Consider the following 134,631-nt stretch of genomic DNA (forward strand, 5'->3'; position numbering starts at 1 on the left):
CTGGTTTCACTCTCTCTCTCTCTCTCCGTCCCCCCCCCCCCCACGGCTTGGCTCTTCCCCCCTTTTCTTTCTTCCTGCCTCTCTTCCTGCAGAGGAGGCTCCGTCCCTTCTTAGCACACAGGCGGGCAGAAACACACACACACACCCCGGAATAAACTAAGGGCAGCCTAACCAGATTGTGCCAAAGGGGAGGGGAGGGGGGAGGGGTGGTCCTTTGCTCTTCCTGTAACCACTGACGCTGATTCCTCTGCAGGGGAAAATCCAGAGGCGGTTTCTCCGAGCCACCCCGCCCGCGTGCGCTTTCTCTCTCTCTCTCTCTCTCTCTCTCTCTGGAGGGGGGAATAGCAGCGCCCTCTCGCTTCCCCGCTTGCCTGCTGGAGAGCTGCCTCACTCCTCCTAGACAACTTTCTGCATGACTGTCTCTAAGGTAAGGAGCTGCCTTTTCCCTTGCCTCGGCTGTCATCCAGAGGTGGTGGTCAGGGTGGGGGGCTCTCTCCGTCAGCTCAGCGCCCGTTGCTGGGGTCCTCCCGGCGGCTGCCTGCCCGGGATGGGGGGTCCCTAGCAGAGGCGCCTTCCCGGCTGCAGACCGGCCTCCAGGTCCAGTCCTTTTCGCAGAGCTGGCATTGGGTGCCTCGTGATATTCTGCAGCTCCTTTTGCGGTTTTTTTGGTGTTTTTTTAATTGCAAAATCAGGAAGGGTATTTGGCCAGTTTTTCAAGGAAAGCCCCCCCTCCCCTCCCGAGTGTGAGCAAGCGAGGTGTTGTCGGTTGGGCTTCCTTGCATCAGCAGAGCTTGCGAGCGCCTTTGCACAGGGGGAGATTGTGCAGTAGATATACTGCATTTTTAACCCTTTCGGAAGCAGCGAGCGTCCCCGCTCCACAGTGGCGGCAGCTGTTGCCCGGTGTGGTTTGTGTGTTTTTTGCCGTGTGCAAGACTTCTCTCTCCGTTTGGCTTCCCGTTCTCGTGGTTGCTGTGACACGTCCCGCTTTGGCTTTGCATTAGCCCAGCAAGGGAAGGGAAAGCTCCCTCCTCTCCAAGTTCTGCTTCTGACGGAGATCAAGCGCGTTTTTCCCATTCCTGGGAGGGCGTTTTTTATATATATATAAAACCTTCTCTGGGTAGGATGCTTCGGGAACCCTACAGGTGGCTGTTGGGGAAGGAAGTCTAATAAGGGGGGGCATGGAAGAGGGAGGGCAAGGGAGTCTGCCCTGGAGCAGCCTCTCACAGTTTAAACTAGCCTTGCCCAATCCTCCTGCTTCATTGGCACAAGTTTAAAACCTGCTCAGCTTTCTATGCCAGTCAAACGATTAACCGCAGATACTTGGAGGTGAGTTCAAAATCCAGCCTTCCTGAGTTGTGACCAGGGAGTTCCCCTGACCTCAGTTGATCAAAACTGCAAAATGGGATCATTCAGGGTTCTTATGACCATCATAAGGATTGTAGATCAGCACACTGAGTTCCAAAATGTCTTAAGCAGTAACCAGTCGTTTCAAGGATGATTCTGAGTTACTTTTAAATGTGTTTCATGTTGCTGTACGCTATCTTGATGTTTTGTGGGAGATAACAGATAAGTATAGAAATGTCTTTAAATAAAGACAAATAGTGCATCCCTCAAAATCTGAGGGTTCTTGTAGTCAGTTCCCTTAACTTGGAAGAGGTTGCCTACATGTGTGGAATGAGAAATCAGGGAACGGAATTTGAAGGGAGATGACCCAGAGGCCCCTGCTTTCTGGAGAGACATATTTCAGTCTTGGGGATTTTTTGACACTTTCTTTGAGAGCGTGTGGTCTCTCCTCCCTGTTTATCAGGCTGAAAATTCCCTTTTCCTCTTATGTAAAAAGTTTTGCTTGTGCTTCATTCTGACAGTTTACTGGTATCTGTGGCTTCTTTTCCAAGGTGATGTGAGAGAGGCCAGGTTAGCTGGGGAATTAGACAAAGCTCTCTCAAATTTGACAGCCTTTACAGTGTCAGCAACCCTCTGGCCTCGTGCTTCGGCATAACTCTAGAAACACCTACTGAACTTAGTAGTTTTGTAGTCTTTTCTTCCGTTTTGCAGAGCTCTGCCCTTGCAAGTTGAGGGCCCTGCAAAGGCAGTACCCAGCAAGGGACAAAAAGCAGCTGCTGGAACTTAAAATCAGCTACTACCCTGCCATGTGCTCCAGAAAAGTGTTTTGCACATGCACAGAGGTCTCCATAGGCCAGGAAGAGGAAACCTATCCCTCTTTATTCCTTTGCATTTCTACCCACACAGCATCACCGATTCTCAAAGTGTGATACATTGTTGGATGTTCTCAGCTGGGCAATACTTTCTGTTGCCGTGAGACACAGTGCAAGTGGGCAGGTATTGTAGAACAGGGGAAGCATTCATCTGTGTTCCCATCGTGTCCAGGTTCCTTCAGCACCATTTCTGTATATGAGAGACAAGGAGAACCTGGATGTTGGGGGTGCCTGAGTCATACGTTCTGCCCACGCTCTGCTTCTTTTAATCTAAGTATGGAAGCTGCGGCGCACCCTGCTGGCCAGCCTCAGTCTGGTGCCCTCCAGATATTTGGAACTACAACTCCCAACAGCCCCAGCCATCATGGGTCCTGTGGCTGATGGGAGCTGTAGCCCAAAACATCTGGAGGGCACCAGCTAGGGGGAGGTGGCGCCATGCCTGCCATTGCAGACATTTTTATGCTGCTGTTGTACTATCCATTCAATGAGGTTTCTGCAGGTGAACTTCCTGGGCAGCTGAGCTCAACGTTTCATGGTCCTGTAATGAAGCAACTTAGACTTCTCTGCAAATGAAGGCCTTGTTTCCTTTCCAATGAGGCTTCCCATTTACAATACAGTAGGCCTGCAGCTTACACAGGGCTTACATTTTGGAGATCATATCTGAAGCCAAAATTGCATATACTGTAGTCAAAGCCTACTGGGTTCAATGGCAGGTGGGATTGCCAAAGTCCATTTTCATTTTCGTTTTCATTTTGCTACCATCATAAAGTTAAATGCATGCAAATTGTGGGCATAGTGTACCAATATGAACCCCCTCAGGAGAAATTTAACAGTTTGGCTTCTAAGTATTTACATTTCATTTCTTTTTTTTAAAAGTTTACCCTGCCCATGTTCTTTTCTTCCTGTCTTTCTGTCTTTCTTTCAAAAACTGCTTTGCAAGCATTAACTACTTCCTCTCTGGTCGGATCATCTGTGGGCATATTTTCTTATTCTTTGGGCCCAAAGGTGATCCTTGCATTTCCCACAATCTCATTACTCCTCACATCTAATCCAAACATTAAAATGTAAGAACTGAAGCTTTTTCTGATGTGCGATGAAAGCACTCTCTTTAATCCACATATCTTTATCTTCTACGCTTTGGTGTCTGTTAAGTTCCTTAAGCTGATGCAAATTATTAACTTGCACTTCCTTGCGTTAATTTTGACAGTTACCGCAGGTCTGGTCGTATGCAAGTTTACTTGGGAGCAAGTCCCACTGCTACATAGGACGTATGGCATTCTTAAGGGGCTAAAAAGGACTGCACTTCTGCAGTCAAATGGGTGTGTAGTTTAGTATCAGGCACACAAGGTGACTCCACCTTGGAATCTTTATTTCCACTTTAAAAACAACAACCAAGTTTCTAGACCTTATGACTGAGGACAAACCTTGAAAATGGGTGAGCAGTATCCGGAGAAGTCAAAGAATCTAGAAAGAAGCCAAGCAGGTATTTTGGTGGGTTCTGGAGTGGGGAAGTTTTTTAGCACTTTCTAAAGCTCTTTCCTCCTCCCAAGCAGAGAACACCTGAGAGGTGACCACACGAGTTAAAACTGTTAAGATGTCACCTATGATTAATCGTACCTTGACCTGGTATTGATAGCACACAGATGCTAAAAATAGGAGGGCAACCTAGAATCTCTCAACAGAGAGGGTACTTCTATTGATGAAGCTCATTAGAAGAAATCTCCCAAGTTAAAAATGGAAACAGCCTTGTGAGATTGTCACCTAAACTGGCGGGGTGTGTGTGCGTTTGATGGTGAGCGGGGTTTACAAGAAGAGCAAAACAGCCAGATTATTGGTAAAAACAATTAAAACATAAAAGAACTTAAACCAGCAATAAACTAAAAACTAAAAAAGCAATTACTGTAAAAATATATCTGGGTAGGCTTGTCTAAACAAAAATGCTTTCAGTAGGTGCCAAAAAGAGTACAGTGAAGAGTACAGAGTACTCTTGACCTGATGTCAAGAGCCGGAGGATTCCAAAGTGTAGGTGCTTCCACATTCATTTCTTGAAGAAAGGGTAGGGAAGGGAAGCTCATACCCTCCAACATTTCTCTGATGAAAATAGGGGTGTTCTATTTAATAATAATAATAGTTTTATTTATAACCCGCTCATCTGCCCCAGCCACTCTGGGCGGCTTCCAACATATATTAAAACATATTAAAACATTATAAACATTAAAAACCTGCCTATACAGGGCTGCCTTCAGGTGTCTTTTAAAGCTTGTATAGTTACTTATCTCCTTGGCTTGGGGGGGGGGTCGCATAACTCCATACCCTCCAACATTTCTCTGATGAAAATAGGGACATCCCAAGAAGATGTGGGACATTCCAGGTTCACATCAGAAACTAGGACGGCTTCTGTAAATCTAGGACTGTCCCTTGGGGGGGGGACACTTGGAGGGTCTGCCGGCTTCCGATTGGCCACTGTGAGAACAGGATGATGAACTAGCTGGGACTCCTTTGGCCTGATCCTGCATTCAGGCTCTTCTAATATTCTTGTTTTGGGGAAAGGGGCACCAATTGCTCTTCCCCAGTCAGCAAAATGATCCAGTCAGGACAGCTCACGAGCTGCAGGGAGGACCCCCCCCCCCCAGGGATGACGTCCTACGGAGCAGAGTAGGAATGGTGATTAATCAGAAATAGGAAGAAGGTTATCAGCAGTGCTCTACCTGGGTTGATACTGGGGTGGGGGGTGGGGGCAGGGAAAAGCAACCCATGTGGATAGGAAATGCATCCAGAGAAGCTGGATGTGCTACCTAAAATGTGCCCCACTAGTGGCATTCATCCATCAATGTTTAACTACTCATTGATCCATTAAAACTGCACCGTAAAAAGACCTAAATGGCATCCCAGTCTTTGGAACGCCAGCTTTCCCCTTTCCTCTTCTTATTATGTAAGATGGGCATGTGCGGAGAAAGGCGTTTTGCCAGTGCGTAGTTAAACTATGGAACTCACTCCCACAGGAGGCAGTGATGGCCACCAACTTGGATGGCTTTAAAAGAGAGTTAGACAAATTCATGGAGGGGAGGGCTATCCATAGCTACTAGCCATGATGGCTGTGCTCTGCTTCCACGGTTGGAGGCAGCAATGCTTCTGAATACCAGTTGCTGGAAACCACATGAGGGGAGGGTGATCTTGTGCTCGAATCCTGCTTGTGGGTCTCCCAGAGGAGGCATCTGGTTGGCCACCGTGAGAAGAGGATGCCTGACTAGATGGGCCATTGGCCTGATCCAGTAGGCTCTTCTTATGTTCTTGTAGTGGGGAACCATGGTTTGCTCACTGACCCAAAGTTGTCAATGGGAAGGACCATGGCTCATTGGCAGAGCATCTGCTTGCATGCAAAAGACCATGGGTTCAAACTCCTGCATTTCCAGGTAAGGCTGGGAGAAACCCCAGAGAGCTGCTGCCAGTCAGTGTAGACAATACTGAGCTAGATGGACCAATGATCTATCGCAGCCTAAGGGAGCTCCCTATATATTGCAATGAGCAGAACAGTGGAATGGGAAGCGATGGGGTTATTTTTCGTTCTTGTACAGGGGGAAAAACCCAAATACACAAGACTGAGGTGCCTTCTGGGCAAATTAAGATAGCGGGCAGAGGTATGTGTGGATGAATCAGTTTCTCTGAGTTTCTTATTTTTCCAGTTCATTTCACACCATTTCTGTATTAATTAACAAACTTTTTAAGACAGTGTTTTTATATGCATTTCTCCACCATACACATTTTTGCAAGCAATGTACCTCCGCCCACCTTGAATACATGCATTTTTTGTGCAAACTTTCTTCTGAAGACAGTTCCCCTGATCTGCCACTCCTTAGCACTTTCAGAAGTCTGTAGGAGAAGTGAGGTCCAGCCTTTTGCTTATTTGCAAAAGGGATGCACCATATATTATATTGGATCTCTCTTTCAGAAGGAAGGAGAGGGAGATAGTCCTTCAGGACCTACAAAGCAGCCTGCATAACAGCTCTGAAAACTCGCGTGGTGCTGCAGCCATCCCTGAGCCCTTCCATTACTCCACCACTCAGCTTATTTCCCTGATTCCTCCTAGCAGTGCTTGCTTGCACTTCTGGCTTTGTGTCTGGGCATAGTGAGATACCTTATAAATAGAAAAGTCAGCCCATACAGTAAATTTCAGCTGGTGCTTCGCCTTCTATAAAGCTCTACATCTGTGCCGGCTTTGGAAAGTTGCATTTTAAGCTTTGGATGAGCAATTTAACTTATCTGGCTGATATTTATAACGACTAGCTCAGACTCCAGCTCCTATCACCCCCTGCCTGCAGAGCCAGCCTGCCCATCAGCCCCAGCATCATATAGTCCAAAACATCTGGAAGGCACCAGGAGGGTAGAATAGTCACTTTCCCAGAGTTTCCTTAGCTACCTTCTCACATTTGCATCAGATCTTCCATACCTGGCTTTTATATTCCTCTGCCGTGGCTGCCAAGAGGAATTTGTTGCTGGGTGCACATCACCTGTGCCTTGCAAGATTGAAAGACCAGAGTAAGGCAGCTTGGGGTTTTTTAGGGCATACCAGCAGACCTAATGTGGGCATGGTCGGATTTGCACACAGCCCCCCTTCTGTACAAAATAGTACGCTCTTCTTCTTCTTATTTGCCCATCATATATCCATACATATCTCAGTTGTCTGAGGGGATGGCTCTGAGCTTGGGGGACCTGGTACAGTTCTCCACTCGTTGCCCCTCTTTCATCAGTCCTGACTGACCCATTGTAACTTGTCAAATAATAGGCACAGTGTCTCCCTCCCATTCAGGCTGATCAGGCATTTTCCTACACAGCCTTTGGGCATGGGGGTGGGGTGGACAAAGATCTCTGGGTAATCCTGCACCTTTCAAGTATGTTGAGAAGGATATACTCCAAGGACCCCTCCAGACTAGTGGGTGGGATTTTTTTGGGTGCAATCCGCAGCATGCCATTGCTGATGTTCTTCCTCCTTCCTTGGAGGTTTTTAAGCAGAGGTTGGCCATCTGTCATAGATGCTTTAGCTGAGATTTCTGCATTTCAGGGGGTTGGACTAGATGGCCCTTGGGGGTCCCTTCAAACTCTGCAATTCTATGATTGATAAGAGGGCATCTGGGATGGGTTTATACTGGACCATCCACACATCAATCCACTTTACTGGTAGCTATGTGAATCTTTCCCCATTGTTACCACGTTATTGCTACCTTGCACTATAGTGTAACAAAAGTGGGACAGCAGACAAACTGCAGAACATTCGTGGCATATACATTTATAGGATGGAAATCTGGAACTATACTTGACGATCTGATAACATGGACTTCGTTATTTCAACTCATGAGCAACTATTTATTCTGCATGCCTTTTTATAGTTTTGCTTTTCATATTTTAATTGTCATCTGTTGTTATAATTGCTCTTTTTATATACATTATAAAATGAAATAATGATAATAATTACTCCTCACCCCTGCCCCCCCCCCCAGTTACAGGATTTTAGCAGGGAACTATGGGATGTGCACTGAACAGAAACAAAGTAGTGTGTCTGCCCTGAATCTTTTGCAGGGACAACTAGTATTGAAAGCAGGATCATGTTATCACATCCTCAGTACTGCCATGAGCACAATTCATCATTGAATGCACCATAAAAAGGATGACAGGAGGAGAGGCCCTGATTCAGCGAGCGTTTGGTCCTCCCTACGCCTATCTGAGTGGAATATTTCATTGAAAATGATGCTGTTTCTTTCTCTCCCTCGGTCTGTCCAGACATTGTTATAAGCTGCTTTGTGTAGAAATGGTGGAGAGGGAGGGAAGACAAACACCAATTGGGGACAAACAGGTCTTTCTAATCCTTAAGTGAAGAGAACAGAAAATGGATTCAGACTAGCAGACGTCCGTTTCTAGCTCCTGCACATGACTAATGCAAGCTAAGGGTACATTCCATGCAGGAGGCTGCATGAATTCATGTGTTGTCATGGGTAATGGGCATGCATGTACATCTGTCCCAGGGCGTCTTCCAAGCCTCTAAATTGCTGATAGAGTTTTTGTGTATCTGTTGTTTTCTGCTCAGCTGCCCACGGAAAGGGAGAAAGGCTGGCCCAGTTAGATTCTCCAGGTGTTTGGGGAGGGTTCTTGAGGGACTGACCCCCATAAACGTAACTCTGTCCTGCTTATTTTCTCCTTCTTTACAAGTGGCTTGTAAATGGAATGTAGTGATGGGCCTTCATTGAGCTGAAGTGTTTCATTTCTCAAGCAATTTTGAATGCACATGTTCTGCTGTGAAACTGATGATGAGTGGATGTTAAGTTCCACTAAGATCAACCTTCCTCTACCTACTGCCTTCCAGATGTGCTGGGCTACAACTCCCTTCAGCCCCAGCCAACATGCCTGGGAGTTGTAGGGCAACATATCTGAAAGGCAGCCGGTGTGTGTGTGTGTGTGTGTGTGTGCCTGCCCTAAAAGTACAGTGGAAGTGTATTCATTCAATGAGGAATAATTTGTGGACGTACCGTGAACAGCAATCTGGCCTCCAGCTCTCTGTTCCCAGCCCCAAACAAATGCTCTGCATCAGGCATCCCCAAACTGCGGCCCTCCAGATGTTTTGGCCTACAACTCCCATGATCCCTAGCTAACAGGACCAGTGGTCAGGGATGATGGGAATTGTAGTCCAAAACATCTGGAGGGCCGAAGTTTGGGGATGCTTGCTCTGCATGATCAGAGTTGCAGCAGCTGTAAGCTGATGTATGTGTGGCAGATGTGATAAGAACATACTGTATGAAGTTCCCACCTGGATCAGGCCATTGGGGGCTCATCTGGTCCAGCATCATGTTCACACAGTGGTCAAGCCTTCAAGTGGGATCTGAGCACAAGAGCCCTCTCCCTTCCTGTGGTTTCCAGCTAGTGGCATTCAGAAGCATTGCTGCCTCCAAACAAGCAAGCAGAGCACAGTAGCCATTGATAACCTTCTCCTCCATAAATTGGTCTAATCCAGGGGTCAGCAAACTTTTTCAGCAGGGGGCTGGTCCACTGTCCCTCAGAACATATGGTGGGCCGGACTATATTTTGAAAAAAAAAATGAACGAATTCCTATGCCCCACAAATAACCCATAGATGCATTTTAAATAAAATGACACATTCTACTCATGTAAAAACATAATGATTCCCGGACTGTCCGCAGGCCGGATTTAGAAGACGATTGGGCCGCATCTGGCCCCCGGGCCTTAGTTTGGGGACCCCTGGTCTAATCTGCTTTTAAACCCATCACTGCCTCCTGTGGGAGAGGGCTCTGTATAACGGTGTTCTACATGAAGATGTCCTTTCTTCTATATCTCCTGAATCTCCCAATGTTCATCTTAATTAGATACCCACGAGTTCCAGTGTTATGAGAGAAGCAGAAAAACTTTTCTGTAGCTACTTTCTCCATGCCATGCATAATTTCATACGTGTCTATCATGTCACCTCATACTTACCTTCCCTCTAAAAGAAGTCCCAAACTGCAACCTTTCCTCTTAGGAGAGATTCAATCTCCTTGATCTTTCGGTTGCCCTTTTCTGAACTTTTCCAAACAATATCCTTTTTTAGTTGAAGCAACCAGAACTGTACACAGTATTCCAAATAGGAACCCAGTCAGATGGGTGTGTTATAAGAAATATAATAATAATAATAATAATAATAATAATAATAATAATAATAACAACAACAATAATAACAACAACAATAATAATAAATCATTTTTATTAAAAATTCTGTTTTACAATTTAGAATACTCATTTAAACATCCTTAAAATATCAGTGACTCCCCTTCTTCTCTTTACATGGTTCATTTTGCATATCATAAATCCCTGCATATTTTACATAAATTAATCTTTCAGCATTTCATTGTTACACCCATCAAACTTATTTACACTGTTGAATTTATCTTAATGCTGCCAACATTTTCAAGTGTACACAATTTCCCTCCATATATTCAATAAACATTTTCCAATCTTCTCTCAATGTATGTATGTATGTATGTATGTATGGGTTGTTGTTGTTGTTGTTGTTGTTGTTATGTCACTACATAGCGTTGTATAATAGCATTCAGATACTGGCAGTTTTATTTTCAATTCCTTTTGTAAAGATCCCTAGCATGGAATTTGCCTTTTTCACTGGGTGGACATCTTCATCGGGCTATGGACTATGACCCCGAGGCCTTGTTCCTGACTTGGAGCTGGGAATCCAATTTCTCCCATTTTTATTTTAGTTGTTGCCACTTCTGACACACCCATTTCAAAGGAAGCTCTCCAGCAAGTCTGGTGGCCATGTCTATCCTGTTGCCCCGGCAGCGATTCCGCTTGCCACTGACTGAGTCTTTCTGAGGGATCTTTGGAGCAGCAAATCATTGGCGCAGTTTGTCAAACCACTTCTATTTAAAAAGAGAAAGGAAGGGAGAAGCTCCTCAAAGGAAAAGGCCATTTTTCTTCCTGCTCACACTGCCTGGTGCTCAGCTGCTAAACATATCAAGGCAGAAGTTGTTCTTGGTTCAGCGTGGGGCTCACCAGCCCTCAGCTGGGCCTCTAGAAGATTCTTCTATCTGTGGTCCACCGTTGACACTTGAGCTGAATAATGGCCATCTCCTGTTGAGGCACACAATAAATACACAAACAGAAGCTAACTTGGATGTTAAATTTGGGAGAGGCAGTGCTTGGCTAAAATCGCAGAGCTGTTTGTATAGTGCAGTCATTCACAGACGGTTCCGTTCAGCCGGAAAAGATGCCCTTTGTAATACTAGCCAATGTTTTAACTTTACAGAACGAATCTCGGTAGAGACCAGGATAAGGCGGGTCTGTGCTCAGCCTCCTTGTCTGCAATACAGTTGCCAGCATCTGTGAAGCCAGCACAGGGGGTTGGTTGAGCATGCAAAATGCTGGCTTCTCCTGTTACCAGACCATTGGCTCATCTGTCCTGTGACTGTATGGCCACACTGACACCAAACATTTAAAGCGCTATGGTACCACTCCAAACAGCCTTTTTTCCCCTCCAAGAATCATGGGAGCTGTAGTTTGTTAAGGGTGCTGTTAGGACGCCCCTGTTCCCCTCCCAAAGCTACAATTCCCAGAGTCAGAGGAGCCAACTCCTGGGGGCTGAGGTCCCTTCACCCCTCCAATAAAATATTTGAGGGAGCTGGCTCTCCCCCAGAGTTGATGACCATTGTCATTCAAATAGGGTGTGTGTGTGTGTCCCGCAGCTTGTGACCGATTATACAGGATGGGCCTTACCTGCCCCCCCCCCACTATTTTATTTATGTTGACACCCCTGCCCAGAGTGGTTTGACAATCTATCTTTCTTTCCATGGAATTCTGGGAATAGTAGCTTTGGGAGGGGAATAGGGGTGTCCTAAGAAGTCTCAGCACCTTTAACAAACTACAGCACCCAGAATTCTTTGGGGGGAAACCATGATTGTTTCAAAGGATATCATAGTGCTTTAAATGTATGGTGTTCATGTGACCTAAATGCAGTATGTGCTGGCTGGGGCTGATGAGAGTTGTAGTCGAAAACATATGGAGGGCACCAGGTTGGGGAAGGCTGAAATATCGAGCCCCTTTGCTGGGGGGTCTCTAGGGTCATTCCTACCACCTGTTACCTGAAAACTTGCAAAGCACATAGTTAAACTATGGAACTTAAACCCACAAGAAACAGTGATAGCCATCAACCTTGGTGAAGGTAAAGGGACCCCTGACCATTAGGTGCAGCCGTGACTGACTCTGGGGTTGCGGCGCTCATCTCGCGTTATTGGCTGAGGGAGCTGGCATACAGCTTCCAGGTCATGTGGCCAGCATGACTAAGCCACTTCTGGCGAACCAGAGCAGCTCACGGAAACGCCGTTTACCTTCCCGCCGGAGCAGTACCTATTTATCTACTTGCACTTTGACGTGCTGTCGAACTGCTAGGTTGGCAGGAGCAGGGACCAAGCAACGGGAGCTCACCCTGTCATGGGGATTTGAACCGCCGACCTTCTACTCGGCAAGCCCTAGGCTCTATGGTTAACCCACAGTGTTAGCTTTAAAAGAGGATTATGGAGGAGAGGGCTATCAATGGTTACTAGCCACAATTATGCTCTGCATCCACACTTGGAGGCATTAGTGCTTCTGAAAACCAGCTGCTGGAAATGAAAGGAGGGGAGAGTGCTCTTGTGCTCTTGTGCTTAAATTCTGCTTGCAGGTTTCCCGAATCCCACAGCCATCTGGCTGACTCCTGTGCATAGCTGCCAAGTTATCCCCTTTTTTAAGGGATTTTCCCTTATGCTGAATAGGCTTCCTCGCGAGAAAAGGGAAAACTTGGCAGCTATGGACTCCTGTGAGAACAGGATGCTGGACTGGATGGGCCATTGGCCTGACCCAGCACACCCTTCTTATTTTCTTAAAGTAAGTGCTCTGTCCTTAGCTGTGGCTCCTCCTCAGTAGCAGGCGACCCAGTCTCTCCCCCCCCTCTCTCTGTATGTGTGTGTGTGTGTGTGCGTGCGTGCGCAGCAGGCCACTTTCTGGACCTCCTGGCACATCTCTTGCAAATGCATCATCAGCCTTGCTGCTGAAGGCAAAATTAAATCAATGAGTAGTCGATGTGCATTTGTGTGTGTGCTCATGAGGTGTGTTGCCATAGGAACTGGGTTGCAGAGCACCCTAATTAACTCTGTCATGAACCTCATGCAACAAGGTTAGGAGGGCAGTTGCCGCAGGGGTGTGGGCAGGAGATACATGAGTCTGCAGCACAAATGGGGGGAGGATAGCCTTGCCCAGGTAGGTCTTCTGGGAGGGGGAGATTCCTGGCCTCCCGCTGCTCACCGTTCTTGCTAGAAAAAATGCTCTGTCTTTGATGTATTTATTTTCCCACATACCTTTCCCACATTTCTTCCAACACAGAACTTGAAGCAGCGTACAGTACACATTTCTATATTTCCATGTTCGCATTTCTGTTTTCCCCTGTTTATTGCATTCCTGCCCCACTTTTTCCTCCAGTGAGTTCATTTGCAGTTCTCTCCCTCCCACCCTTATTTTATGCTCACAAGAACCCTGTGAGGTAGATTAGGGTGAAAAGGAACAGCTGGCTAATAAGATCATCACCCAGGGAGCTTCACGGCTCCCATTGGGATTTGAACCAAGGCCCCAGAGTACAACACTCAAACCCCTATTTAAAAGGGGAGGGGGAATGGAAATGGAAATGGCAAGAAGGAGATTCTGACTAAACAGTAGGAAGAGCTTCCTGGCGGTAAGAGCTGCTGGATTTCCAAAAGGCAGAGCTTTGTCCTGGATCTTAGGCAAGTCAATTGAAAAAGTGTGTTTTGGGGGTTTCCTAAATAAAGCTCAACACCTTTCGGGTGTTGACCAACACGACTACCTACCTGTAACCTTTCGGGGTGTCCTGGTTTTTACTTTTTTGAAATATGGCAACCCTAAGTGGGATGGAGGCAGTGAGAGATTTCACCTTCTTGGGCTCCTTGATCACTGCAGATGGTGACAGCAGTCACGAAATTAAAAGACACCTGCTTCTTGGGAGAAAAGCAATGACAAACCTAGACAGCATCTTAAAAACCAGAGACATCACCTTGCCGACAAAGGTCCGTATAGTTAAAGCTATGGTTTTCCCAGTAGTGATGTATGGAAGTGAGAGCTGGACCATAAAGAAGGCTGATCGCCAAAGAATTGATGCTTTTGAATTGTGGTGCTGGAGGAGACTCTTGAGAGTCCCATGGACTGCAAGAAGATCAAACCTATCCATTCTTAAGGAAATCAGCCCTGAGTGCTCCCTGGAAGGACAGATCGTAAAGCTGAGGCTCCAATACTTTGGCCACCTCATGAGAAGAGAAGAATCCTTGGAAAAGACCCTGATGTTGGGAAAGATGGAGGGCACAAGGAGAAGGGGACGTCAGAAGACAAGATGGTTGGACAGTGTTCTCGAAGCTACGAACATGAGTTTGACCAAACTGCGGGAGGCAGTGCAAGACAGGAGTGCCTGGCGTGCTATGGTCCATGGGGTCACGAAGAGTCGGACATGACTAAATGACTAAACAACAACAACAACAAAGTGGGATGGACTCCCTCAGAAGGTGGTGGACTCTACTTCATCGGAGGGTTTTCAACAGAGGTTGAGCGGTCACCTGTCGGGGATTCTTGAGTTGCGTTTCCTGCATTGCAGGGGGTTGGACTAGATGACTCTTGGGGGTCCCTCCCAATTCTACAATTCTGTGATGCAGGCCTGTTTGCTCATTTCCAATAGGCTCTGCATGGACTGCATGTCTTTAGGGCGAAGCTGGAGAATGCTCGCCAGGATGTTGTTTCGCAAGCCCTGCAGCAGAGCTGGCTGCGCCTGCCCATAGACTGGCAATGGAAGGGGCACCCACACCCTGTGCCCGTCTCATAGCCAGCTTGGCACAGGAAGTGGGGAATCTGTCCACTGGGTGCCAGCAGAGTGATGGAACCAGCCTCATCAAAATGGGCATCTGTGCCTTGGTGTATTAAGAAAACAATAGAAACATCTGCCCCCTCCACACACAAAAAAGAAATGGGGGGGGGGAAATCCCACTATGCAGTTGTCCTCTTCCTACTCCTTTTTGAGTTCCTAAACTGGGCTGCTTCTTCCCCATCCCCCCACAATCTTTGCATTACATTAAGGATTAGAATATCTTGAGTTGGAAATTACAGTAAGCCTACTTGGCTACATCCAAATGCATTTGCAAGGATGTAGAAATATCAACAACCTCAGATATGCAGATGACACAACCTTGATGGCAGAAAGCGAGGAGGAATTAAAGAACCTTTTAATGAGGGTGAAAGAGGAGAGCGCAAAATATGGTCTGAAGCTCAACATCAAAAAAACCAAGATCATGGCCACCGGTCCCATCACCTCCTGGCAAATAGAAGGGGAAGAAATGGAGGCAGTGAGAGATTTTACTTTCTTGGGCTCCTTGATCACTGCAGATGGTGACAGCAGTCACGAAATTAAAAGACGCCTGCTTCTTGGGAGAAAAGGAATGACAAACCTAGACAGCATCTTAAAAAGCAGAGACATCACCTTGCCGACAAAGGTCCGTATAGTTAAAGCTATGGTTTTCCCAGTAGTGATGTATGGAAGTGAGAGCTGGACCATAAAGAAGGCTGATCGCCGAAGAATTGATGCTTTTGAATTATGGTGCTGGAGGAGACTCTTGAGAGTCCCATGGACTGCTAGAAGATCAAACCTATCCATTCTTAAGGAAATCAGCCCTGAGTGCTCCCTGGAAGGACAGATCGTGAAGCTGAGGCTCCAATACTTTGGCCACCTCATGAGAAGAGAAGAATCCTTGGAAAAGACCCTGATGTTGGGAAAGATTGAGGGCACTAGGAGAAGGGGACGACAGAGGACAAGATGGTTGGACAGTGTTCTCGAAGCTACGAACATGAGTTTGACCAAACTGCGGGAGGCAGTGGAAGACAGGAGTGCCTGGCGTGCTATGGTCCATGGGGTCACGAAGAGTCGGACACGACTAAACGACTAAACAACAACAAAGATCTAGCTCATTCCTATATGTTCAGGGGTCATTCCAACCCTGCATGCATACCATATATTTAAATCACACAGCTTTAAGGAGGATATTGACAAGCTGGAGCATGTGTAGATGATCAAGGGTCTGGAAGCCAAGCCTTTTGAGGAACGGTGGAGGGACTTGGGGACGTTTGGCTTGAGAGAAGATAATGATCTCCATCTTCAAATCTCCAAAGGGTTGTCACGTGGAAGATGGAGCAAGCTTGTTTTCTGATGCTCCAAAGGGTGGGACCCGAACCAAAGGGTTCAAATGACGAGAAAGGAAATTCTGACTAAACTTCCTGACAGAGCCATTCGACAGTCGAATGGACAGTCTAGGAAAGTGATGGACTCTCCTTCACTGGAGGTTGTTAAGTGGAGGTTGGGTGGCCATCTGCATTGCAGGGGGTTGCACTAGAAGATGATACCAGATGCAGGAAACCACCGTGAGGGGAGAGAGGTCTTGTGTTTGAATCTTTCAGACATCATGTTGGACACTGTAAGAACAGGATGCTAGACTTGATGGGCTACTGGCCTGATCCAGCAGGCTCTTCTTATGTTCTTGGTTTTTTAAAAAAATCCCGCTATTCAGCCGAAAAAGGTTCTCAAGTAGCTTATGAATATCCATGAGAGAGAGCCCACCCTCAATCTATTTGAGATTGTTTGTCTCAATATGATACGTACCTAAAGGTAAAGGTAAAGCAACCCCTGACCATTAGGTCCAGTCATGACCGACTCTGGGGTTGCGGCGCTCACCTCGCGTTATTGGCCAAGGGAGCCGGCGTACAGCTTCCAGGTCATGTGGCCAGCATGAATAAGCCGCTTCTGGCAAACCAGAGCAGCGCACAGAAATGCCGTTTACCTTCCCACTTGGAGCAGTACCTATTTATCTACTTGCACTTTGACGTGCTTTCGAACTGCTAGGTTGGCAGGAGCTGGGACCGAGCAACGGGAGCTCACCCCGTCGTGGGGATTCAAACTGCCGACCTTCTGATCAGCAAGCCCTAGGCTCTGTGGTTTAACCCACAATATTTGCCTTCTAATATTCCCTCTGGAGTGAAATATTAAAGAGGGAACCGGGTAAGTTACAAAGCAGAATAACATACCAGAGCCAGCTTCCTGCAATGAGGATCTTGTTGTCTTCTTTTAATATTTAAATGGTAGCAGATCATGAGAGAAACACACATTAGCCTGCCCAAAGGACTTTGCACCCTTGTAAACCTGCATAATTCCCCTCTGCCGAAAGAAACAGAAAATTGAATTTCACAAAGATGGGGTAACTAGTCAGTACCAGCCCATGACCGGGGAGGCTAGTTCCTTAGGCCCATGAAGACCCAGTCGAACTGCTGGAGGTGTAAATGCATATTAGACTTTGAAAAGGACTCAGGGCTCTCTCCCTCAGGCTGAAGGAGGAAGGAGGGAGTGAGTTTGAAAATAATATTTTCCACCATCTCTATCTCAAGCTGAATATAGTGGTACCTCGGGTTACAAACGCTTCAGGTTACAGACCGCTAACCCAGAAATAGTACCTCAGGTTAAGAACTTTGCTTCAGGATGAGAACAGAAATCGTGCTCCGGCGGCACGGCAGGAGCAGGAGGCCCCATTAGCTAAAGTGGTGCTTCAGGTTAAGAACAGTTTCATGTTAAGAATGGACCTCCGGAATTAATTAAGTTCATAACCAGAGGTACCACTGTACATGTTTTATTGTATAAAAGGTAGAAAGATTACAGTGAACTGCTGGAGGTGTAAATGCATATCAGACTTTGAAAAGCTGGTCTGACTGCATCAAGTTGATAAATTATGTTGAATTAATTAAACAAAACAGTTTTAACTGGGTTTTGAACAAATGTTGAATTAATTGTTTGAAATTTCATTGTGTTATTATCTTCCTTAGTGTGTCGTGCAAACTGCTATTCTGAATGATGCTATTTGTAGAGTAGGGGGAACTGGGGAACCCAAGGGGGTGTGTGATCCAAAAGAGTTTGCTCCTTCTGAATCTATTGCCCTTTAGTTCTGTGTAGACCCTGAATTCCAGCCTGATGAGAGAGAGAAATCCCCCCCTCTGCACTGTCCATGACTTTATGGACCTCTTTAGTTGTATTTTTTTCTAATCTAAAAAGCCACCACGCTTAGATCAGCCTTTGCCAATGGCTTGCTGGATCCTGCAGGTCCATGCTTGCTGTGCCCTAGAATTGCTATTGGGTCATCCTGAAACCTTCACAATCCGTTTTCACAGGTTGATCTTTCAAAGGACATCACAGCTGCACCGGCGGGTCTCTTCTTTTTCCTTGTGGGGTGGGGTGCATGATGCTGGTGGCCTCAGGGCTCTGTCTGGGGGCGGGGCGGGTTTCTACAGCAGATAGAGGGGGCAGTTGCATCAGGTCCACCCAGAGAGCCGGTTGCCTTTGCCCAGGCATCTCCCATCTGTCGTTCAAGGTCGCAGCATCAGATGGTGGAGACGCGGGCATTGTTGCGCAGACTGCAGAGCCAGCTTGGCGTGGGTAGAGTCACGTCGGCTTCCTGCCGACAGAGCATCTGGCTGTCTGTCACATCAGGAATGGTGGGGGTTTCCTCCCCCTCCTCCTCTGCTGGGGCACTGGAGGCTGCCAAAGGATGCTTAATTGCTAAAAGGAGATGCGTACATTGCAGCTCAGCGCTGTCTGGAAACAACAGAATACTCCAGCCAGCAATCTCTGCTGTGTGGTGATGACTCTCTCTGCTTAATCTGTGGCATTGGGGAAAGACCTTTGAAGCTCTCTACAAGGCCCCTTTTCATCCATTCATATCCTCCAGAGTTCAAAGACCCTGGTAAGCCCAGGAACTGGAACCCTGCTGCCCCAGACCAGGCAGGTATAGCCAACCTGTGTCCTGCAGATGTCACTGGACCACAACTTTCACTACCCCTGACCATTCATTGGCCATGGTGGGTGTTGGGGCTGATGGGAGAGAGGCCCCTTCCAGGGGACCTGTTTATTGAGCATCCACCCTGATCTGCTTGTGGGAAGGTTAGAAGATACTGTAGCCAGCAAATTTCATCCCATACTTTCCAATGCATTGACCTGCCCCATTGCTTAGTGCAAAAAGTTGGATATTTCGAGGAAGACTTCAGTGTAGATGTTGATCCCTGTGACACTCTTAAGCAACTTTAGCTGTGATTCCTGCACTGCAGGGGGTTGGACTTGATGACCCTTGGGGTCCCTTCCAACTCTACAGTTCTGTGTTTCTATAAGTGCCGGCCGGCAAGCTATGTTTTGTTTTGTTTTGGAGGGGGACAAATCCAGTAGCCCTGAGCTGTGTCTCTTTCCACACTGGCTCTCCATCACTCATCTCTCAGTCACAAACCTGAATTTAATACACGCAGATAAGCCATCGGTTTGCATCCACCTCCCCTGGGCTTTCGCTGCTACTTCCCTCTCCGCTCCATCGACTCCCTCCCCTCCCCTGATGGCGATGAGATAATCCTTCTGGAATGGTCTGCCCTGCCTGCCATGTCAAGCCAAGTGAAACAACAACAACAACACACACACTTTTTATTCGATTTCTTACTCCACCCCCCCGCCGCCTTCCCTGATCAGCTTATAACATAAGCATGAGACAAAAGCAGGCTGGAAGGAGCTTTTCACAATCAGTATGAATGCAACTCCCGTCACCCAGCGAGCGATGGATGAAGTGGGCAACAATCTGCCCTGCCTGGCAACGGGAGAGGACCCATGACTTGTTGCTGGCTCCAAATCTAGCCAGAGGGGAAATGTCTCCATGGGAGAGCTGTGCCAGTTTGGGGAGGAGGAGGGCCAGTTATTGGCCTGGAAGGTGACGGTTGTGCGGTGAATTTCTCCCTTAAACATAAGGCAAATTGGAAGACTTTGCTATGAAACCTGGCTGGCTGGCATGCATGCCCCCTTGATCTTCCACTTCACGGAGTTCCATGGGAATGGAGAATCGCCCTATTCCCACCCTGAGAATATTATCCTTTGTCCACACAGGTTGGTGAGAATTCCTGTTGCCTGCCAGCTGAGGCCTTTGTATACTTAGGTCTTTTCAAACCAGGTTTTTTGATCTCTCTTCAGCGCAGCCACAGTGAAGTGAGGCTGACAGAATTCAGAGCATCCCAAAGGCAGTCGTGTTTGGTGCCTCGTCAATGCAAAAGGTCAAAGTGACTTGGATTTGTGAAGGCAACCTGTGTGCTACTTTTTCCCATTGATGACAGCAAAACTTCATAGCCTCTTTTTGGATATTTTCATCTTTGCGTACACCAGTGTAGTGGTTAGCACATCAGACTAGGACCTGGGAGAGATCAGGGTTTGAATCCCCACTTGGCCATGAAGCTCACTAGATGACCTTGGGCCAGGCACTGCCTTTTGGCCTGACCTACCTCACAGGGTTGTTGTGAGAATTAGGTGAGGAGGGGAAGAACAGTGGACCCTGCAGTGGCCTCCTTGGAGAAAAGGGTGGGATACAAATGCAATAAATAAGATGAATAAGGTTCTAGAATAAGGGCAACCAATGCAGTTGGGTTGGACAACATCTTTGTCCTGTCAGTATGGTCAGAGAAGGTGCAGACAATACAGCCAAGCTTGACTGCAACTGAAGGGAGTTGTAATCCAGTATACCAGGAGACCAACAGGTTAAGAACAGAAGAAAAGTCTGCTGGATCAGGCCAATGGTCCATGTAGTCTAGCATCCTGTTCTCACAGTCGCCAACCAGAGGCCTGTGGGAAGCCTTCAAGGAGGACTTGAGCCCAAGAACCCTCTCCCCTCCTGTGGTTTCAAGCAACTGGCATTCAGAATCATACTGGGAGACAGAACAGTACCCCTCAATATTTCTCTCCTCCATGAATTTGTCCAATCCTCTTTTAAAGTTACCTAAGCAGCTGCCGGCCATCATTGCCTCCTTTGGGAGTGAGTTCCATAGATTAATTACACACTGTGTAAGGCAGGGGTCAGCAAGGTTTACTGGATCACTCCCACGGAGATCATCCATGGGCTAGACTGGCACAGCGCAACGCCGAAAATCACATCTGCGCATGCTCACGGAGCTGGAAATTGCTTCTGCGCATGCCCAGACGCCGAAAATTGCACCTGCGCAGGATGCAATTTCCGGCGCCACTCAGCGAGTCCCCACACTGCACTGCGCCGGTTTAGCACAGCGTGCAGGGGACTCGCCGAGCAAGCAGCTTGGTTCAGGGGCAGCTCGTGGGCCGGTAAAACGGTCTATGTGGGCCGCATCCGGCCCATGGGCCACACGTTGCCGACCCCTGGTGTAAGGCTTTCCTTTCTCAGTTCTGAATCTTTTACCATTCAGCTTCATTTATGTCCACAAGTTCTAGTTTTACGAGAGAGGGGTGCACAAACTGTTCTCCCTCCATGTTCTCTATGCCATACATAAACTTATAAACTTCCATCATGACAACTCTTACTCACGGGCTTTTCTCTAAACAAAAAAGTCCCAAATGCTGCAGGCTTTCCTCAGAGGGGAGTCACTCTATTCCCTTGATCATTTTGGTTGTCCTTTACAGAACCTTTTCTAACTCTCCAATATCATTTTTGAGGTGAAGTAAGACCAGGGGTAGGCAACCTAAGGCCTATAGGCCACAAGCGACCCACGGGGGTCATTTAACTGGCCCACGAGCCGCCTGCGAATCGAGCCGCCCACTTGGTGAGTCCCCGCATGCTGTGCTAAACCGGCACAGCATGACACGGGGACTAACTTCTGTGGCGCCGGAAATCGCATCTGCGCAGATGCCAGAAATCGCGGGTGTGCATAATCACGTGCACACGCACGTGCAATCTGGCCCACAGAGGGATCTCTGCTGGAGTGAAGCGGCCCAGGTGAGTCAAATGGCCATGCTTGGCTGGGACTGAAGGGAGTTGTGGTCCAATACTATATATCAGGGAAAGGCTGGTTTAAGCTCCAGCCCCCTTCTTATTGTTTGCTTCCATGTTAGGACTCATTAGTGCTGCTGAGCTTCTCACAGAATCATAAACTGTAGGCTTGGAAGGGACTCAAAGGGTTATCTAGTTCAACTGCCTGCAATGCAGGAGTCACAACTAAAGAATTTTGGCAACCCACTGCAAATGTCTTCAACCCCAGCAGTTTTACACGGCAATTAATATAGTTCTCTGTCCCCCATCAAAATTCAGAAATGTCCCTTTGCACAAGATGCAAATACGGTATATAGATTTGTTCAGAAGTCCCATTCAGCCATGTCAATGTAACATTTCTTGCTACTGTTTCTTTTTTTTCTTTTTTTAAGTGGCTAATTAGTTTCTTCCTGTTCATTTGCCTTGCTGTGGTCTTCCTGACTTGCGAGTTTCTCTTCCTTGCTCAGGGTAGGGGACCTTAATTACTGGTTTCCTCTTTGCAGCCAGAACAATTGCTTGCTAATTCAATGTATTTTATTTTGTAAAATTGCACTCATTTAAAGGGGGGGGGACTGCTTCAAGGAAGAAGCAAATAATTAAAGCTAACATCCCACCCCCATGGAACAGGAACTGACTAATTAAGGAAATTCGGAAATGCCCGCAACAGTTGCATAAGATGCAACTAAATATCTAACTTAATGGAAAGGGGTAAGCAGAGAGCTACTAATTAAAGCAATAATAGCCCTGAAAAGTCTCAATAGCAATTTGGGCAGATAATTGTGTTTGAATTAAACTAAATACAATCACCACTATCCAGGTCGGGAAAATGATGAAAAGTCAAAGTGACAAAAGAGGGGCATGCAGTGATTGGGAGAGATGGCTAGTTCAGATGACAACCTTGAGTTAGGTTAAGAAGAAATGTCACTAGATCCAGGGACAGTCCACATTTATACTGGTCTATTCTGACCTCTTTTTCTGAATGGTGACATGGACCATTCATAACGTAGGGATATTCTTCACAACTGTGAGCAGGGCAGGGGGGTGGGGTAAGTGAAGACAAACTACAGTAAGTATAATGTTGTTCGCTGCTGCTCCTGCTCCTGCTCAGGCTGCCCAGAAAAAGCAACTTGGTTCCTGAAATTCATTCTGATTGTGCAGATAAAATACGATTGATAGAATTCTGCAGGATGTGGTATTAGAGTGGTGTAGTAGTGATTAAGAGCGGTAGACTCGTAATCCGGTGACCCGGGTTCGCATCTCCGTTCCTCCACATGCAGCTGCTGGGTGACCTTGGGCTAGTCACACTTCTCTGAAGTCTCTCAGCCCCACTCACCTCACAGAGTGTTTGTTGTGGTGGAGGAAGGGAAAGGAGAATGTTAGCTGCTTTGAGACTCCTTCGGGTAGTGATAAAGCGGGATACCTAATCCAAACTCTTCTTCTAGTGTGTGAAAACAGTCAAGATCCAATGATCCTCAGCCATGCATCTCCAGATGACGGAGATGTCAGGTGCCATCCTGGTGCCCAGGCACCTTCACTTGTTCGCAAGGGGTCAATAATCAGGTGCGAAATCCTCCTGGTGCCTGGCTAATTTAGAACACTGGTTTTCACTATATTGTGGTCTACTATGTCAGCCCTCTGCAAATGCAGGGGCAGGAGGCAAAAAACTGGTTTCATCCCTAGCTAGCAGCACTCCCTTGGCCAGAGGAAAGGTGGTGGTGAGCTTCTTTCCACTGGAAGCAGTTGAGCTGCCTGCAGCTGCACCCGCATCCTCATAAGGAGCAATATCTGTGACACACAATAGAGCAATGCACAACAAACAAACAAACAGACCCTGCCCATCTGGCTGGGTTCCCCCAGCCACCCTGGGTGGCTCTCAACAAAATACCAACAATAAAAAAGCGCTAAAGTGTCAAACATTAAAAACTTCCCTAAACAGGACTGCCTTCAGATGTCTTCTAAAAGTCAGATAGTTGTTTATTTCCTTGGCATCTGATGGGAGGGCATTCCACAAGGTGGGCGCCACTACCGAGAAGGCCCTCTGCCTGGTTCCCTGTAGCTTCATGTTTCGCAATAAAACAAGGCCTACCTTGTTTTACTCCAAGTTTGGCCTTGGAGTTCAAAATGAAGCAGGGCAAAGGCTAATAGAGTTCTGTCAAGAGAACAAGCTGGTCATCACAAACACTCTCTTCCAACAACACAAGAGACGACTCTACACATGGATATCACCAAATGGGCAGCATCGAAATCAGATTGATTATATTCTCTGCAGCCAAAGATGGAGAAGCTCTATACAGTCAGCAAAAACAAGACCTGGAGCTGACTGTAACTCAGATCATCAGCTTCTTATAGCAAAATTCCAGCTTAAACTGAAGAAAGTAGGAAAAACCACTGGGCCAGTAAGATACAATCTGAATCAAATCCCTTATGAATACACAGTGGAAGTGAGGAACAGGTTTAAGGATTTAGATTTGGTGGACAGAGTGCCTGAAGAACTATGGATGGAGGCTCGTAACATTATACAGGAGGCAGCAACGAAAACCATCCCAAGGAAAAGGAAATGCAAGAAAGCAAAATGGCTATCCAACGAGGCCTTACAAATAGCGGAGGAGAGGAGGCAAGCAAAATGCAAGGGAGATAGGGAAAGATACAGGAAACTGAATGCAGATTTCCAAAAAACAGCAAGGAGAGACAAGAGGGTCTTCTTAAATGAGCAATGCAAAGAAATAGAGGAAAACAATAGAATGGGGAAAACCAGAGATCTGTTCAAGAAAAATGGAGATATGAAAGGAACATTTCGTACAAAGATTACCATAATCAAGGACAAAAGTGGTAAGGACCTAACAGAAGCAGAAGACATCAAGAAGAGGTGGCAAGAATACACAGAGGAATTATACCAGAAAGATATGGAGGTCTCATACACCCCAGGTAGTGTGGTTGCTGACCTTGAGCCAGACATCTTGGAGAGTGAAGTCAAATGGGCCTTAGAAAGCATTGCTAATAACAAGGCCAGTGGAAGTGATGATATTCCAGCTGAACTATTTAAAATTTTAAAAGATGATGCTGTTAAGGTGCTACACCCAATATGCCAGCAAGTTTGGAAAACTCAGCAATGGCCAGAGGATTGGAGAAGATCAGTCTACATCCCAATTCCAAAGAAGGGCAGTGCCAAAGAATGCTCCAACTACCGCACAATTGCGCTCATTTCACACGCTAGCAAGGTTATGCTTAAAATTCTACAAGGCAGGCTTAGGCAGTATGTGGACCGAGAACTCCCAGAAGTGCAAGCTGGATTTCGAAAGGGCAGAGGAACCAGAGACCAAATAGCAAACATGCGCTGGATTATGGAGAAAGCTAGAGAGTTCCAGAAAAACGTCTACTTCTGCTTCATTGACTATGCCAAAGCCTTTGACTGTGTCGACCACAGCAAACTATGGCAAGTTCTTAAAGAAATGGGAGTGCCTGATCACCTCATCTGTCTCCTGAGAAATCTCTATGTGGGACAAGAAGCTACAGTTAGAACTGGATATGGAACAACTGATTGGTTCAAAATTGGGAAAGGAGTACGACAAGGTTGTATATTGTCTCCCTGCTTATTTAACTTATATGCAGAATTCATCATGCGAAAGGCTGGACTAGATGAATCCCAAGCCGGAATTAAGATTGCCGGAAGAAATATCAACAACCTCAGATATGCAGATGACACAACCTTGATGGCAGAAAGCGAGGAGGAATTAAAGAACCTTTTAATGAGGGTGAAGGAGGAGAGCGCAAAATATGGTCTGAAGCTCAACATCAAAAAAACCAAGATCATGGCCACTGGTCCCATCACCTCCTGGCAAATAGAAGGGGAAGAAATGGAGGCAGTGAGAGATTTTACTTTCTTGGGCTCCTTGATCACTGCAGATGGTGACAGCAGTCACGAAATTAAAAGACGCCTGCTTCTTGGGAGAAAAGCAATGACAAACCTAGACAGCATCTTAAAAAGCAGAGACATCACTTTGCCGACAAAGGTCCGTATAGTTAAAGCTATGGTTTTTCCAGTAGTGATGTATGGAAGTGAGAGCTGGACCATAAAGAAGGCTGATCGTCGAAGAATTGATGCTTTTGAATTATGGTGCTGGAGGAGACTCTTGAGAGTCCCATGGACTGCTAGAAGATCAAACCTATCCATTCTTAAGGAAATCAGCCCTGAGTGCTCCCTGGAAGGACAGATCGTGAAGCTGAGGCTCCAATACTTTGGCCACCTCATGAGAAGAGAAGAATCCTTGGAAAAGACCCTGATGTTGGGAAAGATTGAGGGCACTAGGAGAAGGGGACGACAGAGGACAAGATGGTTGGACAGTGTTCTCGAAGCTACGAACATGAGTTTGACCAAACTGTGGGAGGCAGTGCAAGACAGGAGTGCCTGGCGTGCTATGGTCCATGGGGTCACGAAGAGTCGGACACGACTAAACGACTAAACAACAACAACAACCTTGCTTGGCAGGGGGTTGGACTGGATGGCCCTTGTGGTCTCTTCCAACTCTATGATTCTATGATTCTATGAAACAGCTGTATAGAAGGCAATTAATAAATCAGTGATCACGGTGATAACGACAGTAATAAGCATCTGAAGCAGCATGATCTTAAACTGTCAGTTACACCCTCAGGATGGAGTAGCACCCTCTTACACCAGTGCAGCAAAATGGAACAGGAAAAGAAAATCCCCTGCTCTTGTGACCCCTGTGTGCACGTGGGACTCTTCTAGCACAAAGGAGGGAAACAGGTGGAGCTGGACTGTGTGGTGAGACAGAGTGGATTTCTGACTGCCTCCTCCCCACCTCCCCCAGAAGGTGACCAAATGCTACATCAGGTGAAAAAGATGACAGAGCCCAGATTTCTGTGAAGCTGAGCAAGGTTAGGCAAGGCACAGTCCAGCTTCTTCTGACGAAGCAAAGTAACTACGGTGGTACCTCAGTTTACAAACACAATTGGTTCCGGAAGTCTGTACTTAACCTGAAGCATACTTAACCTGAAGCGAACTTTCCCATAGAAAGTAATGGAAAGTGGATTAATCTGTTCCAGATGGGTCTGTGGAGTACTCAACCTGAAGCGTACTTAACCTGAAGCGAACTTTCCCATAGAAAGTAATGGAAAGTGGATTAATCCATTCCAGACAGGTCCACAGAGTATTTAAACTGAAAATACTCAAACCGAGGCGTACTTAAACCGAGGTATGACTGTACTGTAAAGCAAGGCAGGTATTTAGGATGCAGGTAGCACCCTGGACAGCTCCAGAAAGAGCTCAAGCCCAAGACTCCTAAGAGCAAATCTCAAATATTGCTTCAGCAACACACAGTCCCAGATTGAGCCTTAAAGAGAGCTGAAGTTGTCCTCTGTCTGGTCAGCTAAAGAGGTGTGCTTGCTTCAATACCTGTTGACTCCTACGGATGCAGAGGAGCAGGAATCCCACTGGGGTTTCTGTGCTTTGCTCCTTGGGAATCTCTTGCGCTGGAGCTACTGGGGCCACGGAGGACATCCAGGGCCATGTCTGATGGCCATACACTCTCCCAGTTTGATACCTCCTCTGCATCCACAGCCTCTTCTTCTGAAGATGGTGAGTTGGACTGCAGGGTTATGACATAAAACCTCACGGAGGTTTTTTAGAAAGAGGTCAGAGATTCTTCAGGTGTGATTTCTGCATTGTGGGGCGGGGGCTCTAGTGCTCGGGTCCTGCTTGCAGGTTTCCTGCAAGCATCTCATTGGCCATGTGAGAATAGGATGCTGGGCTACATGGGCCATTGGCCTGGTCCAGCAGGCTTTCTAGATGTTCTTAAGGCATCTTCCTTTTTCTCACTGGCACCTCTAGTCTAACAGGGGTTTAAAACAATGCAAAAACTTGCCAGCTCATTTGCCCAAAGCTGAAAACGGGGTGAGCTTAGATGCCGTGAGCAAATATTCCTTTCCCGGCTTCTTTCAATTCTGTCCATTCCAGGATTGATTTGGTACCTGCCTGTGGCTTTATTAACTCACAAAAGCATGATAAATGTTCTGTTCCTCTCCATTTTGTAAGCTGCACAGCTTTTAAAGCCGGAAGGAGGGCTTCGTAAGCTGTGCTTTCTGCAAGTCTGGATGCCTGAGAACTAGAGAGAGACCCGTGCTGTTCTGAGGTTGCTAATGGTTCCAGTTCTGGTGGTTCTTTCTGCCGGAATTGCTTCCCAACCTGTTTGAAAAGGGAAGTGGGTGGCAGTGGTGCACAATTACAGCACTGAAGTAGTCGCTGAAAAGCTGTCTCTCACCCAGGATAATAATGCAGTAGGATTGAGAGCGATTTCTGCCTGCTGGGAGGCAGAGCTGGCTCCGCAGGCTCCTTAAGAGCTTGCAGGCTTTGGCTTCGCTTCCCTGCCGATAAATCTGATTCAGCTAATGTGACATTTCCCTACAAAATGGCATTTGACAAGGTAGGGTGGGGCTCATTCAACACTCACTATCAGATCTGGAGAGCCAGCATGTATCGGTTGGGCTGTTCATGTCTTGGAAGGCCCATGGGCTTCTCCATGGGTCCTGCTCCCTTACTGGGTCTACCTTCCTACCACCATTATCTCCACCTGCTCCTCTTCTTCCTCATCAATGCTGCCACTTGCTTGCTTGCTTGTCAGCCAGGCAGAGGATCAAGGCGTGAACAAGCAGCGGAACCTCTTCCTCATATGATCTGGTTGTCAAAAAGAAAGCTTTCGATTGGCCTGGCCCCCGAGCAGCCCTGGTCCCACAGTCTCCGTGCCCTTCCCAATTTTTTATTACACAACCTTTGTTGTTGTTTGTTTGGTTGGAGGGAGGGAGGGAGGGAGGTTTTGTAGGGGTTGCAGCCTGCTTTGTATGTGTGTGTTATTTTTTGCAATGGTGCAGGTGTTTTGCCTGCCGCTCAAGGAGTGTCTCTGGGTTTTGTCAGTTTTTCTTCTCTGAAATGCTTACTTTGTGGTGCCCACGACATTTTCTTAGGTTTCCAAATATGTGCCTAGGCCTAAAAAGTTTGCTGTAGTAGGAAGCCATGCCAGCTTCTCTGTTGTTGCAGCAGTTCTTCTAATCTGGAGGCCTGTGTGCCAAGATTTGTCTGTTCTTGCAGCCTGCTTTAATTGGAAGCACAAGGCGTTGATTGGTCCCAATTATTTTCGGTGGTGTTTGGAAGGTCTCTCCTTCCAGGGAACATTGGAGAGAAGCTGGCTACTCTTTAGAACATGAATTCCCCCATTCTACACCTTCCTTCCTTTTCACGCAGGATGCCATTGGTATAAGAAAGAGCAATGGAAAGAAAATGCTGTCAGGCTGAACACAGAGGCTGTCCCCGCTGAGGATGCAAAAAGCATCCTCTGTGCTTTAAAAAGCAGCTTCTGCTCCCAAGAGCTTGCAACCGACCTGAACCCTAGAGGGGCCTTTGGGGGTTTCATCGGTGCAAGGGCTTTTCACAAGAGGGATTTTTTAAAAAACAAAAACTTACAGGGTTACAGGCAGTTGCCAGCTTTGGACCAGGAGAGCATCTGTGCCTTAAGTTAATGAGCCTTAGCCATGTCTTGTCTTAAGGCTGGAGTTTGGTCTGAATGACCCACTGCCTCCAACCCCCAACCCTATAATCCAGTTAATAGAATTGGGTGGCTAGGAAAATGCCCAACAAGTGTGCATTCTCCCCTAACTTGCACAGCTGATAATCACAGAATCATATACGGCAGGGGTGTCAAACTCAAATTCATCGGGGGCCGCATCAGCAGTTTGGTCACCCTCAAAGGGCCGGTTGTGTCTGTAGGACTATGTGTCCACTCTTTATTATCATAAATTATTGTCACTGCATTCAATTATTACTGTTTTTTGTAATAATGTAAGCTCATTCCCGCCCCCACGCAGATCACATTCTTGCGTTGTGGCGCGTGTGTGGGGGAGGGGATGTAAACGAGGGAAATTTGAACAAAAGGTGGGGATTGACGGCTTCCAGGGGGGGGGGGGGGCTCAACTAAACCTTTGGCAGGAAGGAGAAAGCCACTGCTGGGATTAAAAACCTGCAGATGGAAAGAGGGCTTCCCTCTCCCGCCCTGCGCACACCCAAACCCCGCTAGGCAGGATGCCACACGCTGCAACCCACCCCATGCTTTGGAGAGGGGCAGGAACATGCGGTGCAGCGCCAACTCCCTGCTTTGCTTTTGCATCCTCCCTCCTCAGCGCCAGAGTCCCTTCCCCTCGCGCTGAGGGAGGGCAGCGGATTTCCCGAGGAGGAAGGCAGCGGCAGCCCCAGCGGACGTGCATCTTCGCCTCAGAGCTGCTCTTCCCCCCACCCGCGCTGTTGTCGTCTTCGCCGCCGCCTCTCCCTACCGGGACTGCAGGCAGAGGAGGCTTGAAACCCCCCCAAAAAAATTTCCCCTCCCACCTACTCAAACCGCGAGGCGACTCCATCTGGAGCCCTACATCACGAGGGGCTGAGAGGAGGAGGAGGCGGCAGAGCGGGAAGAGCAGGAACCCGTGCCGTCGCCGTCGCCTCCCTCCCGGCCGCCCCCCAGGGAGCAGCTCCGCCGGAACTGAGAAGCCAAAGGGCGGCTCGGGGGTGGGGGGCAGAGCAAAAGCCAGGCACCCTCCCGAGTGTCTATGAGGAGAAAACGGGGGAAGAGGGAAGAGAAACCCGGCTCCATCAAGAGAGCGGCTGTTGCGCTTCGCCTACTTCCCCCTCAGGCTCACTCCGCGTCCCTTTCGCCCGCTCGCTCGCCCACCTCCCGGATGCAGCCAAGGAGAGGAAGGGAAGCGGGGGGCGGCGGCTCCCCAGTGCCGCCTCACTCACTCTCGGAGACAACAGCAAAGCCCGCCAAAAAAAAATCCAGCGCTGCTCCGTCCCGGCATCAACTTTGCCGGCGGCGCCTGTAGGGCTTTCCTACCTCCTCGGCGGGCTTCCTCCTCCTCCTCCTCCTCCTGCATCTCACTTCCCCATCTGGCCGCTGTGCCACCGCCTCCCTCAGCCTCATTCGAAATTGAAATCCCCTGGCCAAGGCCGTCAGCGTGGCTCCAGCGCCCCGGCCTCCGCCTGCAGCCCCGCCCCCGGTTTTGACCCTCGGCCAATCGCAGGCTCCATAACTACTGTCAGTGGCTAGTGTCGGCGGCGGCTATGCGGGCCACATGATGAGGTCTGGCGGGCCGGATTAGGCCCCCGGGCCTTGTGTTTGACACCCATGATATACGGTAATTGTAGAGTTGGAAGGGATCACAAGGGTCATCTAGTCCAACTCCCTGCAATGCAGGAATATTTTGCCCAACGTGGGGCTCAAACCCATGACCATGAAATTAAGAGTCTCATGCTCTACTGTCTGAGCTAATGGTACCAGGGGTATCATCAACACTCAGGATTAGCTGTCACCATCTAGGTAAAGGTAAAGGTAAAGGGGCTCCTGACCATCAGGTCCAGTCCTGTCCGACTCTGGGGTTGCGGCGCTCATCTCGCTCTATAGGCCGAGGGAGCCGGTGTTTGTCCGCAGACAGCTTCCGGGTCATGTGGCCAGCATGACAAAGCTGCTTCTGGCGAACCAGAGCAGCGCACGGAAACGCCGTTTACCTTCCCGCCGGAGTGGTCCCTATTTATCTACTTGCACTTTGATGTGCTTTCGAACTGCTAGGTTGGCAGGAGCTGGGACCGAGCAACGGGAGCTCACCCCGTTGCAGGAATTCGAACTGCCGACCTTCTGATCAGCAAGCCCTAGGCTCTGTGGTTTAACCCACAGCGCCACCTGGGTCCATCTAGTTCTCTGTAAATTTCTGTTTTTCTTGCCTTAATGTGTGTATATACAGTACTGCTGTTTTAGGCTTTTAAAATGCTTCAGTAACCTATTGTTTGTCTTTTGGACTGTATACTTCTTTTTAAAATATGAAGCAATTTGTAAATGCCTACACACACAAAGAGAGAGGTGAGAGATGAGAGATGAGAGATGAGAGCTAGATAGATAGATAGATAGATAGATAGATAGATAGATAGATAGATAGATAGATAGATACATCTCTAGAAAAAGCTGCTTGTCTTCCACAGTGGTCAGGGACTTATTTCACAGCATGGGCCATTATGTCATCTCTTGGGATGCTCCTTGCCAATCTTCTGCATGCCAAATGAATAAACTTTTCTCAGAGAGAAACCCGTCAAATAGGCTCAGCTGAGGAAGAGGCAGGTTACATCAGAAGGAATGGCTCAGGGCTCAAGTGGCAATGGCCATTTTTTGTTTTAAAAATCCCCACGTCCCTTTATGATGACCAACCAGAAAGTCCCAAGCATTGGGGTCTGCCAGAACGCAAACGATAAAACAATCAAAACTTCTAAAATCAATTCCAGGACAGACACAGACCAGGCAAGACCTCTCTTCTTCTTGTTGGAAGAGGAAGGTCTTCAGTAGGTGCCAAAAAGACAAAGGGAGCCTGTGTGGTGTAGTGGTTAGAGTGTTGGACTAGGACCTCAAATCCCCCACTCAGCCATAAAGCTCAATGGGTGTGACCTTGGGCCAGGCACTGCCTCTCAGCCAAACCTACCTCACAGGGTTGCTGTGGGGATTAAACGAGGAGGGGGAGGAACCATGCATGCCACCTTGAACTCCTTGGAGAAAAAGGTGGGATGTAAATGCAATGAAATAATAAACAGAGGTGGATATTTAATGGGAGGAGGTGCTACAACACTTAAAAAACAACAACACAATGGCATTTTGTCCAGGACAGGTACAATCTGTGCTGTGTGAATATTTAAGACCTCAGCGGCTGTGGTGTTGTGAATGTTACCCCAAAAATAACCGTGGGATGGCATGCCTCACCCCATCCCTCTCGGTCACTCTCTGCTGAACATCACAGTGAATGTGACTTTTGCAAGGGAGGGTTATTGACCACCCCCACCGCCTCCATTGGCTTAGCAGGTCAATCGATATCCCCCAATGTCACTCAGAGACGAGGCTGACCTTCCTCTTGAATGGAAAGTGGCTGGGATCCATTTCCATGGCCTGCGCGGGAGATGCCCTCCAAACTTGTCAAGCCCTCTCCTCTGCAGACCCAGACAGACCTCTCAGGCTCAAACGCCCCCTTGGTTCAAAGGAGCTCTGCTTTCCGCCCCCCTCCCTCTCTTGCCTTAGGAATCGGATTGCATGCCCTTTGCTTGCCTTGCAAGGAAGGCCTGCCCATTGCTGCGGCCGCCCTTGAGGGAAAGCACTCTGTCTGGCGCAATGAATAATTGAAGCGGTATAGATTCCTTAAAGTGCTTTTCTGGAGGTGGGAGGCCTTTGTGGCAAGGTGGCAGCCGCCTGGCTCTTTCTGCCTGAAAGGTTTCAGTGGAGAGCACCGCAGTGCTTCGTGCTGCCTGTCCCACAGGCTGGAAGGTGAGCTGCCTGCCTGTTTAGAATGGGCAGATGCTCTGAGTTTCTTTTTTAAGTTGCCTTCCCAGACAAATCCAGCAGCTGCAATGTGTCCCCAGGGCTATGGTTCTGTCAATATCCAAATCCCCCCTGCCCCCCCAACTGGTGTGTTATTGTGGGTTTCTTGTACAACATGTTCCTGACACAATAACAGTGCATTAGCGGTGGATTTATTCTGCTTTATTACTTGATCTCTGATGTTTCCCCAGTTAGGCTACCATGTTATTGCTGTCTGGAGGGGCTATCAAGAGTCAGCCAGCCCCCACCCACCCTCAGAACATTTGCAGTATGCAAAGTTTCATATAATTGTAGAATTATAGAGCTGGAAGGGGCCCTGAGGATCATCTAGTCCAGGCATCCCCAAACTGCGGCCCTCCAGATGTTTTGGACTACAATTCCCATCATCCCTGACCACTGGTCCTCTTAGCTAGGGATCATGGGAGTTGTAGGCCAAAACATCTGGAGGGCCGCAGTTTGGGGATGTCTGATCTAGTCCAATCCAGCGCAGGAATATGCAGTTGTCCCTCCATGGTTGAGACAGCAACGCTTCTGAATCCTAGGCGCTGGAAGCCGCAAGATGGGAGAGAACTGTGTTTGAATCCTGCTTGTGGCCAAGCAACCTCTGCAGCATCTCCTGCTGCGCTGCAGCGCCCGTGCTGCCCAGCAACCCCCAGGCCACCCTAGGGTCCCCTGTGGCACCTGGTGCACCCCCTCCAATCCCAGGCCTTCCTACACTATTGCTTGCTCCTTTCCCACAGGCATCAGGTTGGCCACTGTGAGAAAAGGATGCTAGACTCGGTGGGCCTTGGGCCTGATTCAGCAGGCCTCTTCATATGTTCTTAAGAGGAGTCAGGCCTGCTGGGACAACTCCCAGCAGCTGCAGCTCTTGCCAAGCTGAACAGAAGAAGCTGCCTTGGACAGTCCGATCCTTGCACCAGCCAGCAGCTCATTGTCTCCATATTCAAAGCTCTCCAGAAAAGGAAAAGCTCCACAGTCCTCCCCATTGCCCTCTCCTCTGGTCATCCAGGAGGCTGAAGAATGCAGTGTGCAACAATATAATCTGCGCCAGCGTTTCCTTGTTGGCAAGAAGGAAATGCTAAGAAAGTATCAGCTGGAGAGAGAGAGAGAGAGAGAGAGAGAGAGAGAAGTGTTGTAAGGCTACAAACATCCCTTAATTAACATTCCTGAGTTCTGAGGTGTTTCTTCGGAGACAAAGCGCTCTGGACTCTTTCTCTTTCTCTCTCTTTGGTCCAAGCCAAAAACGAGCCAGGATCCCAGAAAAGAAGGCCTTGCGACTTAAAAAAAAAAGAGGAGAGTTTCAAAGTGCCTTCGATGTGGAAAGCGGCTGTTCCTCTTGGGAAATGGAGAAGGGGCAAAAAGGACAGAAACGGCTCCCAAGCTCACCAGAAAGTCTGCCTGGAAAACTCAGCGCAAGGAGGCAAGCCATAAATTGTACTATCATGGCCACCTCCAGAATGTCAGTCCACATATTATCAGAAATATGTTTATCGGGACTGAAAAGCCCCCAAAGCCGGCCAGGTACCAGATGGCAATTCTTAAAATATCAATGGGTGTTAAGATAATCTCATTCCATTGAAAGAATCCATGGAAACCTTCTCTGTTGGGGTTGTGGGGAAGTTGATGGCCTTGAAGTGAAACAACAAAATCTTATAAAAGGGAGTAAGATTACACTGTGGGCTGTGAGTGCAGATATATGATGCCGAGTCTGTTCTGGTTGTGAATTCTCAGGGTGCCTCCAAACTGGCACTGTTTTGTAGGAGACACTCAAGCACATACCAGAAATGTGGGGGGTGTACAATCAGAGTGGGGTGGCACAAATCCATTTCTTTAAATAATCCACTTCTTAACAAAAAAACCACAACCCAGACTTTTTGCAGAGAACAGTGATGGAGCAATGCACTGAAAAGTGTGGGATGAACAGGTGATTGATGAGAAGACTTATAAAGAAATTGGAATGAATGCCCATCGTCATAAATCAAATCAAGAGGAATGCTCAATAAAGATAGGACATTGTCTAACCTCAACGTAAGCTTTGTGAAAGCAAATCAAGATGAATGATGCCCAAAAAACAGGCTGTCTAAAGAAACCCTCAGCAAAATGATCTTTGAGATGGCTCTCCCACATTTCCCCCTACCATATATTTCACCCTGTAAATAGATCAGCCTTCTCCAACTTGGTGCCTTCCAGATGTTTTGGACTACAACTCCCAGGCACCATGACTGAGGAATGCTGCTAAAGAGTAAAGAGCTTGCTCTGGGTGTGTGCAACTGCCACATTCTGTATTGGGTGCCAAGATACATGTCTCCGCATTTATAGTCCTTAACGACACTGGGAAAATGAGCTGGAGAAAGTGTGGACAGTTCCTGTTAAGCCCTTGGGGCTGTGCAGACCTGATTCTGTTCAGCTTCTTGACCTTTCTAATATTTATCAGAAATAAGCTATGCATACTTTTTTTTAAAATGCATTTGCTTCATATGCATAAACACTTCAGGTTGCACAATCAGAGGCTTTCCTTGGCGTGCATTTTGGATGTGCAGAAAGTGAATCAGTCCAGCCCTGCCTCACAAGTGGCCAAGAATCCTGGTGGGGAGGTGGCAACAGGCAGAACTGGAAGGCTTCTATGGAGTTCTGCCTTCAGGCTCCTTGCTGTACATTCATATTTTTCTTATATAACCGGGTGGCACTGGAGAGAACAGCTTAGAAATCTGCCAGCTTGGTGGAGCTCCTTTGTCCTCAGGCCCCTGCTGACTCACTGATGACAACTGACTTAAATGTCCTACTTCATAAAACTCCTCTGTGTCAAGTAAGGACAGCTTCCTCCCAGGATGGCCTTACTGATGCATGGTGTGATTTGGGAAATGTTTGCAGCTGAAACATAGCCGGCAAGGAAGCTCCCACTTTTGTGTCCTTTTGGCCACCAGAGAGTGCCTCAGAATCTCAGTTACTTTGGAACAGAATTTGGGATTTTTTAATTTAAAAAAATGCAGACCTGACACGCCCAAGGGCATGTGAAGAAACAAAGCACAGCTCCCATATTTGCAAAGAAAGGAGCATTTTAGCAGATTCAGCTTGCCGTGGATGGGCAAGAAATGTGATTGGGCTGCTTTGTTCTATAATTTCCAGTCTGCCTTTTCAAATTAAGCTATTTTTATGATGATTTGCAACAGTGGATACAAGCCCTGTGTTGTTTCCAGCAACTGGAAGACTCAAGACCAGACCTTATAATCTGTGGCTTCCCAGACTGCACCCTGACTTCAGCTGCTGGTAAAAAAGGAGTTCCAGGAATTGCTTACTCACAAGTAGGCACCATACTCATGAGTCACATGACAACTCTGGGTTGGAAGGTGCATGTCCTGCCATCACTCTGGAGCCTGCATTCCTGAAGACTAAGGGGTGGCTCCATTTCATCCTCTTACAGCTCTAAGGCTTCTTCAGCAAATCTCCCGCTAGAGGGATCTCCCAGGGGATCCTCAGCACTGGTCCAAGTGGAAGCTCTGTCTGCTCCCCAAGAGTGTCTGGTTTGTCCTCCATGGACTCAACAATACCATAGCTGCCAAGTTATCCCTTTTTTTAAGGGATTTTCCCTTATGCTGAATAGGCTTCCTCGCAAGAAAAGGGAAAACTTGGCAGCTATGCAATACATGTGGAAAGTATCTAGAGGTCTTAATAGACCACAAGCTTAACTGTTGCTGTGGTGCAACAGCAAAGAAAACTAATGCAATTCTGGGCTGCATCATCAGAATAGTGACCAGATCAAGGGAAGTCATAGTTTCATTCTATTCTGCCTTGGTCAGACCACACCTGCAGTAATAGGTCCAGCTCCATGCACCACAATTTAAGAAGGATATTGACAAGCTGGAACGAGTACAGAAGAGGGTAATCAAGATGATCAAGGGTCTGAAAACCCAGTCTTATGAAGAACTGTTGAGGGAGTTGGGTATGCTTAGCTTGCATAAGAGAAGACTGAGATTGATATGGGAACCATTTTCAAATCTCTGAAGGGCTGTCACATGGAAAATAGGGGAAGCTTGTTTTCTGCTGTTCCAGAGGCTAGGACCCAAACCAATGGACTCAAAGGTGGTGAACTCTCCTTTATTGGAGGCTTTTAAGCAGAGGTTTGGTGACCACCTGCTAGAGATTCTTTAGCTGTGGTTCCTGCATTGCAGGGGGTTGGAATAGGTTGCCCTTGTGGTCTTTTCCAATTCTACAATTCTATGATTCTATGACTTGGTGTATGGCATCAGGTCAGGTCGAGACATAACAGGTGGGTGGCAAGCTACTAGTGGCCTGGACAGAGCCATGCTCCGTTCACCTTGGGAGTGCAACAGGTTTACAAGGCAATGTGAATGAAGTTGCTGAATGATGAGCAACTTGTGTTCATTCCCCCTCTCCCCATGACAAGTTGCTTGTTTTCTGGGCAAGGAGGGGGCCTGTGTTGGCTCCAGGGTTGCAGCAATATAGGCCAGGTGTTTCAGCACCATGGAGAGCTCTGAGGGAGCCACTTACTCCAGCAGAGCCTAGAGGACCAGAGCCCCTGTCTCCCATCTATTGCTCCTAAGCTCCACCTACTTTGTGAGAACAGCAATCCTTAATGGGCCAAGCCTCTGGTCTACAGATGGGCATTTCTTCTGTGCTTCCTGGCCTTCCACCTGGCACGTATCCTGTGCCATGGAGTAGACTAAGAGACCAATGGATTCAAATGACAAAGGAGATTCTAACTCAACATGAGGAAGAACTTCCTGATGCTAAGTGCTGTTTGATAGTGGAACAAGCTCCCTCAGAAAGTGATGGACTCTTTCAATTGAAGCTTTTAGATAGAGTTTCAATAACCATCTGTCAGGTATGATTTAGCTATGATTCCTGCGTTGCTCCTGAGTTGGAGGAGAGTTGTAATCCCTTCCAACTCTACAATTCTGTGGTTTTATGAGCACGAAGAAGCTGCTGATCTGGAGTCAGGTGTTTCCATAGCTCTTTGGGCAGCTGACCTTCCCCACCAAAAACGCGGATACACATATACACACCCCAAGCACTTAACTGGATGGAGGTGGTCTGTGGAATCCCTGGTGTTACACTGCCAATGTGACTTTCTTCAAGAGTCTCTACCACCATCTCTGCCACCACCCAGTTAGTTTTAGAAACTTGATTCCTGCCACCAAAGAGCTAGGAAACCTGTGAGTCAGCTCAGACCTTTGAGCACGAAGAGCTGAACAAAACAGGCTGTCAGAATTTGAGCTACTTCATATGCAAGGCAAAGGAGGAGGCAGAGGAAATGGCTTTTGATATTATAATTTTTTCTGGATGTGGATAAGACAGGCTTGGAATGCACCATTCATGAGACTGGATTCAGCAAAATCAGGGGATAAATAGTGCTACATTACAATGGACTCCTTGACATGCAGTTAGCCTGCTCCTAGACAAAGTAGTTTATAAAAATGGTAAAGATTTGACTCAGAAATACCACCATGGCGTAGAACTGACTCTGCTCTCTTACACTATCATTAATTCAGCGAAATCTTTCTTTGTTGACTTCATCAGGCGAGTGATAAATGGATAAGAGAAGAGGGCACTGTATTTCCCCCCTGCCACTTCTCCCAAGTGATGTTGCATAAATTAATATGTTTCTGCATAACCATAATAAGCAAATACAGAAGGCATGGAAGTCTGCCAGTCTTTAAGGTGACACAAGGCTCTATTGTTTAAACTCCATCATTATTTTGAAAGCACCTAACAGTCTTCTAAGAGGTAATTAGTGATTTTAATTTTAAAAGTGATTAAAGTGCAATGACTAAGTCCTCTGTTGTGAGTGTACAAGCAGCGTGTACTCTGGACAACCCCCCCCCAAAAAAAAAATCCTTATTTTTGTTATTGTTGCCAAGATCCTGAAAATTTTCTGAAAAGCCTAAATGGTGAACCCAAATATTTCGCAGGTTAGAAGCAAATCAGTACAGATTGTCTTATCTTTCCTCATTTATCCTGGAGTCTCCTGGAGTCTTGGCAAGGCAAGACCGAGGCCCCAATCAATCTCTTCCACAGGGAGACCTCCTCTCACTTCTTACCTTTGGGTTTCAAGCTTACCTCTTCCCCCATATGGACTAGAACCTTGCTGAGTTCTATACTGATCATACTGACTTTGGGGGTTTCACAAAGCAGTTGCAAGACTTGAAGGCACAGCCATTGTGTGGGTTTGTGCAGGGACTTCCTTGGATGGAGGCTGCTCTTCCTTTCGGCGATTCTTTTTACCATTTTGTGTGTGTGTGTGTGTGTGTGTGTGTGTGTGTGTGTGTGTGTGTGTTGGAATCATGAGTCACTCCCCAAAGTCTTAGAAACTGCTGGCTCAATGTGTGAGAGCCTCTGTCCTGAGACTCTCACATGACGCCAAGAACCCTTTTTGAGCAGGATGAACTTTCTTCCCATTCAGCCCCTAAAAGGGCCATTCATCTCTGGGTGCTCCAGGGGACTGAGTCTCCTGCTGTTTCTGCCATACTGAGCAGCCTTCCAGGGGACCCGGTGCAAAAGTCACATCCAGCTGCAGCTGCAATCTTGCCTTTCCCAGCTTATGGCAGGCGCAGAAGTTTCAGAGTTGTTTACAGGAAATACAGAGGGGCGAGGAAGGGCCCCCTGCTCTCCAACCCCCTCCCTCCCCTTTCTCCCTGCTCTGACAAATTCACATGGATTGGTTATGGATGACTTCCGCTCTTTCGGTGGAAATCTGGGAGAGAGCTTGGCTGGGTGACCGAGTGCATGGCTGTGTGTGTGTGTACATGAGACCACACATAATAAAAAGAGGGGATGAACTGCAGGCTCCTTGCTATCAGCTTTGTAGGTCAAGTGGGTGCATTGGCCGACATTCTGAATATATATATTCAGAAGCCTTGGGCTTGCTAATCGGAAGGTCGGCAGTTTGAATCCCCACGACGGGGTGAGCTCCTGTTGTTTGGTCCCAGCTCCTGCCAACCTAGCAGTTCAAAAGTCAAAGTGCAAGTAGATAAATAGGTACCATCCTGTCGGGAAGGTAAACGGCGTTTCCGTGTGCTGCTCTGGTTCACCAGAAGTGGCTTTGTCATGCTGGCCACATGACCCGGAAAAACTGTCTGCGGACAAACGGACAAACATCGGCTCCCTCAGCCAGTAAAGCAAGATGAGCGCCGCAACCCCAGAGTTGTTCGCGACTGGACTTAACTGTCAGGGGTCCTTTACCTATATATATATATATATGTGTGTGTGTGTGTGTGTGTGTGTGTGTGTGTGTGTGTGTGTAATTGTGAATTCCACTCCCCACCCCATACCAACTGCCTTGAGATACATCTTTGTGAGAAGAAAAGGCTATGGAGTAAACCCTTCACAAACCCGGAATAGAGTCTGTAAGATGGTTAGGTGGCATCTTGTACGCCTCCCACCGGCAACTCCTGCTGCCAAGTTGGTGCCACATGTATTGCTCTGCTTTCCTTTGGACCACATCAGCGAGGCTGAGAAGGAGATCTCGTTGTCTGGGTAGCCCAGGCTTGCACTCCATTGTCTCTCAAGACAGACTGATGCCAATAACAGTTACATCCCACCCCAATCTCAATGACACCCGAACAGATCTTGCTTCCCAATTGGTCACAGCTTTGGATTCAGCAAAGAGCAAGCATGTCTCTGCGTCTCCGGCTTCCAGCCTGTTTTTCCAGCTCACTCACTCGCACCACTTTGGCTATTATTCTCCTACCTGGTGGTTAGATAAGGGTGGTGGAAGAAATGTCCTCCCATTAGCCCGGATGGTACTATCCCCTAGTTTTAGCTCCTGCAACCTAGCTCATTATTTTGGGATGCTGAAGAGGACTCTTAAGTAGCCAGTTAAGATCTTACACTGTCTTACAAAGAGTAAACTCCATCCCTCCATGCATCTGATGGGATTGTTGTTCTTGGCAGACATGCAGGCTTGCTTTCTGGTGGGCAGCCGAGCTGTGAGTTTCAGCAGGATGTGAAGTCTGGTTTATTCTCCCCAGAGGCCAACCTCCAGGATCTGGCTGATACTAGATTCCCATAGACCAGGTTCTGGGAGCCAAATGCAGCACTTCAGGACTCCCTATCCAGCATGCCCCTCACAGGCCCTGTGCTGCACACTCCTTGGGGGCATTTGGCCTGACTGGAGAGTGTCCTTGAACTCTGACGCAATCCCCTTTGCTTGCCTGGATGAAGGCTGCAGAGATCTGTGCAGGGCTGAAATAAAAGAGTCCCACCTGTTGCTCTACCTCCTTTTTGCCTCCAACAACACCCACTATTGACTCTGGCATGTGGCCCCCAGGATGGGTCCCCATGAAGGAATGTGGCCCTTGGCTCCACACCCCTGAGACAGGCTGTGGTCTGACCTTTCTGGTATTATTTGGCTAGGTGCAAAAGGGGGGGATACTTATGTATCTTGTTGGGTCTCCCTTGTAGCCTTTCTGCTTTAAGTGTGGGAGCCTGAGACACCCATCGTAAAAGGTGGCATTGCTACAAAAAACAACAACCCCAAAACCCTCTACATTTCCCCCTTTGTAGATGTCATGGCGGCCGCAGTATCGCAGCTCCAAGTTTCGAAACGTCTATGGCAAAGTGGCCAACCGAGAGCACTGCTTTGACGGGATCCCGATCACCAAGAATGTCCATGACAACCACTTCTGTGCAGTGAATACGAAGTTCCTTGCCATAGTAACGGAAAGTGCCGGAGGGGGCTCCTTTCTTGTCATTCCACTGGAACAAGTAAGTGACTCTTTGTTTGATTATAATCAGCAGCGTTATATGCCACCACAATCTCCAAGCGTTGAGAGACTCTAGGGTTTCCAAAAGCTTACCTCGGTTCTGTTTCCTTGGAAGGAAGGAAGGAAGGTCAGAGGAGCTTGTGGGGTCTTCAGGATAGATGATTTCATTTACACCTTAGCATCAGATGGAGGGGCTCACAGAATTAACACCTCAGCATTATCTTGCTTCTCCTTCAGTTGCAGCTTTGGATCCGGCACTGAACAAGCAGGTCTCTGTGTCTCCAGCTTCCAGCCTGCTTCCAGTTTAGCTCTCTCACACCTCACTGGTTAGTGTTCTCCTAGCTAGGTGAGGGAGTGGAATAAAGGCCCATCCACTTGCCCTTTGGCACACAGCAGCCTTATTGGTTATGCTAGCTAATCTGTTTAACTAGTCAGCCACAAGCTTTGCCAAACAAAAGGACTGGTTTGCCAGCTTTGCTTCCATATATTCTACCCCCACAAATATGTTGTTGTTGTTGTTTAGTCGTGTCCGACTCTTCATGACCCCATGGACCAGAGCACGCCAGGCACTCCTGTCTTCCACTGCCTCCCGCAGTTTGGTCAAACTCATGTTCATTGGAACGGACTTAGGGCATCATCCAGACCAGGCACAGGCAAACTCCAGCCCTCCAGATGTTTCGGCCTACAACTCACATCATCCCTAGCTAACAGGACCAGTGGTCATGGATGATGGGAATTGTAGTCCCAAAATCTGGAGGGCTAGAGTTTGCCTATGCCTGATCCAGACTGACCCCCCCCCCAAATGCATATCATCATCATCATCATTGCTAAACAAGCTTATGTTAACCTGTTTATTGTCCTTTCAACAGGGGGGAGGGACTTTCTTTGTTTCGCCTTCTGTTCTCCAGCTGCTGCCAACGGCAACTCAAGTGGAGACTCTTTCTGCATGGGAAAAAGTGGAACCAGCATCTTGAAAACATAAAACATTGGAGTGAGGGGGGGAGGGGGGATGTTGCACCCCCACATTTTCCTGCAAATGATTGCATGTGCTGACTTTGCCCCGTGGGATTTCCCTAAGATGCTTGTGTGGATTTTAAAAATTAAACATGAAAGTCTGGGTTATAAAATTTTAAACACCGAGTAATTTTAAACCGACTTCCTGGAAGTGGGCCTCAGGGAGGATGCAGGGGCACCTGTCAGTCATGTTTATTTATGGTCCAAGGCTCTCAGGCAATGCTATAAGAATTGCTATAGGGTTCAGGGTGTGGCTACAGCTTAGACAGATGGAAATGGGCTTGATTCCCTTTCCGTGTAAAGGGGTTGGAGAGAGATTGATGCTGTGAACCAGCACTGCATTCACCCACAATCAATAGTGTGTGTATGTGTGTGTGAGAGAGAGATTTGGGGGGGGGGAGAGAGAGAGAGAGAGAAAGAGAGAGAGATCCCTAACCCTAGAGCTGATAATCCCATCAGACTCTGCTGGCTGCTCTGAATCTATAAACAGCCAAATATAGCCCTGGTGGGGATGTTCTTTATCCCATTTCAGCTGGGACTGTGCACCTTTCCAGGTGCCCTGCTTATCGAACATTCATCCTGACCTGTTTGCAAAACATTTGCAGGGAAATTAGATGATGCCCAGGAGTGCCTGGCGTGCTATGGTCCATGGGGTCACGAAGAGTCGGACACGACTAAACGACTAAACAACAACAAGTTATTCATTGAGCATCTAGCCTTATTGGTTTGCAGAGAGGTTACACAATGTTACATTAACAGTGCATTTTCCCATCACTTCCCGTATCATAAAAAAAACCTGTGTGTGTGTGTGTGTGTGTCTGCTGCCACTGGGGAAAGGGGTTAAACAGGGTTGCTTGTTAGCGCCGTTCCTATTTAATTTTTATATAAATGACATTGTCCAACATATGGCGAAGTACAAGTCATCAGCTCCTGCCCTGGAAGGCAAACATCTGAATATATTGCTATATGCTGATGATATGGCTGTCATGGTACTTACTTGAAGGGGTCTACACAGCATGCTGGAGGGGCTCGCAGCTTATTGTTCCCAAAACTCTTTAAAGATAAATTATGACAAAACAAAAATTGTGGTGTTTACTAGAGCTCGCCACACATTTAGATGGTCTTTAGATGAACACATAATTGAACAGTGTCCTTTTAAAAAATATATTGGTATTACTTTCCAAGCTACATCTAGCTGGCTTGCCCACTTCAAGGCTGTAACCCTTCTAACACGTAGGACAATTGGTGCTTTGCTCAGTTTTTTTTTAATACGAGGGGAGGGCAACTGGTGATCCCGGCACTAAAAGCTTTTGTTGGAAAAGTGATTCCCCAGATGCTATATGGGGTAGAACTCTGGGGATGGAATCAGAAGCTGCTAGAACGGCTTGAAATCTTCCAAAAATTTTATCTCAGAAGAATTCTAGGCCTCCCTCAGGATGGATGACAAAGTTTTGTTTTTTTAAAAAAAGATTTTTTATTGAAGTACGAGAATTTTTACATACATTATACTCTCTCCTTCCAATTTTTAATTTCCCGTACCATTTTTCCTTTCCCTTCCCACCCCCTCCCCCACCCATAATCCATTGGAAGGGTTCAAACAGTTGTCCTCGGCCACGGGCACAATGTCTTTAATTTCCATTGAATGTCTTCTGGTCCAGTAGTTGTTATCCATTGAAGATAGGAGTTCCATCTGGTCCTTATCATAGTAGACTTGGCCTTCCATGTTATTTCCTGTGACGTTACTGCCACGATGTCTGACTGAATAAATTCAAACAAATAATTAGTCCAGACCTCTACTGTTCATTTTTCTCTATCTTTCCAACCTAAAGCTATTGTTGCCTTTCCTGCTAGTATCATTGCTTTGAAGGTGTGCTGGTCACCTTTCTCTATGGCCGTGTTTCCTAGTATACCCATTGTCATAAGATTGAAGTCTATAGGTAGCTTCACTTTAAAAACTTCATTAATAACCTTAAGGATTTTATCCCAAAATCCCCCTACCTCTGTGCATTCCCAATACATATGGGAGAACCATCCCTGGATGGATGACAAAGTAAAGACCCCTTCATCGTCTGTTTAACTCATCGCTTGTTTCCCTTCTATTCCTGTTTTGTGGGATGAAGGTTTTGTTGGGATAGTATGCAATGAATTTTAATATTTTTAATTATTGTTGTGTTGTGTTGATATTTGTGTACAGGCATGGTCCTCACAAGAAACTATTACTTGACTTGACTTGTGTGTGTCAGAGAGAGAGAGAGAGAGAGAGAGAGAGAGAGGGCTTTGTTGCCCCAGAGTGCCAAATCAGCTTTACAATCTAAATTTTCTGGATACCAGAGTTCAAATCATCACTTGGCCATGAAGCTCATGAGTGAACTTGGGGGTTGTTGTGGGGATTCAAGAAAAAGGGGGAGAAAACCCTGTGCGCCACCTTTAGCTCCTTGCAGAAAAAGGTGAGCTTTCAATGCAATAAATAAATAAATAGAGCCTTCTGTTTTCGCCAGTGCAACTGCTGTTGTGCAACATTAAAGCTCACCCTTCCACTTGTGTTAGCAGACAGAGAATGCTGGATTAAGTTCATGTTCTGGAAGCACCCGACATCTTTGCCACGCCATTAGCTATCTGTTATCCATCTGGTTTTCCATTGTCTGTGGCCAACAGCCATCACAATTTAATACACAAAAACAAGACAGTCCAAGAGTTGGGGTCCTCCAGATGGCCTTTCTCTTCAGATTTCATCCTGATTTGCATGCACAAAGTTTAGGTGGCAGTTAGATCATATCCAGCCTTCAGAGAGTATTTGTTCTGATTTGTTTGCAGGGAGGTTATACAACAACAAACATTTGTCCTGCATTCATTCTGATTTGCTTGCAGGTGTTTATACCTTGTCACTGGCCATTCATTCAACCTGCATTTTTCAAAGCATTTCCCTAGCCATAAAAAAGCTTATGTGTGGATTTGAACACCTTAATCCACTTTAAACCTGGAAACCAGAAGTTCCAATATGTGACTGAATCAGTCCCACAGAACACAGAGTCTGGAGGTGACCCATGTTAAACATGTAACATTTCAGAAATGCAAATGGTCAAAACATGGAATTATAAAGCTTTCCTCCCAATTTGTTTAGGGCTTAGAACTATCCTCCTGGCAGTCGACATGGATTTGCATAAAAAGCAGTCCATAACTTTCTCACTGCTGGTGTATGTGAAGCTACCCTACAGTCAGCAAACCAATCTACATTCATAGAATCATAGAATTGTAGAGTTGGAAGGAACACAAAGGGGCATCTGGTTCAACCCCCTGCAGTGCAGGAAGTGTACAGCAGCCATCTAATTTTGAAATCAACTGAATGACCACCTAAATAATTCTGGGATGAATGCATTACTTTAAATCAGCCATGCTAGCTGGGGCCTGATGGGAGTTCTGGTCCAATGCATCTGGAGGGCACCAGGTTGAGGAAGGCTGGTGTCCTCTTTCCCTGCAGCCCCTGCCTGCGTGAACTTTTAATTCCACCTGAGACACATTTGCAATTGGATTGTGCCAGCCCGCCACTGTCCATGAAATCATACTGATGGGCTGCTAGACTCCGCCTCTAACCCCACCCACTCATGAGGGAGTGGCCTTATATGCATCTGTGAAATGGTGGAGGGAACAAGGTATCTGAATTCACTTGGAGAAGGGGCATTGTTCTGTGCAAAATCCCAGATTCAATCTTTGGTACTTCTAGGTAGGGGTAGGAATATCTTGTGCCTTGAACCCCAAACAGCCATTGCCCACCTGTGTAGAGAGGACTGAGCTATTTGGAGCAATGGGTCTGACTTGGTATATATAATCATAGCTGCCAAGTTATCCCTTTTTTACAGGGATTTTCCCTTATGCTGAATAGGCTTCCTCGCGAGAAAAGCGAAAACTTGGCAGCTATGATATAATGCGGCTTCCTAAGTTTCTAGTTGCTGGAGCTAGATAAAATCAGGGGCGCACCTTGCTGCATTTGCATAATTAACAGGTGGGTTGGGAGAACAAAGAAGCATTGGATGAGTTTCTTTGCAATCAGCTGGAATCTTTTGAAATGAACAGACCCCTAATTAATATGCTTCTATATTTAGCAGAAATAAATTGAGGTAGCCTAGAAACTACCGAGAGCAGCCGCTTCAGCTCAGGAGTCTAAAGTCCTTTCTGTGATATTCTGGCGAGCTTTTATTAAAATGTCTTTCTTCCCCCTCATCCAGTACATTGCCTTCTCTCGGGGGACATATGTTCCCCTGCTGGCAGATCAGAAATCTTAGCTACTTTATGATAAAAACCTGCTTCTCTGTTCTTACTGGAAGCCAGAAAAACTCCCACTCAGCAGACAGCAAGGCAGCTATGGGGAAGGGGGGGGGGAAGGCCCACATGAGAAGTCTGGGGGAGAAGATGCGAGCTGCAAGAGACCTGCCAATTCCTTAACCTAGACACAGCCAGGATCACGAGCGGGAAGGAGGGAGATTGGGAACCTACTACAATAGGCTGCTGAGCATTTCAGTTTTCGGGCAGGATCCACTTTCATAGCAGGAAATTCAGGTTGCAGAATGTTAGGTGATTGGGAGGCTAAATGTTAGAATGTAAAAAAAAAAAAAAAAGCCTTCTGGGTCAGGTTAAAGGGAGCCCAACTAGTCAACATCCTGTTCTCACAGTGGCCAACCATTTGCCTGTAGGAAACCCACAAGCAGGATCTGAGCACAAGCGAGTGATAGCTCCCTCCTGACGTTTCTGGCAACTGGTGTTCAGAAGCATTCAGGAGGCAGAGCATAGCCATCATGCCCAATAGCCACTGAGAGCCTTTTCCGTGAATTTGTGCAATCCTCTTTTAAAGCCATCCAAGTGGCTAGCCAGCACTGCTTCCTCCAGGAGTGAGTTCCATAGTTTAACCCTGCAGAGATCCCCTGCAACAAACCTGACTCCCCCTACCTCCAATTGGCTTTTGGGAAAGTGATGCGGAACTGTGCAGCAAAGTGTGGGGTGGCACTTGCTTTGATGCAACCTCATCTAACCTGCCCCACAAGCAGACCAGAACAAATGCTGATGAAATAGTCAGTGTCATCTCATCTCCTTGCAAAGAAAGCATGCATTCCCATTTACCAGCATCCAGTGCATTCACACCACTGGTTTGGGAAGTGATTTAAGATTATGTCAGCTGCAATCCATATCTGCCTTGTAGCTATCTTGTCTTATGAAATGATCTGTTTCAAATGTTTTCCCCCACCCCACCCCAAAACCCTCAGCTTTGATCTGAATTGAGGAAAAGAATGACCTGTCTGCATTTTAAGCTGGTAATGTGTACACAGCCCAGTTCAGGTTGAATGCTCAGTGAGACTCAACTGCCCAACAGCAGCAATAAGGAAACAAATTTGCCCACCTGAATTAGACTGCTGAAATAAAGGAAGCTTGGCCGAGAGGGGGAACAGGAGCGGAGTTCTGTCTTAAAGGGTATGAGCTCAGTTTAGTTCTGATCCGCAAAAGAAACTTCTCCTGTTCAGAAAGTGCTAGGGGGTGTCCCTGTTCTTTAATTCTAACTGTAGGACTTTTGCACCTGGCTCAGGGTTGTACCATCGTGGCGTGCTGGGGGAAAACAAAGTAGATCAGACAAGCATTTCAGCTAAGAGCATGAGAAGACATTCAGTATGAATTTCCCAAAGAGAAAAGCATGTAAGAGGAGAAAATACTCTCCTAGGTTGTAACTGCCCCCCAAAAAAGAATATTTATTAATTTTCAAACATTTCAACACAAAAACAAAAACAAAAAAGCAAAAATAAACCAATCAAAAAAGAAAAAACATATCAATTCATTACATTAACTTGACATTGTGGACTTCCTCGATTCCCCCCACACTGGGTCCATTTATTAAATCTAAATTAAGCAATTTTCCTTTATCATCTTAAATCATTCTAACACAATTTTTCCATTATTTCAAAACCAATTCTAATCTCCACAACGAAAAAAACCCATCGACTATATCCTTAACCTATAATTCATTAATTAATCCAAATCTAAATTTATTTTCCCATCCATCTCTAATTCTTCCTTTAGCCTCACAATTTATACCCCCAAAATTTTCCATACATTCAAATATTATTTCTTCTATCATAATAACCTTTAACCACATTTATCTAATTCTACCCCCCTTCCCCTGGACTCTGGATCTCCCAGATGTATCAACCAGCTCCATAAAACGTTCCAGTTTCGGACCATCTTAACTGTTTAAGCCCAGAGGTATTTCATTAGAACATAAGAAGGGTCAGCAGGATTGGGCCAATGGCCCGTCTCATCTAGCATCCTGATCTCATAGCAGCCAAGCAGGTACATGTGGGAAACCAGAAAGCAGGATCCGAGCACAAGAGCCCTCTCTCCCCTCCTGTGGTTTCCAGCAACTGGTATTCAGAAGCATTGCTGCCTCCAATTGTGGAGACAGAGTGTTGGCATCCTGGCGAATAGCCACCAATAACCCTCTCCTCCATGAATTTATCCAATCCTCTTCTAAAGCCATCTAGGTGGGTGGCCATCCCTGCCACCTGAGAATTGGATCCTTTGCCTAGAATCAGATGGAAAAGACACCTCAGTGAAATTATCCGGGGGGAACTCAAGACAACATCTTCTCTAAGAGAAGGCTAGACTAACCAGAAGTCATTGTTCTGTCTTCTGATGACATGGCAATGAAATTAGCAAGTGGGGGGGGGAACGAGGCCAGCGAGAAAGAGAGGCAGCATACTCGTTGAGATCTCATAACATGAGATTTCAGGCAGGGCAGCAGGGTGGGGGCAGCAGTGGCAGGGAAGTGAAAACAGGGTGTCCCCTCAAACTCGGCAGTGCCCCCCCCGCCCCATTTCCTAAGCATAAAGCCCCGTTTCATTTCCCCAATTAACTCCCCCGATGAACCTCTTCCTAAGCTGCCGTCTTTAATTGGGTTGACTACAGATGGAGGGAAGTACAATCAGCGTTCTAATTGTGAGACGCAGCTTGATTCCGATTAATATTCCAAAAACAAGGTACATGAGCTGCAGTTGGGAGTGACTCTCCTGTCTCTTTGCCACTGGATCTCAACTCCAGAGACATTAATATAGCACTTTAGCATCTTTTGTTCTTAACCCCTTGTGGCCAGAACAGAGCATCCATCTTGATCATCCGGATGCCCCACATCTCTAGTTTAGGAGCATAATTTTTTTCCCAATTACCTGTTGGCTGAAATGCATTTTTTTCATACTTGCCAATATCATCTCTGGGGGGATTGATGTGGACTGGGTTAATGAAGGCGCTTGACTGTACACACTGAGCGAGCCTCTATGACTATTTGTACATGGAGATGGCAACACACGGTGCTCATTCAGATCTCCATAGGGATCCAAACACCAAAGAACCAAACTTGCCGGCCCTTCGCTTTAAAAGCAAACCATTGGTTCTCTGTGCAATTGGTTGCCCCTATGCAGAGTTTGGTTCTAGGCTACACTCGCAGAAAGGCACTTGAACGTACCATTTGGGGGTTCTGGAGCAGTGCTTGTAAACACTTAGAACCATAGTATTGTAGAGTTGGAAGGGATCCCAAGGGTCATCTAGTCCAACCCCCTGCAATGCAGGAATCTCAGCTAAAGCATCCATGACAATCCAGCATCCTGTTCTCACAGGGGTCAGCCAGATGCCACAGATTCAGAGGGCTTCTCATGCCTGGAGAAGAATGTTTCTTCTGAACCTTCTTCTGAGCCTTTGACATTTCTACCTCCTCAGAAGTCACAGCACCAGACAAGTCCACAATGCCAGGACCTTTTCAGTCTTAAGACATTATAGACACAAGCTCAGATGCCATAGTAGACGTAGGTCGTAGGTACTTCCTTTGTAGCAGGGCAGCCAGTCAAAAGAGGCATGATCATAGCCGTTGATTGTATATGTCCTTTCTTGATGCGTTTGTTTGTTGGATGGCTTCATCAGGGTTGCCATACGTCCTGGACATTATCATGCTTTCAAAGGTGGAAGTGACATTCGGGGAGAATTTCTGAAAGGTGGCGCTTTGTCCTGTATCTTAGGCAAGTCAATTCAAAAATCATATTTCTGTAAAAAACAAAACAAAAGCCAAACACTTTCAGGTTTTCCTTTTAAAAAAGCTCAACAATTTTGGGGTCTTCCTAAAAAGAGCTCAACAACTTTTGGGATGTCCTGTTGTAACTTTTTGAAAAATGGCAACCCTAGCTTCATACTTGAATTTTCATTTTGTGGTTAACACCAGGAAAGGCTTATGATGGAAAGTGCCCTACTGGTGCCCAGCTGAGTCACTGGAGAAGAGATGGCTTTGTGTGCAGACTATGTTCTTGGCTTGAGGCTAGCTAATTACATTCCATTGTGGTGGGGGAAATCAGAGGGAGGGAAGGGCTGTTGCTGAGAGGCAGGTCAGCTGCTTTGCATGCAGAAGGTCCCAGGTCCAATCCCCAACAGCATCTCAGGAACTGAACCTGGGAATGTCCCCTCCCTGAAATCCTGGGCAGCCACATGTCTAGTCAGTGTAGACATTACACAGCTAGATGAACTGGTAGTCTCTGTATAAATCAGCTCTCTCTGTTTCTGATGTGTATCCTATCAGCTTTCACATGCTTGCTCCTTGCCTCTGAACAAAACCTTCCGCCCCTCTTTTCAGAGACACATTGGTTCACTGCTTGGCTCACGTGCCCTGAATGTCTTAATTGCCCCACAAATTCAGATCCTGGAATCAGCATTTTGAAGCCATGGAGAGATTTGAAAGGATCCTGCAATTAGCTATGTACTCTCTGTGGACTGTTTGACCTCTTCCATCCTGTTTTAATGTGTAGGCAGTGCTATTAATAACACCCCCAGATGGGATTATATTTGCAGCAAGCTGAGTCAAATTTGGTGCAACGAAGAAGTTGTGTGCCCCCACTTCCAGTCTCGAACATTCCATATCTCACTTTGAAAACAGTTTTCCTCCAAGGAACTCAAGACGGCATACGTGGTTCTCCCCTTCCTCATTTAATCCCCACAACGAACCTGTGAGGTAGGCTATGCTGAGAGGCAGTGACTGCCCCAAAGTCACCCAGCGAGCTTCATGGCTGAGTAGGGATTTGAACCCCAGACTCCTAGGTCTAACGCTCTAACCACTATGCCACACTAGCATGATACAAGCTGCTACTGTTGCCCTTCTGACTGCAAAAGCAAAATGAATGAGGTCCGTTGACCCCCATGTCAGAAGGCCAGACAAACTGAAACGAGTCTGTTAGCCTTGGTTACTGAATTGCGGGGGGTTAGACTAGATGCCCCTTCAGCTCCCTTCCAAGTCCATGATTCTATGAGTCATGTCACCACTGAAAGGTTCTGCTTTAGTCTCACAGATAAGAAAAACTGACTGATGGCAACTTAGAGGTTGTTGTAAGGGAGAATCATAGAATAAAAGAATTGCAGAGTTGGAAGAGGCCCCAAGGATCAGCTCGTCCAAACTACTTCAGTACAGGAATATGCAGCTGTCCCATACAGACACAACTCTCTAACCAACAGAGCTATCCAGGCTCTCAAAGGCGAAATTAGATTGGGGAAATTAGAATATTTTAGGCAGCAGCATGCAAAGAGAAACAGGGTCTGCCTTGAGCATGTAGGCTGAATGACAAGTGGGGAACCATTTGGATGATTGACGTCCTCCCACGCAAGCAGCTCAGCGCTAGGAGCTGGAGGCAGAGGGGCATTTTTTTGACCACATTTTGTAGCGTAAAATGTGCCATCTGGGTAAGAGAGGAGGATTGCTTTAACTTCTCAAGGTATGGCTTGTCTGCGCCAAGTGATGTCAAAGATAATTTTGTGTGCGTCCAATGAGGGTTTCCATAGCAACATTTAGCATTTACACGGATGGAGTGGGTACCCAGAATGGTTGTCATTATGGAAAGAAAGAGAAAAAGAAAACCTGGCTGTTAAGTGAGAGCATTTTGTTTTTAACCATTTTAGTCTCCTTCTCATACAAGGGAGGTGGGGGGGAGGGAAACAAAACCCTAACCTGTGATCAATGTGATCTACAAACCATCACTGAAGAAGCATAATGGTAATTAATGGGATCGCACGTTATGTTGCAAACCATGTGCGGAAAGTCAGCATGCCTTACATGGGGTCACTAAGCATGCCTTACATGGGGTCACTAATGTCTTTGGCCCCAAGGTCACATTTGGAATTTGGAGAGTGGCCATGGGCACCACTATCTCCAATTCCTCTTCCAACACAGCGCCCTTGCCAGGTCACGTTCTCTCGCAGACTAAAAGAGAGGAAGCACACCCACCAACTCAGCTTCTCCAAGAAGTCTGGGGAGAAGTTAGAGCCAACAGAGTTTGCTTGATTTTACATGAGATTCTTCTCCCCCTCCTAAGAGGCGACACGACAGCCATCCTCAGATACATGGAAGCTTGTTTTCTGCTTCCCCAAAGGAGAGGATCCAAGCCAACAGATTCAAATGACAAGGAAAAGAGAGGCATAGGCAACCTTGGCTCTCCAGATGTTTTGGAACTACAACTCCCATGATCCCTAGCTAACAGGGCCAGTGGTCAGGGATCATGGGAGTTGTAGTTCCAAAACATCTGGAGAGCCAAGGTTGCCTATGCCTGGACTAAACATTAGGAAGAATTTCTGGAGGGTACAAGCTGTTCAGCAGTGGAATGGATGACCTCGGAGGGAGGTGGACTCTCCTTAGTCAGAGGTTTTTAGGCAGAGACTAGGTGGTCATCTGTCAAGGGTTCTTTAGCTGTGATTCCTGCATTGCAGGGGGTTGGACTGGATGACCCTCGGGGCCCCTTCCAACTCTACAGTTCTGTGATCTGCCTGAGATGTCATGTGATCCAGAGCCTTGGGCCTCTGACTGTGTCAGGCTGGCCAAGTGGGTTTCCTGGACGGGGGGGGGGGGGCAGAGATGCCGCTCCATTGTGCTGGGATGGGCATGACCTTTCCAGTGTAGGGCAAGGAAGGCTCTTCCTCTACTCTTCCTGCTGGAGCCGTTCCTGTAATTTGACAAAGGCCAATTGTTCCCAGCACAGCGGCTGGAGAAATGAAGCTCTATCTTGTACCACTGCTGTGGCTCCATAGAAAAAGAGGCTACAAGTTTAGAAGATGTTTTACATACACTGCTCCCCTCAAGTCACTAAATTCCAGGGTGGGGGAAAATGATTTTAAAGCCTTTCTGCAAAGCTAAAGTGCTCTTCGCCAACTTGGTGTCTGCCAGATGTTTGGGGCTACAATTCCTATCAGCCCCAGATGGATGGAAGTTCTAGCCCAAAGCATCCAGGGGGATATTTTAAACTTGAAACCAAAGTTCCACGTTTGAACTTCTCATAATTTTGCAACAGAGTTCTCCAGCCAACCATGGTGTTCAAAGGTGTGTATATGTAAAGTACAAAAGCAAGAAATGCATGTATTCATGGAAATAGCATGCAAAGTCGCGTTATATTAGGAGGCAATCCTTTGCAAAAAAAAAAAATGTGTGCATCCGTCCAAATTGCACAAAACATGCACATTGGGAGAAGTTTGCTGATGAATTTTCATAAGGACCTCTTTTTTAAAAAAAGGGGGGGCAGGGGAAACAGATGTGGAGAAGCAGAGAACTGAATTTCAGATTTGGGGGGGGGGAGAGAAACTGCAAAAATCTGAAATGGAGAGCTCGGACCAATTCCTAATCCTAGCCCCACTCCCCTTTAAATATCCCATATCAAGACCCCTCTCCTTTTAATCATATTTGCTGAGAGAGGCTTAGGCACAATTGTCCAAGTTCAGCTGCAACACACACAAACCCCCGCCCAGCTTGCCATTCCAAGAGGAAGAACTGCATGTCCAGGAAAGCAAGAAATAAAAATGGTCTGAAATGCAGCAAGGGGGTGTGGCTAGTGAAGGCACACCCTCTTTCCTTCTTGCGCCATCTCTGTAGCGCCTGCACAATTGAAGGGCTTGTTCTGCACGAAATGGCCCAAAGTGATTCCTCCTGGGTGTGCCAAGGAAGTCAGCCTGATATGTTCCATGAGCATCAGTTTCCGTCGCCTGCTGCCATTGGCCTCTTTGTGTTGCTGCTATGGTCCTAAGAGAATAGGAGAAGAGAAACAGAACATAGGGAGATCCCTGTTTGATCAGGCCATTGGGGGCCATCCAGTCCAGCATCTTTTTCTCACACTGGCCAGCCGGATGCCTCCAGGGGAAGCCCATAAGCAGCACCTGAGTGCAACAGCAATGCTCTCCCCACTTGTGAAACCCAGCCAGTGGCATTCAGAGGCATTTGCTGCCTGCAATCAGGAGGAGTCCTTCTTCGCACAGTGCCTAATTAAGCTCTGGAACTCACTGCCGCAGGAGGCCGGAGTGGTCACTGACTTGGATGGCTTTAAAAGGAAGATGAGACAAATTCGTGGAGGAGGAGGAAACCATCCATGACTACTAGCCGTGATGGCTCTGCTTCGCCACCACAGGTGCTTCTGAATACCAGTTGCTGGAAACTCCAGGAGGGGAGAGGGTGCTCAAATCCTACTTGTGGGTTTCCGTCTGGGGGCATCTGGTCAGCCCCTGTGAGGACAAGATGCTGGACTAAATTTGCCATTGGCCTGATCCAGCAAGTTCTCCTTATGGTTTTAAGGGAAACGTCTTCTGGAGGAGAGGCATCTTCGGTGGCTGATATTTATTAGGGTTGTACCAAAAGCATCTGTCCAGCCTCTTGCAGCACAGCTGGATGGTGGCTGTGGCTCTAAGCCAGAGGTGGCTAACTCCAAGTTTGGGTCCTTGTTTGGCCCCCAGGCAAACTCTTCTGCCCTTACCCAAGGCAGAACCAATTTTCATGAGCTGAGCTGAGCTGAGCTGGGGAGGGACTGCCTTCCTGTTTCTGTGTGTGCGTGCATCTATGTACATACAAGGGTGTGTGAAAGAGGGAGTCAGTCATCCAGTTTTAGCCACATTCCCCACTGGCATGTGGCCCCTGGCGGGCTTGCCAAGGATGAATGCGGCCCTTTTTCCAAAAATAGTTAGCCGCCCCTGGTCTGGATCATCTCCCTTAGCAATGACACATGGTGCTGATTAGGAAATGCAGATAAAAATACTCCCTGATATAAGACCAATGAGAGAGAGACTTGTACAGTATAAGAATGGGGCTTCTGTCTTCCGCAGGAGCTGGGGTGATGTTTCATTCCCAAATTCAGGCTCTTCCTGTGTCCTGAGCCACATTGGCTGTTGCTGATGCAGAGACGGACCTTCCCTAGAGATCCCTGGGGCCAGATAGATAGAATAATAGAATTGCAGAGATGGAAGGAAACCCCAAGGGTCATCTAGTCCAACCCCCTGCAATGCAGGAACCATGGCTAAATAATATCTGACATATGGCCATCCAACCTCTGCTTAAAAGCCTCCAATGAAGGAGAGGCCACCATCTTCTGAGGGAGTCCATCCCACTGTCAAACATCTTACCAACAAATAGTTATTCCTATTGTTTAGTCAGAATCTCATTTCTTGCCATTTGAATCCCTTGGTTTAAGTCCTGCACTCAGGAGCAAGAGAAAACAAGCTTGCTCCGTCCTCCATGTGGCAGCCCTTCAGATACTTGAAGATAACTCTCATATCACCTCTCAGTCTCCACTTCTCTAGGCTAAGCAGACCCAGCTGGGGAGTAACAAAGCAACCTCTCTCTCTCTACAAGGAGCTCCAGGACAGATGGACTAAACCAAAAAGGAAAGGAAGGGCCCAGGAGATCTGAGATCAGGGGTGGCGTACCTCCACACTGTCTCCAAGCACCTGAGTAAATTAAGGGTAGCTATACTGTAGACATACCACAAAAATGGGAGCTGCTGTACCTTTTTCCTCTCTGGAGGTGAGCCTAGTTGGCTCCCATTTCTCCATTTAAAATGCCATTTTAAATGGCATTTCCCTTCTTGGCATTTCCCCTCGCCTGCCCCTTGTTTAGTCTGAATAGCACACAACATTTTATTCATTTAGATATACATTTGTTCTCTTTACTTATTCTGTTTGAAAGCATGACCAGCATTTTTAATTGGGCACAAACCGCTCCAGAAACATTCCCCGGAAGGGAGGGAGCTCATGATGTCGTAGAGAGCAACCAATCTATGCAGTGTACACAGCCAACTTGGGCTGAAAATTTGCTGAGCTGCTTCTCTCTACACTTGGCAGGTGGGGGGGGTCCCCACCAACTTGTCAAGGTTGTTCCATCCTGGGGGGAGCTAAAGAGTAGGTCATCTAGGCCAAGAAGCTTCTTCACCTCTGCAGTCTGATGCAACAAACCCGCTTTTGTTTTTTCTGTGGTTCAGAAGGTGACAGGGAAATAAATGCATTGAAATGTGTAGGGTGAAGGAATTATTAACAAGAAGATGGATCGGAATGAATGTTCAATATAGACTGGATTTAATCTCACCTCTGCATAAGCAGCCTGGAGTAAACCAGCCTGGAGTAAAAACCCTTTGTGTTTACTTTGGCCCTGATTCTGCTGCTCTCTGCAAGAAGGAGAAGCATAGACTCCTCAGTCAACTACTTCCTCCTGTGTCCCTTGCCAGGCTCTGCAGTGAAGCTTCCTTCCAAGGCAGTAGCAAGGCAGCTGCGGAGCATCTTGAGAAGCGGGAGGGAAGGAACAGATGGATGTAGGCTTCTGTTCTCCTTTCTGATGGACACAAGTCATGAAAGAGCAAAAAGGTCTCCCCCCTTTGCAGCTGCACTTAGAGCCCAGTGGAGGTCTGGAAAATAACGTGCAGCGTTTCAGGGCTGCTGGAAGCCAGGTGGCTATGGTTTGCTGCTTTCCGGCAAAGGCTCCCTCTGCCCCTACCGATCTGGTACTGCAGGAAAGAGGCTCGCAGGAGACTCTGGTGTTTGAATCAGGGGTCAGAGCCTCCAAATATACAATGCTGCAGTCTTCTGTGCACAGCTGAAAGTGGTGTACAAGACCAGGCATCCCCAAACTGCGGCCCCCCAGATGTTTTGGCCTACAACTCCCATGATCCCTAGCTAATAGGACCAGTGGTCGGGGAAGATGGGAATTGTAGTCCAAAACATCTGGAGGGCTGAAGTTTGGGGGTGCCTGTACAAGACAAATGAGGAATGGCTGCAGAGCATCTGTTTTGCATTCTGAAAGTGGGAGATCTCTGACTAAATCCCACTGCTAGTCAGCACAGAGACTGCACCGTAGACAATGCTGAGCTGATGTACCAAAGGATCTGTTCAGTAGAAGATAATTTCCTCTGTCCTTAAGCAATCATAAGAACATAAGAAAAATGCCCCATCTAGTCCAACATCCTCTTCTCACAGTGGCCAACCAGACGTCTGTGAGAAACCCACAAGCAGAATCTGAGCCCAAGAGCCCTCTCCCCTCCTGTGGTTTCCAGCAACTGGTGTTGAGAAGCATTGCTGCCTCTGATCATGGAAGCAGAGTATATAACCATCCTGGCTAGCAGCCATGGACAGCCCTCTCCTCTCTGCATTTATCTAATCTTCCTGTAAAGCCATTTAGGTTAGTGGCCATCGCTTCTTTCCATGGGAGCGAGTTCCATCATTTAGCCGTGCACTGCATAAAGAAGGACTTCATTTGATGTGTCCTGAAATCTCCCAGCATGCATCATCATCATTGGATGTCCACAAGTTCTAGTGTGAAATTATTAAGCAAACTTCAATACAAGCGCTTCATTTTCTCTCTTGTGGCTTCCATTCGTGGATCATCATCTCCAGCCCCAAATAAAATGAATTTAGCTTGTTAAGGGAGCGAGCGACAGAGTGGGAAGGAAGGTCACGGAAATGTTGCCAAATGTTTTCCTGCAACGATGCAGTCAAAGTAACTTGTTTAATCCTTTAAAAGCAAGCTGAATTCTGCACCAGGGAGCCAATGTCTCATGTCCACTGCACCCTTGGGAACCCGTGGTGTCCACACAGGCCTGCCCTTGTCATTCTGGAGTGGCTCCCAAACCAAAGCATCTCTGAGAGAAACGAGCATCTGCAAGAGGTTGGGGGGGGGGGCCTCTTGGCCAGGGCTTGGATTTAGGTTGCTTGGCAGTGGGCCTGACAGGCCACATGGCAGACGGGCTAATCTCTCGCCCCTTATCTCTGCCCCCCATCTGCCAGGCATGTCCTCCTGTGTGACCTTCAAAGCCTTGTTTTTAGGGGCAGGGAAGGGGAAGGGGTAGCAAAGGCTGCAGAGAATGAAAAGCGCAGACATCCTCAGCTAGCAACTATTTTAGCCTCGGCTGGGCTCTGCACTAGAGCAGGCGTAGGCAAACTCCAGATGTTTGGGACTACAATTCCCATCATCCCTGACCACTGGTCCTGTTAGCTAGGGATGATGGGAATTGTAGTCCCAAACATCTGGAGGGCTGGAGTTTGCCTATGCCTGCACTAGAGTGAAAAAACAAAGCCAGCCGTCAGCCTCTCTCTCTTTTCATCAGCAAGGCTGAAAACTGGCAGTAATGCTTCTGAACACCAGTTGCTGGAAGCTGCAGGAGGGGAGAGTTTCTGTTGCCCTCGGATCCTGCTTGTGGGTTTCCCATTGTCATGTCTGGTTGGCCACTGTGAGAACGGGATGCTGGGCTAGATGGGCTTTTGGCCTGATGCAGTAAGGCTCTTCTTAAGGAGGTCTCTTGTGATAGCAGAACCTCCATGTCCAAGGACACTCTACTTCTAAATACCAAATAATGGGGAACAACAATTGGGAGAGTGGTTGTTGCGCTCAGGTCCTGCTTGCAGGCATCCAATCGGGGACATCTGGCTGGCCACTGTGGGAAGATGCCGGACTAGTTGGGCCACTGAACTGATCTAGCTGCAAGGTTTTTCTGATTTGTGTAAGGCTATTGCATTCCCCACATCTGCATTCCCATGCAGCTTAAGAAAGTCAATCGCACATTTCTTCTCTTCATTCCAGCTTACCTGGCTTCTTAGGCTTGCTGGTGAAATTCATGCTTGATTCTTTGTGACTAGGCTTGGCTACCCAAGAGCAAAATCCAAGGGTGAAGGGATGGCGCTTATGCATCCCCAAATCAGGCTCCCCAAGATTTAGACAGCCGTGTACCCCCACCATCTCCATGCATATGGTGGAAGGGAGGAACCAGCCATTTACTAATTTACTAACTGAAAGTTTAGCCCTTGATTCAGTTTTGTGGCTACACAGGGCAGGTCACCTTTCTAGGCAGTTTATCACCTTTCTGGTGAGAGTGATGAATCCACAACTTTTGTGATGATGAGGACTGCATTTCACACTAGAGACAGTAACAGTAGGTTAGATTTTTACCTGATCTTACTTTTGCAAAGACACTTTCCTGGAAAGACTCAATGACCCTTGACCCTTGACCAAGGAGTGTGGAGGTCTTTAAGCAGAGGCTTGACAGGCAATGCTTTGATGGTGTTTCCTGCTTGGCAGGGGGTTGGACTGGATGGCCCTTGTGGTCTCTTCCAACTCTATGATTCTATGATTCTAGGTGACTTTCCCCCTTGTCTTTTATTTTAATTTTTTAAGCAATCTAAAAACAGGACTGTCATTCAAGATTAAATGAAAACATGACTGACCTTTTCTTGAATGTAACAGGATAGCTCAGTTGGTACAGCATAAGACTCTTGATCTCAGGGTTGTGGGGTCGAGTCCCACACTGGGCAAAAGATTCCTGCATTGCAGGGGTTGGACTAGATGACCCTCGAGGTCCCATCCAACTTCTGTGATTCTATCATGCTGTGATTCAGGAACGGTAGCTGTTAGGTGGCCAGATATATCCTGTCAAAGGAGCTGGCGATCGTAAGGGTGCCTAATGGCACCCTCTGCTGGTTAAAACCTTGCTTAAACTATCCTCTCGAAAATTGCTTCTCTGTATGCATTTATTCAGTTTAATGTGGTTTAATAATCCAGTCTAATGTGGTTTAATTAATCTGGTTTAATAATCCAGTTTAATGTGGATTCAATCTCTTTCTCAGCTTTTGAAAATAAAGCTTAGGCTTGCTTTGAAATCGCTGCCACTCCAGCCCACATAGGACTTTTCAAGATAGATAAAAGAAAGTCTTTCTTCACACGGTGCACAGTTGGTTAGAGCATGGTGCTGATAACACCCAAGGTTGCAGGTTCAATCCCCGTATAGGACAGCTGCATATTCCTGCATCGCAGGGGGTTGGGCTAGATGATCCTCAGGGTCCCTTCCGACTCTATGATTCTATGTCTATGGAACTCGCTCCCACAGGAGGCAGTGATGGTCACCAGCTTGGGTGGCTTGAAAATAGAGGATTAGACAAATTCATGGTGGAGAAAGCAATTGACGGCTACTGACTAGGATGGCTATAGTCTCTTTTTCCACTGTCGGAAGCAGTGATGCTTCTGAATACCAGTTGATGGGAATTCCAAGAGAGGAGAGGGCTGTGGCACTTTTGTCCTATTTGGGGACTTTCCATTCAGGCAACTGGTTGGCCATTGTGAGAAGAGGAATTGTTATCTCTGGCTTGCTTCTGCAGGGAGATTTGAGGAGCGCCCTGAAGAAGAGCAGAATTTAGCTCTGCAAGTGGATTAAATCTTCCAAATGCCCCAGCGGGAATCCCACAAGCTCAGCAGGAGGGGGAGAGGCTTCCCTCCCTTACCTTCACAACTGGGAGTCAGAAGCATTGCGATAGGACTGGACGGGACAATAAGCAGGAGGGGGAGAGAGCCATGCAAGGCTGGGGAGGAGAAAGAGAGAGTATTCTCCATGCTCCTTTCTCCAGAATAGCACCACTGCTGTCACCAACTGGCAGCTTCAAGAGGTTTATCTTGATGCAGAGCAAGCCCCTGATTCTGCATTTCCAGGGAGCTCGAGGATCTGCTGCTGGCTAGGTGTAGCCCATTTTGTGGTTGCGAGAGGCAGTGTGGTGTAGTGGTTAGAGTGTCGGACTAGGACCCTGGAGACCAGGGTTCAAATCCCCACTTGGCCCTGGAGCCCTTGGGGAATAGCCATTACCATCTCTCAGCCTAGCCTACCTTACAGGGTTGTTGTGGGGATGAAATGAGGAGAAGCCACCTTTAAACGCCTTGGAGAAAAAGGTGGGATATGAACGCAGTAAATAAAACAAAGTCTAGCTGTCTTAGGGGAGAATATGCAACTGTGCAGCAGCAGGTTGGGGAACATCAGGCCAGGAAGCAAAATGCAGTCCTCCAGAGCTCTCCACCTGGCCCTCCGAATTTTCCCAAGCCACACCCCCCCTTTGCAGGCCTTGCCCCTCACCAGCCTCACGTCACACTTTCCTCAAGTGCTTTTGCCTGGCTGGAATTTGCCCTTGACTTCTGAGGGTTCCCCTTGCGTGTCTGGAAGGATGAGGGGATACCAGCATGTCTAGAAACTGGCCTACGGCACAAAGATAACATAGACATCAGTTGCTCCACCCACTTTTGCCTCTGGTCCCCACCCCCCCACCCCCCGGGAAGGTTGCCTAGTAAGGAATGTGGCCCTCAAGTCCACAAGGCTTTCCCATCCCTGCACTAGAGGGATGTTATTTGTTATTATTTTTCAAAAAGGAGAATTGCAGGAAGCCATATGGTGTCGCCAGGAGGGGAGAGACTATTCAGAATCCATCCCCCCTTCCATCCACCCACCTGGTCTGGTTTCATCTCCCTGCCTGTCTGCTCTCTGCCATCAGAACATTACACTTCTGTGTATTTATAGAGGGCTAGGCGCCCATTCCCGGACGAGGGGAGCTAGGGAACTTTGAAGCGGTGAGATGTGAAGCGATGAAAGGGGAGCCACATCAAATGAGCCTCCCAGTGAAGCAGTGTCAAAACAGGATCCCCGGCACACAGTAGAAATTGCCACTGTCTTCAGCGAACCTTTGAAGCTCTTGACATTGACTCAGCTTCAAAGCAGCCCTATCCTTGCAAGAAGATCACCTCTTCCAAATCACAATGCGGCCTCTCCTTTCGCCGTGACCTTATTTGTGCCTCAGCTAACCCAACAACCTCACCCAGACTTTGTGGAAATGACCGAAAAAGAGCCCGTTCAGACACAGGACTTGTGGCACATAGCCTGGATGATACTCCAGTAACGATGACAAAATAAATGCTTCTAAGCCGAGTACTTCCAATGCCTTATTTGGGTCACAGATGACTCCCTGCTAACGGCAGGTGGCGGTCTTCAAACATTTGTACTCGAATTGTTGAAAAGTTGCTGATCCCGTGATTCTTGCTCTGTTTTTGCAGACCGGCCGGATTGAACCAAACTACCCTAAAGTGTGCGGCCATCAGGGGAACGTGCTTGACATCAAGTGGAACCCTTTTATTGAAAACGTCATTGCATCCTGCTCTGAAGACACCTCGGTAAGTAGAAAGCAGCAGAATGGGAAGGGGGTTCAAAAGGATTATTGGGGACCCTTCAGGCTGGTGGCATTTCTGCACGTGTTTTCTGCAACATGTAATCAATGCAACGAGAATGCTTTAGTGGTGGACTTATACTGGACCGCCCATCTGTTCCGCAACATTGCTGTGTGCAGAGGGGCACTCAATGTGCAGCACCACAACAAAAGCTGGACATTGGAACACCAGAAGAGCCTGCAGGATGCGGCCAGAGGCCCATCCAGTCCAACATCCTGTTCTCACAGCATCCTGTTTCCAATGGGAAACCCACAAGCAGGACCTGAGCACAAGACCACCCTGCCCCACTGTGGTTTCCAGCAATTGGTATTCAGAAGTATCGCTGCCTCCACATACAGAGGCAGAGCCATCCTGGCTAGAAGCCATTGACAGCCCTCTCTGCCGTGAATTTGTTTTATTCTCTTTTAAAGCCATCTAGGTTGGTGGCCATCACTGCCTCCTATGGGACCAAGTTCCATACCGGTAGTTGTTCGTTGTTGTTGGTTGGTTGGTTATTGAATTTATATACCGCCCTATACCTGGAGGTCTCAGGGCGGTTCACAGAGCAAAATCAAAATATAAAACCACAAAATATATAATCAAAATAAAAAAAACAACCCAGTAACCACACCCACCCCACTTATTTTACCTGTCCTGAATCTTCCCGCATTCAGCTTCATTGGATGTCCACAAGTTCTAGAGTTATGAGAGAGGGAAAACAACTTTTCTCTATCCATTTTCTTTAGGCTATACATGATTTTATAAATCTCTATGGTGTCACTTTTTCCTTGCCTTTTCTCTTAACTTGAAAGGCCCAGAGGCTGCACCCTTTAACAAACTACAGCTCCCAGAATTCCTTGGGTGTTTAAAGCGGTATCACGGTGCGTTAAATGTACGGTGTGGGGGCTCGTCTACATTTCCTCTTCTCCCACTGCTTTCCCCCAGTGAAAACAGCTCTTTAGTGCTCATTTGGAACAAATGCAATTCGGGTTTCCCCCAGATTGCCATTTCTTCCAGTCTATTGCTAAAGAGGGAGTTTTCCCTTGGAAAGGAGTGGGGCAAGCAGAAAAACTACTAAGACCAGTGCTTTCCAGACATGGCACAAGCAGATGTGTGGACAAGTCTGAACACGGCCAGTGACATCTCTCTTTTTTTTAAAGAAAGGCAGCGCTAGGAAAGGATAGACTATTTCTACATTGACATACAGCTCTCACCAACTTCGCCTTTCAGAAGTAACTCTGTCACCCCGAATTCTCACCCCAAGCTCTAAGCGAGGTTTCTGTGGGGGCAGCTCATCCCATTCCATCCCTCCCTCTCTGCCTGCCTTCCTATCTGAGCTGCCTCTGCAGTTCTGGAGTCTCCTCTCAACCTTCTCAAGGTCACCTGCATCCCTGCAGCAGAGAGAAGAAGGTGGGGCTCGGGCTTCCGGGTTCAGCGCCAGCGTCGATCGGCGGGGCTTTGTCTCGTCTCCGAGACGGCCCGTCTCTGCTAGGAGTGGGGAGGGCAGCGAGAGCGACGCTGCGCCCCTTAGAACCTCGGGAAGGGCGTCCCGAGGGCAATTTGCTCGGCACAGACCCAATCCGGACTCCCCAACTCTTCGGCTAGCTCTAATAAGAGCTCCGGAGCGAGGAGGGTAGAAGTCGCGGGGGCCATTTTGAGCGGCAACGTTATTCTAGCAGGGAGAAGCTTCAAGCCGAAGGCGGAGAGCGCTGGATTCTTCCGAAAATAAAACGATTGGAAAAGACTGTAAGTAACCTCATGATTTGGATTATTATAAAACAATTTGGATCTGGGAGAGAGGGGAGAAAAGAGGAAGCCACCCCCCCCCCACGGCAACAAAAGAGACAGTAAATAGAAACCCGAAGCCATAAACAGAAGATTTACAATTCAAAGGATCCCTCAAAGGCATCAAAGAGAATCTCCCCTTTGATGCAGGGTGAAAAGGGGAGAGAGACTGCGGTTTATGACTGCTCTGCAATAAGAGGCACAGCCTAAGAAAAAAAAACCTTTCCACTCGGGAGCCGGCAGCCCAGACAACCCAGTGAGTTGTCAGGTTTTATAAGTCAAATTTTACTTCACTTTGTATTTCTGGACTTTGTGGAATTTCTTTTTTGGCTTAAGTGTTTGTGAAATGTGAGTTCGAACTTTATTGTCAATAAGACTTGAAGAATGCAGCCAGCTTGTTAAAATGGAGTCGAAAAATAAACTGTGATCATATTCCACCCCACGTGACAAGTTTTGACCTTGGCAGGACTGAAATATGTCAACAAAAAAGTGTTCCCCTGAGTTCCAGCGGTCTGTTTTGACCTTAATGTGGGAAACAAGAATAGAGTTATGTCAAGAGGAGACACGACGGCAAGAGTTACAGGAAAAATTCCAGGAGGTGATGGCGGAATATGATTTTTTAGGAGATGAAGCTTTTGACGCTGAAAAAGATGAATGTGAGAATGACAATGATGGGGAAGGAAAAGAAGAAGATGAGGATTGTGATGATTCAACACAAAATGAAGCACACCACGAAAAAAATGATGACTTTACTCTACAAAAAGTTGGATGGAGTGCCCTGCTTTTGAGGGGGGCACGATTGGTATCATTGGAACTCCAGAACGCCCACAGGGAAGAAGGAAAAAATATGCAGAGAAGAGAAGAAATTCAGGGGTCCTGTATGGTGGCCTGGATGACAAAAGACTGTAAACAGGGGGTGGGGTGAAGGGAAAGTGATGTTGTGATTAAGGATGGATTAACAGGTTTATAACTGGTCTGCTGATTTTGGAATTTACTGGATTGGGGGGGGAAGCCGGCAATCGGGGATGTAAGGTTAAATTGAGAATAGTTATAGTTTTAAAAGTGAATGGATTTTGGAAAATGTGAAAATATGGAGGCTTATAGAGGGAGAAAAAACAAAAAATTAGGCACGGGAAGAGAAAATGGGAGTTTGATTTCTCAGTGATTTGAATATTAGATGAAAATGTTAACAATTGATTTATAAGTTGTATAAGATGCAAAGGTGTATTTTTATAAAGTAAGAAACTGTTGCAGATGATAAAAAAGGGATGAAAACCGGGGAAGGGGGGGGGAGGGGAAGCCCACAAAATATGGTTTTACAACTATGAATGCAAGAAAAATTTTTTTGTTTTGTATTGTTTTTTCTTTTTTCTTTTTTTCGCCCTTTCTTTTTTTCCCCCCTTTTTTCCTATTTCTATTTTTCTCTCTTTTTTTTTTTTTTTTGGTATGACAATAGATGGTTGGATGGATGTCCTCCTGCGTACTGCCCTGGTTTGCTGGAGCTCCCTGGTGGCAGGGGGGGGCTTTGGGGCCAGGGGAGGGGGGGGAGGACAGAAACCCAAGCATAAAATGGACCATCTCTGACTGTTCACATACATGGGATACTTCGGTGGCAGGGGAGGACCCATGTGGGTGGGTAGGAAGGAGGTGGAAAAGGGGTTTAAGTATGTACCCTTTTTTTTTTGCTTTTTTGTATTTTGTAAAATTAATAAAAAGTATGTTCAAAAAAAAAAAAGAGAAGAAGGTGGGGCTCAGAGCAAGTGGCTGGTGCAGCAGGCAAGCTGGAGTGTCTTGTGCCAAAGCAGGTTTTCAGTGCTTGAGAGCGAGAAGGAAAGAGGAGGAGGAGGAGGAGGAGGAGGCAGGGGCAGAGGCCAAGGCTAGCAGCCAGCCCAGTCTGCAATACAAGGGGGCTTCAGGGTACTTTGCTATGGCAGGAACAACCCTCCCTCCCCCGTCTCTCAATGGGGTGGACGCATGCCAGGACGGGATCAGCAGAGCCTTCTGTCCATGCACAGAAAACAAAACTTGCTTCATGGAAGGGTGGAGCCATCAAGGGAATATTTGCATGAAGGAGTCAAAGAAGATGCTTTTGGGCTGAAGGACCGGGGGGGGGGTGTCTTCCCTATATGTTTCTCCTGAGGGGCCGATAAGCTGTCCAGGCAAGAGGATTTTAGAGTGGGGGGGTGATTTCTTTAAAAAGCCATTGCCAGCTCTCATCTCCAGTTTGAGATGTGTGGCCGATGGATCTGAACATGCCTCTTTATCCCACCAGCCTTTGACAGATAAAAGTATCTTGTTTTGTGTGGCCCACCTCTCTGGCTGAGTCTATCCTGTTCTCTTTTGGTTGGAGCAGTTTTGCTTGCTTTTATAAGTGATTCCCTTGCTTTGATATCCGCATATGATATCGTTGTCACTCACCCGGGACCTTTTATCCACTTGCGCTAAGTGTTAAGTTTTGTGGGCCATGTTTTCTGGAACTCCCTTCCACATGGGGGCCACTCTTTGCCTTGTTACCAGCCAGACACATCTTTCTTGTCCTGTATCTGAGGATCAGAGTTATAATACTCCTAAATGTGGAGGCTTCATCTGCCTCGGACATAGAGGCACTTGCAAAAAGGTCCACAGCATTGACAGATGTTAAAGACTGCTTCACATTTTCATGCTAATCTTCAGCCGCTGTCTGGGGGCTCTGACTCTCCCTCCCTCCCATTCCATGATGTCATGCATCTCATCAGAAAGTGCTTTTTATAGCCTGGTGGCTGCTGCAGTTGGGAAGCCATACAGCTGCAAGGAAGTGCATTCCCTCCACAGCAGGCAGCTTCTCCTCCAAAGACCTCAGGCATACACACACACACACACACACACACACACACACACACACACACACACACTTCATTGTACTAAAGGACCTAGAGCTCTGTCCTTAATCTGCAAGATGACAACAACTCCATGCAGCTTCATACTGGCAACAGAAACTGGTGTGGTGGAAACGATGAAGAAGGGCGATTGCCAAGATTCAATCCCCAACAGCTTCTGCAGGTAGAGCTGGCAAAGACCCCTGCCTAAAATCGTGGACAAGTGCTGCTGCCAGTGAGAGCAGACAATCCTGAGCCAGAAGGACCAATATAGGAAGGCAGCTTCCTATACTTATGTGTGTGTTAAGGGGACAGTGGTGGCTCAGCGACAGAGCCCCTGTCTTGGAGGCAGAAGGGCCCCAGTTCAATCTCCAATTGTATCTCCACGTAGAGCTTGTCTGAAATGTCAGAATGCCTTCCCATCAGATGTCAAGAAGATACTTGAGTAAGACATTTGAAGGCAGCCCTGTATCAGGAAGTTTTTAGTGTTTGACATTTTATTATGTTTTTATATGTGCTGGAAGCTGCAACCCAGCCAGATGGGCTGGGTAATAATAATAATTAATAATTAATAATAATAATAATAATAATAATAATAATACTGTAATAATAAATAAGAGAGCCACTGCCAGACAGTGTTGGCAACACTTATCAGGTTCTTAGGTTTCCATGCTTCTAACAAGGCTGTGATGCTTTATGGTTTACATCAGGCATCCCCAAACTTCAGCCCTCCAGATGTTTTGGACTACAATTCCCATCATCCCTGACCACTGGTCCTGTTAGCTAGGGATCATGGGAGTTGTAGGCCAAAACATCTGGAGGGCCGGAGTTTGGGGGTGCCTGGTTTACATTTTTCATTCTTCGTTTATGTTTGCTTACTATGCTTGCCATTTTTGGTCAATATTAATAGTAATAAAGTATGGTGTGAGTGTGGCCCATGGGTCCTGAGACATTTTAAAGCCATCTTTACTGTGATAGAACATTTTGGGTGTGTGTGTACTGTATAATGAACCTACTTCATCCAGGCAAGCCGCTGAGTTGACAAAGACATACTCCTCACAGCATCCTTTTGCTCTCCTGCCCTTCAAGGTTCGGATATGGGAAATTCCAGAAGGAGGACTGAAGCGCAATATGATGGAGGCTGTCCTGGAGTTGTACGGGCACAGCCGGCGTGTCGGCCTTGTTGAGTGGCACCCGACCACCAACAACATCCTGTTCAGTGCCGGCTATGACTATAAGGTGAGCTGGGCAAAGACGCCCTCGTGCATGAGAGCCAGTGTGGTGTGTAGTGGTACATTGGGCTAGGACCTGGGAGACCAGGGTTCAAATCCCCACTCAGCCTTGAAGCTCGCTGGGTGCCCTTGGGCCAGTCATTGCAACTTAGCCTATCCTACCTCACAGGGTTGTTGTTGTTGTTGTTGTTGGGACTAAATGAGATGGGGAAGAACCGTGGAGAAAAAGGTGGGATATGAATGCAAAACGTTGCAGCCAGTGGTGGGAAAGCTGACCTTTGTTTTGCGTTCCTGACCTTGTTAGGTTCTCATCTGGAACCTGGACATCGGTGAGCCTGTGAAGATGATTGACTGCCACACCGATGTCATTCTCTGCATGTCCTTCAACACAGACGGGAGTTTGCTGGCCACCACTTGCAAAGACAAGAAGCTCCGCGTCATTGAGCCACGCTCCGGCAAAGTCCTCCAGGCAAGGAGCTTCTTATAAGGGTCAAAAGGGAGAGGCGTTGGCATAGAGCCATCATCCAAAATCCTGACTGTTGTTTTTTTAAAAAATCAGCCACAGAAGGGGTGCACATGCCCAGTTTTTATCAGGACACCAACTCCGGGAGGAGGGGGTGGAGGATGTAGCGATGGACACCAGCCTGGATTACTTTAAAAGAGAATTAGGCAGATTCAAAGAGGATCAGGCTGTCCATGCCTACTGCTAGCCACAATGGCTTTGCTCTGCCTCTGTAGTCAGAATGACTCTGAACACAATTGCTAGGAGGTTGCTCCGGTGCTGAGGCCCCGACTGCAGACTCGCATTGTACTGGGACATCTGGTTGGCCACAGCTGGACATCTAGATGGGCTACTGGTCTGATCCAGGCATCCAGGCTCTTCTTACACTTTTTTGTTATTTGTTTGCATTTATTTATTTATTTATTTAAATTTATACACCGCTTGATGGCAAACAAAGAACCCTCAAAGTAGAGCAGTTTACAATATATCATTTTGGGTAAAACATTCATCTTAATTATAGATATTCTCCTTTAATCTACTCCGGGTTTCTAAATCTCTTCTAATTTCCTTCCAGACTTTTTCATACGGTAATTGTTTCCAAATAGATTAAGATTTTTCATCGTCAATTCAATTCAACACCTTTATTGGCATATATATATAAATATAAAAACAAAGACAAAACATATAAAACATATAGGTCATTAGTATAAATAGTAACTCTACATCATACAGAAATAATGGTGAGCAGGAGGAGGAAGAGGCACACAAGGGATCCTCAGCTATCATTGTTGAAGGCTAGGTGTATTGATTTTAATTACATAAATTCTGGACAAGTAGTGGGCCATAATTCTAGTAATTTCGGGGAAGTCATCCCTCAGCAAGAGCTGGACCACTGTTTCCTTGTTGGGGAGGGTTCCAGGTCTCATAAAGGATAAGAGGGGGCCAAAATCAAAAAAATTAGAAAGGGGACAGTCCAGAATCATGTGAGCCATAGAGTCTACCTCTTTCTGGCCACAAGGGCATAATCTATTCCAGTAGGGGATGCCTTTGAGTCTTCCGGATAGCACAGAGGATGGAAAAGCATTTAGGCGGGCCAACATAAATACTCTGCGATAAAAAGGAGACACCAGGTCATATATATAATTAGGTATCAATCCTTGGTGTGGCGGCAGCCCCAAGAAGGCAGGCGAGCATACTAGAGGTTGGGCAGGATGAAGTTTCTGGAGTTCAATATCAAGCAGTCTCTGCTTAATAAGAGTAAAGATATATGAGTCCTCATATGTCAAGAGGGAATCCACTGAGAAGCCTAGTTGTCTGAGTTTGTTGGAAATATTAGAGAACCATATACAGCTATAGTTGTCTTTCAGAAGATAGGATATCAAGCTATCTGGATCGGTTCATCGTCAATTCTATACCTAAATATTTAGCTTTTGTAACAATTTCCAAACCTAATTTCTCCTGTAATTCACTCTTTTCTAATTCCTGCATGTTTTTACCATAAGTTTTGTTTTTGACATATTTCTCTTGAATCCCACTACTTTCCTGAAATCATTCATTATCCCTGGTTTCTGGCTCCTCAGTTGTTAATATAATATCGTCCACAAAAGCTCTAATTTTAAAAACACCCTTCCCTTTATCTCTTTTTCTTTCCTTATTTCTGAAATCAAGATTTCCAAAGTTAGTATAAAAAGTAGTGGTGAAAGCAGACATTCTTGCCTTTCTCTATATTTAAAGGATCCGTCTTTTCGCCATTTACCGGTATTACTAAACAGCCCTGCTGGTTTTCATATATTGCATTTATTGCTCTGCAGTAGTTTTCGCCCAGCCTTGCTCAGCTTTTAACAGATAACAGATAGCTTTTAACAACTTTTAACAGGTAAAAGGGAGAGAGGAGGACTGGCATTACCAAATTTAAAATTATACTATGAAGCAGGATGTCTGGTGTGGCTAAAAGAATGGATTATCTTGGAAAACACTAGTATTTTAAATCTAGAAAGTTTCGAAAATAGGTATGGATGGCAAGCCTACCTAGCGTACGAGAAGGTAAAGGTACATAACAGTTTCAAAAATCATATACACAGAAATTCATTCTTTAAAGTTTGGAATAAATATAAACAGCTATTAGAGCCACAAATCCCTTTATGGATCTCATGCAGTTAAAAAACTCAATATGAATCCCACTGGGCAACATATAGATAAATATTGGAAGAAGACCAAGGAAAGTTAAAATTAAAAACATATGAAGAATTAAAACAATATGGGGTGGATAATTGGTAATATATACAATTAAAAAGTATGTTTAATGCAGACCAAAGAAAAGGTTTCGCTAAAGAACAATCGCTATTTAGCACCATTATATTACAAAACAATAGGAAATTATTATCGAAAATTTACATTCTATTATTGGACTATGATTTGATGGATGAAGAGGTAAAAGAAACAATGGTCAAATGGGCACAATACATTGGCCACACTATATATTTAGAACAATGGGAGAAACTCTGGCACGAGGATATTCGCTTTACCGCCTGTTACACGATAAAGGAAATTTTTGTTTAAATGTTTTACAGGTGGTATTTAACACCAGTAAAAATGGCCATAATTTATAAATTAAAATCCAACCTTTGTTGGAAATGTAACAAAGAACCTGGAATGAAAATTCATATGTGGTGGGGTTGCAAGGAAATAAATAATTTTTGGGGAATAATACATGAGGAACTTAAGAAAGTGTTGAAAATCCTCTTGATAAAAAAGCCCAAAGTTTATCTCTTAGGGCTGGTGGGCAAAGACATACCACATATGAAAAAAAACAATCTTTTTGTATGCAACAACAGCTGCCAGGGTAGTGATTGCCACTAAATGGAAATCTCAGGACATACCAACAAAGGAAGAGTGGATTTGCAAATTAAGTGAGTATACAGAATTGGCAAAATTAACCTCAATGATAAGATACCAATCAAATCAAAAGTTAAGAACGGAGTGGAAGTATTTTGAAGATTATATGTCAAAATATTGTTCTAAAAACGACATGCTAATAGGCTTATAATAAAAAAATGTAAACATTAACAAAACCAATAAAAAGAAGGAAAAATCAGAATTTAACAAAAAAAAATTACTATAGAATGCAAGGGGAAAAGATATAAAGAAATATAAAGAAGTCGAATTGCTGTGGAGGGAAGTAGAGGGTGGGTAATGGGTTTTATAAGCGTATAATTACCATATGTAGTTGTTGTAATTCAGGTATTATATTTTATGTTAGGGCATTATTTGTGATTTTGATTATTATGTATATATGTTAAGTGTCAATAAAGATTTTTTGGGGGGGATTATGCCTGCAGTATGGATAGCAGCTTCAGGGGCGGGGGGCAATTTAGATTAGAGAAAAGGCATAGGGGTGTAAGAAACTGCTCAGAAACAGTTGTTTTTTAAGCCCAGAAATTACCAATTACAATTAATTCATGTCTTGTATGTTTAGCAACCTCCACCTAAATTGCAACCTCGTTGGTGTAAAAATTGCCTCCTCTCCTAAGGCAAGAAAAGCAAGTTGGTCCCTGTCCTTATTGGATAGGTTTTGTTGGTAAGAATGCACAGCTCCTTCTTCCGACAATGAAGTTTCCAAAAGCAATCTTTTATAAGCATGTGCCTATCTCCTAAGAAAGCAGCCTTTCCCCCAAAAAAAATTTTTTTAGAAAATTCTTTTATCTTTTGGTTAGAATATTCCCCACCCCCAAATGTCAACATGCAAATTTTGACTTCAGATAAGCACAATTTCAACAGAGGGAACAGAAAGAATTCACTGTCTGCCATGTTTTTTCGTCTAGCTTTCATCTTTTATTAATCACAAGTTGTATTGGATGAAATGAAATGAAATGATGAAGTGAGGCTTTTGAGTGGCGTATTTGAAAGAATGGTAAGCCAGCCTTTCCCAACCTGGTGCCCTCCTGATGTTTTGGACTACAACTCCCATAAGCCCCACCTGTCTCAGCTGGGACGGATGGGAATTGTGGTCCAAAACATCTGGAGCACAGCAGGGAAAGCTGCCTTAATCAATTGCCTACAGAAGTCTAGTGTCCAGATCAAAGGAAATCATACGGTAGTACCGCTCTATCCTGCCTTGGTCAGACCAAGCTTGGAGTCCGGTGTCCAGTTCTGGGCACTACAGTTTAAGAAGAATATTGAAAAGATGACCAGGGGTCTGGAAACCAAGTCTTATGAGGAATGGTTGAGGGAATTGGGTATGTTTAGCCCAGAGAAGAGAAGATGGAGGGAGGATCTGACAGCCATCTTCAAATATCTGAAGATGGAGCAAGCGTGCTTTCTGCAGGACCCCAACCAATGAATTCAAATTACAGAAAATGAGATTCCTACATCAGGAAGAACTTTTTGACTTTAAGAGCCATTCAACATTAGAATGGACTCCCACAGAAAGTGGTGGGCTCTCATTCACTGGAGGTTTTCTTGAGCTGTGGGAGGGATTCTTGAGCTGTGATTCCTGCATTTAATGGGGTTGGACTAGACTTTTGGACTAGACTTCCAACTCTACAATTCTATGATTGATTTGAAGAGGGGAGCTGGAGGCTGCCAGGAGTGTAGCTGCCTGGCTGGGTAAATCTTGGTTGTCTTTCCAGGAGGCGAATTGTAAGAACCACCGCGTGAACCGGGTTGTCTTTTTAGGAAACATGAAGCGGCTTCTAACGACTGGAGTCTCACGGTGGAACACGAGGCAGATTGCCCTCTGGGATCAGGTCAGACCATGGTATTTATTTACTTATTCTGGAGGGTGGTAATGCAAGAACAGGCCTTTTCAGTGGTGGTTCCCTGTTTATGGAATGCTCTCCTCAGGGAGGCTTGCCTGGCACCCTCATTATATATCTTTAGGTGCCAATCAAAAACTTTCCTCTATAAGCAGGCCTTTGGTCTTTAACTATCTGTGGCCTTTTTGATGTCAGAGGGATGTTTTTAATGTTCTCCTGGTTTTAATATATCAATATGTGGGGGTTTTTTTGTTTTGTTTTGGTTGTAAGTCACTTTGTAATTTGCCATGGGCAAGATAAAGCAACTAACAAATATAATAAATAATTACATAGTTTAAAAAATATTGTTTTTTAATCATCCCTTTTTGGGACCAAGCCCTGAGAGAATAAATCTTTATTTTATTTATATCCCAACTTTCCTCCAAGGTTCTCAAGGTGGCATACATATTTCTCCTCCCCATTTTATCCTCACAACAACCCTGGGAGGTAGGTTAGGCTGAGAGGCAATGACTGGCCCAAAGTTGTAGTCGAAAAGCATATTGAGGGCACCAGGCTGGCCACAGCTTTTTTAAAAAAGACACCTTCCTTCACATTTGTAATAACATTCCTAGTGTCAATGTTTAAAATGCAGCAGGTTTGAAAGCTAATTTCATTTTTAAAAAACCAGCAATAATATATGTGATTTCTGCAGGAAGATCTCGCCATGCCCTTAATAGAGGAGGAGATTGACGGACTGTCTGGACTCCTCTTCCCTTTCTACGATGCTGATACCCACATGCTGTACTTGGCTGGCAAGGTGAGTGGGCACAAAATGCTTATGGCATGGGGGAGTGGGCTTTGGCGACAGAATCCCAAAGTTTCTGTATCTTGCCACTATGAACCAACGTATATCTGGAGTCACTTCGTAGTCACTCCCTTGGAACCAAAAAAAAAACAAACAAACCATTTCCCTCAAAGTAGTTTTTAAAAAGGCATTCATCAGTTCATCTAGATGCTTAGCCAAAGCAATTTGTGTTGCTGCAGATTTTAATCTACAGTCAAAACTTGGCTCCCGAATGCCTCCATTTTGGAATGTTTCAGCTCCCAAATGCCCAAAACCCGGAAGTAAATGCTCTGGGTTTTGAACATTTTTCAGAAGCCAAACATCCAATGTGGCTTCTGCTTGAGTGCAGGGAGCTCCTGCAACCAATCAGAATCCGCGCCTCGGTTGTCGAACATTTCGGAAGCCAAACGGGCTTCCGGAACGGATTATGTTCAACAACCGGGGTTTGACTGTATAAAGAGAAGATTGAGAGGCGATTTGGCAGCCATCTTCAAATATCTGAAGTGTTGTCAGATATTATAATTATTATTAGCCTACTATTACTGCTATTATTTTGCTAATATTAAAATGGAGCAAGCTTGTTTGCTGCTGCTCCAGAGGGTAGGACCTGAACTGATGGAGAAAAATTGCAAGAAAGGAGATTGCAACTAAACATTAGGAAGCACTTTCTGACGGTAAGAGCTGTTTGACAGTAGAATGGACTCCCTCGGAAGATGGTGGATTCTCCTTCGCTGGTGGTTTCTAAAGAGATTCTTTAGTTGTGATTCCTGCATTGCAGGGGGTTGAACTAGATGACCATAGGGGTCCCTTCCAGCTGTACACTTTTTTATTCTAAATTTTGGTCTTTTAGGGCTGAGATCCTGAGCATGCACATACTCAGAAACAGATTTAATGAAATTAATATGCCTTGTTTCCATTCAGATGTATGAAGGACACATGCTCCCATTTCCCGGCAGACCTAAGACCAGCCCCCTTTTTCCCCGTAGATGTAGCTGAATCTGGGCTGACTGGAAATGGATCCATCCCAATTTGAGCACTGTGTAGATTATAGAGTGTTATTTGGGGCTCCAGCTAAGCCACTGTCCTTCAGCCTTCAGTCTAGAAAATGGGGATAAAGGCAGAATACCTCACAGGTATTTGTTGTAAGCAAAAAAACAAGACAGCACACAGAATCATAGAACGGTAGAATTAGAAGGGACTCTGAGGGTCATCTAGTCCAATCCCCTGACAGAGGGCCATCCATGTTTTTAAGGGTGGGCCAAGTCAGAGTTGCTATGACAACCTCCCCAACCTGGGGCCCTCCAGATGTTTTGTACTACAACTCCCAACAGCGCCTACCGCCACCACTTTGTTTATCTTTTGGCTGATCAGAGTTGTAGGCCAAGAAACCTGGAAGGCACGAGGTTGGAGAAGGTTCTGCTATGACCTAACCTGTGCAATGCTCTCTCCTCCCACTCCAATATTCACGAAATTCCTACAGATTCACACCTCTCTCTCTCTCTCTCTCCCTAGGGAGATGGGAATATCCGCTACTATGAAATCAGTACAGAGAAGCCATACCTCACTTACCTCATGGAATTCCGTTCTCCGGCTCCACAAAAAGGCCTCGGTAAGGGTGCTTGCCATTTGCGCTACAGTACAGCCTCAAAGGGAGGCCGCGTCTTTCCTTGGACTAGTCAGTGGCTACTAGCCATGATGGCTATTGCTCTGCCTCCACAATTGGAGACAGGCTCTGCATCTGGTTGGCCACTGTGAGAACCAAATATTGGACTATTGAGATCAAGTAGGCGTCTTCGCTGTACTCTTTTTGGCGCCTGTTAAAAACATTCCTGTTTAGACAAGTCTGCCCAAAGGCTTAGGAAGCTGAGGCAACTCTGATCTGTTTCTGTGTTTTAACTTTCAGGTGTTTTAAAGTAGGGTTGTACATGTTTCTTGAATTTTTATTTTTGTAAACTGCTTTGAGGGTTTTATTGCAACCAAGCGGTGTGTGAAGTTTTATGAAATAAATAGATGGGATATCGGCCCGATCCAGCAAGGCTCTTCTGGTGCTCTTGTGAAACCTCCAGACCTAGAGGCAGTCTATCTGGATACCTAGGTTCTTAGGGTCATTTGGCCACTGTGAGAACAGGATGCTGGACTTGATGGGCTACTGGCCTGATCCAGCAGCCTCTTCTTATGTTATTTCATCTGCTCTGCCCTCTTTCCTCCAGCACAGTCACAGGCTCCCACACCTCCTCTAACCACTCTGCCCCTTTCTTCGGCCTCTTCCTGCAGGTCTGCTTCCTCTGGGACGCTCTCCCCAGTCCTTGCCCTCCCTGCCTTTTCAACATCTTGGCCTGCTCAGCCCCTGACTTCCTTCCCTCACCCCAAAGAAAGTTCTGGCAGCCCTTGGTTCCAGTGCGAGGTCTTCCCCTCAGGCCAAACCAAACCTTCCTCTTCCTCTTCCTCTGTGTGTGACAGTTGTGCTCCGAGCCCTTTCCCCTCTGGAGACGGAATGTTTATGAACATTCCCGGGACACTGGATCAGAGGGCCAGTAGCTAAGGACAGTGGCTGGCACACTTTATAGAAACAGAGGTTGGTGCAAGGAGCAGGCATTTTGTCTAGGCGGGGGGGGGGGGGGGCGGAGCAGCAGGAAGATCTCTGAGGAGATAAAAAAGAAACAGAGAAAATCACGCGGAACTGCTGTGTCACTCAGATGCCACGATAAAGGGCCGCCTTGCAACCTCTCTAAGGATTTGATTTTCTCTGTTATGTACAGGACAACAAGCATCACTTCTTCCTATTCCTTGTGTTTTCAGGAGTGATGCCAAAGCATGGCCTGGATGTCTCTGCCTGCGAGGTGTTCCGGTTCTATAAGCTCGTCACGTTAAAAGGGCTGATTGAGCCCATCTCCATGATCGTGCCAAGGAGGGTGAGTAATCTGGCCCTCACAGGAAGCAGGTTTGAAGAATGCTGGGAACTGTAGCATGGCACGGGGGGAACTATAGTTCCCAGGATTCTTTGAGGGGAGCCATGTGCTTTGAATGTGTGGTGGAACAGAGGCTTTGAACCTGGGTCCAGTTCACACAACTGTGTTGTTGTTGTTTAGTCGTTTAGTCGTGTCCGACTCTTCGTGACCTCATGGACCATAGCACGCCAGGCACTCCTGTCTTCCACTGCCTCCCGCAGTTTGGTCAAACTCATGTTCGTAGCTTCGAGAACACTGCCCAGCCATCTCGTCCTCTGTCGTCCCCTTCTCCTAGTGCCCTCCATAGATAGATATAGATAGGTTATCTTTATTGTCATTGTCCCATACAGAACAACGGAACAGAAAAAACTCTACATCAGACATTCAAAACCAGCAAGTCTGCTATCCCATCCTGATTAGCCCCCCACAGACTCTGGTACCCCATAATTAAATACAATATACTCCCATAAAGACTACCTTACACTGCATTTAAAACCAAAATCGCATTTGGATAGAAACTGTTTCTCAGTTTGCTGTGTTTGCTGCCTGTCTGGGGGCATCCATCCCAGAACACCACCACTGCTCTGGAAGTCCTTTACAGTACTAATTATTTCAAATATGCTGTTTCTCTTCCTTCTGCATTCTAGTCGGAAACATACCAGGAAGATATTTACCCAATGACTCCGGGAACAGAGCCTGCTCTCACACCGGATGAATGGCTGAGTGGAACGAACCGGGGTAAATGCACTAGCTCTGCAATTTTGCGATGTGCAACCTGGTGGAAAATCACACACCACCTAGGTTTTTAAAAAAAGTTTAAAAGTGGTCAGAAATTTGACTTCAAGCAAAACATGGCTAACACTGCTTGAAATCCCTAATATTTCCAAATATTGAAGTCTGGGCATTTACCATTTCAACACCTGGAAATGGTGAAGACTGATCTGTGACTAAGTAATACACTTTTGTTTCTCTCGCCAGTGAAATCAGTTGAAATGTTGGATCTGTCCCATCTCCCTGTCATATTAAAATATAGAATGAGGGATGTGATCATTAAAGCAATTGAAAATCTAACCGAAGAGCCAGCCTGTTCAAAGCCTTATAGAGCTAGGCAGATCTCTGTAGGACTCATTTTGTCACCTGGCCACACCTGAGGTTGAAACTGCCGTACCACTTTCAGACCAGCAGTCCTGGTGGCACTAAAGCTCAACAGAGGGCAGGCTCTTTTGGAAAGCTGGCATAGTGGCAGAGTAACAAAGGTGCCTGAGAACCCTGACATTTGCAGAAGCTTCGATTGCACCTCTGAGATTATGGGCTGCTTCACTCCCACTCCAATGCAACCTCTTGGATTGTGTGCGATGTTCAGCAGGAGTTTCACAGGAGCTGCGAAGTAAAATGCAGCTTCACAAAGTTCAAGCACTTTGACCCAAATACAGAACACAAACGTTTGGTCATTCAGCTAAAATAGTGGAGATTAGTTGCTCGTTTCCCAAAAAAAGTGTCTCTCTAGCCCAGTTAATTTTATTTAGGCATTTTTTTGTCTCTTGTTTTTTTTTCTTAGATCCCATATTGATGTCTTTAAAGGAAGGCTATAAGAAAGCATCGAAAGTAGTTTTTAAGGCACCAATGAGAGAGAAGAAGAGTGTTGTTGTGAATGGGATCGACCTCTTAGAAAACGTGCCCCCCAGAACAGAGAATGAGGTAAGGGGAAAACAGCTACCCTCTGTCCAGATTGAGAGATGTCATCATTAGGCCTGGGCGATGTTGTATCAATGCGTTGCCCAGAACTAGTATGAAGGGCAGACCATGGTGGTGGCTTCACTCAGAGGTAGAGCACAGCTTGCTTGCTTGCTTGCAAGCCAGAGAAGTACTGGGGCTCCCTCAGCTGGGGGGGGCACTTTAACAGGCTTTTCTCTCCCTCTCTCATAATACTAGAACCCAGTGTGATCATTCACACAAGCTGAATGTTGGTAGGATTTGGCACAGACAAACAGAAATACTTACATACACACCACAGTTGAACCTGTGGAATTTGCTACCACAGGAGGACCAGCTTTAAAAGCGATAAATTCACGGAGGACATATCTATCAACAACTACTAGTCATGGTGGCTATTTACTCCTCTTATCAGAGGCAGGATGTGTTTGATTCTGCAGGTCATAAGTAGGAAAGTACTGTTGCATTCATGTCCTGCTTCCAGGCTTCCCATATGAATCTAGCTGGCAACTATGGGAAAAGGATGCTGAACAATAGGAGCCCTTCGTCTGATCAAGCAGGGCTTTTTTTTGTACATGGCCCCCACAAATACTTGCCAGCTGTACCAAAGTACCATAATTTTTCGAGAGTCAATTTTGGTCAGTGTGTCAGAAAAACAGGGTTCAAATTCCAACTCGGCCAGGAAGCTCGCTAGGTGACCTTGGGCCAATTGCTGCCTCTCAGCCTAGCCTACCTCACAGGGTTGTTGTGGGGATTAAATGAGGAGGGGGAGAACCATGTACACCACCTTGAGGTGCTTGGATAAAATGGTGGAATAATAATAATAATCCTATATAATAAAGTGCAAGTGTTTCTGCATCCAGTATTCCCTGTGTCCCTGGGTTTGCGCTACTGTGCATGTGCCCCACGGACACAAGGATTGGACGCAGAGACTTGGAACGCACACTCGCGCACGCGCTCCCCCTCTACCTACCGTTTCCCTGTGGCCGCCAACCGCCGCTCCCAGCTGGACTGACCGTTGGCGGCAGGGGGGAAGCAGCCCCCACACTGCCGCACTTCGGCTCCGTCCCCCAGAGCCGAAGTGCAGCGGTGCGGGGGCTTTTCGCTTTCACACCGCCAGACTTCGGCTCCAGGGGACGCAGCCAAAGCGCGGCAGTGCGAAAGCCCCCGCACAGCCACGGGCTTTTTGCCGCCTGCCTTCCCCTTGGCTTGGGGGAGACAGGCGGCGAAATGCCGCCGCACCGCCACACTTCGGCTCTGTCGGGCCTCAGATCGGTCCTCCGCTTCTCCCTTCCCCCGCCCGACAGAGCTGGCAACCCCGGCATCTGTGCCTTCTGTTGGCGGTGGGGGGGAGAGGAACGAACGGAGAGAAAGGGCTGCTTTCTCTCCGTTCGTTCCTCTCCCCTCACCGCAGACAGAAAGGACAGATCCCGGGATGTCTCCTTCCTGTCGGCGGCTGGGGGAGAGGTACGAAGGAGGAGAAAGCAGCCCTTTCTCCTCCCTCGTTCCTGTCCCCCTGCCGCCAACAGCAAGGACAGGTCCCGGGGTTTAGAGAAGCGCTGCGCAAGCGCTTATCCGAACCCCAGGATGTTCTAGCGCCCGTTTACTTAACGGGCTGAATTACAGTAGTAGTAGTAGTAGTAATAATAATAATAATAATAATAATAATAATAATAATAATAATATATTTATTTATTCCCCAGCCACTCTGGGCAGCTTCCAGCAAAATATTAAAATACAATAGTCTATTAAACATTAAAAGCTTCCCTAAACAGGGCTGCCTTCAGATGTCTTCTAAAAGTCTGGTAGTTGTTTTTTCTCTTTGACATCTGATGGGAGTGTGTTCCACAGGGCGGGTGCCACTACCAAGAAGGCCCTGTGCCTGGTTCCCTGTAACTTGGCTTCTCGCAGCGAGGGAACCGCCAGAAGGCCCTCGGCACTGGACCTCAGTGTCTGGGCAGAATGATGGAGGGTTCATATATAAATGAAGCAACAGCACAATACGAAGGCCAACTCTTTCTCTCTCTTCCTCCCCCCACCCGCAACTTCAAGCTTCTCCGAATGTTCTTCCGGCAACAAGATGAGATCCGGCGGTTGAAAGCTGAGCTCTCGCAGAAGGACATCAAAATCCGACAGCTACAGCTGGAACTGAAAAACTTGCGCAACAGCCCGAAGAACAATGAACTCTAAAGGACATTTTCTAAACAAACTCTTTGTTTATACCCACTCTTTTAATTTTACTGTATCCACTTAACACACGATATGAGCCAGAGACCCCCGTGGCCAGCCCCCAGGGAGCTCACCCGCAAACTGGAACTGTGTCCTTCAGTGGCCATTTCCTAGCACTAAAAGAAAGACGTGTTGTCTGTATGATGTTAACTGAGAAAACTACTGCATGAAACGAGCAAAGGGAGCCATGTATAGCCCGAGCTTCCCTTGGAGGAAGTAGAATCAATGTGTTTCCTGGTGGCGCCAAGTCACGGGATTAGCCAAACGGGGCTTCCGGTTTTTCATTCCATCCTTGAGCAGTTGAAAATGAAACTCTGCATGCCCTGCAGGAAGCAATGGCATTGATTAGTATTATCAATATTCTCTCTCCTTTTTTTCCTATGCAAAGTGTGACTGACAATGCACACTGGATACAAAACTGGAATCCAGGTCCATGAAACTGGAAGGTACATGGGAGAGCTGGACATTAATTCATCCCCTTCTCCCGGGTAATTCCCGGGAATGTGCCGCGCAAGCAAAAGAGCAGAAACCCTCAGGATCCCTTTAATGCTTCAGCGGATGCTGGGGGTTAAGGTCATGCACAGCTTTCTCAGTATTCCTAAAAATGCCATTCCCCACCCCACACCCCACCCCATAGCCACTGGCATCATTTGTACCGTGGGGCCAGCTCTGCTTCAGCCATAGCTCAGTGGCTTTTCTATGCATCAACCCCTTGGTTGGTTGTCCTATCGAAACAGGTGGCGCCGGCACCAGTTTATAAGGGATACCCGCTCTTCGTATCTCTGGTTCCTAACCATTAATCCCAAGCCTTCACATATTATAGAACTTCGTATTTTCTTCTAGAATCATAGAACTGGAAGGGACCTCCCAGGAGTCATCGGGTCCAACCCCCTGCAGTGCAGGAATCACAGCTGAAGAATCCCTGGCAGATGGTCACCCAACCTCTGTGCAGGAACCTCCTATGAAGTCCACCGCCTTCTGAGGTGGTCCATTCCACTGTCAAACAGCTCTTGCTGTCAGATAGTGGTTATTAACCTATGCCGTGACACGAGACCGCAAGGAAGGAGGAAATTCTTGAAGGCTGTGGACTGATGCCGAGGCTCAGGCTGCAGGATGCTTCAATCTGGCTGGATCCCACCAGCATCGTCTGATGCATTTGCTAGCTCAGTTCTCTGCTGCCGCCAGTGAAGCTGTGCCCTAAGCCGAACCATTGGCAACTGCTGCGAGGCAGGAAAGGGAGGGACCAGTCCCCAAACCTCACTTTTATATGCCGGGGGACGGTGGGGTATTGCTGCTAGCACCACCCAAATGCAAGGTTGCCCAATGGGTGCTTGCTGCAAAAGGGGTTCTGTGAGTCACTCAGCAACTGGGACATTCAAGGTGCTGGCTGTTATGCCCCTGTTGAGATTTATAGGTAAGAAGACTGCCCCCCCCCAAAAAAAGTTCCCATGCAATGAGCCTCTAGCATCACCTAGCAATCTGCCTTGCCAGTTATTGCTGTTCATGTTGGATTCCCACAGTCACCTGCTCCAAATTGGTCAATGGTTTGAAGAAAGAGCCCCAGGGAACTGGGTCCTGGAGACGGATACTCTAGAACAGGCACCCCCGAACTTCGGCCCTCCAGATGTTTTGGACTACAATTCCCATGTTCCCTGACCACTGGTCCTGTTAGCTAGGGATCATGGGAGTTGTAGGCCAAAACATCTGGAGGGCCACAGTTTGGGGGTGCCTGCTCTATCCTGAATCTGGCATTACAGGTAGAGCCTCCTGCCAATGGAGTGAGCCGAAAGCATTTCACTTCCTTGCTAGTCGTTAATGAAAATGGGACTTGCCACTGTGGGTTTAAGTGAATGATGGGGGGGAAATCCAAGTGGCAATAAGATTGCTTCAGTATTTAGTTAGGGGCAATCCCTCCCTTCTGAAGACAATCGCCTTGCTGAGAAATTAGGTAAGGGTAGTTTTCCCTTTGGAATCCTGACCCCTAACATTCCCCTGCAGGGGGTGAAGAGAGAGGATCCCATTACTGAAATTTCTTTGCCCCCAGCGCAACTATCCTGGAATAACTTCACCATTGTGGTCTTGAGTGCAGGAACCCTGTGATGAGGAGCTATCGTGTATCTGGACCCTAGGAGGATAAAAAATAGGTGAGCCATTATGTCTGCAATACAGGGATAATATATTAGGGCCTGCCTTACGATTGATTTTAGAGAGTTTGAGGCAATTAGAACATTCAGAAAGTGCTACAGTATAGAGAATTGGTATGTTTACATACATACATACATACATACATACATACATACATACATACATACATACATACATATTTGACTTCTGGGGCCAGAACTGGTAAAAAAATATATGGCCTCTGAAAATGCCAACGCCTGCAACTTGGTCCAAGATGATCCTCAGAGCTAGACTCAAGGTAGATCTAGTTCCGGGGGTCATATTTGAACATTTTGGATTGTTGGCCGCAAGAAATTATGTGTCTACCAAGACTGTCTTGAGAACACCCCAAATTTGTCCATTGCTGACTGGATGTAGCAAATCTTCCACAAGGATGTTGTGGCCGTAGAATGAGCCGATCGAAAGGGTGAGGCTTTAGGTTGTAATGCGTTGCCCACCTACCGTAAAGTTCCCTCTTGGATGCACCGGCATCCCAAGTCCTGCTGAGTTCTTTCTGCATCCCGATCGCCCTAAATCTAGACCCAAGTTGCTAGAGGTTCCGCATAGTGCTAATTCATGTGTGTGTGCCCCCCACCACACACATGCTTTAACCGCCAAGCACCAACCAAAAAGACAGGTGTGCTTTCTCTCCACCCACCCCCCAACTTCCCCCACCACGCCACCAATGTTTACATTGTGTTCTGTGCCTAACGCTGACCCTACCCTGCTCCATTTCAGTGTTCTCTCACTCGCTTATTATTTATGCTGCCATAAATAGTGACAAAATAAAAAAAAGTTACCAAGATACCAAAACCAAATTTGGTGGTAAAGTCTCCCTTTGACTTCGGTGGGAAGGTGGGTCCTGAGCAATGGGGATGGGGCAAGGAAAAAGAATCGTGTAGGGATGATCGTGATGAATCTCTAAAGCAGTGTTTCCCAAACTTGGGTCTCCAACTGTTTTTGGACTACAATTCCCATCAGCCCTGACTGCTGGTCCTGCTAGGTAGGGATGATGGGAGTTGTAGTCCAAAAAAACAGCCAGAGTCCCAACTTTGGGAAACACTGCTCTAAAGCAACTTCTCTCTGCACCTGGTGTCCTACAATTCCCATCGTTTCATGAGCGTGCTGTCAGGGAGTTGCAGTTCAAAACATCTGCAGGACACCAGGTTCGAGAAGGGGCCTCTATAAAGTTTTGAATCCTCAAGTACGAGAGTCTTGTAGAATAAGGCCGGCTATTTCCTTTGCACACATTAAATACCCACATGCACCAGGTCAAAATCCTATTTTAAGAAAGCTGCTTGAGTTAGGCACCATAAAGTCAAACACCTTGATGGAGTCTCTTGTACCTCCGCAATACTCTAGGGATTACTTTACCTTGGCATGGAAAATGAATCTGCATCACCTTGCCGATTCAGACCGAAAAGGTCTGTCCCATGGAGATGGGTGCACACAATTGTTCCACGGCATCTGGCACTCGAGAGGTATCATCCTTCTGTACATGGGGGGTCCACTTAGTGCATTATTTCAAAAGTAATCCTGACAGCCTAAGTGTTGCTAACAATGAATCAGAATGAGGTTCTTCAAAAAATGAAAACAGAAAAACACCTGTCTTTACAAGCGAGGAATGGATTCCGACGTGGCCCGTTTTACAGCAATAAGCCACAGGAATTGTATAAAAAGATTTATTGAAATTCATCAATGACAAACAAGACATAAAACTGAAAAAGTTTGGCTCTTTGGGGAGCAAGAGGGAAGGTTGCAATATTTTTTTTTGCTTTTGTTTTTTATACACAGGTGAGATATTGACTAGGAAATACAAGTCACTTCTAACTATCTTTTTAAAGAGGGATATGAAATTAAAACTGTACATTCAACTAGGAATGTTGCACAGTCAATTTAAATGACTTCGCAACATGGTAAGAAAATACAACTTTTGCAATTAGCATTCCGTGCTTGAGTGTACGAAAGGAAACCAGCCTAGGATAGACATGCGGCATTGTCTGCCCCCCACCCCCACCCCCAGTATTTAAAGGTTTGTAAAAATCTTCAAGAGTATTACAGAGCACAAGTGGAAACAGATTCTCATTCACTTATCATTAAGGAGGTGTTAATATATCTATATATATAATATTTTACAGACCAAAATAGTACACACCTTAGTTAAAAGGGTTCAAACATTTTCTTTTTTATTACAACTGTCAGATTCATTTCACCAGTTAACTCAGGAAATTAGGAACATTTTTATATATATTTTTATATATATTTCAATGACTGCCGTTGACAGAGAACTTTTCCATATACCTGAAATAAAGCAAGGGGAATCAATGTCTGCCAGCCATCTCCAAATCAAGGAGGATTCCCCTCAGGGGGTGGTTTGTGCTCTAAATAATAACAATAATAATAATAACAATAATAATAACAAGTATGGGGGAAACCCACAACGGAAGATTTGCAAAGTCACCACCCCAAACCAAATAAAATGGTTGTAAAGGGCCAGGAGTCAGGGAAAGAGATTATGTATTTGGTCACTATTTACAAACAGTGAAAGTAAAAAGATACCTACAGGAAGTGGAGGAAAGTTTGTGTGTGTGTGTGTGTGTGAGTGTGTTTTCCTAGGAACGGCAGCCATTCACAAACAGGCAACAAAGAAAAACACTTTAGCAAGATGCTGCTTGCACCCCCGCTGCTGTGGCTGGAATGCTTTCACCGCAAAAAATCGCTGCATCCAGAAGAAGAAGAAAAAATGCTCAGAAACTGCCAAAAACCATTCTCAGGACCCCAAAGATCTCACCTTTCAGATCACCTTTGCATCACATAGGGAAATTTACTCGCTCATCTTTTCAAAAACAAAACAAAACTCAAGTGTGTCCAGAATGATCCACTCCAAGAAACAAATTCACCACTTGCTTTATATTTGTTATTGCATTAACAGGAACTAATAATGGGCACAAAAGGAAATTATTCAGGAACAAAAAGTAGAGTGGCAGGTTGTTGTTGTTTAAAAAAATGGTATTTTAATTCCCTTGCCCACCCAATTATGCATGTCCCGCTCGATCCCACAGCAATGTTACACTCCGGGGAGGGGGGAGGGGTGAAATACAGGGTAGAAACAGTCAATCACAGTAGGAAATTTATTCCCCATCCCCTCCCACAACAGATTATTTTGAGTTTAATCTTCTTCGTCTTCTTCTCCTTCATCATCAGGTTCTCGTTTTCTCTTCTGTCCTTTTTCTTCTTCTGTGAAAAGAAATTAAAGGCCGTGTTATGGTTTTCCCAAGTGGCAGACATAACGCCTCCCAGGCCCCATGGTTTTGGCACTTGTTCCATTGCAGGGATTTTTTTTTTGCAAAAGCTCACTGAGCCGGTATGTTGAAGAAGTAGCACTGTAAAATTCTCCTTTCTGTGCCAGAGCATGGAATGACCTTGTTCCACATCAAATCCAGCACATCTCAGGCCTGTGCTGGTCTTTGCATTTGAAGCAGGGAAACCTGAGCAGCAACTAGAGGGTCAGTCAGAGGGCAGACTGAGGATGGGGTGGGGGGGCAACAAATCCCAAATAGCCATCTACCAGCAGTGTCTCGGCAACCCACACTCAGATTCAGCCACTGAAGGGCCAAATGGTGGTGCTCAATTTCGTTTCAGGGCTTTCACATCCTAAGGGTCCACAGCATTTTACACAGACTAAACAAGCACTTACAAAATGATCAACAAACAAAAACACAGAACAGCTAACAACCATAACATACAGGGAAGACAAGTAAAAAATTCTATTTCATTTCCAAAGGCCAGGATAAATAAAACCAACAAAAGGCACCAAGCGTTGACACAGATAACACACCTCCATGGGAAGGGAGTGACACAGTTTGGGGGCCACCAGAAAGAAGACCCCATCGTCCTGTCTACCAAACGCTTATTATTTAAAAAAACAGCCGTGCACCACATGAAGTATGTGCAAAGAATAAAAAGATCTGCACAAAAATGATTTATCATTTATCAAGCAGCCACAACCGGCAGGAGGAAGCCAGCAGCCTCTCTTCGGGGCTTGAGGGGGAAACAGCACAGAAGATCCAAAGTCAAGAATCTTGACGGAATCTCTGTGCAAAGAGCCTCCATGTGAAATATCTTAAAATCTTATCGCACTGCAGTCATGGATTTTCCTCCATGTGGCATTTTATATCTCTTATTGGGCACAATGGCAGGAATGGGCTATTCAGACTCTAAGCTTGCGTTGCTGTAACCCTTTGACCATTCACAAGGAGGTGATTATTTTTCCTGTTTCAGTTCTGTGCTTACCAGCTTCTTCTTCCTCCTCTTCATCATCTACTTCACCATCGTTGAACCCTTCTTCATCCTCCTGTGGGAAAGAAAGCGAAAAAATGCATGCTTTGTTTGTCCTTGTACAGAACTTTTTCAAGCTGGAAAAGCTATTGGGAAATAGAGATTTCAGAGGGGAAGGAAAGAATCCACAATGGCGCCTAAGGAATCCCAGGGCTTGAGTTCCTTCCAGCATTGGTTCAGCAGCAAGAGACTCTCAGCTATATCCTCGCCCCTCCCAAATGACAACACTCTTACCTCATCTTCCCCGCTTACATCCTCCTCTTCTCCTTCCTCTTCTTCATCCTCATCTTCCTCATCTTCTACTACCTGAGCATCTTCGTCATACTCCTCCTCTGCAAAAAGCAAGCAAGATCACACAGTTTATTTGCTGCAAGGACCTACTGGGGAGCAGTGTGGGTGTGCTTGAGAGCAGTTTGCCATCAAGTCTTCCTGCAGCCGGACATGCGCAAGCCGAGTAGGAAGAGCATTTCCTGGGCATGGCGATAGGGGAAAGATGCCACCTGCTTGATTTCTGCCTGCCAGGCTCAGGATAAAATTCACAAGAGCTACAGCCAAGTAAAGCCAAGTGGCAGCCGGAGGTCCTTCTTGTGCCAAGAGTTGGTGTAATTGATGGGAGCTGGGAAAAGACTGTGATGCTGCAGAATCAGGCTTTCTGCTCTTGTGACCTGATGCACCACAGCACTCACTGTCATGGGATGTGGCAAACCTCAGGCTCTTGTGGTACTTGAATGGGGAGGGGAGAGGGGCTAAAATACAAGAATGATAAAGAGCTAAAGCAGGTGATGCCGCAGAAATTCAAAGGAGCATCTGAAAAAGCGATGTGCAGCTCACGAGGCTAAGAGGACTGAGCTAAATCTGGAGGATGAGGAGGAAAAGGTCTGTATCAGTGGCCATTCTCCATGACAGCTTAAGTGGAGCCTCTAAACAGCAGGTGTGAGCGACAACCAGCAAAAAAGGCTCATTGCCTTTTCTTTCTGAGGAGCTTCCCAGAGGCATCTGCCTACCTGCTGCTGTTGGACACAGACTAGTCAACTAGATGGGATAGTTTCTGTCCAATCCAGAAAGTCTGTTCTTATATTTTACCAACCTTTTTTGGGATAAAACTTATAGAGTGCTGTTAAAGTAGTGAGTTGCAGCAAATTTTGCCGGAGGTTCTTAATATAGAAACAGCACAAGGACATTTGTTTCTACTCTTGGGAAACTCCACTAACAAGACAGAGGTAAGGAACAAAGTGACCTACCATCTTCCTCCTCTTCATCGTCATCAAAGCCTTCCGCATTGCCCTCGGCATCTGAATCGGGGGCTTCTTTATCATCCCGGTCGTATCCGTCGAGATACGTGAGTTGCGGGAGGAGTTTGAAGACGTTGTCTCTGTAGTCGTTCAAGTTAGTTACCTCGCAATTGAAAAGATCTAAACTCTTCAGGTTTTCTAACTTTTCCTGAAAGGCAAATGAAGAGTTTCACCTATCAGAATCAAACCTTACCAAAGACCAAAGCTCACCAAGTATGTATTAAAAAGCAAAGATTCTCCCAGAACAGGAAGGAAGGTCTCCTAGCTGACACATCAGGAGATGCCTAGGACATTTAAGCCACTGCAGAGACCAGGATGGGCTTGGTTGGGCCCTGGGAAGGAACAGTCCCAAATCTCTCAGAAACATGGAATGAGAAATAAACTTGCTGTGTCACCTGTGGCTGCCCTGAGAATTCAAAGCCTCACTCAAAGGAAGAGGCTTTGCTTCTGGGCAATGTGCAACATCAACCCTTCAGGTGACCACCAGAGGGAGCTGTGGAAACAACTCTGCATGTCAATCAAAAGCAAAAGGGAGCAAAAAGGCGGCAGCAGTAGCCGCAGCTAGAAGATTTGCACCACATCTGGAGTTTTAAGAAGGCTCTCTCAGCTTTTGGGTTCAGAGGAAAGCAAACATTTTATTGGCTAATAAAATAATGGAGGAAGGAGAACTTCAGGCCATGAGCTCTGGAATCAAGGGCCTGACATCTACTGCATCAAGGAACTGACACAACTCTACTGTTTTATTGTTTTGTTTTTCACAAGCTTTATTTTGTGTTTGTTTTTAGTTGTAAGCCCCCCTTGGAAGAAAAGCACCATACAAATACAGCAAACCAAGTGCAGCAGTAGCAGGTGGAGAAGAAATTCTGATAGTGTGGTGATGTTTGGGGGCTATGAGGGTGAACTACTGTTCAAATCTGGTCTTGGCCATAAACAGCTCGTGCAGCCACAGGTAACCCCCCTCCCCGCACCCAAGTTACAGGGCCCTGGGCAAGGATGACTGACAGAATGTATGGAGTTAAATCTCTTGCAATGCACCACACACTGACTATTCCATCCCCTTCCCTGGGCCACTAGCAGACACATGCACTCTCCTGCTGAAGAGCCACCAGGAAACAAGAAAGGTAAATGCGACAGGAGGATCCTGGAAGCGGCAATTGCAAAAGGTAGACCAGGAACACCACTGGCTGGATGAGGAAGTGACCACTCATTGCTAGAGCAGGCATCCCCCCAAACTTTGGCCCTCCAGATGTTTTGGACTACAATTTCCATCTTCCCCGACCACTGGTCCTGTTAGCTAGGGATCATGGGAGTTGTAGGTCAAAACATCTGGAGGGCCAGTTTGGGGATGCCTGGGCTAGAGGGCCGCTGGAACAAAACTGGGTGGAATAAAGGTCATGGGGTGTAAGGTTTGGACACCCACAAGGCCAAGCAGGAGGAGAAACAGGCATGAGGAAACCAAGAGGACTCCACCCATGCACACAATTGTTTTGTTGCTGTTATTTATAGTCCCACCTTTCTGTCAAGGCAAAAATTGTCCCCCTCCCCGCTCTGACCCCCACAACAATTTGGTGAAGTGGGTTAGGCCAAGGACAGTGATGGGCCCAAAGTGTTCCAATCCAATACTCTGGTGACCACATCTGCCCCAGGGCTCCAAACGCAGCAGGCAAGGAAAGCCCCACCAGGAATCATAGGCATTAGTGTGGGCCATGGCATCAAAAGCTGGCCTCAGGTATTTCCAGTTTTTCGCCACCAATATTCTAGCAGCAGTCACACCATATAAAAATAAATATCTTGTTTCCTTTCTTATTTCGGGTGGTGGTATGTTTAGGAGGAACATCTCAGGTGTTTTTTTGAATGTCATTTTAAACATTTTCTTTAGCTCCTCATATATTTTACTCCAATATTCTTTTATCTTTTGGCAGGACCACCAACACCTCGGGCTTGTTCCCTCATACATTTTTGCCAGCTTACATGGCGTTAAATGTATGTTTAAAAATTATATTACCCAAAAATTCTCTACTCGCAGACATTGAGTAATGCTTGAGGAAATTAGGAATGATGAAAGTGAAAACGGGGGGGGGGGGGGAAGGATATCATAAACAAATGCCTGTGGACTACAAGATATATAAAAATGTATAATAAGAGGGATGGGAAGTGTCTGTGTTTTTTTGTAATGATTGTGTTTATTCTTTATCTTTTTTTCGATAATAGGTATAATAGAAAGGAGACCTGTGCGTTTTTAGACGCTAATGTTGCTTTTTTTCTTTTTCTTTTTATTCCTCCCCCACCCCCCCCACCCCTGTATTTGGTCCATTTGTGTTTTCTTGTATTTTTGTATGTTTCTGTATATCGGTGTGTTCTTATTCTTTGTTTTTAAACAATAAAATCAAATTTTTATTTAAAAAAAGCTGGCCTCAGGTGGCTCTCTGACAGCTTTGCACTGACTTACCAGAGGTTCTATTGTACTGAGATCCTTTATTTTGTTGCCACTTAGGTTTAGGTGTGTGAGGTTCGGACATTTTCCTGCCAATACTTCCAGTCCTCCTGAGATTCTATTGTCGCTTAACTCGAGCTGAGGGCAAAAATATATATAAATGGTCCACACATTTTGAAACTGCATGCATACAGTTTTCAGGATGCAATCACATTTTGAAGTTTGGGGCTTTAAATGACTCTGTGGGGTGGCTTGCATTAGCCTGAATTGCCTGGGGACAGCGCAGAAAGCAGAGGTGGGGGATGCCTCTCTGTCTGGCCCTTTGAACGCTCCTCAGGCCACGCCTCTCAAAGGCCCTGCTTCACACCCTTAAGGTTTTTGCCTGGCTGGAATGTGCCCTTGCAGAGGGTATGTATGAGTGTGTGTAGAAACAAGCCTGCTATAACAATACAGCTTTTGTTGCTCCGCCCGCTTTTGCCTCTGGCCCCACCCACCACTGACATGTGGCCCTTGGAAAGTTTCCCAGATAGGACTCTGACTATCAGGCTACAAAAGAAACCCAACCCTTGTTGTGGAGAGAGAAAATATAGTAGAGGACCTGAAGGACACAAACAGAGAGAAGGGAAGCAGAGGAAGAACTCCCACCAGTGAAAACACCGAAGGAACTATTAGGACATGTAGGAAAAGGTTCAGCAGGGGACAGCATCGTGGAGATCCAGGGCATAAGGAGGCAAGCCAGGAGCAGGGGGTGGGGGGAATTGACTGTATCAAAGGCAGCAGAAAGTCAAGAAGAACATAACACCTTTAGATCTTGCAATGATTTTTGAGACTGTAGTCAGTGGCGTTCAGGGGGCAGAAGCCAGACCGGAGGGTGTCAAGAGCAGAGGTGAGGCAATAGGAGTCAGCTGCATGTGCACCAGGAGTTTGAGGGTAAGAGGTGGAAGGGAGAGGGGGTGGTACTTGGGAGAGTAAAGACGGGCCAAGGGAAAGTGCAGGATGTTTGAGCACCGTGGGAAAAGCTGTGTATGTGGAGGAGGGATAATGGTGCTGGAGAGGACAACTCCAAAATGGGAGAGGATCACGGAAGCATGTGCTGAGACGGGTTACAGGGCAGTCAACTCATCAAGCAATAGTGGAAAGCAAAGAGGGAGGTGCAGGATGAAGGGCAGCCGAAAGAGGAGAGGCGGGAAGTAATCAGAGCTGTTGGTTTCCATTTCAGCACTGAATAAGGAGGAAAAGTCTTGGGCAGGGAGCAAGAAGGGGGTGGGGTGGGACGTGCCCGAGGAGGGCATCAAAAGGAAGAAGACGAGAAGTGAAAGTTCCTGCAGCTGGTGTGAATCAGAGAGGCAAAATGGTGCTGCTTGGGCAGGTAGACAGCAGATAAAGATGCAGGGGAGAATATGGGAGCTTATAATGGACAAAGTTGGTCCACTCTTTTAGTTCTCCACAGGTAACTCAGCTTCACAAAGCCATGGGGAGAGATATCAAATGGAGGGAATGAGCTAGGAGGGCTGAAAGGGGCGAAGAAAAACGCTGGGAAAGGGTTAAGGAAGTCAAGAGCAGATGAGACAGATGAAGTGAAGGTGCAAACTGCAGGAAACACAGGAGTCTGGCAGACATGGGGAAGAGGGGATACTGCTGGGAAGGCCACTGGATCAATAGATTGGAGGTCAGGGAAGGAGCACAAGGCAGAGTATGGTGGACAAGGTGCCGTGCTGAAAGGGAGCAGGTGATGAGTTGACGGGGGAATTTTACAGCAGACACAGAGGAGCTCTCGGTGAAGGCAAGAGCAAAGGAGTGTCCAGGGCAGGAGAGAATCAGCCCAGAGGCAAAGATGGATGGAAGAGGCAAAAAAGAAGATGGGAAGCAGTTGGGTCAAGGGGGTTTATGCTGAAAAGATTAAGGAAGAGAGGCGGGGTCGGCAGTATCAGAGATGAATTTTATGCATTAGGAACTCTCATATGTGTCTTGCTATTAATAACTTAAAATAAAACGCCACAATTTTGCTTTGCTCTTTTGCCACAAGGAAATCTAAATATCTGATGTAAAAGTTCCTGTTTGGCAAACTCATTCCACGCTTTAATAATAATGCCTTTCTTTTCTTTTTAAACAAAGTGAATGTACCAGACATCTACCTACCTTCTTAAGCTTGTTTAACTTTGGTAAGTTTGCAACTGAGGTGAGGCCTACATTGATTGTACTTAAGAATTCGAGCTCTTCAAATTCATCTGTCAGACCTTCAATTTTGCCTTCATTTGATCTACAGTTGTCGAGAACAAGTTCTTTAACCTGCAGATAAAAATTAACAACAAAAGTATTAAGTTAAATTATATTTAGTTGCAACCACCACCTTAAATGAACATACAAGCTGTTTTGAGGCAAACTGCAATGGCAGTTCAAGAATTATTGGTCTCCGTTTACCATAAAAAGCTACTAGGAAATGTCTCTGCATCTATTGAACTAGTTTACACTGTTGATCAACAAATGACTTGGCCCATTGACTCTTCTTTTCCATTCACTCTATAGATTTCGGGATACTAGTTACCTTAAGGAAGGAGACAACTTGCTATTTATGTACACTATGGTATAAAAATGAATAGAGATTGAGAGAGCCAGTAAGTGCTGTCGGCAGCCTGTTGGAAGTGGGCTCAAATCCTCGCTCAGCTGCGAAACAGGTGTCCTTGAATCAGTCACTCACTCGGCCTAACCTACCTCACTGAATTGTTGTGAGGATAAAATGGAGTTCATCCAAAAATATGCTGCTCTAAACTCCGTGAATCAAACACCTCTTCCCACAGCTGAATTGCTCCAGGCCAGGCATGTCAAACCTGCGGCCCTCCAGATGTTTTGGACTACAATTCCCATCTTCCCCAACCACTGGTCCTGCTAGCTAGGGATCATGGGAGTTGTAGGCCAAAACATCTGGAGGGCCGCAGGCTTGACATGCCTGCTCCAGGCCTTCTAATTACACCAGAGTAAAACTATGACCCGCCTAAACACACCAAAATCAATAGGGCATGCTTACAAATAAACGTTATGCATTTTAATGTCACATCCAAGCAAAAACTGTGCTTCTTTGTAAACAGCTGTACGTTTCTACAAAATTGCACCTTTAACTTTTTCCAGGAGTAACTGTTCCTAAGGTCCTCAATCTAATATACCGGTAGTATGAATCAACTGCAGGTGGTGGGAGCGAGGAACATCCTACTACCAGGAAAGAAGCAACAGGCAGTGTTAGCATCACGCCAAAGCCTGAGTGTGCCCAATATCCTCATCATTCTGACATGCATCTTCAGCTGGTTTTGCTTGGCAGATTTGATATGGAGCTTTTTTTATTCTTGTAATTTTAACAGTGCCTAGCCAGACCCGTATGACCTCAGTAAATAAGAATACTCCCGAGATCAGCACACAGCTGATCAAGACTGTTGTCTATCTGACCATATGCTGCCAGCTTGTGCTCAAGATAACAAAGAAGAAGGCTTAAGCAACTGATGCCGATAAAGGGGGGGGGGGTTTAAGAGCCTCCGTAGAATACAGGGAGGGAGGGGAGAGAAGGCAAGAAGCCTGCAGCAAAATGCATCTGCCCCACTCCTTCCTCCAAGCTGGGGAAGGGGAACCAGCTGTGCCCCTCCAGATGTTGTTGGACCCTGGACCATTGGCCATGCTGGTTGAGGCTGATGGGAGTTGGGAGTCCAGCAACATCTGGAGGGTGAGAGTTGGTTCCCCCACCCCTGTCCTAGACTGACGCAGCACCTATTAGAATCATAGAATTGTAGAGTTGGAAGGGATGCAAAGGGTCATCTATTCCAACACCTTAAATACAGGAATATCCACTAAAGCATCCATGGCATGCAGCCACCCAACCTCTGCTTAAAAAACCTCCAAGGAAGAGAGTCCACCACCGCTCGTGGGAGTCTGTTCCACCATCAAACAGCTCTTACCAGTGCTTTTTTTCTTTAAAAAAATGTTTAGGGGTACTCTCATTTTCCTACTCATATTGAAATGAGGCCAAACCTAGATTCACAAAATGTTTAGGGGTATGTGTACCCCTACGTCCCCCCCAGGGGGGAAAAAGCACTGGCTCTTACTGTCAGAAAGTTCTTCCTGATGTTTAGCTGGAATCTCTTTCTTGTAGTTGCTTTTTATCATGTCCCCTTATCACGGGTCCTTCTCCAAATGATACGTTCTGTTCCTTGGAACTGTCCTCAGGTGGTTTTGTGCTAGTTGCATTGAGGGCAGCTGAAACAGGCCTTTGCAACCGATTACAAAAGTGCACAGTGAGAAGAGTGGCAATCTCTAGTCAGCTTCTCTGCCTCCGCTTAAAACTTCTTTCAAAAGCGCAGATCACCACACCCCTGCACTGCTGACGAATCCTGGCACCCCGCAGCTTTGCTCTTCACTGAACCCAAAACTGCTTTCCAAACTGGTTTCTCTGGATCTTGCAATATGCCCCTCAGCTTCCTCCGTGAAGTTTGCTTTTGAAAGTTGCTGCTACTTGTCCCAGGAAGATCCCTGTTGTTAGTGTTCTGCATCAATTAAGTGCTTCACATAGCAAAAGATCCTCCTTTTATAGCATTGGGGGGAACGAAATATGGTACAACCACACTCTAATACACACTCCTCCCTACATGAACGGCTTGCTGATAAGCCATCCGAATCCACCCACTTACCCTGCATGCCTGTGGTCCTGCAGTGCATTTCAGCCTAACCTTCCACATCTCCATCGCCCAGGGCCCAACATCCTGGCTATGATCTTGCACGAGAAAGAAATTCGTGGATTCAAAATGGCACTCTTTGCAATATATATATTTGGCCAGTAAGTATCTACAGAAATAAATCAAACACCAGGGAGCTTTCTGTTCTTCCTGCCTCCTGGAATGGCTTTGCCGCTGACTGGCCCTCCTAGCTTACAGAAGCCCCAGCAACTGACAGCCAGGGTAGTTCAGTTGGCAGAGCATCAGACTATGACTGAGAACTAAGTTCAAACCTGCCTCCATCTGTGCAGCTCTCACTGGGGGCCCTTGTTCTATCTCTGTGTGTGTCTAACCCACGCACCCCAAACTAAGGCCCGGGGGCCGGATGCGGCCCAATCACCTTCTAAATCTGGCCCACAGACGGTCTGGGAATCAGCATATTTTTACATGAGTAGAATGTGCCCTTTTATTTAAAATGCATCTCTGGGTTATTTGTGAGGCCTGCCTGGTGTTTTTACTTGAGTAGAATGTGTGCTTTAATTTAAAATGCATCTCTGGTTTATTTGTGGGGTATAGGAATTTGTTCATTATTATTTTTTCCAAAATATAGTCCGGCCCCCCACAAGGTCTGAGGGACAGTGGACCGGCCCCCTGCTGAAAATGTTTGCTGACCCCTGATTACCCATCTCACAAAGGGGATGGGGAGGAATTAGGCTCCTTGGAAGAAGGGTGCAACACGAAATGTCATTTATTGTAATTTCCAGAAGGGTAGCAGGGTTAGTCTATTGCGGCAAAAACAGCCAGTGTCTTGTGGCACCTTAGAAAGGAACACGTTTATTATGCCGTAGGTTTTTTGTGGGCTCAGGTCCATGAAACCTTTTGCCATAATAACTGTGTGAGAATTTAAGGTGTGGTGAGCCTCTAGTCCAAACAGGAGGACTACCTTCAATGGCTAATTCACAGATGTGGACTTCTCTATAAAAATCTTTTTAGGCACCCTCCCACTTGTCCCAGCCCAAATTAGGGAGGGAGGAGGTGGGGAGACAAAAGAAATCTCCAACAGTCTTGGTGCAACCTCAAAGCTGGCTTCACAACCACAGAGGGGGTCCTCTGTTACTGGACAATCCACAGCTGTTATTTTGGGATGCCTGTAGCTTTCGTAATTTAAGTCGAGTAGGAGGCACTATGTCTCTGAATCCCAGTTGCTGGGGTTTACAAAGATGGAGAGTGCGGCTGTTGCACTCTCGTCCTGTTTGATGCCTTCTCATAGGTATTTAGTCAGTCACAGTGTGAGAACAGGGTGTTGGACTAGATAGGCCTTTGGCCTGAACGAGCAGGGCTCTTATTATGCCCAATTATGACTTAAACAGATGGGGTAGCTCAGTGGGTTGCTCTGGCACAGCTCTTATTCATGTCAAGGGATTGGTGCAGGTGTGCTGTTTAGTACCAGAAAAGGCACATAAAGGGCATGTTGGGTTTTTTGAAAACATCGTTGTGACCCATAAATAGTACAGTTAAGTAGAACAATGGGTGGAAAACTAGGAGTCCTCGAATAAGAGGTGAGTACACTGAGGTACAAGGAACAGAATGTTATCAAGGGTCTCTCATATGAAAAACACCAGGCCAGTGACTGGAAAAAAAAGCTGAAAGGAAAACAATGCAGAAACCAAGGTCAGGTCCTGTTTGAAGGCCTCTCAGAGGCATTTAGTTGACCACTGTGAGAATAGGATGCTGGGTTACATGGACCTTTGGCCTGATCCAACAGCCAGGCTGAAGATGCTCAGATGTCAGGTAGTCAAGGCCAGAGAAAAACACATGTGGGGTGTGTGTGTGTCACTATGAAGATGTCACCAGAATATAGTCCACCATTAGCCACTTTATAAAGAGGAGATGGGGGGTGTACCTCCTCCTTCTCCATACAAAGCCAGCAGGTTATTATACTTCTAAAGAAATAGTGAACCCACCATTTGCCTTTTCAGACAAAGTCTAACCTCTGTTCAACAATTACAATGAACAAACATGTTCTGAAATTGCCTCTCTGGCATTCCCTTTGCAGGAACCAATTCCTTCAGCACTGCTTACCTGGCTTGCAATGTGGAGATCACATCAGATAAAAACAAGAAGCAGCAGCAGCAGCAAAGAACTACATCTTGCAGGAATACTATCCCTACAGAGTACCAAAGGAACCCCTCCCATCAGAGGCAGGCAGGCAGGCAGGCAGAGCCTCTGGGAGCCAGATGGCTGAAGAACTGCATTAAGCAAAGCCAGCACCTCCTTGCTGTCTCAGCAAAAGGAAGGTTATTGGAGAGAAACTGAACAGCAAGAGCATGTGGGCAAGGACTGAGCTCCCTGCTAAAGCACAGAAGTGCCTAGTACACATAATTGTATACTTAGGAGCCATCAACCACTCAACTGCCCTCCCTAGCAAGTGGCACTAGATCCTCCTTGTTGCACCAGTATTTTCTCCCACCCTTTTCTCATCCTCTATTACAGCCAAGCTGGGGCTGAAATCCAGCAAACTCTTCTCCACCAACCAGGCAACAGGCTCCCAGGATTTATCATACCAGATTTTGGGATGTGGAAAGAAAAGTGAAAAGCCACACAGCTACAAGATCAGATATTTTAAAAACAACAAGGATAAAATTTCTGAACAAATAAAATATGCAGTGCAATATTTTTTTAATAGAGGTTGGATGGCCACCTGTCATGAATGCTTTAGCTAAGACTCCTGCATTGCAGGCGGTTGGACTAGATGGCCCTTCCAACTCTACAATTCTACAAATCTACAATCATCCCATATTTCCAGGCTCACTCTTCTTCAGGGGATCATCTAAAACTGATCTCTTGGCACCCCTTCTTCTCAAAGTTTCCAGCTGGGATACAGAAGACCTGCAACTAATTTTTGCAGTGTCCTCCTGTTCAGTGTCCTAGTCACTCAGTCATGGCCTTCTCCACAATACTCCATTCCATTAACCCTCCACCCAGTTTTCAATCCCCCCCTACCCACACCTAACAGTAAGAGATAGGACTGGGAATATTGTTTGTTGTTACACAGAGCTTTAGACATGCTGCTGCAAGCCCATCATAAGTAAAACACCAGACTGAAAATCCTCTAGCCCAGTTACAAATGAATGAGGGCAGGGGACCGCCTCTCCCCATGCACCTTGAAGATTATCCCCACCCCAGGTAGGTGGGGCTCATCTTGCTGACCAGGGTGAGTTAAATTTCTTGCTCCTTGATTTTGCCATGAAGTAAATAGCTTAATAATGGAGTGCAATAGTCTTGCCCACTATACTGTACCTGTGTAAACGAACACCTGCTGTAAACCAACAGGATTACCAGATCTCAAAAGTAACCGGCTGTGTTACAGCGTAGGTAAGCATGCATGTAGTTTTTCCAATAAAGCCAACTCCTATTTACAGAGATCCATGGAATATTGAGACAAGTGCAGAAACAAAAGGAAGTTCTGCTAAATTCAACATTTCAGTTAAACGGGCCATATAGAATTGAAATTCACCAGGTCCAGGGCATAAGGAGTTAACATGAAAAACATCATATGGCAGCCTTCTCCAGCCTAGGGCCCTCCAGATATGTTAAACTACAATCCCCATCAGTCCCAGCCAGCACAGCACAGCTGTATTGTTGGACTGATGGGAGGTGTAGTCCAAAACATCTGGAGGGCACCAGGTTGGGAGAGACTTTGCCCTGGACACAATCCACTGGGCTCTTCTGCTGTAGCTAAGCTCCGATTCATATAATCAAAGCAAGAGAACAGAATCCCCAACAGAGGATTTGTATGATTTTTAATGGACTCTGCTTGCATAATTTCAATCCTTGTAAAACAAAAAAGAAAAAAAAGAAAACCACCACCAGCAACCCAATAAACCATACAGACTATTCCACCCTCAACAAAAAATTTATTGGAAGTTAATCTGTCTTGCTTTGGACACATTTGTAACCTATTTCCAAGCAAGAGCCTTTAATAAAACAAATCCAAATGCTTGGCTAGAACTTCCATGAATAGTAAATATTCAAATGTCTAGCAAAAACCTAATGAATAGTAAATGAACAAAAGGTAGTTAGGTATAAAGCCACTTTTATACATGTTTGGAATGCCACACTATAAATAAATTCACTATATTCCAATGAATCAGCTAGATTAACAATACTTGCTTTCATTTTAACTGAGACATTTTTAAACAGATTATTATCTTTTCCATGACAAAATGTACCTATCTAGAAGTATTCTGATATTATTTTAAGAAGTTGCAGAATACTGTGAAATTCTCTTGATAAAATTGTGATCCCATGGCTAAAACTCTAGTTTTAAGCTATCATTGCTGTGGAAGACAGTAGCCAAACCTTCTACAATAAATCCTTTAAAGCAGTAGGCTCTGCTAGGGGACATAAAGTTTAAAGAATTCCCCCACTTACTTCTCTTCAGCAATAACTAGGATACAGTAGAAATGAAAGTTTTGCAGCATTGCCTTCTCTTAAAGTGGGACTGTTGGCAATCAATTGCTTTTTCCAAAAGGAAAGGAGCTCCACAGTTGTTGCTGGTAACTCAAATACGATAAAGTAAAAAAAAAACCCAGAGCCAGTATTTTTGCCGCCAAAGAGAAAAGGAACCTTCCTGTCTCACTAGGAAAGATGGCCGAGTCTGCCTTCCCACTTCTTCCACAATTCAAAGAAAATCCACTGACAACGGGCGGTGGGAACGACTGTAGAATAGGGCAGAAGCCCCAGAGAGGCCCCCTCCCCAAATAGGATGGAAGGCCCTCGTTGCGTTTCGCCACAGCCCACCCTTCCTCCCGACCCAAATATTGTCTCTGTCGGGAAGCACTTTAAAATGACTGGCTGATTCCAAAAGCCCCCACCCCCTTCCCGCCAACAGCAAGCAGATGGGAAATTCCTGGGCCCCCGAAAGCAAGATCGTCCTTCAAAATACACCCCGCCCCGCAATCACCTTGGGTGCAACTTCCGTAATGCTTGTGCAAACCTCCTTTTCCTGGCCGTTTTGCCCGTCTAAACGGCGCGCCTCTCCCCCTCCCGCGTCAGTGACACCAGTGACAAAATGGCAGCCCCTGGAAGCTGGCAGTCATGTTCGGCTCGCTCGCTCGCACGCACGCACGGCGGAGGGAGGCAGGCAGGCAGGCGGCTGCCCCCTTTGGCTCCGAGGCGGCTAACCGCCACCGCCCCCCCCGTCCGTTCCCGTGATCGGAGCCCAAGCGTGCGCACGGGGGAGGAGGGCGCGGGGTGGGTGGGGGCGCTTCCCTGCTTCTCTCTCCCCCTCTCTCGCTCTGATGCTCCCGCCGCCCGGGAAGGAAAAGGTAACCTTCTGCCCATGAATTATGCACCGCGCGCAGAGATTCCTGCGGGCGGGCGCCGCGATCCACAGACACTCCCCTGCCCACCTAAGAACGAGCATGTCGCTCCCCCCCCTCTTTTTTTGTTTTCTAGGCGTCCGTGCAGATTGCGTTCTCCTCCTCCTCGTTCCAGACCGGCGTGGATCCAGAGGGCTCCTCCGCTTCCCAACCCAGCCTCTTCTCTCCTTTGCAGTTCGACGGAGGGAAAGATGGCGCCGTGTCCTACTTCGGAGTGAGTGTGTGTGGCCAGTGCGAGCGAGGAGACCCAAGTTAGGCAGAGGCTTTCCGCGGGGCGGAGGCAGAGAGAGACCGAGGAGAGTGCGCTCTTCCGACGGAGCTCCAGACCCACAAGCAGGCGGCTGCAGCGTCCCCACGAGCGCACACACAAACACGCCCGCGGCCAGAGACGCGTCTGCCCGCACAAGCCTTAGTCAACACCCGCGACGGAGAGAGGGAGAAGCAGAACTGCGCCGGTGTGTGTGCCATAAAAAGCGCCCCCCCCTTCCAGACTTCTTTCTTTTAAAGTTTAAAGAGCACGTTACATAAATCTGCAGGTCAGGTTCTTGTGCTTGTCTAGGGGCCCGAAATCGCAGAGAGCTGCTGCTGCTTCCGAGGCAGGGGTAGTAAGGGAGATGGGGGCGAAAGGAGGCAGGTGACAGATCAATTTCCCCCCACTACCGCCACCAGCACGGTGGAACCAAACTGCGTTATGATTTTAAAACCTTACGTAAATGCCCCCACCCCCGCGTTAGCGGAGGAAAACATCTTTAAAGAGGGTGGGGTTGGGGAGGGGGGGCACTTGCTTCCCCAGGCACAGGCGAGTTTTTGCAAAGAATGGGAGGGGGAGATGAGAGTTCGCACTCCGGTTCCGAAGCCATCGTCTTTACGCAGAGTAGAAGCCACCCAAATCTCTCCCCACGAAGACCAGCCTTCTAAACGGGCAACCTTAATTTCTCCTTGGGCGGCGGGGCGGGAAGGATGCAGCGCCTCAAGTCCGTCCGTCCGTCCCCCCCCCGCCCCAACCTTACACAGGCTGAAGTGTTTTCTTCTGTTGCAAATGGGCACCAAGGGGAAAAAACGGAACCCTGGAAATCGCCCGGGCGAGGCTGGGAGACTTTGCAAAATGCAGCTCCAACCTCTTCCTCGCTCGGACAAAGTTTCAGCTTTATTTACAGGCAGAAGCAGAACAACATCCCAAGTCCAGCCCCGAGGAAAAGGGGGGTAACCCAACCATTCAGCAACCCCCGCTTCCTTTCGCCCGCCTTTTTGTGTATCTTGTGTTTGCGTGAGGATGGTGCCCTCTTCGCTTCCTTGCCCTCTTCGCTATATCGGAGGGTTTAAGCCCCCCACCCATCCTCCAACCCTTGTATTGAATGCAAACTCCCCCTACCCTCCCAAAAACTATGCCTGAGCTTCGCAACATCTGGGGAGGGGAGGATGAGAGGGAGAGAGAAAGGGCGCGTTCATGAGGACTACAAAGTTGCAAATATGGCTCCCCAGTCACCCTCGCCTGATGCGCTGCGAAGAGGCAATGAAAACTGGTGATAGCTCCCCAAGTCGCTCTCAGACCCCCCCAACCTTCCCGGCTCCAGAACCTGATCCTGGCAAACTCCTCCGGTCCCCGCCGGAGCGCAGCGCCAACTCGACAAGCCATTATTATGCCGAGGCTCTTGCGACGCGCTTTCCCGGGGCGCTATTTTCCCTGCCACCCGGGCAACCAAACACGAAGGAGACTTTCCTTGGAAACCGGGTGGTAATTTTTCTTACACCCCCCCCGCCCCATCTTTGGTCAGACTCGAACGCGTGAGCTTTTGGGTACCCCCATGTGGGTACACATACAGCCGCGTGCGCGCACACATACACACCGTGGGTACCTCAAGGGCAGCAAAAGCACCCACGACGGCAGCTGGCACAGACGGCGCCCACCTCTCCCCACGGCAAGCGCGCCCCCTTACTCCTGATGTATTGGCTTCTTTTTTGCAGGCTGGCCCCCGTACCAACACCTTCTCACAAAGCCCCCCTCCCCACATTACAAAAATAAAATAAAAATTTCCTTGCACTGGCTTACGTCGGAGGGCGTCCTGTTCCGCAGCTCTAAGTGGATCCTTTTCTTCATGTCCATGTCCCTGATTCAGCAGGAGGCTCGCTCCGTCTCGCTGCGCTGCGCTCGGCTCCCTCTTTTGTATTGACACCAATGGAGCAAGCCAGGGACCCCCCCTCCCGCCCCCCCGACCAAAGCCAGCGCGCGAGGCAAGAGGGACTTTGAGCGCTCAACCAGCTCAGCTCGGAATCCCCCAACGCGGCCAACAAGCGCGCACACTAACCTGATAACTGTGGGGGCGGGCACTTGCCGAAAAAAAGCTCCCCCGTTACGGACGTGCGTGAGAGCCAACCGGAGTTCGGGGAGCGCACACAAGATCCAATGGAGAGCGACCAAGGGCGGCGGGGGCCAATGGGAGAGTGCGGCACTGTCAGCCAAGGAGGACAGCCCGGTTGGGAACCAGCGAGCTGAGGCGCAGTCGGGACTAGCCGCGGAAGGCGACGGGTGGAAGAGCTGTTGGAGGCTGGATTCGACGAGCGAGCAAGCGAGGAGGGGGCCTTTCCCGCGCCGGGGTGTGCGTGTGCGCGCATTTGCGAGGACGGTCTTGGAGGAAGACCAGCAATGGGAGGGGCTTTTAAGACAGAAATGTGTGCGGTGGGGTCTGTATCAAAAAGTGGGTTAATGGTGGGTGGGTAGGTAGGAGCACTGCTGACCCTGAGGTGAAAGGGGTGGGGATAGGAAGGAGGGAGGGAAGAGTCTGGGGATGCGATGCGAGCACTTAAAGGTTGTGGGGCTGTAGAAATGGAAAGGGCGAAGTTGTGGGTCTGTGTTAGGGTTAGGAAATGAACGTATTTAGGGAGGGAGCGAGGTTAGTTTGGATTTGGAAGGAGGGCTGCTTGGGAGTCATTATGGGATGAGAAGAGGATATAAGTAACATGGGAGTTATTTAAAGCTTAGGAAGCATAGGTCGTAATTTCTAATGCATGAAGCCTGTACTTTAGAGCAGTGGATGCTCTGAAATTGAAAAGACGAGGCTAGATCCAGAATGCGGCTGGGCATTGACAGGTGGGTTAGAATTTTTGGCAGGGGAAATAGTTCAGGGAAGTGTGTTGTGAAATGGGTTGCTCTGTTGAAAGGAGTAGAAGGAGTTGAAGGAAATTAGATAGAAGACTGAGAGTTTCTTAGGGGATCATTGTGATGGGGAACAGCTGGACAAATCCTAGCTCCATATTGCCCTAGCATCTAGAAATGTGGCGCTGTCTCCTAAACACTTCTTTTCCAGTTGCAGGGTGGGTGTGGCTCCTGAACTGAGAGGGCTGGCTTTGAATACAGGAGTCAAGTGGGAAATGATGAGTAGAAAGAAAGCTTGCAAGAAAGTGACAGCCTTCCCCAAGATACCGGTAACAATAATTGCTGTCAAATGTTGATAGTTTTCATGGAATAAAAACCATCTCAGAAATAAGAGGCTTGTTCTTTCTGTCTGATGAGGATAGGACAAGAAGCAATAGTAGTCAACTGAAAAAAAGGTAGAGCGTGTGTTTGAAGATTACGCGGTATCCTTATATGAATAGTTCAGCAATGGTGTAAGCAAGGGAATGTGAGGAAAAGGCGGTGTTTTAGAGTTGCTGGTGGTGTCGTACAGTCAGCAGCTCTGTTGGGTAAGCAGAAACTATGCCTTGATGTGGTGCAAGTACTGTAGGTCTAGGCAGAATTCCTATTGGGGCAATGAGCAACAGTATTGGAAGGTGTTTGTTAAAGTTAGGGCTGAATGTAGGGCTTGTACTTCGAAATAAAAGAATGCATGCCAGAACTGAGTTGTTTACATTGAGGGCTGTCAAATGGGAATTGCTGCAAGAGAGCTGTATCTCAACTATGATGTCTGATACAATAATTTTTGCAAGTTCTTTTCCCCTGCATTTCCACCTAGGGAAGAAAAGAAGACAGAATCCATCAGAAGAAATTTTGAAGCAACTGAAGGGCTGTACTCCGATGTGGCTGCATTTCCTCCCCTCATATCTAGGCTTGTTTGAAAAGAGGTGTGGTTGGTTTGGGAGCGTTGTCTTTTGTTGGCACCCTTGCTGTTGGCCTATCTTGTTACACTTCTGCTTTCCAAGCAGTGTCACACTTCTCTTCCCTTTCATTGCACCTCTTGTACTATTCCCCAGAGTGAAGAAGAGATATTTTGGTAATCACTAGGGTATTTATAAAAGGAATGCTTGGTACTTGCAAGCTCAGTTTCTTTGGAGGACTTCCTAGTCTTCAAGCTGCAGGATCAGGAATAAAGTTCATGTGGGAATGCTATTTAAACAGGGTCATACTGTTGTGTTAATTGCTCTTGTCACACTGATGAACCTTCAGGTATGGACTTGTGTCTCTTCTTCCTCCCAAGGCTTGAAACCTTGTTCTTGGTCCTCCCAAGCAGTGAGGAGCCTAATCAAGCATGATAAACTAGGATGCTAAGTTGGATTTCTTCTTGGAATCTTATTGAGTTTCTTATGTTTAAAATACTGTAATGGATTTTAGTGGAGGGCTGACTTTCTATATTTTCACATGTGATAATTCAGGGAATATTGGCAGGATGCAATTCACCCTTCAATGATCCCTCTAATGAGCCAAATAAGTTGTATTGGTGTTCTTAAGTTGGTCTCTGTGTTATCCTTTTAATTGCCAATATCAGCATATTCCAGTGGTAGAACTGTTTTAAAGTTCAATGGTTCAGTCGTCATAAAGTGACTTTGGTATTCCAGCATTCTCCTTTTCAGGCAGTGCATCAGGAGAGGTCTGCTGATCTGTCTGGCTATTTTAACTGGAACTGGCATAGTCAACAAGTCAAGGAAGGGATTTTCTGTAAGACTTCCTAAAGATCAGTTGACTATGGACTATATCTTTTATCTAGTCTTTTAGAGAGGTCAGGGGAAGGTCAGATCGGAGGAAAACATAAGCCACAAGGACATGTGGAGTTCGTTGGCATTTTTAAAGGCCCCATGAGTGAGCTTCAAGAACCATGAAATACACAGCACTTGAGGACAAACATTTACTTTGTGACAGCCATGATTCTGGGGCCAACTGATTAGATGACTAGCAACTGCTGCTATTTCTGCCTAGCCTCAGTGCTTGGGAACCCAAGCTGTAGTGCAGGATCACTTGCATTACTGCTGCTCTTCTTCAGTTTTCAGCATGCAAAGTGCTATACAGTCTTCAGCTGTTAGGACTAAAGATTCAAGTACCCACAAAATTTAAGTCTTAAAGGAGGATGGTATCTGGCATTGAATCTCTGGAAAATGTTAGCACAAATTAAGCACTTGCAAAGCTGTAGGCATTCTTGTCTTCTTTCCCGCCCCCGCTTTTCTGTATTTGCAGGTATGGGGAAAACAGTGATCAGAATATCACTGTTTTGCAAGCCTTGTACAATTTCATAAGGTTCTGCTGTTTTGCCTCTACAACCAGCACTGCGAAATAACAGCTTTTTGTAAAAGTGTGATCACACCAAAGTTCAGTGAGAAATACAAATGGAAATGGTTGTTCTCTCCCTTGCTGCAGGAACATCTATTATTTCAAAGGGAATTAAAAGCACACACTTCTAACTTTTTTTGGCACTCCCTCCCCCACTGGAGCATAAGTGACTTCAAAGGAAAGTGTTTGTACTTTTTCACAACTGTTAATGCATTTCAGGCTGCTGCAAGAGGATAAAGGGGAGAGCTTGTTTTCTAAACTAAGCTGGACTGAGACAACAGAATGGGTAACATAATGTGGCATAGGGCAACTTTTCATGACAACTGCATTTTTTTTTCATAAAAAGCAAAAAGTGTACAGCATAGTGATCATTTTCAGATATGGAGCATTTGATATTGCACATGTGCACGTGCACAGCCAATTGAAGTACTTCTATTAGAGCATGGTGTAATCTATTTCCCTTTTTGTATTAAAGGAGAATTTAAAATTATAGTTTTAAATTAAAGGTTCTAAACAAAATACCTTAAAATTCTAATGTGATATAATTGGACTGAAAGACAAGAAATATATCAGTTTCCTGATTCCATCTGAAAATTTAATATTTTCAGATTCAGGGCAAATAACATGATTTCTAACTTTTAACAAGCAGGTGGGTATAAACCACTATCCTCTAGCTTCAATTTCAGTGGGGCTTGTGGAGGTCTCCTGGTTTGATTTTGGTGAATCTACTCCTATCTGCTGTTGTATTAGGGTAGCCTTTACTATGCTGGTTGGGGCTGATGGAAGTCAAACACTTGGGTCTCCAGCTGTTTTTTGGACTACAATTCCCATCATCCCTAGTTAGCAGGACCAGTGGTCAGGGATGATGGGAATTGTAGTTCAAAAAGAGCTAGAGACCCAAGTGTGGGAAACACTGGTCTAAAACATGGAGGGCACTAGGTTATTGTTCAGTCATCATTTGAGGCCCTTCTCCATGGAAGGTCTGGTGGGTGGCAACACGAGAATGGGCACTTTCAGTGGTGGCTCTCCTCTTATGGAATGCTTGCCCCAGGGAGGCTTGCCTGGCACCATCATTACATACATTTAGCCTCCAGGCAAAAGCCCTGCTTTTTAGTGCTTTTAACACGGCCTTTTTGCATGGGTGGTATGTTCTAATATGGGGCATTTTGTTTTTAATGTATTTATTTTTTGCTTAAAATATTGTATGTCACTTTGAGTTGCTGTGGCAAAAAAGCAACTGATAAGTGATAATAATAATAATAATAATAATAATAATAATAATAATAATAATAATAAGGAGCATTCATGCCCCCCCCCCGGTTGCTGAGCACTACTGCTTGTCACCTGTGCTGGTGCTCATGGTGCAGCATCTTTTCTGTGATGGCAGCTTTCTCATTTCAGAAAAGCCTGTCAAACCAGCTCAGTTTTTATCGCCAACATGGAAGTGGCCTTTCAAGGAGGAGGATCTGATGTTGTGTTTGCAGCTTTGTCTTTCTATTATTATAGGGTTGTTGTTTAATTATGTTGCTATATGCAATATAAGGTGTCTAAGCACAAATTATTTCTACACAAAGAATGAAAGCTTTGTAAGATAACACTAAATACTTCTTCAAACAAAAATCTATAACTGCATACTCCTACAAATATTTACTCAGAAGTACCACTGTGTTTGTTAAAGGTCTTTCTAATGTTTTTAGAATTGCAGACTAAGTATCTTGAAATACCTGTACTTGTTTATTAGCAGAGATGCATGTGTCATTCGGACTTCATTTAAAGTCGGGTTTTTTCTTCCCTCTTATTTTTACAATCCCAGTTAATTTTGAAAATTACACAATTTTCTATATTTTATGAAGGCATTATTTAATAAAAGCAGTTATTGAAGAGCATAATTTGAAAGCTGTCATTATTTCAGTTGTAGTCGAAATATTACACATGAAACTGTCTTTATAGAATTATAAGGATAACCCAAAGGAAATTATGTTTAATATTGTTTGTTGAAATATTTCTATCCTGTCTTAGTCAAAGCCATTGTAAGAGTATTAACATAATTTTGAAATGATAAAAAACTGAATAAAATCCAAAAGAGACTAGTATTGTCAGCAACTATAAGAGAGTAAAATGATCAACTGTGTGTAACCTAGAAGCCATGACAGTGGGATAAGGTGAACTGACATCATCCACCTCTATGTTGCCACCCACCATACTGCATAAGGTAGAGCTCTCCCACCCTGACCTAAAGATCTTCATATCTTGTGGGAAATGCTGGTAGGCTATTTGGGGTTTAACTAGGGTTTCAAAAAGTAAAAACCAAGACACACCAAAAGTAGTTGAACTTTTTTTTATATAACAAAAATGCACCAAAAAAACCCCTTCATTTTTTTTCAATTAACTTACCTAAGATCCAGGACAAAGCATGCCCCCCTCTGAAATTCTAGTAATGTACGGGCAAATCCGAACATATGGCAGCCCTAGGTTTAACAAGCACTTTGAACTGTGCCCAGGAGCAAAGTGGCAGCTGATGTAGCTGTTTAAGGACTAGCAGAATATGCCCTTTAACTTGTGCAAGTTAGCCTAGCTGCTGGATTTTGAACCAAATGAAGTTTCCAAACAGCTTTCAAAGGCAGCTCCAGGTAGAAGGCATTGCAGTAATCTAAGATGGATGCTATCAGGAGTATGAATAACAGGCCAGATTTTCTTTCTCCAAGAAGGTTTGCAGCTGTCATTCTAGCTCAGGCTCTTAAAATATTCTATGAGCTACAGAAGACCCTAGGGCATCTGTCTGCAAAGGTGGATTAGCAAGAGCACACCCAGGCTACAAACCTGATGTTTTAGAGCAAGAATCTGTAATTTTTCAATTGGGTTGGGGTGCAGGACAGGGTTGGGCAGGCCTGGAGGCAAGTGTAGATGGAGCAATGTTAACTTTTCACAGTATGCTATATTCCTGCCATGTCAGGTTTGTAGACACACAGACCACTCCATCAAGACAAGAAGTTATAACAATTCAAGGAAATTCCAGCAAGACAAAGGCACTCAGAACCACGCAGGGCCAGGAAGGGGCAGATTGCAAAACAGCAATGTTCTTTTCGAAGTCAAAAGCAGCATCAAAACAAAGTCACTGAAACCATAGACAATATGTTAGAGGGCTGCATTCAGCTCCATAGGCTTGAAGTTCCCCAGTTCTTCTTCAGAGAATGCAGCCTCATCCATAACATGTCAAATTCATATATCTATAGTTGGCTGGCCTGGGAGCTTCTCACCTGGCTTGAACTCAGTGTATTGGCCTTCATCCAGCCCATTGTTGATTCAAGAACCTGTTGAGGGCATCAACCTGAACAAGATGAAACAGAATTGTGTGTCACAGGCATGTTGGTGACATTCAAAATCTTAGCACTTTAATTGTAGATGTTAGAACAGTGCGGAGGACAAGATGGAGCCCCACATTACAGGTGCTATAGATCAGAGCAGCAGACCTCCAACCATCACCTAAAACCAATCTGAACAGCTGTAAATGGTACTAGCCAACTAGTTCACAAGGCTACTAGTTGATGGTATTGAAAATCACCTAGAAGTCTGATAAACTACTACCTTACTCAAAATAGACGACTTTGCCCTGGAACAATGTGAGGCTGTGCAATAAACTTCACCTACCTTGAAAGCAACGTCATGGACTGCTAGTGACCACTTTGGCCAGGCCAGTTGCACAAATGATGCTGCAATGGATAGGAATGAATTGGGAGGTTGAATATGGCTAATCCTTCTGAATGTGAGGAAGGGGGCTCTGGGGAACAAGGGAGGACATAAGAGGGGGGAATGGGGAGGGGGTGAGCAGTGTGCTGAAGGGGGTAGCCTAGGAAGGGAGATCTTGAATGTGAAGGGGTGGGTGAGATGGGTTGGTGGTATGAGAGGAGGGATGGAAGAAGGGGGGGTTGGGGAACTGCTGGTTGTGTTTGGGGAGACAGGAATAGAGGAGAAATAAAAGATGGCAGTCAGGGTGAGAGGCTGGGGGTATAATGCCCTCCTGCACAGCCTTCCCCAGCATGATGCCCTCCAGATGTTTGTGTACTCCCAATTCCCATTAGCCCTGGCAAGTATGGCCAAGAGCAGGCATCCCCAAACTTCGGCCCTCCAGATGTTTTGGACTACAATTCCCATCTTCCCCAATAACTGGTCCTGTTAGCTAGGGATCATGGGAGTTGTAGGCCAAAACATCTGGAGGGCCGCAGTTTGGGGATGCCTGGCCAAGAGTGAGATGGACGTTCCAGTCCAAAACATCTGGAGAGCACCAGATTAGTGGAAGCATGAGGAAATATGTACCAGGACGGGTGGCGTAGAGTGAAGATTAGCCAACCCATGGCATCTTCCAGGTGATGGGACTCCCAACTGCCCCCAGTCCCTGCCAGGAGGGCCAATGGTGGTCAGGGAGATGATGCGACTTAGAATCCAACAACATCTGAAGGGTACCAGGTTGGGGAGGAATAATTATGGAGGGCACAACGGAGGCAGTGTTCTGTACGTGTGTAGCGAATTAAGTAAACTGGAGGGAGGGCGAAATTCCTTCCTCTCCGCCTTATCAGAAAAGGGGGAACATGCGAGGCCTTCCAGGTGTTCGGACTCCCACCAGCAAACATCTGGAGCGCCACAGGGGAGCCACCCGCCTCCTGTCGTATAAAAATGCCCTTTTAAAAGGGCGGGCGACGGTGGTGGGGTGTCCGTGAAGAGGAGGTTCTGTAGGGGGGGCTCAGGAGCCCCGGTTCGGAGACGAGATATTTGGGTTCTCTGAGGGGAAGGAAGGCGGCTGAGGGGGAAACAAAGGAGAGCCCGCGCGGCCGGGCTCGGCGGGTTCCTTCCCTTCGCTTGAGGGGGAGGGGCGGCCGAACGGTCGACGGTTGCTCTGGGGTTCCCGCCACCGCCGCCGCCTCCCGCCATGAGGAGCGCATGCCCGTAGGCCTAGTAGCCGCGCGCCTGTTGGAAGAATGGTGGGGGGGCGGCGGCGGCAGTCCCGGCTCCTCCTCCCGTCGCCGCCACTGCTGGCGGCCCTCCTCCTCCTCGGCTTCCTGCTGCCGGGAGCACCGGCCCAGCGTGAGTGAGTTGAGGCAATGGCGAGCGCCCCCTTCGCTCGCGGCGTCTCTGGCCAAACATGGCGGGGACTCCTCCCCACCACTCGCACCCTGAAGAGGGAAGGGGCGCCCCCCAAATCGGCCCCCTCACCAGCTCCTGGAGCCCCTGAGTATGGCCTGCTCCTGCTGACTCGAGGGGCTGCCTGGATGGGGTGGGGTTAATAACCACAACGAGGATTGTGGCACCTTAAAGTCTGATACCGGTATCATACCACATCATTCTCTTCTCATGATGTGGCCAAAGTATTGGAGCCTTATTATCTCTGATTCTAGTCCTCTGCAGAAGGGACCTATCATTAGCTTCAGTGGGTCTACTCTGAGACGGGTTGTTGTTGTTGTTGTTGTTTAGTCGTTTAGTCGTGTCCTACTCTTCGTGAACCTATGGACCAGAGCACGCCAGGCACTGTCTTCCACTGCCTCCCACAGTTTGGTCAAACTCATGTTCGTAGCTTCGAGAACACTGTCCAACCACCTCGTCCTCTGTCGTCCCCTTCTCCTAGTGCCCTCCATCTTTCCCAGCATCAGGGTCTTTTCCAGGGAGCCTTCTCTTCTCATGATGTGGCCAAAGTATTGGAACCTCAGCTTAAAAAAATACTGTTTTAAGTATTTTTCAGCTCTTCACCTTTCTGAATTGTAGCTAATAAGCTTTACACCAGGTGCGAAATATCTCTGCTGCCATAGCAGCTCTAAAGTTTTCCTGCTATTGAAAGATGCTTAAGCCAGAATAGATGCAAGAGTCTCCAAATAAGTACCATAACTGTGGACCTCCAGTAGGAAAAAGCCTCTCTATATGCCCTAGTCAGTGTTTGAAATTGGTTGGTTTGACTATTGTTGCGTAGTGGTCAAGAGCCTTAACAAGAACAAGAACAATAATAATATTAATGTTATTATTTGTACCCTGCCCATCTGACTGGGTTGCCCCAGCCACTCTGGGCAGCTTCCAACTTATAAGATGGAAAGTAAAGTACAGTAAAGGGAAAGGGGGAAATACAAAAAACTGAGGAATCCCTTTCTTTAACTTATTTTTTAAGGGGGCTACTCCCTCTGTCTTCTTATTGTAGTACGTACTCAAACTTGGTGACATTGGTTGGTTATACCATACATTCAGTTCTGCATATACGGTAGATAAATAGACACTGCCTACATATTTTTAGACATTTTTAGACATTTGTTAATTTAAGATTTTTTTAAAAAGAATTTGCCTCCCCTTTCAGCATATAAAATGACTTTCTAGATTAGAAAGTTGGACAGGAAGGTTGAATGTCAAGTTGCAGCAGATCTGCCTGTTCATCCAACATTATTTGTTATTCCATAGCAGTTTGTGAGAAATTTTCAAAGATGACAGCTAAGTACCAATCAATTTTCTTGACAACCCAGGTCATCTTCTCTTTCTTCCGTTTGCATTTATGCCCCAGAGGCAGCAAAATACAAGGCAGCCACCAGAGACTTCCTGTTTTCTAAAAAAAAAAAAATCTGTGTGAATTGACCTGGTTCCAGCATTACTAAGCAGCTAACTCTTTTAATGATACCTTTTAATGATACAAATGCTCTGCTTGAACATTCTTTTTGTCCATTTGGGCTTTCTTTTTCTTCTTACGGTGTTATGTCAGAGATGCTAACCAGTCTGTCTGTTTTCCATTCACTGAGAAATTTAGAGCATTGTCTAGACATGGGTAGTGTCAGATTTCTTCCCCCCCCCTTTCTTTTCCAAATAATATTTATTAATTTTCAAACATTTCAACACAAAAACAAAAAAGCAAAAATAAACCAATCAAAAAAGAAAAAACATATCAATTCATTACATTAACTTGACATTGTGGACTTCCTCGATTCCCCCCACACTGGGTCCATTTATTAAATCTAAATTAAGCAATTTTCCTTTATCATCTTAAATCATTCTAACACATTTTTTTCCATTATTTCACAACCAATTCTAATCTACACAAAGGGGGGGGAAACATCGACTATATCCTTAACCTATAATTCATTAATTAATCCAAATCTAAATTTATTTTCCCATCCATCTCTAATTCTTCCTTTAGCCTCACAATTTATACCCCAATTTTTTTTCCATACATTCAAATATTATTTCTTCTATCATGATAACCTTTAACCACTTTTATCTAATTCTACCCCCCTTCCCCTGGACTCCGGATCTCCCAGATGCATCAACCAGCTCCATAAAACGTTCCAGTTTGGGACCATCTTAATCGATCAGAAAATAACCCATTGTTGCTCCTCACCCTATTCCCACTCTTTCGCCACCTATCCACCACTCTCCCTTCTTTGTCCCCTGCTGCCCCCCCCCAATTTTCTAACTGTAGCACAGTACCATCCAGCTATGTTTCCACTTTTCAGCCCTGTCTCAATTTTTATTCCAGTTGAGCTCAGCCTCAGCATAGATCCTGCCCTCCCTCTCTCACTGGGAGGACATTATTCCATGCTGGTTCTTCTTTGAGGACTCTTTGGATCGAACATGTCTTATTCCCCCTCTCTCACTGGGGGAACAATATTCCATACTTCTTCCTCCTCTTTTTAAAGTTCAATTATATTGTCCAGGACTGATACATCTTCCTCCTCTTCTGTAAAATCATTTACATTGTCCCCGGCTGGTGCTTGTTCATCTTGCTTCGCTTCATTCTCTACTGAAACTAATCCACCTTCACTTTCCACACAGTTCTGTCTTATTTTGCGAATCTGTAAATTCTGCCACAATTCATCCCTCACATCCAAAATCAGTTCCAGAAGTTTTTGATAGTCCACAAAGTCTAAAGAGCCAGATGATGTTGTGTCAACTGACATCCTGCTTGTCTCAAATTCCATGGGAACTGCACAGATTACAATGCAGGAAGTGGCGCTGTTCGTATTTCCAAACCTCAGAAACAAAGTTTATGTCCGATCTGGTTATCAACTCTCATTTTTAATTCTTGTTCATATTTTAAAAATCTTATGTCCATTTCTGAAAAGAGCATTATCAAACTTGTACACAGCCTTATAATTAACTCTTCAAAGTTAACAGTTCTCAGCCTCAAAGAGGTAAACAAATCCCTTCCTATTGTGATGTCATAATGGCAGCTGGCTGATCCCTCCAGGGACCCGACTCAGTTCCCGGGGGGCTTTCCCCAGTCCAACTTTTTAAACATTTCTTTCCCTTACCCACGGTGTCCAATGTCTTCAAATCCTTTGTTTTGGAAAAATCCACCGCTCCTCTGCTGCTGGCTTGGAGCTTCGCTCTGTGAGGGTAGCGATTTGATCAAAAATGTCGCCTGTGACTCTGCACTCCGCTCGCTTTCGGGGCTCTTAAAAGAGCTTACCGGGGGGCAGAGGAGTCACTTTTGGGCGCAGCCGAGCTCTCACGTCCTCAGAAAGCTCAATCTGGGATTTTTTATTGGGGGTCCGCGGTGCTCTCGTGGCTCCCCTCTCCCTCACAGTGCCAGGAACCTCAGAGCTTGAGGATTCCTTGCTGATCAGCGTTGGTGGTAGACCGGAAGTCAGTGTCAGATTTCTTTTGAAAAGCTAGTTTTATGTTTTATTTATTGCATTTTAATAATTGTACACTGCTATAACCCCCCTCCCCCCAAATTAGTAAATCAGTTGCATATACACTTAAAATCAAGAGCATAATTTTATTTTGGGGGGAAGATTAAAATTTTCTATTTCTGAAAATCTGTTCCTAAAATTCTCATCCATATTGCAATCCAAATATTTTCCTCCCAGAGTGGAATAGATAGGAACCTGCTAACTAACTGTTCACATTAGAAAAGGAAACAGGAACATTTGCACCGATAAACATTCCATTCAGAGGCTCAATGTTTCTGCTATCAGTGATGGAAACTGGGCCTTATCCTACCAAAGTATACTCGGAGTAAACCTACTCAAGAGTATGATTTGGTTGGATAGAACTCCTCTTTCCCCATCTTTTCCCTTCTTCATTGATGTGCATATGTGTGAGAGAGAAATGGAGGCAAGAATAAGTTTTCTTTTTATTCACAAAGAGTATTTTATGAACTTCACAGACAAAATAATCTAGATTTGATACCTATTAACATATTTGTCTTCTTCTTCATAACACCAATGTAAGGTGTTGTTGTTTAGTCATTTAGTCGTGTCCGACTCTTCGTGACCCCATGGACCATAGCACGCCAGGCACTCCTGTCTTCCACTGCCTCCCGCAGTTTGGTCAAACTCATGTTCGTAGCTTCAAGAACACTGTCCAGCCATCTCGTCCTCTGTAGTCCCCTTCTCCTAATGCCCTCCATCTTTCCCAACATCAGGGTCTTTTCCAGGGAGTCTTCTCTCCTCATGAGGTGGCCAAAGTATTATAGCCTCAGCTTCAGGATCTGTCCTTCCAGTGAGAACTCGAGGCTGATAAGTTTGATCTTCTTGCAGTCCATGGGGCTCTCAAGAGTCCCCTCCAGCACCATAATTCAAAAGCATCAATTCTTCGGCGATCAGCCTTCTTTATGGTCCAGCTCTCACTTCCATACATAGCTGGGAGAACCATAGCTTTAACTATACGGACCTTTGTTGGCAAGGTGATGTCTCTGCTTTTTAAGATGTTGTGTAGGTTTGTCATTGCTTTTCTCCCAAGAAGCAGGCGTCTTTTAATTTCGTGACTGCTGTCACCATCTGCAGTGATCAAGGAGCCCAGGAAAGTAAAATCTCTCACTGCCTCCATTTCTTCCCCTTCTATTTGCCAGGAAGTGATGGGACCAGTGACCATGATCTTGGTTTTTTTTATGTTGAGCTTCAGACCATATTTTGCGCTCTCCTCTTTCACCCTCATTAAAAGGTTCTTTAATTCCTCCTCACTTTCTGCCATCAAGGTTGTGACATCTGCATATCTGAGGATATTTCTTCTGGCAATCTTAATTCCAGTTTGGGATTCATCTAGTCCAGCCTTTCGCATGATGAATTCTGCATATAAGTTAAATAAGCAGGGAGACAATATACAACCTTGTCGTACTCCTTTCCCAATTTTGAACCAGTCAGTTGTTCCATATCCAGTTCTAACTGTAGCTTCTTGCCCCACATAGAGATTTCTCAGGAGACAGATGAGGTGATCAGGCACTCCCATTTCTTTAAGAACTTGCCATAGTTTGCTGTGGTCGACACAGTCAAAGGCTTTTGCATAGTCGATGAAGCAGAAGTAGATGTTTTTAGACCTTGCCAATACTCAGCCATTGTGTTTGATGTCACTGTAGGTTGCCATTTTAAGTAGCTTCTTATGGGCTTTGTGAACGTTTGATGTGTGAGAAGAAATCTGCAAACTAAGTTAGAACAGCAACGTTGGTTGTTAATATGTCTCTACAAGCCTTTTAAATGAAGATCACTTCCAGTCTGCCTTTCTTATTGGGGTTTTTAAAAAGGTTTTTTTAAATAATTTGTGTGTTTGCTACCCTGGCTCCATTGAGTGGGGGAGGGGGATATAAACAGCAACAACAACATCCCAAGGACTTTGGACCACATATTAAAAATGACATGCGTTTGGCCTCTTTGGGAGTATCAGCATTGTAAAAATCAAAATGTGGTAAAAACTCTGGTGTTTAATTTTCTTTCTTTCTTTTTAGGTGTGCATCATATTTTTGACAATATTAAAGAATTGCAGGTAACATTGATTTTAGTACTTAGGGAAATGGCTTTGGTTTGTCCATGAAGACTTTCTGGAAACTTCAAGTCATCTCAAATTCTTCTCTCAGGGTTTTGTCTGGGACCAGCTGATGGGTTGACATTACACTGTCAGCTTCACTTTGTCCTTTTTTTCTGGGCTCAGTGCAAAATTCTGACTTTGTCCTTTACAGCAAGGAAAAGTGGGTGGGGTTGGGGAAAGCACCTAAAGTGAACAAAAAAATGAGTACAAAACTCTTTATTTTAGCTCGGTGCATTTCAGAGTGAAACACTCCTTTAGGAGATTTAAAAGCTTGCAAGGTCCTAAAATTCAGAAACATCTTAATAAAGATGAACTTTTTTAAAAAAAATCAAAAACATCTCATTCTTAAAATCTGAACAGCACAAAAACCAGCTTGATAATGTGGTATCAGAAAATTGTATTCTATATATATAATCTCTGCAAACTTTTCAAGCTTCTAAGGAGGAGGTGGATCATTCTGAAATGTGTTGAACTACAATTCAGAGTCTTGTACATATTAGACTCAGAGCTTGTTCTCCCTTATGTTTTGATCTTTAAAGTCCTGAGCAATCTAGGAACTATTTTAGGAACCTACTCTTCCTGTACAGATATGCCTGGAAACTTCCATGTCTGAGACCCTTCTCTCAATGAAATGTAGGCACAAGGACAATTTTGACGAGGTTTTCCAGATTGACTAACTGATGGGTAATTTGTTGCTTACGTTGAGGCATTTAAAAAAAAAAAAAAACCCCCCCCCACCAGTTCCAATCCTTAGAGGATGTATTAATTGGTTGTTCCTTCTTAATAAATTCCTGGTTTTTGCTGTTGTAATTTATTTTGCCATTTTATGAGAAGCTCCACCTGCTGTAATTCCCTCTTCTACGCAACTATGAAAAGTGCAGGAGTCCTAACTTCTCTTTTCCTGGGAACCCTAGTTCAGGATGTGGCAGAGAGGTTGTCTGGGAGTGAAGGAAGGCAAGGTGTCTGTGAGGCAAGGTAATTTAGATTGTTTTAGGACTGTTGAGGGCTCTTCCATGCTCCCAGCTGTGGTGAGATTTTCCACAAGGTGCCATGCCTCTCCCTCTGAGGAACTCCCCCTGGGGTTTTAATTGGGCAGGATTCTGACATCTGGCCATAGTTTTAATTTTCTTCCTGTGCTAAATATGTGGATATCAATTGCACCCTGGCACTTGGGGCTTATTTGGACATAAGCCAAATGATGGGAAATCTTGCTGTTGCAGTGAAGTAACAGTCATCTGGGAATGACTAGGGTTGTTATTTATTTTGCAGATCACTCTGAACCCAACTATGACTGTGCAGATTTCATCAGAGACAGCAGACAATCTTCACGCTCTAGGTAAGCACTCATCTTTTCCTTTTCCACAACACCTTTGAAAATTCTTTTTAAAATATATTTTTATTGATTTTATTACACATATAGAAAAAATACAAAATACAAAATATAAAAAGACAAAAAACAAAAAGACAAAAAAGAAAGAAAAAAACATTCCTTTAACAATATCCAATATAATTCTTAATCTGTCGACTTCCTCCTCCCCCCCTTCCACGCTTCTATTTATAACTAATACAGCACTCTCTATTTCTTAAACCATTTCTTCTTCTAGCATACTTATTGTAAAAAAATTCTTGATCCATTTTAACCCACATTCCCAATATATCAAATTGTCATTTGGATCTAGAAATCTTATTAATCATTTTACATTTAAACTTGTTCCCTCCTTACTATATCTAAATGCTTCTTCAGCCTCTTTGTACTTCCACTTCCCTTATTATCTATTCTCAATCTTATAATTCTTTTCCAAATAAATCTTAAATTTCTTCCAATCTTCTTCCACCGTCTCATTTCCCTGCTCTTGGATTCTCCCAGTCAGTTCAGACAGTTCCATATATTCTATCAGCTTCATCTGCCAGTCGTCCACCGTCGGTAGATCTTCAGATTTCCAATTCTTTGCTAATACAATCCTCGCTGCTGCTGTGGCATACAGAAAAAAATGACATCTTTCTTTCACACCTTTGAAAATTCTTTGCTACAGAATCATTTTGAAAGGTCTATTTCAGAGAAGCCAGTCACTAGAGAAATGGATCGTTGTCTCTGTTTCCATGTTCTAAAACAAGGAACATCAGTTCTAGGTAGAACAAGACCTATGACCCAACACTGTGCAACACATGGTTTGTGGTTTACTGCAGTGTAGAGTGGGCCTTAGAAACTGTTGTACTTGTAGAGTAGGAGAAAGTGAGCAAGAGATGGGTCCATTTGTGGTTTACATGACCTCACTTTCTGCTTTACAGAACCTTCTCATATATTTGAAGTTGAAACAACAAACGAAGAAGAGAAGACTTTGAATAACCTTGTAGGCCTTTTGCAAGATATGGTGAAAAATATTCCAACAGCACCAGCACCAGCACAAACACCAAAACCAACAGAAACAGAAACTATCATACTATCCCACCCAGAGCCTTCCCACCCAGAGCCTTCTCCATCTGCAGCAGTGGAGACAGTTTTGCTAAACTTGAATCCACATACTGAGGGAATACATGTAGAGTCATTGGAAACAGTTGCCCTGACAGATGAAAATACCCCAACTACCCCAACTACCTCAACACCATTTTGGGAGCTCCGAAGTGACCCAGGTGCATCAGTCATTTTACATACTGATACAGTCACTTCAGAAGGAAATACTGAAGAACAAACTGAGACAAGTGTAATTTATTCTGCTGAAACTACTCCAGATCAATCACTGGCCAGTTTGTCATTTTTGTTGGAAACTGATACTACCACGCAACAAGCTATGACTTTTGATCAGCTAACAAATGGAGCTTTGGAAAGTCTGGTGGAGTCTTTAAGAAACGTGAGACAAATGCATGTGAAACTAACCCATACCAGTAATGAACCAAAACACAGTGAAATTGCTGTGACACAATCCGCAGAGAAGTCTGTAAGTGCAGAAATCTTGGAGTTGATTGACAGACTCATTGAAACCATTAAGAATGCACCTAACTCAGTTATAGAAGACCCAGAGCTCAATACCTATCTTGAAAAAGCAGAGAGCTACCTAAAAAGTGCTCTGGAACTAGCGGGAGAAGCAGAGAAGAGGTTGGAAAAGGGAAAAGCAGAGGCGGTGATGGAAGTAGTGATTCCTTCCACGGAGTCGGAGAACGTGACAGTGGTGATTCCTTCCATGGAGGCCGAGAATGTGACAGTGGTGATTCCTCCCTTAGAGTCCGAGAAGGTGACAGTGGTGATTCCTCACACAGAGTCTGAGCACGTGACAGTGGGGATTCCTCACACAGAGCCCGAAAAAGTGACAATGGTGATTTCTCACACAGAGCCTGAAAAGAACGTAGAAGTGCAGGGTCCTCCCTTAGGCCAGGAGTGGGTGGAGACAGAGAAGAATGTTGAAGTGGTGATTCCTCACACAGAGCCTGAAAAGAAGGAAGAAGTGCAGGGTCCTCCCTTAGGCCAGGAGTGGGTGGAGACAGAGAAGAATGTGGAAGTGGTACTTCCTGCCATGCCATCAGAAACTGTGCCAGAAACAGTGACAGTCGAGTTGCTTCCATCTCCACCTGAGTCTGTAGCAGAAAAGGCAGAAGAGGCACAAGTGGAAATGGGAAAGTTAAAAGCATTCATTAACTTGCTATATGGTTTTAGTCCCCACCTAACTGCATATGCACAGAATTCAGCCAATAAAAAAGTTGGTGAGGACATTATTGATAGAGCAATGGCAGTCCTTCATGCCATAAAAAGCATTTTCTGTGGAGATCCTGAAGGGCAAAGCAAACTGATGTTGCAGCAGTTGTTAAAGGAAGACATGGAGCTTGTAAGACAAGCCATGAAGGAAAAAAGAGTCTCTTAAGAAGACACATTTGTTTCTTGGTTAGGGTAGATATTTTTCATCCAAGTTATGTATCACTAGAAATCAGTTTTGTTGTTTGTAACAGCCATTTACATATATACATATATATCCATCGTTTGTAGCCCTTTCCAAATCTAGAATTAAATGCTTATTTTTAAATATTTTCGTTTTCATTTTTCATCCTCAGTTTGAATTGATATTCAGGATACTTACTGTGGAGTGTGAGTTTATATTTAAGATAATTTTAAGTCACCAGTTAAGGTTTAATGTGAAAGGTTATTCATGGGACCACCTGAGTTAAGGCACAAGGTTATTACAGAAGCTGGTTTTCACCAGAGAAAGGAGTATATGTACTTTTTAATAATAATAATAATAATAATTTATTATTTATACCCTGCCCATCTGGCTGGGTTTCCCCAGCCACTCTGGGCGGCTTACAACAGAAAAATGAGATAAAATAATCTATTAAACATTAAAAGCCTCCCTAAACAGGGCTGCCTTCAGATGTCTTCTAAAAATCTGGTAGCTGTTTTTCTCTTTGACATCTGATGGGAGGGCGTTCCACAGGGCAGGCGCCACCACCGAGAAGGCCCTCTACCTGGTTCCCTGCAACTTGGCTTCTCGCAACGAGGGAACCGTCAGAAGGCCCTCGTTACTGGACCTCAGTGTCCGGGCAGAACGATGGGGGTGGAGACGCTCCTTCAGGTATACTATACTTTTAAATGTCCTTTCCCCTCCCATGTCTAAAATAATGTTTTACAGTGCAGTCCTGTGCATGTTCAATTGATTGCTTTTTAACGTGTTTTTAAGCTGTTTCTATTTCAGTTGTAAGCCACCTTGACTCCCAACAGGAGAAAAGGCAAGTAATGATGATGATAATGATGATAATAATGATGACATTATTATTATTATTATTATTATTATTATTATTATTATTTATTAATTAATAATGGCACAATATGGCACTTCTTGCCTTCAGAGGTCACCATAGTAGTGTGGTGGTGGTGATATAAAAAGAGTTTTCTCAATGGATCAGAGAAGGTCCATGTATCCCAGCACCCTTTTCTAGCCGTGACCAGATACTCCAGGAAGCTCACAAGTGTTTTTGCTGGTAATGGCAATTCCTTGTTGCTTGCCCCTTGGGTTTGGAAGTGAGGTATTCTGCCTCTATAGGTGTAGGTTCCATTTTTTAGCTTTAGTAGCCAAGAGTCATTGATAGATCAGTCTCTGTGGATTGGCCTCATGGTTTCGTTTCTTTTCTAAATGATGTTGCTAGGGTCATTGCTGCATCTTTCAGCAAAAATCCCTGTAAGAACTGTGCATTATATGAAGATGGTAGACAAGAGTGGAAGGAGGCTATGGAAACTAACAAATTAAAATGTAGCACAAAGGCAATTCCAGAAGAATGAAATATTCCTGGCAGTAATTGAAGAGCTACAGTCATACCTCGGTTTAAGTACGCCTCGGTTTGAGTATTTTCAGTTTAAGTATTCCGCGGACCTGTCTGGAATGGATTAATCCACTTTCCATTACTTTCAATGGGAAAGTTCGCTTCAGGTTAAGTACGCTTCAGGTTAAGTACGGACTTCCGGAACCAATTACACTCATACCTTGGGTTAAGTACACTTCAGGTTGAGTACTAGGCGGACCTGTCTGGAACAGATTAATCCACTTTCCATTACTTTCAGTGGGAAAGTTCGCTTCAGGTTAAGTACGGACTTCCGGAACCAATTGTGTTTGTAAACCGAGGTACCACTGTATATGATCCCTTCCCCCCCCCCAAAAAAAAAGTCTATGATCATGTGGAATTCTGATTGTTTAAATTCTTTCTCCTTTGTTACTCAAATGAATAGTGGAAACAAATAGATTTAAATAGGTTACAGTTTGTCCTACTACTTACAAAAGGTTTCATGGACAAGGAGAGGCTACTCATTATACTTTTGTTTCTGCATACAGCTAGTCATCAACACCTGTTTCTGGGTTGTTGCCTAAATTAGAGCAGCCTTCTCTATCTTGATCAGAGTGCAGTCTGATTTAACTGTTCAGCAAAGAAGATACTAAATGTTGCATCTTAACAAATGGCATTTTCAGTATTCAAGTATGTTTAAAAAGTATGTTTAAAATACTTTTTGTACCATAGGATCTCCTATGTTACACTAGGTTACATCTTTTTTATATATACTGAGTTAGAAAGTACAAGAGATTCTGTAAACTGCTGGGGGAGGGAGAAGTCTGAGGAGCTAGACAAAGAAGTCTCTGGGACGGACGTTGCAGGTAACACACAGCTTTTTTTTTTGTCTATACCTGATGTGTGTGGCTTGACTAGCTTGCATGAGTCTTTTCGTTTTTATGGTCTCTTTATGCTCTCTGCTTTGATGTATATCATGTGAATTGCTAGATAAATCTGAGGCAAGGATGTGTGTGCTGATGAATGAATTGTCCTTCCTCTGGGCAAGGAGGTTAAATTAAATGACCCTTTAGTCCCTACCCATCCTGTGATTTGGGTGAGGTACATCATGAAAATCTCATTTCATGATGTTTAAGGATGATGGTTATTTTTGCCTAGGGAACTGGATCATTACTTGGCCATCAGCTGAAAGAGAACAAACTTATTTGATACTTAAGTCAGTGATACTGCATTAAATGGCATTCATGGTAACAGTCCTCCCCTGACTAATGTGATTTCCATCAAACTGCAGTCTGACAAAAAGAGAGCAGCTAAGGGTGAATGTGTGCACATATTTCTGCAATGTATTTTAGTGTGCACTAGATAGCCACAGCAATCTTCCAAGGTAGGCTACAGGCCCAAACTGACTACTCAGTGCATTTCATGATAGTAAACCTGCTTCTCTCACGCCACAACTAATCAACACTTGCCATATTTATACCACTGGTGGCTCCCAATCTGGTTAAGTAAAATACACATACCGGTATACATATACATATACATATACAATTTCTCTTTCAGGCTGGGCTTTACCTTCCAAAACAGGCAGCTTAACTCTCTCACACATTATAGCATCTTTTCTGCATCAAAAAGAGAAAAATATAAGTAGCTTCCTTGCTGTTACCTGGTTTTGACATTCCCATAGCAACCCATCTCCAACTTTGGTGTCACAAGCTCACCCATCATCTGTTGCTTTACAAGCAGGATTCTGTTCAAAGATGAGTAAAAAGGCTGTGACATGAATAGGACATATTTTCCTGTGTGTTTCTGACAGCTAGAAAATAAAGGCACAGCATGACTCAGGTTGTGTGGACATGATCCAATCTTGCAAAGGTTAGGTACTTTAATTAATGTAAAGAAAAGACAGGAGTCATCACAATCAGCTGCATTTTAAATATAATGCAGCAATAAATAGCCAACCTCAAGCTGAGGATAATGCAAAAGAAAAATTTGTCATGAGATGAGAATCTTGATATTTAAACAAACAGGCAGAGGTTTAACCAAATTGGTTGGCTCAAATCTATGCAATAGGTAATAATACAGCTGCTTCTCTTAGCTATCACAGTGCCAAGCAAGAAATTTGTGTTTGTTTAGTCGCTCACAGATAAGGCACCAAATAGTGTGATGATTTGGTCACTGTCACTGAAAGTAACAAAAGAGTTCAGATCTGTATGGGAAGACTTGTGAAGTTCATCAAATGTGGCATCCACTTTTAAGTCCGCGGGGCTTTAAGCATTCATGTGAGCAACTTGAACTGAGCCAAGGAACTGGTGCAGCTTTTTTGGAACAGAAATTACATGAGTTCTAAATGGAACTCGTTGGTGGCTGCATTTTGGCTCAGTTGACGTATCTGAGTCACCTTCAAGGGCAGCCCTACATAGGACGCATCCCAATAATTCAGTCTGTAACCTACCAGAGCATGGTACCATGGCCAAATAATTGCTGTCCCAAAAGGGACATAGATGGCAAACCAGGCAGAGCTGGAAATAAGCCACCAGTGACAATACTGCATCCAGGAATATCACCAACCTACAGGCCTGCTCCTTCCAAGAGAGTGCAGCCCATAGGACAATTCCCATGGCACTAAGCAATAGCCCCTCAGAATAGCTTTCTGGAAAAAAACTGCCTTGAAGTTAGGAGCAGAACCACTGCAATACAGTACCCCCAACCTCCACATCCCAGAGCCACTCCAGAAAGATACTGTGGTCAGTGTATCAAAAGGTGCGGAGAGGCCAATGAGAACAAGCAGGATTCCGCTCTCCCCACCTCTCTTGATGAAAGTTATCAACCTGGTAAAAGCAGATGCAATCTTCTCAGTCTCTTGAGATAGCTATGACTTCCAGGAAAGCACTCCAGGTACAAATGAAGGGCCATACTGTAACTCACCTCAAAAGCAGGTTTCAGTATGGTTTGTTTACTATGCTGTTTTTACCAGCGTGTGGATGCCATTCAGATTTTCTGCCTACTATACTTTCTGGCAATAAAATATTGAGAGCTTTGATGTCACTAGGGTGCAATATCTAATTGCTTACAAAACACTGAATGACTGTCCCCTTTAACTAACATGTTCTGCCATACCTGAGGTGGTTCCTTCACATTATGAGAACTATCTTTTACAATGCAAAGTTCAGATCAGAAATCTTAACAATCAGCCCAAAGTTGACTGCAAAAAAAAAAAAAATTAAAGGTCCTGCTGGTTTCCAATTTCTTAGCATCATGAACTTAGATGATGACACAAAGTGGCTCGAGTGGGTAGCCAAACAGTTTGAAAGTATCGCCGGGGAAGATAAAGAGATCGACCTGGACGAATTCAAAGCTGCTCTCAAGGTGAAGGAGGCAAGTTTTGTCAAATGGGGTAGGAAACCCAATTGGGCTGAGGATTATGACAATGCAACAATGTTTTTGCTTAGAACGGCCCCTGTGTGAGGAAATATTATGAAGATATTTGGCTTCGCCCCTTCTTTGGGAGGGAATTTGTTCATACAGATTTGCACATGTGTACCTGGAGATGCTTAATTGGGGGTGGTGTGCAGAAGAAAGGTGGCTGATGGAGACTAGGAGATCATTGGCAGAGAAAGAGGGTGCCAAAGAGCAAAATCAGCAGTGCAGGCAAAGAGTGACAGAGAATGAAGGGTAGGGAGGAGGAAACCTCATTGCAGGGTGGCGGGAGAATGCTGGTATCAGTAGGGACTGAATAAGAAAGGGAATATTGACAATTGGGGGATTTGGGGCTAGGTCAGAGTGGGGGGGGCGGTTTTTCTGAGCCGGTTTTTAATTACCAGCCAGATCTCCTTTTATCTGAAAGTCCCCAGTTCACTAATATTTCAAGTACTCAATTGCTTCTATTCCCATAATATTGAAGCAAGGTCTAAATAAAGACTAGTGAGAAATTGGAGGGTGTGTGTGTCTGATTTCCATTACTGGATTAACCCCCGCCCCCCAGTTGACTTTGCAAACATTTTCGCCCTCTCCTATAGTCCTTTTTCGCTGAGCGTTTCTTTGCTTTGTTTGACTTGGATGGAAGTGGCACCATCAGTTTGGACGAGCTGCTGGAGGCCTTGAAGCTGCTGGTACATGGAAGTGAAACAGACAAACTCCGGTTCCTCTTCCAAGTTTATGATGTGGATGGTAAAATTCCAAAACAGCACCCTTGTTCACTTGCATTTTGTCAAAACAAGATCATTGTTCTACCCAGCATTGGCACCTTAGGGCAATAACTACCAATGCTCCTGGCTTGGCCCATTCACATGGAATGGTAAATGACTGCAGCAATGTTTTCTTATCAGATCAGTAATGTTGTTGTAACAGACATAAAAGTAGCTTTCATTTTGGTGCAGAACTTTACTTCTGTTTTAGTGCCAGCATAACTTGATTGCATCTCACTGTATCCTGAAATAAGTCTTCAGAAAGTGTATCAAATCATGGGCTATGAAATATGTTAGAGCATTTACAAGGCTAGCCCAGCATGTCCAAATCCATTGTGTTGGTTGTTGCTTCAGTGCAAAAAAAAAAGGTTATGAAAAAGTCCTCAGGGTTTTTTTAAGAGGCAAGAATATTATAGTTAGCAGTGATTTCATATTTGTGTGTGTGAGTGTGTCGTCGTTGTTGGGCAAAATGCCCTCAGTGGGTCCACTTCCCGAGTGTCCCCTCCTGCTTGCCTCTGTCACCACTGCCCATTCACACCACTGCTTCTGCTTCTCCTTGCACACCTGGAAATGACAGGTGAACAGACGGCAACAGGAAGGAGAGAACACCCCATGCCTCTCTGGGCCTCAGACTAGCTCTGCATGGGCCTGTGTTGCGGTAATCCATTCTAGAGGCTCCAACTGCCTTAAATCTGGCCTGTTGCAGATTAATTTATTTGATGCCGACTGGAGATCCTCTTCCACTGTAGGCAGTGGGTCCATTGAACCTGAAGAATTGCGCACGGTCTTGGAGTCATGCTTGAAGGAGAGTTCAATATCTTTGCCAGAGAAGAAGTTAGATGACCTCACGCTAGCCCTTTTCGAGTCGGCTGACTCTGACAACAGTGGGTCCATCACCTTTGAGGAGCTCAGGGAGGAGCTGGAGCGCTTCCCAGAGGTCATGGAGAACTTAACCATAAGGTATTTCCTCTTCCACCTCCAAATCCAACTTTTCTCAACACACCCAATGCCCTCCAGATGTTTTGGACAATTCCCACCACTCCTGGCATCATAGAGTCATGCTGGCTGGCGTCCATGGGAGTTGTGGCATTAAAACAGCTGGAGAGCACCAGGTTGGGGAAGACTGTCCTAACCCTCTCTGTATCCTGTAACCTCAAATTCCCCCCCTGAAAATGCTGCTGCACTGTCCTGCAGCAGGAGTAAGGCGGCAGCGGAGCTCTCTCATCCTCAGCTCCGCCTTACGATTCTTTCTGCCACTTACAGGAGGATCCATCCCACCAAAGCAACACTTTTTTATTTTTAAAAAAATTTACATCCCGCCTAATTTTCAAAAGAAACTCGAGGCCGGTAGCAAATCCAACCAACACAATGATATTGACATATATAAGAATCCCTGTTAAAACACCAAGCATGAGATTAACACAAAACACCAAAACTACTGTAACAAATTCCAAAACAGCCATCGCAAACAAACATCAAAGAGAAATAAGAGAAAGAGAAGGCTTTCTTAAAACAGGAACTTTTTTTTTTACCAGCTGCCTAAAATTATGCTGGGCCTGGGCCTGACACACCCCGCTTTTCTTAATTTCATAGAATCATAGAGTTGGAAGTGGATGGGCCCCAACGGCCATCCAGTCCAACCCCCTGCCAAGCAGGAAACACCATCATCTCTAGTTTTAGAAAGCTGTGCACCCATCAGACCAAAAGCTTGGGCCAAAGAGCCTGGGAAATACCAGCAGCAGCGCAGCAGGAGCAGAAAGAAGGTGGTGGTGTCAGGTTTCAGTTGCCATCTCTGCAGGCTGGGTGGCTGGGGCTCATGAGAGTTGTAGCTGCAAGCAGCTGGAGGGCACCAGGTTGGGTAAGGCTGCTTTGAACCATTGACTCAGCCTAGACAAGTCATTTTCATTGGCTGCCTAAGAAATATTTCCGCCTTTGACACCTTGAAATGTTCTTGCCAGCAGCACCTGGGGTTTAGAAATAATTACCCGCCCCTGCTTGCTTCCTAGGCTAAGAAACTCGCTCTGGGAGCCTCTTTGAAGGAAAGTTGCACCCTTTTCCCTCAGCCACAGCTGCCTGCATTCTCTTGGGGATGAGCTGCATTCCCCTGCTATGTTTCAGCTCTGCGTAATTGGAACTCTTGAGCCTGCTGCCGCTGCTGTCAGCTGTCATTGCGGCGGAAATTTGCTGCGGCTTGCAACACTGGGGCAGAGAGGACTTCGGTTTCCTTAGCAGATGAAAAACAGCCCAAGCATCTTGTGGCACCCTAAAGATTAACGCATTTATTCCCGCAGATGCTTTCATGGATGAGAGCCTGTTTCGTCAGATGTGCTTGGCTGTGGGTTCTGCCCAACGAATGATGCCGTGATAAATCGGTTCCCATCTTTTAAAGGTGCCCCAAGTCTCTCTTGCTGATTTGGTTGCAGAAAAAAACTAGAGCAGCTGTCCCTCTGGAATTTACCAAGGATCAGTGGTCGGAAGGAGAAAACTCCCTTTGGAAAAAGAGAAGGGCTGTATCTTTGTCTCTAGCTGCTTCCACGCAGGAGCCCTCTAGCACTGCTGGGGTGTTGCTTTTCTGCAATTAACCAGAACCAAAATTAAAACTTAGCATAGCACCATATTATCTAGCAGTAACCTCTCCTGTGGCCAAGACCGTCCTTTGCTTACTCATGAGCAAGTCCCATTTACCATGGATTCTCGGCATCACGATTTGAGTGTTTTGTCCTTGCAGGTTCAGCCTGTTTTGTTGCTGGCTTCTGAGAGAAAGCTAGAGGGAAATTAGCAATGAATAGCCCCTCTGAGCTATAGCCTCTGTGTCAGTTTCTTTTTCCAAAGTAGTGTCATGCCTATCCATGACCTGGTGCCAGATGTGGAGTCATTGGAAGACAAACCAGACACCCCACAGATCAATGACCTTGAGGAGCAGGCAGGTTCCCCTATAGGGGTCCTCTGGGTTGACACCTGCTGGAGCTGTAAGAGGAGAATGCCGGCACCAGAAGCTCCAGTTCCAAGCCAAAGTGCATAGCATGCATCTTTGGGCTCTGTGGGTAAGGAATCCTCTTTTAAGGCATCCCTGAAACTCATTCAGTACCAGAAATGGTTGCCAGGGTATTGTCTAGGATGCCAAAGTATGTAAGGTCATCCTATTGAGCCTTCTAGTTGCTGGAAGCAACACAGGTCTCTGGCTCCTTGCTCCTGAGTCTAGTTCCTTCTCTTTATACCATGCCTAAACTCCCTGTCATGCTAAATGTTAGACTGCTGCCTGACCTGGCCCCTGGATCATATTTTGGACCTAAACTGCTTGACCTTGGTTTGTCCAGACCGCAATACACCTGCAACCCTGCTTAAGCCAGCTGGGACTCAACCCCGGCTGGGCTGCACTGGAACATGGCAGTCCTGTGGCTATAGAGACCAATATGGGAGAGACATGTTTTGTTGCAACTGGGGCAGATGAAGGCATCTGGCTTTGCTGCTGCAGATGCACCGTGGCGTTTCTTCTCTCTGCTCTCCGCCCAGCTGTCATTCCTCCTCTGGTTGCTGCTAAGGATGCATGATCTGTCTCCAGGCACTGCAGTCGTCCTCAAAGGATTCCCACGAGGCAGCGTTGATGTTGCCAGCTTTCATGTCACATTTGCAGACATTGTAACACAGAGGTGGTCTGCCAATGGACCTGGTGCCTAAAGCCAGCTCCCTGTAGAGCACGTCCTACCATCTTCCATTCTGTGGATGGCAAATGACAAAATAGCAGTGAATGTCACGGTTAAAGAAATAGGGATGTGTGGAACAGGCATCCCCAAACTTCGGCCCTCCAGATGTTTTGGACTACAATTCCCATCTTCCCTGACCACTGGTCCTGTTAGCTAGGGATCATGGGAGTTGTAGGCCAAAACATCTGGAGGGCCGCAGTTTGGGGATGCCTGGTGTGGAAGCTCGCGAGTCAACCGATCACACACATGGAAAAGCTGAATCTGAAATATCTGCCTGAAATATAATAAAACCTACATCTGGAAGAAAAGAATGTCAGTTCCAGAGAGGAGCCAAGGCAGAACCAACCTTTACCTATCGCTTTACTTGAGAATTCCACAGGGCTTAGACAAAGTCCAATGGACTTTTCTTTGTGTTGAGCTTCCTGGCAAGGACTAAGTCATGCCAAATCTGGGGTCTGCTGTCCAGTTGGTGCTTTACTTGTCAAGCGATCCTTGGGCATCACAGACGGGGGCTTCTCTGGTCTAAAAGAAACACGACAGGCTGCAGCAAGAGGGTCCATCGAGCAGATCCTGCATCTTCTGAAATCTTTCCATATGTGATAACAGTCCTCTGGTACTCGAGTGAACCAGCAGGTGGCTCTGTGTGATCACTGAGGCTAGAAGCACATGCTGTTCACAGAAGCCAGACCCCAGAACTATCATGCTCCAGTATTTGAATACATATTGAATTGTACACTGGCCTGAGCTGCCTCACCCAAGGCAGAAACATCCACCCACTAGCCATTCTCAGCCCACATAATCTTGTTTCCAGTAAGCCACAGTTCAGCTGCCACTGTGTAACAAAGCTTTCAGAACAGTAGCCACAGATAACTCATGCAAGGGAGCCAAGCCACATGCTATTTGGGAAAGTACGTTTCCCTCTGTGCTTTTCCAGTTCACCTGCCAATCTGCCCCTGGGAGAAACTATTTCCTAACCCCCAAATGGCAATCAGTCATGCTCGGAGGTTGAAGAAAACAACTCAACAACAGTGGTTGTGTCACACCATACATTGAAAGCACATGGCTGCTTCCCCCAAAGAATCCTGGGAACCGTAGTTTGTTAAGGATGCTGGGAAGTGTAGCTTCTGAGGGGGTAAACTACAGTTCTTGGAATTCTTGGGGTGGAGGGAGTCATGTGCTTTCAAACAGAGGGGGGAATGTTCTCAGATGTCCTCTCTAAAGAGCTTGTGGGAAAGCAAAACATTGTGGTAGAAGTAGGATTATGTGAACATTAATTTTGCCCACCCAATATCAGGTCTATTTCTTGGTACATATATTTAGCAACATAGAAGAGCCTGTTGGATCAGGCCAGGGGCCCGTCTGGTCCAGCATCCTGATTCTCACAGCTATCAACCTGATGCCTGTGGGAAATCTGCAAGCAGGATTTGAACGCAAGAGCCCTCTCTCCTGTGGTTTCTAGTCCTGCCCTCTGTCCCATCCATTACCCTACCAGCCCCAGTAGGCAGCAGCTGCCATTGTATAATAATATACAGTACACTGCTGATGAGCTCAGGGTTATGCAAGCTATGTAGCCCAAAGCAGTTTATGTGCTTGTTCATCAGGCATAGACTTACCAAGTTGCACATTGTCCAGTCACATCAATAATAGCAGATTTGTATTTCTCACAAACCAAACCATATTTTTAAGACTGCTCGCTGAAGAAATTTGCAAAAAGTAAGTTTCACCCCCTAACACCAGGGAGAGGGCCTTCTCGGTAGTGGCACCTGCCCTGTGGTACAACTTGCTATCAGATGTTAAGGAAATAAACAAATACCTGACTTTTAGAAAACATCTGAAGGCAGCCCTGTTTAGGAAGGTTTTTAATGTTTGATGTATTTATTGTGTTTTTAATATTCTATTGGGAGCCGCCCAGAGTGGCTGGGGAAACCCAACCAGATGGGCAGGGTATAAATATATTATTATTATTATTATTATTATTATTATTATTATTATTATTATTATTTCCTGACATGCTTCATGGTCTCTTCTCTCTGGGTCTCTCTCTCCCCTCTCGCAGTGCTGCAAGCTGGTTAAAGCCCCCCACTGCTCTCAGGAAGAGCCATGCACCACGCTACCTGCGCCCAGCCTATTGGCATAACAACAGGAGCAAGCTTCTCTTCCTGGGCAGCTACCTGTGCGTGAACATCCTCCTCTTCACCTTTGCGGCCTTGAAGCATGTTGACTCTGGCCCCTGGATCATGTTGGCCAAAGGTTGCGGTCAGTGCCTGAACTTCAACTGTGCATTTATAGTGGTGAGTAACGCGATGAATTCATTATGTAGTGAATGTGTTAAGCGTACAGAAGTGGCCGTGGTGGGTCAGAACAGAGGTCCAGCGAAAAGACGGCACAAGAACAAGTTAATTCTCTCTGTTTGTATTCTATGCTGCTCCTCTAAGGCTAATAAAAACCCATGGCCTCCAATAAGTAACTCGGGCGGTGAGTACCAGCAAGATCTGAGCCACAGTAGGGCTACTGAGAAACAGGAGGGCAATATTGGCCATGCTCAAGGTTTACAAAAGTACAAGAAGTCTTTAAAATATTTTTTTAACCCATTGAGGACTGAAGATACTCAATAAGTTGAGTGTTAATTGGAAAAACAAAAACAAAAGAAGAAAAGGTTGGGGGATGCAATGGAGTGTCTTGGAGAAGGGCATGGCTGGCTCAGCCACCATGATACTCCATTCCATACCACCACCACCAGAACTGTGGAAAGGAACACTTTGTTGCAGGCCCCCTTATTGATTTCTGTCGTCAAATCTCGAATGTTGCTGCTTAGGGGTGCTTTGAATGTTTGAAATAAATAGATTCGCCTAGCCCAGCATTCTGTATCTGACAATGCCCAATTAACAAGCATCCTTGGCAGCCATCCTTGATTTTGTCCAGGCTCCAGAAGATGCTCATAGCCAAGAAATGGAACACAAGCTTTGCATGCATAGATTCAATCCCCAGCCATCTCTAAATGTCTGGGAAAGTACACAGGCT

General features: G+C 46.0%; 4 protein-coding genes across 4 annotated transcripts in view; 3 read left to right on the forward strand and 1 right to left on the reverse strand.

Moving 5' to 3' along the window:
• Positions 1-204: 204 nt before the first annotated feature.
• On the forward strand, positions 205-83,343 carry CORO2B (coronin 2B). The gene is made up of 12 exons (XM_035130905.2): positions 205-427; positions 41,553-41,753; positions 62,922-63,038; positions 68,801-68,950; positions 69,248-69,412; positions 74,074-74,190; positions 74,891-74,995; positions 76,535-76,631; positions 77,822-77,934; positions 78,618-78,708; positions 79,529-79,668; positions 81,736-83,343. Exons 1-12 carry the CDS (start codon positions 413-415, stop codon positions 81,871-81,873), a joined length of 1,449 nt encoding a protein of 482 aa, XP_034986796.1. The 5' UTR covers positions 205-412; the 3' UTR covers positions 81,874-83,343.
• Positions 83,344-85,743: 2,400 nt separating this feature from the next.
• ANP32A (acidic nuclear phosphoprotein 32 family member A) lies at positions 85,744-104,514 on the reverse strand. The gene is made up of 7 exons (XM_035130907.2): positions 104,268-104,514; positions 94,279-94,428; positions 92,155-92,277; positions 89,655-89,853; positions 88,648-88,745; positions 88,369-88,429; positions 85,744-87,312 (listed from the first exon to the last, which is right to left on the reverse strand). Exons 1-7 carry the CDS (start codon positions 104,319-104,321, stop codon positions 87,245-87,247), a joined length of 753 nt encoding a protein of 250 aa, XP_034986798.1. The 5' UTR covers positions 104,322-104,514; the 3' UTR covers positions 85,744-87,244.
• Positions 104,515-117,842: 13,328 nt separating this feature from the next.
• LOC118093069 (uncharacterized) lies at positions 117,843-122,399 on the forward strand. Its single transcript, XM_060282508.1, has 3 exons — positions 117,843-118,418; positions 119,730-119,796; positions 120,771-122,399. Exons 1-3 carry the CDS (start codon positions 118,287-118,289, stop codon positions 122,312-122,314), a joined length of 1,743 nt encoding a protein of 580 aa, XP_060138491.1. The 5' UTR covers positions 117,843-118,286; the 3' UTR covers positions 122,315-122,399.
• Positions 122,400-126,873: 4,474 nt separating this feature from the next.
• The window catches only part of NOX5 (NADPH oxidase 5), a 20,441-nt gene continuing 12,683 nt past the window's right edge, over positions 126,874-134,631 (forward strand). The window contains exons 1-4 of the mRNA XM_035131716.2: positions 126,874-127,097; positions 127,739-127,889; positions 128,656-128,866; positions 133,667-133,901. Of these exons, the coding sequence (XP_034987607.2) occupies positions 126,978-127,097; positions 127,739-127,889; positions 128,656-128,866; positions 133,667-133,901 (717 nt within the window). The 5' untranslated portion in view covers positions 126,874-126,977. The remainder of the gene's footprint in view (positions 127,098-127,738; positions 127,890-128,655; positions 128,867-133,666; positions 133,902-134,631) is intronic.

Source organism: Zootoca vivipara, chromosome 14, assembly GCF_963506605.1.
Source record: "Zootoca vivipara chromosome 14, rZooViv1.1, whole genome shotgun sequence".
Lineage (NCBI taxonomy): Eukaryota > Metazoa > Chordata > Lepidosauria > Squamata > Lacertidae > Zootoca > Zootoca vivipara.

Excerpts from the sequence above, each read along its gene's own strand:
- ANP32A (XM_035130907.2), bottom strand. The coding sequence starts at position 104,321 with ATGGACATGAAGAAAAGGATCCACTTAGAGCTGCGGAACAGGACGCCC. Across the intron at positions 89,854-92,154 it reads TCAGTACAATAGAACCTCTG|GAAAAGTTAGAAAACCTGAA; the intron begins GTAAGTCAGTGC and ends TTTGCCTTTCAG. Across the intron at positions 87,313-88,368 it reads AGAGGAGGAAGAAGAAGCTG|AAGAAGAAAAAGGACAGAAG; the intron begins GTAAGCACAGAA and ends TTCTTTTCACAG.
- LOC118093069 (XM_060282508.1), top strand. The coding sequence starts at position 118,287 with ATGACATGCGTTTGGCCTCTTTGGGAGTATCAGCATTGTAAAAATCAA. Across the intron at positions 118,419-119,729 it reads ACAATATTAAAGAATTGCAG|ATCACTCTGAACCCAACTAT; the intron begins GTAACATTGATT and ends TTTATTTTGCAG. Across the intron at positions 119,797-120,770 it reads AGACAATCTTCACGCTCTAG|TTGAAACAACAAACGAAGAA; the intron begins GTAAGCACTCAT and ends ATATATTTGAAG.
- CORO2B (XM_035130905.2), top strand. Across the intron at positions 69,413-74,073 it reads GCTCCGGCAAAGTCCTCCAG|GAGGCGAATTGTAAGAACCA; the intron begins GCAAGGAGCTTC and ends TTGTCTTTCCAG. Across the intron at positions 74,191-74,890 it reads AGATTGCCCTCTGGGATCAG|GAAGATCTCGCCATGCCCTT; the intron begins GTCAGACCATGG and ends TGATTTCTGCAG.